The sequence below is a fragment of the Bufo gargarizans genome, chromosome 1 (genome assembly GCF_014858855.1).
Source record: "Bufo gargarizans isolate SCDJY-AF-19 chromosome 1, ASM1485885v1, whole genome shotgun sequence".
Classification (NCBI taxonomy): domain Eukaryota; kingdom Metazoa; phylum Chordata; class Amphibia; order Anura; family Bufonidae; genus Bufo; species Bufo gargarizans.
In genome coordinates this window covers 78,744,229-78,888,407 of record NC_058080.1, presented here as the reverse complement: position 1 = coordinate 78,888,407, position 144,179 = coordinate 78,744,229, and the positions used below count along the sequence as shown (strand labels likewise).

At 45.8% G+C, this 144,179-nt stretch overlaps 2 protein-coding genes and 1 non-coding gene across 5 annotated transcripts; 1 reads left to right on the top strand and 2 right to left on the bottom strand.

The window, feature by feature from the left end:
* Window positions 1-49,522: 49,522 nt before the first annotated feature.
* Window positions 49,523-98,649, bottom strand: ZCCHC4 (zinc finger CCHC-type containing 4). 3 transcript variants are annotated; one of them, XM_044296561.1, is made up of 13 exons: window positions 98,511-98,649; window positions 95,879-95,997; window positions 94,354-94,436; window positions 94,004-94,279; window positions 90,885-90,965; window positions 88,828-88,900; window positions 82,124-82,274; window positions 72,833-72,930; window positions 64,879-65,000; window positions 58,793-58,868; window positions 54,209-54,260; window positions 50,355-50,481; window positions 49,523-49,938 (listed from the first exon to the last, which is right to left on the bottom strand). In XM_044296561.1, exons 3-13 carry the CDS (start codon window positions 94,377-94,379, stop codon window positions 49,824-49,826), a joined length of 1,197 nt encoding a protein of 398 aa, XP_044152496.1. In that variant the 5' UTR covers window positions 94,380-94,436; window positions 95,879-95,997; window positions 98,511-98,649; the 3' UTR covers window positions 49,523-49,823. The 3 variants fall into 3 exon arrangements, with proteins under 3 accessions (XP_044152496.1, XP_044152480.1, XP_044152487.1); XM_044296545.1 differs by lacking the exon at window positions 98,511-98,649 and adding an exon at window positions 96,744-96,869; XM_044296552.1 differs by lacking the exon at window positions 98,511-98,649 and adding an exon at window positions 96,744-96,869 and having other exon boundaries at window positions 72,833-72,918.
* TRNAI-AAU lies at window positions 98,166-98,239 on the bottom strand. Its single transcript has one exon. It is a non-coding gene; the product is annotated as a tRNA-Ile (tRNA).
* SEPSECS (Sep (O-phosphoserine) tRNA:Sec (selenocysteine) tRNA synthase) lies at window positions 98,519-143,889 on the top strand. Its single transcript, XM_044296532.1, has 10 exons — window positions 98,519-98,649; window positions 99,139-99,293; window positions 105,268-105,386; window positions 105,475-105,633; window positions 108,560-108,713; window positions 108,849-108,951; window positions 116,263-116,484; window positions 128,031-128,124; window positions 131,972-132,062; window positions 143,302-143,889. The coding sequence occupies exons 1-10, from the start codon at window positions 98,536-98,538 to the stop codon at window positions 143,585-143,587; spliced, it is 1,497 nt and encodes a 498-aa protein (XP_044152467.1). The 5' UTR covers window positions 98,519-98,535; the 3' UTR covers window positions 143,588-143,889.
* Window positions 143,890-144,179: the final 290 nt, after the last annotated feature.

Below are 144,179 nucleotides of genomic sequence, written 5' to 3'. Positions count from 1 at the left end.
TCTAAACTCTTTAGAGATGGCTTTGAAACCTCTTCCAGACTGATGAGCAACAACAACAATTTTTTTAAGTTCCTCAGAAATCTCCTTTGTGTGCAGGGCCGGCGCCACCCATAAGCAAAGTAGGCCACCGCGTAGAGTGCACTCTTGCTGGGGGCACCGGCGCTCTGGAGTCTGGTCGCCAGTGGCATTGCGAGGTGGGTGCGGCGGGTGTGGGCCGCAACGGGTGACACCTGACACCAGTCTGATGGGGTGTCACCTGCCGGACCCAAGTTCCCAACACCACCAGCACCCACCCCCTTGTGTCGCTGATTTGATCCTGCACTTGCCGGCTGCGCGGGCATGAGTTCAGTCACTTCGGCGTGCAATCCCGCGAGACCCGTGACCTCCCAAGGTAGGTTTCACAGGATCACGCGCCGCAGGATGGGATTGCACGCCGAAGACACTGAACTTAACTGAACTCATGCTCGCGCAGCTGGCAAGTACAGACTGTACAGGATCAGAGACACAAGTACGGGGGGAGGGAGGGACAAACTACATAATGGAGGGCAGTCTGCGGGCAAAATTAACTTGTGTGGGGGCAAAATTACTTAGTGGGGGCAAATTACATAATGGCGGGCAGTGTGGGGGCAAAATTACTTAGTGTGGGGGCAAATTACTTAGTGGGGGGCAAATTACATAATGGAGGGCAGTGTAGGGGCAAACAACATAATGTGGGACAGTGTGGGGGCAAATTAATGTAAGGCAGTGTGGGGGCAAATTAATGTAAGGCAGTGTGGGGGGCAAATTACATAATGTCAGGCAGTGTGGGGGCAAATTACTCAATGTGGAGCAGTGTGGGGGCAAATCACATAATGTGGGGCAGTGTAGGGGCAAATTACATAATGTGGGGCAGTGTAGGGGCAAATTACATAATGTGGGGCAGTGTGGGGGGCAAATTACATAATGTGAGGCAGTGTGGGGGGGGGGGCAAATTACATAATGTGAGGCAGTGTGGGGGGGGGCAAATTACATAATGTGAGGCAGTGTGGGGGGGGGCAAATTACTTAATGTGGGGCAGTGTGGGGGCAAATTACTTAATGTGAGGCAGTGTGGGGGCAAATTACTTAATGTGAGGCAGTGTGGGGGGCATATTACATAATGTGGGGCAGTGTAGGGGCAGTATTACTAATGAGGGCATTCTAGAATGGAATTACTAGTGGTGGGACTATGAGGAGCACTATTACTATGGGGGCACTATTATTTCTTCAGGATAGTATTTGTGGTATTGGGGCCGGGGCACAGCGAGCAGCAGGATAACACTGTGGGGACTCTAGGTTGGGGGATGATAGAAAAGTGAGGACACTAAGATGTCTGTGTGTCTCACTCTGCAGAGACGAGGCAGCTGAGAGAAGTTTTCGGACCGAATGGAGAAGATGATGACAGAGAAGATCTACATTGGAGGAGACGTCACCTGGAGGCCCTGGATGTGAGAGGTACGTGCTGCTGTATATGTGCAATGCTGCTATTTTATGTTTTGCATATGAGAAAATGTTTACAATTAAAATGTTTTCATTGAATGTTCTATTTTACTATTTTTATTATTTGGTCGAAAGGCTGATTGGGGCAGGGGGGATTGTAACGGGACTGCTGTAGAATATCTAAAATTAGCTGGTCAAGTAAAATGTTGCATGCAACAATCATTAAATAGGTGTCCGACAAAAAAGGGGTGGGTCAGAGGGCGTGGTCAATGGGCGGAGTCAAGGGGGCAGCAAAATTAGCTTTTGCCTAGGGTGGCAAAAATCCTTGCACCAGCCCTGTTTGTGTGTGCCATGAAATACTTCCACCAAACTGTTGTGAAGATGAGACTTTGATAGATGATAGATCCCTGTTCTTGAAACAAAACAGGTCACTCACTAACACTTGATTATCATACCATTGATTGAAAACACTTGACTCTAATTTTACCTTCAAATTATCTGCCAATCCTAAGGCCTCTTTCACATGAGCGTTACGGATTCTCTCAGGGTCTGTTCAGGAAAAAAACTGATGATTTTGCACACAAGTTCAGTCAGTTTTGTCTACGATTGTGTTCAGTATTTCAGCTTTTCCGCGCAGGTGCAATTCGTTTTTGATGCTTTTTTCACCTGCGTGAAAAAAAAACTAAAGAATAATGATCTACATCTCTTAGCAACCATCAGTGAAAAACACATTACATCCGGATGTCTTATGTTTTTCACTGAAGCCCAATTCATTTCTATGGGACCAGAGCTGCGTGGAAAACGCAGAATATACAAACCGGATTCCAAAAAAGTTGGGACACTAAACAAATTGTGAATAAAAACTGAATGCAATGATGTGGAGATGGCAAATGTCAATATTTTATTTGTAATAGAACGTAGATGACAGATCAAACGTTTAATCCGAGTAAATGTATCATTTTAAAGGAAAAATACGTTGATTCAAATTTTCAAGGTGTCAACAAATCCCAAAAAAGTTGGGACAAGTAGCAATAAGAGGCTGTAAAAAGTAAATTTGAGCATAACGAAGAGCTGGAAGACCAATTAACACTAATTAGGTCAATTGGCAACATGATTGGGTATAAAAAAAAGCTTCTCAGAGTGGCAGTGTCTCTCAGAAGCCAAGATGGGTAGAGGATCTCCAATTCCCACAACGTTGCACAGAAAGATAGTGGAGCAATATCAGAAAGGTGTTACCCAGCGAAAAATTGCACAGACTTTGCATCTATCATCATCAACTGTGCATAACATCATCCGAAGATTCAGAGAATCTGGAACAATCTCTGTGCGTAAGGGTCAAGGCCGTAAAACCATACTGGATGCCCGTGATCTCCGGGCCCTTAAACGACACTGCACCACAAACAGGAATGCTACTGTAAAGGAAATCACAGAATGGGCTCAGGAATACTTCCAGAAACCATTGTCAGTGAACACAATCCACCGTGCCATCCGCCGTTGCCAGCTGAAACTCTACAGTGCAAAGAAGAAGCCATTTCTAAGCAAGATCCACAAGCTCAGGTGTTTTCACTGGGCCAGGGATCATTTAAAATGGAGTGTGGCAAAATGGAAGACTGTTCTGTGGTCAGACGAGTCACGATTCGAAGTTCTTTTTGGAAATCTGGGACGCCATGTCATCCGGACCAAAGAGGACAAGGACAACCCAAGTTGTTATCAACGCTCAGTTCAGAAGCCTGCATCTCTGATGGTATGGGGTTGCATGAGTGCGTGTGGCATGGGCAGCTTGCATGTCTGGAAAGGCACCATCAATGCAGAAAAATATATTCAGGTTCTAGAACAACATATGCTCCCATCCAGACGTCATTTCTTTCAGGGAAGACCCCACATTCTGCATCAATCACAACATCATGGCTGCGTAGGAGAAGGATCCGGGTACTGAAATGGCCAGTCTGCAGTCCAGATCTTTCACCTATAGAGAACATTTGGCGCATCATAAAGAGGAAGGTGCAACAAAGAAGGCCCAAGACGATTGAACAGTTAGAGGCCTGTATTAGACAAGAATGGGAGAGCATTGCTATTTCTAAACTTGAGAAACTGGTCTCCTCGGTCCCCAGACGTCTGTTGAGTGTTGTAAGAAGAAGGGGAGATGCCACACAGTGGTGAAAATGGCCTTGTCCCAACTTTTTGGGGATTTGTTGACACCATGAAATTCTGATTCAACATATTTTTCCCTTAAAATGGTACATTTTCTAAGTTTAAACTTTTGTTCCGTGATTTATGTTCTATTCTGAATAAAATATTAGAAGTTGGCACCTCCACATCATTGCATTCAGTTTTTATTCACGATTTGTATAGTGTCCCAACTTTTTGGGAATCCGGTTTGTAGAACATGCTGTGATTTTTCCTGAACGCAGAATTGATGCGTGAAAAACAAAGTTAATGTGCACAGACTCATTTAAATGAATGTGTCAGGATTCAGTCCAAAAGCTATACGTTTGCTTCACGCATCACACCCGGATGACAAACTCTCTCGTGTGAAAGAGGCCTAAGGCCCCTTTCACACTGGCGATTATTCCGCGCAGGTGCAATGCGTGAGTTGAACACATTGCACCCGCACTGAATCCCGACCCATCCATTTCTATGGGGCTATTCACATGAGCGGTGATTTTCACTCATCACTTATGCGTGAAAATCGCAGCATGCTCTATTTTGTGCGTTTTTCACGTAACGCAGGCTCCATAGAAATGAATGGGGTTGCGTGAAAATCGCAAGCATCCGCAAGCAGGTGCGGATGCGGTGCGATTTTTCACGCACGGTTGCTAGGAGACGATCGGGATGGAGACCCGATCATTATTATTTTCCCTTATAACATGGTTATAAGGGAAAATAATAGCATTCTGAATACAGAATGTATAGTAAAATAGCGCTGGAGGGGTTAAAAAAATAAAATCTAAATTTAACTCACCTTAATCCACTTGATCGTGTAGCCCGGCATCTCTTCTGTCTGTCTTCTGTGCTGTGTGCAGCAACAGGACCTGTGGTGACGTCACTCCGGTCATCACATGATCCATCACATGATCTTTTACCATGGTGATGGATCATGTGATGACCAGAGTGACGTCACCACAGGTCCTGTTGCTGCACACAGCACAGAAGACAGACAGAAGAGATGCCGGGCTATGCGATCAAGTGGATTAAGGTGAGTTAAAAAAAATAACCCCTCCAGCCCTATTGTACTATGCATTCTGTATTCAGAATGCTATTATTTTCCCTTATAACCATGTTATAAGGGAAAATAATACAATCTTCAGAACATCAATCCCAAGCCCGAACTTCTGTGAAGAAGTTCGGGTTTGGATACCAAACATGCGCGATTTTTCCACAACGGCCGTGTTAAAGAGGCCTAAAGGTTCACATACTTTTAGCACTCACACACACCATACTGTATGATTTTCCTCGAGAAATAAATGACCAAGTCTAATATTTTGGAATAATTTTTTTTTATTTGGTTATCTTTATCTACGTTTAGGAGTTTGAAAATTTTATGTAGTTTTAGGTCAGATTTATGCAGAAATACAGAAAATTCTGATGGGTTCACAAACTTTCAAGCCCCACTGTATATGGTAGTTTTGTGGGAAAATGTTCAGTGAAACTTGTAGTAGTATTATCTGTATAAATTCCTGCTCCAGTGGATGGTTGTATGTAGGTATTGACAGCTATCTGTCACGGCCTATGTTGTGTGCGCCATGACATGGTTGCCACACATGTAGTTGCCTGCGGCAACGAGTTGCTGTTGTAGCATGCGGGGGCAGTGTCAAGGCCTATGTTGTATGCGCCGTGACACGGTTGCCACGCATTCTGTTGCCTGCGGCAACGTGTTGTTGCATGTGTGTGCGATTTCCCTTTAAGGCTTTTCCTTCTCTCCTGGTGTGCTCAGGGTTCAGGTGTGTTCTTGGGTGAGCTGGGTGTGGTCTCTTATCTCTTTATATATAGTTGCGGTGAGACTGAGATTAGTTGGATGCCTGCCTTTATTGGAGTAGGAGCTTGCTCCTAGCTCTTTGTCATCTGAGGGCCATCCTAGTTGTCATCAATGTCATCCCAGTGTCTCCTTCCCTTCCTTTCTCTATTTGTTTGGAGTGGGTTATGTTTAGGGTGTTACATGTCTGGTGGTGATTGGTCTAACATTGTATCCTCCAGAAGGGGGTCTCTGGTTCCCTGGAGGAGAGACCAATTGTCCGTAGGCAGCTATGTGTGTCCTGGGTACCTGTGTGTTTGTTGTATGTGCTGTGTCCTAAATGTGTGTGAACATCAGCACTTGTGCACGGGTTCCAGTTGGTGTGCCTGTGGCAGGTAAGTGTGTTGTATTCGTAGCTTACCTACCAATTCCATATGCTGTATTCAGTTTCCTTTCTTTGCAGCTTGGTTGGTGGAGACTCCTGTTCGTACGTGTTTTGGAGGAACAGGTCGTCTTTACCCTGCTCCTAGTCCAGTGTTTCTTGAAGCTTTGTAGGGCCCGAGGTTCCGGAGTATGAGCCCTCCTACCATCTGGGTTGGCTCATACGGTTAGGAGTCAGGGCCAGAATTAGGGACGCTGTAGGAGGTGACCTGCTTCCTTATTTCTCCTCCTGGCCTTGTTGCATGCAGTTGCCTCCTCATTGTACGGTGGGGAGTTTCCCCCACTCCCCACAGTGACACTATCCCTGTATGCCCACTGATTCTGGGAAGACTGTCGTTCCCTCATTGGAACCACCCACTGGACTCCTAAGGTCACAAGGAACAGGAATTTCAACAATAGATTTCAGGGTATACTGAATACCTCCTGTATAGCGAAACGCGTGTCAAGGGTTTATGCCTCACGGGGCATAATTGGGACCATCGCCAATATGGATATCTATATGAGTTATTGAATTTATACTTTTGGTATATTCTGTATTGTGATTTTTGTCCACGCAATTCTGCTACTTCTGTGGGAGCCTCTTGTCAATGCAGCGCAATAATATTAATGGTGACTCACTCCTTTGCATTTAAGGATCTACTTATTCAATATATGTAGATATATTAATATAGCGCTGCATCTTTCAGTGACCCCCACAAAGTGTCCATATGATATATTTTGGATACTTCTTATTAATATAATATGGAGTGGTTATACAGATATACTTTTTGAAATCTGTTTATCTTTACTGGCTACCCTACTGACCTAGTCCCATTAGCCCTGTTTGGGCTTCATCTCTGTAGCATTTACTTGGTGGCCTTTGCCCTATTTGTTATACGGTGTCGTTATTTATGAGATTTAATAAACTTTATATTTTATTGATATATATATATATTTTTTGCAATTTTTCTTGGGGCTATTAGTGGTACTATATGGGTTCTTTCATACTGAATCTTTTCCCATAAAACTATCAATCTGCTCAGCTCCTCCTGCTCTATAGCATGCAGCCTGCAGATTGGACTGCATTTTCATGGTGGTGATGGGCTCCCCTTAAATATCTAGGGTAAAGTTTAAGGTGATACAGCGTTTTCTCTTTAGGAAAATTACGATGATTTTATAGTGTCCTTCACCATCATGTCATGATTGCCAGTATTTCTTTTGTGTGTTAAGATGTAATAACTCATAAAAGAGTTGGAGAGATGCGAAGACAGATTAGATATCACATTGTAATTATTTTATTACTAGTCCTGCAAATAACGTCTTCTAAATCCACACTTGTTTATACAGAGGCGAATACTCTGTACCCTGGCTCAATAATCTGAAATCACTGAGAAACTTCCTTGTGGTTCTGTGATATACAGTCTAGATATTGTTGGGATGTATTCACATAAGGGCTCTTTCACACTTGCGTTCTTGTCTTCCGGCATAGAGTTCCGTCGTCGGGGCTCTATGCCGGAAGAATACTGATCAGGATTATCCTAATGCATTCTGAATGGACAGTCCGTCCTTCAGGATGCATCAGGATGTCTTCCGTTCCGGTACGGAACGTTTTTTGGCCGCAGCAAATAGCGCAGCATGCTGAGCTTTTTGCTCCGGCCAAAAATCCGGAACACTTGCCGCAAGGCCGGATCCGGAATGAATGCCCATTGAAAGGCATTGATCCAGATCCGGCCTTAAGCTAAACGTCGTTTCGGCGCATTGCCGGATGCGACGTTTAGCTTTTTCTCAATGGTTACCATAGCTGCCAGGACGCTAAAGTCCTGGCAGCCATGGTAAAGTGTAGTGGGGAGCGGGGAGCAGCATACTTACCATCCGTGCGGCTCCCGGGGCGCTCCAGAGTGACGTCAGGGCGCCCCAAGCGCATGGATCACGTGATCGCATGGATCACATGATCCATGCGCATGGGGCGCTCTGACGTCATTCTGGAGCGCCCCGGGAGCCGCGCGGACTGTAAGTATACTGCTCCCCCGCTCCCCGCTCCTACTATGGCAACCAGGACTTTAATAGCGTCCTGGGTGCCATAGTAACACTGAAAGCATTTTGAAGACGGATCCGTCTTCAAATGCTTTCAGTACACTTGCGTTATTCCGGATCCGGCGTGTAAATCCGGCAAGTGGAGTACACGCCGGATCCGGACAACGCAAGTGTGAAAGAGGCCTTAGGCAGATTGGTTGCAGGACTTTCTGAGACTGAAAGTCAATTTCATACAGCTAAGGCCTAATGCACACGACCGTTCAGTTTTTTGCTGTCTGGGGATTACTTTGTCACGAAGCACAATTCTTTGTAAATGGCTGGTGCAATGACAGGGAATGGCAATTATGCCCCCCCCCCCATCGTTCATCCTGATCGAGGCATCAGAGTTCCATATTAAAGCATTTTAGTGTTTGCAATAAAAAATAATTAATATTAAATCATACTTACCTCAGCCATTTGATCGCGAAGAGGCCGTTGCTGCCATCTTGCTTGAAGATCAGTTCAAAATCTCGAGCAGTGCACGATGATGTCGGCCACCATAGTGATGTTATATGTCACCGCGCAGAAGATTTCGAACGGGGTCTTTAAGCAAGATGGCTGCAGCAGCCTCTTCACTATTAAATGGATGAGGTAAGTATGATTTTTATTTTTTATTTTATTACAGCTATTTCAGGGGAAATTGATTCATTACCATGAAGCACGAGGAAATTCGGCGTTGTGGAGAATCTAATTATTCCTGAAATTCCCACCGATCAGCTGGGGCATCAATAAGTAAGTCCTGGAAAATCCATTTATTTATTGTCACAACCAGACAGCTGAGAAGCTCTGACAGAGTGTCACAACCAGACAGCTGAGAAGCTCTGACAGAGGCCTTTCAGAACCTCCTCCTTGAGTTTCTGTGATGTGGTATTCAGCTCCTCCTCTCGTTAGCCTCTCTCAGCTGTCATGTGTTGGACTAATTGCTTCCCTTTAAATTCTTCCCCAGAAGGCTTTTCTGGGCGGCTTATACTACTTCCTGGAGTGTGTGTGCACGCTGACTCTGTCCTCCTGTTTGCTTCAAAGCTAAGTGTTGTACCTTTATCTGTTATTTTCTGTTTGCTGGATCCCAGGTGACCCTGACTCCCTCCGTATCTTGTGTAGGGAGCCGGTGGTCGTGTCCCCTCACTATTGTAGGGTGCTCAGGGCTTTATAGTCAAGGTTCGTGGATATGCAAACCTCCACCATTCGGATCTTTGCATAGGCTGAGCAGCCAGGGAAAGTGCCAGGTCTTCTGCAGGGGTCTCCCTTTGTTCCTTAGTTTTTGGATCCAGCGAGTCGTTTATACATGTTGCTTTGCCTTGTTTCCTGTACACCGTCCGTGACAAATATGTGCGCATATATATATTTATAAGCTATTGCTACAATATCATTAGCATTTAGCACACACTTATATCCCACTATGAAAATGTGCCTTATCTTATGTGTATTTGTGGAGACTCTGGGAAGTGATCACGCCATCAACAGTCAATCTAATGGGTTTGACATAACTTCTAGCAGGAATAATAAAGGAATGGCACAACATAGAGTCAATTGGCCAGATTTATCATTAGCTCACGTCAGAATAATGGAGTGAAAAAGTCGCAAAAAAATGCGCAAACGTTAAATCTGCGCACAAATTTGCGACTTTTTTCTGCTTTGCACTATGCTCGCCAGTTTTCTGAAAGTGGGTGTGTTTTCTTATGTAAATGAATCTCTAGACAGATTTACTATTGGAACTATTTAAAAAGTCGCAAAAAAGTAGCAAATTTCACTCCAGTGAGGACCATGTTTATCTTATGAGACTTTTTCATAAAAACGTGCGACTTTTTCATAAAGATGTGCGACTTTTGTAAAGCTGCTTACTGACGGATAAACTGCTACCGTCAAACCACATTTATTACAGTCTTAAAGGGCCGATCATAAATCTGACTTGGCTAAAACTGACTTTAGCCATATGTTAAAGTGGAGTGAGCTGTCAGAGTCGTGATAAATCTGGCCCAATGTGTTCCAGAATTGCTATTACATGGGGAATGCAGGTAGTTGATAAAGCAAACATGTCAGCAGAGGTGACGGCTCCTCTTTAAGAAAGTTGCGCCTCTGGCATACTCCTCTAAGATGACCTGAAACAGATGTGCTGTAAAACATTATTGATTTCAAAGTCAGTGCAGTAAACAGAAGATCAGATTAGATATGATTGACAATCAGCATCCAATGTAGATCACTGATTAAAGTTATTAAATATTACACTGGATAATTCATCCATTTTGTATGTGACGTAGAAGCAACTCACCCAGTTTATTGTTCTTCTTATTTTACAGGGTTTACAAATGTGAAATAGCCACAGTACTTGGCAGGATATGCAGAAACCACCAAAAGATACACCACCGCACATCAAATATGAATAAATCCTTTATCACATTATAAAAAACAGCATAAAATCATACAAATATGCAGTATGGACTCACAATATAGTCAGCCCTCCCTCCTAAACTCCAGGATCAGCCCCCTACCACATAGCTCAAACTAATATATGATACAATGGTACACCACAATACTATTGGTTTACTCCTCAATAACACTCAAGCAAACACCAACCATGAATAATTGAACGCCCATCCAACTAGATCAGTAAAAAACCAAAACAAAAAAAAAACACTAAATAATATCAGAGTAAGGTACTTTCACACTAGCATTTTTGTTGGATCCGGCAGGGTTCAGCAAAAACACTTCCGTTACTGATAATACAACCGTCTGTATCCGTTATGAACAGATCCGGTTGTATCCTCTGTAACATGGCTAAGACGGATCCGGCATGAACACCATTGAAAGTCAATGGGGGACGGATCCGTTTTCTATTGTGTCAGAGAAAACTGATCCGTCCCCATTGACTTGCGTTGGGGGTCATCCATCTTGCTCCACATCCCATGATGAAAGAAAACTGCGGCATGATGCGGTTTGCTCTCCGGTATGAGAACGGAACGGAATGCATTTTGGAGCATTCTGTTCTGTTCAGTTACGTTTTGTCCCCATTGACAATGAATGGGGAAAAACGGAATCCCTATGACGGACCTCAATACCGGAAAATAGAAACGCTAGTCTGAAAGTAGCCTTATTCCAAAATATTGAGGGACCATAATTTCGGTAGTACGGCATCATATAACGTGCTATAACATCATATAAAGTGCTGATTATCATATATTACGATAGGTATGTGGGTAAGAGTAAATGCCCTCTTTCAAGATGGCGCTGAGAGTGTATGCCCTTTTTTTCAGGATAGTGCAGGTCACGTGTGATGGGATTAGATGACATACTGCTGGGCGGAGCTATGGCCAACACATGTCCTTTGTACATGTGGCGGGGGGTTGTGCCCCCTCCCACCTTGTTTGTGGGTGGGATGGCATCTGGTGGCAGGGTCACATGATGGGGAAAAGCTGGTTTTTCGAGTGTTCTGTTGCGAGAACACGCGTTGAACGGCGTCCTGTGAGGTGGGAATCTTGCGTGTTGTCGCAAGATTCTGCGCCATCTTTAAAAAATGTACCGTATTTTCCGGCGTACAAGATGACTTTTTAACGCATGAAAATCTTCTCAAAAGTCGGGGTAGTCTTATAAGCCAGTATACGGCATGCTGAAACTTACGGTACTCACTTCCGAACCGGACTGGAGATTATGGACTGGACAACACTTTTTGCTGTTGCGAGATCGTGAAAACTCAGATCCGATGGTATATTCTAACCCCAAGGTGTCCCCATCACCATGGGAATGCCTCAGGGTTAGACTATACCATCGGATCTGAGTTTTCACGATCTGACAACAGCGAATAGTCTTGTCATTCTGCTCTTCCACTTGTCCTCCTGAAGCATGAGCTGTGCAAGCAGGTGGTTTGCGCTCGTGTGGTCTTCACACTGCCCTGGAGTGGAGGGTGCCGTGGCCGCTACAATGAGCGATGAGGATGGGTCTCGGGTGGCTGAGGCAGGCGGATCTGCGTCCGTGCCATTATCAAAGTAAAAGTCCAGCCTGCCCTGCTTGGCTCTTCTTCCCCCGTGGCATTGTGGGTATGTTTACTAAGGGAGTCGGGCACATTGGCAGGGGTTTTATGGATTGGGAGAGGGAAACTGGCTTACTTGAAGTCGGATTGTGCCGGAGCCATGTGTTAATGCGGCCATCACGAACGGCTGCCTAGCCACACACCCCTGGTTGCATAGTCTTGTACGTCGAGTATAGCCCGAACCCTATATTTTAACTGGAAAAGTTGAGGGTTGTCTTATACGCCCAGTCGTCTTATATGATTGCATCCCTAACTCTCTTAACATAGTTAAGACGGTTCAAAAAAGACATAAGTCCATCAAGTTCAACCAAGGGATCGGTGGGGACGTGAACCCCAGAAGGAAGTGAGACTTACATTTCTATACATTTTCATAAGCATGTAATTTTCTTTTAAGAATTCATCTAAACCCTTTTTTATAACTGTCCACTGTTCCTACTGTGACCACGTCCTGAGGAAGTCAATTCCACAGATTCACAGTTCTTACAGTAAAGAAGCTTTGACGCTTCTGGAGACTGAACTTTGTCTTCTCCAGTCAGAGGCAGTGCCCCCTTGTCTTTTGATGGGATTTTACATGGAACAGTTTTTCACCTTATTCTTTGTATGGCCCATTTATATATTTGTATAGGTCAATCGTGTCTCCCCTTAGACATATCTTCTCAAGACTAAATAAAGGTTATTCTTTTAATCTTTCTTCATAACTAAGACCCTCCATGCCCCTTATCAGTTTAGTCGCTCTCCTCTGTACTTTTTCCAGCTGCAGTGTGTTCTTTCTATGGACTGGTGCCCAGAACTGAACTGCATATTCCAGATGAGGCCGCACCAACGCTTTGTTAAGTGGTAGTATTACTGGGATCCGCTCTCTTCATCTACCAGATGTGACGTCATATGAAAACCAATGTCAAGAGTAGACCTACAGTAGATCCTTATTTGGATATGGGCACCACATTTGCCTTGTGCCAATGACTTGGCACTGTACCAGTTCCTAGAGAATCTTTAAAAATTATAAACAGGGGCACCGCAATGACTGAACTGAGCTCTTTAAGCACTCTTGGGTGTAATCCATCTGGACCCAGAGCCTTGTTCACATTTACCTTATTTAACTTGTCTTGGACCATATCTACAGTTAGTCAATTGAGTATATTACTGGATGTACTAACAGCCCCAGCACCACAGATATCAGCTCCTCTCTCTTATTTTGTATATGCAGAGCTAATAAACTCACTTAGTAACGCTGCCTTTTCCTTATCTTCAGTGACTACCCCCCCATTAACATTATTTAGGGGACGTACCTGGTCAGACCTTGTTGTTTTTTTTTAGCATTTATATATTTAAATAATTTTTTGGGATTTGTTTTGCTCTATTTTGTCACCTGCTGTTCGTTTTGTATTTTTTCAAATTTTATCTCCTTTTTACAGATTTTGTTAAGCCCTTTGTAAACTTCAAAGGCTACACCTGACCCCTCAGATTTGTATTTTTATTGCCCTTTTTACAGTAGCTGTAAGCCATGAGGGGAGTTAATTTGGAAAGCGCCTGACTGTATAGGGAGGGTGCTTAGGGACTGATGGTCCCCCCCCCCCTTTTCCCCTTAGGGGCATTTAAGAATCTGGCCCCGTCTCAGTAATGGTTCAGTAGGTGGCAGATTAGAGTCATTGAGGGTTAATTCACTGGGGATCCTCCTTAGACAGGATGGGGGCGGTGCAGGAAATCCTGAAGGTCACATATACCTCCTCTCTGTCCTGGTCACTTCCTCTTGCAAGTGGAAGCAGATTGGTATGTACATACCCCTTTGCTCTGTCCACACCAGGAGTCCACAGGTGGTTCTGCCCTTTGGGCTGCTCCCTGGTGAGTTACATGAGGAGGGGAGGGTTAGCTGTGCTCTGTTAGGGCAGCTTGAGCTCTACCCTGCCATCCTCCTCCCCTGTGCCTGCTTGTCTGCTCGCCGTTCCTCCTAATCCCCCTCCCCCCCAACTCTTATTATCCCCCAGCTTCCCACGTGTGTGCGCTGTGCGGCCCGTTTCTTTCGACCCATCCTGTGATGTCTGTGGCGCTGCGCTGTGTCTCCGCCCCCCCCTTCCCAGCTTCTGTTCCATGGCGTTAGGGCTAAGCATGACAGGCGGGATTGTTTGTCTCCCCGGTAATGTAGGGCAGTATGAGGTCCTCACCTCTCCGCCTGCTGCTTTGGACAGTCTCCTTTAGCTCCCATGGCGCAAGCTAGGTCGTTTCGCCTAGCCCAGCCCCCTTCCCCTGCAGCGTTTACCGGGTCCCGTACCGGGCACCGCTGGGCAGGCAAGTTTTTTATATGTGGTGCTTGTTTTAGCTTCCCCCAGTCTCCTGTCCAGTATTATAGATTAACCCCTTGTGCTTGCCATGTCCGATTGTGGTGCACCTGTGCCTATGGCTTCTAAGGGGTATTCCTATGGTCCCAGCTTTGCGAGCAGAGCCCCTTCCGTACTGTGAGACTCTCTGGGTCTTATTTGTAGTCCATTATGGCGACAACCCCCCCTCCTTCCTCCCCTTCACGCACGCACAGGTGCGGTTTTTTCTTCCCTTGGGTTGCCTGGAGGCATGGCCGTAATGGATTCCGCATGCGCCAGTCCCGTCGCCGTTCCTGGGTTTCCAGGAGAAACGGGCGCTCTAGATCCTCAGGTGGCGCTTACCATCGTCTTTAGGACGGATGTCAGGTGCATCGGAGGAGTCTGGTTATACAATCACCGTATGAGGCTGTTGCCTGACCGTCACTCCAGGGATCGGCCTGGTCGCTGCAGCCCGTACCCGCTCCTTTGGAGGTTCCGTCCCTCTCCATGACTGGTGAGTACTGCGGGGAGGATGGTTCTTGTGCAGATTTAGAATCACTGGTAGAGACGGTGTCCCTGCTTTTACAAAAAAAACAAACAAACAACAATCTCGATGGTCGCTCAGTGGCTTCAGGGTGGGGGTTTACAGAGCCTGTAGGTTACCCGCACATATTTTCCTGGAGATTGGGCAACTCAGGTGCAGCCCTGAGCAACGGGATGTCATTAGCATATATGGAGGTTTTCTCTGTTTATACGTAAAAAAATTAAATAAAAATTATAACCAAATTAATATATTATAGGCATTAAGATATACAAATGAATAGCAATGTATGTAAAAAATAAAATTAAAAAAAAGGAACAGAGTATATATGTATGTATATATATATATATATATATATGTGTAATTTTTTTTTTAAAATAAAACGTGATTAAAAAGAATGAAATGATACTAATAATAAATGATTTAACAATGTAATTCTAGGGTAATAAAAAAAATAATTAATTGGAATATATATATTACAATAAATGTAAAAAAAAAATAAAAAAAAAATATACATATATAAAATGAATAAACTGGTTTGATCTATACAGGGAGTGCAGAATTATTAGGCAAATGAGTATTATTATTTTTTGATTAATAATTTTTATTGATTTTAAAGACATACATAATTATAAGTAAAGCAATGAAAAACGGCTACACAATTAAAGCTTTTCATAGCCACTTGGAAGCATCAACTTAGCCGAAGCCAATACCGAAATAGATATACAGTAAGCAAAATAAAAAATAGGAAAAAGAAAAATACAATAAACTTAAATAAAAAATACATTAAAAAAAGCAAAAAAGGACAGTGCAATAATTTAAAAGAAAATAAATAAAAATCTTATTCTAATATCATCTTGTTTGCCGGTCAGCATTATATCTTATAATCATCTTAATTAGGATATGGTGCTGCAAGGGGAGAAGATCTCCAATTGCTCCATTCCCTCTCACACCTCACTGCTGAGTCTCCAAATCCCGCCACCACCATCTCATGTATATAGGTTGAATTTAGTTTCCGGATAACCTCTCTCCAACTGGGAACTATTTGAGATTTCCAATTTTTTACTATAACCAGTTTGGTTGAGAGGAAGAGATGACCAAGTACCACCCTTGAATCACAGGGCATCTTGTTCAAATCAATCCATAGAAGGGCCATTGAGGGAGAGGGCAGGAGACGGAGACCCGACAGGTCCGAGGCAATAGAAAATATAATATTCCATATATCCTGTAGCCTAGGACAGGACCACAGGACATGGTATAATGTGCCTCTCTGTCCACATCCCCTCCAGCACAAGGATGAGGAGCCAGGGAAGAAGTGGCTTAGACGATCAGGGGTATAGTACCACCTCAGTATGGTTTTCATCAAGGATTCATAGTGTAAAGCGCATTGGGTATTCTTGGAGATAAAGGAAAAGGCCATAGACCACTGCTCATCAGAGAAAACCATCCGCAGTTCTCTCTCCCAAGTAAGCAATGGGGTTGTTTTAACAAAGGATCCCTTGTCTCCAAGAATCATATATGCAGGCCGCAATAGTGTACCCTGTGGGGGGGGGAGTGACCAAATTTTAAAGACTTCCCAGTTAGCCACAAGATTTAAAGGAGCATTAGCAGGAAGAAAATGCCTAATACATAGGTATTTATAAAAATCTGTATATGGGATCAGATACTGTCCACAAAGGTATTCAAAGGAACATAGAGTATCTGAAACAAAAAGCTTAGGTAGAAGATCCAATCCTTTCAACACCCAGGAGGAAATCGAGAGGTTTGGGATAATATAATTAAGTACCGTTATAGGAGTACAGGGTGGAAATGGTCCAGATTCGCATAAGCATCGTTTGTGGTATTGAGACCAATTATCCAATGACATAGATACTAATGTCGGAAGCAATGGACGGTTAAATGACGGGTGGAGAGCAGCCAATAGGAACATTTTAAGACTGTTACCCGGAGATAAGATTGCCTCGATATGTACCCACTGTTTAGTATAGTTATCCATCCACCATTCTCTTAGCTGGGATATCTGTGTAGCTAAAAAATAGTCATAGATATTTGGAAGGCCCAGCCCACCTCGATTTTTAACTCTCTGCATTATTGTGGTAGCTATCCTAGGTTTGTGCTTTTTCCAAACCAAAGCGTTAATTATCTGACTACACTTCCTGAAAAAGCTAGTTGGAGGGGTAATGGGCAATGCCTTAAATATATACAGTAGTTTAGGGAGAGTAAACATCTGAAAGGATGCAATGCGACCTACCCAAGAGATCTCAAACCTACCCAAGTTGTCTAGATCCTTCTCTAAGGTCCCCAAGAGAGGAAGGTAGTTTGCAGCATATAGCTTCTTAAATGAGTCTGTTAGCTTTATTCCCAAGTAATTAATCTGGGTATCTTGCCAGTCCAAACCAAAGCTATCTTTTAGTATCTTCATCTGAGTAACAGGGATATTTATTGGAAGAGCTTGTGATTTTGCAGGGTTTAATTTATAAAAAGAGAGGTCTCCAAATCTAGATATAATATTTATGGCGGCTGTTAGAGACTTCTGGGGATTTGACAAAGTCAAAATAATATCATCAGCATATAAGCTGACTTTATGTTCGGTCTCTCCTATGTTTATTCCCTCTATATTCGGGGATTGGCGTAGGGCTTGGGCTAACGGCTCTATGCTCAAAATGAAAATCAAGGGGGATAGGGGGCAACCCTGACGGGTACCATTAGATATATCAAAGGGGTCTGAGAGCGCCCCATTAACCCACACTCTAGCGTTAGGTTGAGTGTAAAGTGCTCTGATAGCCGCCAGGATAGCCCCAGAAAATCCCATCCTTGACAATACCGAGAAGGCGAACCGCCAATTAATACGGTCAAACGCCTTCTCGGCATCCAGTGTGACCAAAAGAGCAGGAATTTTCAACCTCTGAACATAGTCCATGATATTTAATGTCCGCCTAATATTATCCTGTATTTGCCTACCTCTTACAAATCCCACTTGGTCTACGTGAGTAAGAGTTGTGATGTGAGGAGCTATCCGTCCCGCTAAAATTTTTGCATATATTTTTACATCTGTATTTAACAGTGAGATCGGGCGATAGCTCCCCACATCATCCGAAGGGGGGTCGGTTTTCGGTATAGTGACTATAATTGCCTCCAAAGTCTCCTTTGGAGGCCGGCTAGTTCTCGCTATTTCTAGACAGAATTGACATAGATAAGGAGAAACTTATTTTTGAAATACCTTATAGTACTCACTTGAGAGCCCGTCTGGTCCTGGGGCTTTGTTATTGGGTAATTTCACAATGACATCAAGAACTTCTTGTTCTGTCACTGGGGAATTCAATTTCGTTAATTGAGCCTGAGTAAGATGTGGGAGATCAAGGGTATTCAAGAACTGATCTATGTCTTCTGTTGTTGGAGGAGATCTATCTGATGGTGGTTCCAGATTATATAGAGTTCTATAAAATTTTTGGAAACAGTTTGCTATTCCTTGCGGATCTATGATCCTTTTATCTGCAGATTCTGCAAATGAGTATTTTGACCACATCATCCTCTTTATGCATGTTGTCTTACTCCAAGCTGTATAGGCTCGAAAGCCTACTACCAATTAAGCATATTAGGTGATGTGCATCTCTGTAATGAGAAGGGGTGTGGTCTAATGACATCAACACCCTATATCAGGTGTGCATAATTATTAGGCAACTTCCTTTCCTTTGGCAAAATGGGTCAAAAGAAGGACTTGACAGGCTCAGAAAAGTTAAAAATAGTGAGATATCTTGCAGAGGGATGCAGCACTCTTAAAATTGCAAAGCTTCTGAAGCGTGATCATCGAACAATCAAGTGTTTCATTCAAAATAGTCAACAGGGTCGCAAGAAGCATGTGGAAAAACCAAGGCGCAAAATAACTGCCCATGAACTGAGAAAAGTCAAGCGTGCAGCTGCCAAGATGCCACTTGCCACCAGTTTGGCCATATTTCAGAGCTGCAACATCACAAGGTGTGCAATACTCAGAGACATGGCCAAGGTAAGAAAGGCTGAAAGACGACCACCACTGAACAAGACACACAAGCTGAAACGTCAAGACTGGGCCAAGAAATATCTCAAGACTGATTTTTCTAAGGTTTTATGGACTGATGAAATGAGAGTGAGTCTTGATGGGCCAGATGGATGGGCCCGTGGCTGGATTGGTAAAGGGCAGAGAGCTCCAGTCCGACTCAGACGCCAGCAAGGTGGAGGTGGAGTACTGGTTTGGGCTGGTATCATCAAAGATGAGCTTGTGGGGCATTTTCGGGTTGAGGATGGAGTCAAGCTCAACTCCCAGTCCTACTGCCAGTTTCTGGAAGACACCTTCTTCAAGCAGTGGTACAGGAAGAAGTCTGCATCCTTAAAGAAAAACATGATTTTCATGCAGGACAATGCTCCATCACACGCGTCCAAGTACTCCACAGCGTGGCTGGCAAGAAAGGGTATAAAAGAAGAAAATCTAATGACATGGCCTCCTTGTTCACCTGATCTGAACCCCATTGAGAACCTGTGGTCCATCATCAAATGTGAGATTTACAAGGAGGGAAAACAGTACACCTCTCTGAACAGTGTCTGGGAGGCTGTGGTTGCTGCTGCACGCAATGTTGATGGTGAACAGATCAAAACACTGACAGAATACATGGATGGCAGGCTTTTGAGTGTCCTTGCAAAGAAAGGTGGCTATATTGGTCACTGATTTGTTTTTGTTTTGTTTTTGAATGTCAGAAATGTATATTTGTGAATGTTGAGATGTTATATTGGTTTCACTGGTAAAAATAAATAATTGAAATGGGTATATATTTGTTTTTTGTTAAGTTGCCTAATAATTATGCACAGTAATAGTCACCTGCACACACAGACATCCCCCTAAAATAGCTAAAACTAAAAACAAACTAAAAACTACTTCCAAAAATATTCAGCTTTGATATTAATGAGTTTTTTGGGTTCATTGAGAACCATGGTTGTTGTTCAATAATAAAATTAATCCTCAAAAATACAACTAATAATTCTGCACTCCCTGTAGATAAATGTATTATGTATGTTGGTATTCTCCTGCATGAGAAGCCTTGCTTCTATCTTGTGTCTTGTTTATTGGCTGGTCTTTTTTGCGGATGTTTTTCAGGATAGATCAGTCCTGCCGGGTGTTCTCTCAATTTCCCTTTCAGCGTGGAGTGTAGTAATAAAAATAAAAAAAATAAAAAAATAAAAAAGTAGTACTGCCTGTTATGCTCCTATCTGCGGGCACTAGGCCGTGTGTATAAATATATATATATTTTTTTAAGTGTTTTATTTGGGCTTTCAACAATGACATACAGGACATGGTTAGTACACATATACGGAGGCGAGGCACAGTAGTAGTAATCCCTCTAGCATTCAGCTCTATAGCCCGTGGCTATGGACCTTCCTTTAATGTAAATGGTTGTGAGTTCATATCATCACAGCCGCAATTACGGTTTTCTCTTTCTGCAGTCTACGGTACGGGTCCACCGGGCCAAGGTTCCGTTGGTATGGTTGATACCTGGGCACTTTTGCTGAGCTTATAACATGTCTGTGCAGGTGGGCAGCTTGGGGGTGATGCACTTCCCTTATGTCCAGTGTTACAGGAGTTACAGTGCGGTGGGATCCAGTAGGGTCGAATCCAAGGGAGATGTACACGATGTTAGCAGTACAAGAGACTTTATTCTAGTCCAGCTGGGTTGGTTGCCAGGAGGGCAGTATTAGTATACTGGTGCCACATGGTTTGTACGAAGCAGGGCTGCCCCTTGTTGAGTGGATATGGCGGAATCAGTAGTAGCACTTGCAGGTATACCTTAATGGTCAGCCAGAAGCGGATAACCAGGTCCGTTCGTAGACGTCGCTCAGGGTGGAGCCTTGATATAACACCATTCATGGAGTTACTCAGTTAAACTGCAGCCTTTCATTCCCCGTTCGGATCTATGTTTTGATGTGGGACACAGCTTTTATCATCTCCACTGGGACTCGCCCATATGATATGGGCTTATTACACTGGGACTTTAATTGTGAGAAACATCTAGGTCTCCAAAAAAATCGAGTATTCATCGATTAAGGATATTGTTTTGTTAGTTGCTTTTGAATTTTATGCATGTATCTCTCTTCGTCCAGAGCACCTAGTGTGATCAATCACAGTGAGCCATCAGTTTACTCTTTCCAAGTGCACTATGGTTTGACAATTTACCTTGGCTTTTAAGTATAAAAAAATAAAAATTTTATAAAAATGACAAAAAAGAAAATACTTTTGGATGAAATATAACTATTCTGTGTCTAGTTGTGCGATCCTCTTTTGCGTGTTGTGGCTCGGGCTCAGGGGCGTAGCGTGGGGGGGGCCGGAGGGGCCATTGCCCCGGGCGCCAAATTGCAGGGGGCGCCAGGCATCCGAAATTTCAATGAGGGCTACGGGAGCCTATGGCTCCCGTCCCCTCCGTTATGCCCCATAGGCTTCAGGCCTAGTGGCCTGAAGCCTATAAGGCAGTAGAGCGATGCAGGACTCGGTCACGATAACCTCACTGTGACCTCCTGCGTCGGGTCTCGCGAGATGACGCGATGACGCGGCGCAGGAAGGCACAGTGAGGCATTCATGACTGCCTGCGGCGGGAACAAGCGGGGATGGAGATAGGTAAGTATTTTTTTTTTTATGTTACCTTACCTAATTGCAGAGGCTCTGGGGGCAGTATGGGGGGTGGGAGAGGACAGGACTGGAGCAGAAAGGCTATCCTATTCAATGGCATTGGCACAGTAATAAGAGGGGGCGATTATATTAGCAAAGAGGGGGCCAGTACATTAATAACAAAGAGGGGGACATTACATTAGCAAAGAGGGGGCCAGTACATTATTAATAAAAAGGGGGCCATTATATTAATAATAAAGAGGGGGCCAGTACATTATTATTATTAATGTAATGACCCCCTCTTCATTATTAATGTAATGACCCCCTCTTTATTATTAATGTAATGGCCCCCTCTTTATTATTAATGTAATGGCCCCCTCTTTATTATTAATGTAACGACCCCCTCTTTATTATTAATGTAATGACCCCCTCTTTATTGTTAATATAATTACCCCCTCTTTATTGTTAATGTAATGGCCCCCTCTTTATTATTAATGTAATGGCCCCCTCTTTGTTATTAATGTAATGGCCCCCTCTTTGTTATTAATATAATGGCCCCTCTTTATTATTAATGTAATGGCCCCCTCTTTATTATTAATGTAATGGCCCCTCTTTATTATTAGTGTAATGGCCCCTCTTTATTATTAATATAATGGCCCCCTCTTTATTATTAATGTAATGGCCCCCTCTTTATTATTAATATAATGGCCCCCTCTTTATTATTAATATAATGGCCCCCTCTTTATTATTCATGTACTGGCCCCCTCTTTGTTATTAAATAATTAATAATAAAGAGGGGGCCATTATAATATACAGGGGGAATAATATTATGGGGAATGAAAGCTATCTGTCTGGCTCTAGCTCAGTATTGGGGGGCAGCAGGATGACAGTGTTGAGACACCAGGAAGGAGAGCATGATAGTAAAGTGAGGAACCTAATTTTTTTTCGGTGAAACTCTGCAGAGACGAGAAGCGGCTGAAAGAAGTTATCATGGTGGTCTTATCTCTGAATGAAGACGTTGAGGAGAGTCTACATCACAGGAGACGTCACTGGATGTAACAGGTATGGTGCGGTATTGTACTGTAATAATAATGTCCATCCACATATCTGTTTCATGGTAGGGTTCGGGGAGAAGATTGAGAATTTGGCCCACCCTGCCGCATTCTGGCCCCAGACTTCAGGTCACACTGTGTTCTGAATTCTGGGGCCTCACACCCATCTACTACATTATCTGTACTCAGAGAGTTATCTCTGTGTTATCTGAGGTGTTACATAGGACTGCTAGTGATCTACTACAGTATCTGTTAAAAGTGGCGTGCCTGGGGTAGGCACGGGGGGGGGCGCAATTTTTGGCTTGCCCCGGGTGCTGGCAACCCACGCTACGCCACTGCTCGGGCTAATTGATTTTTCTTTCAGAAGCGGTTCGATGGCTGGCTTTCGTATATCTTCTGTGCGGTGCGGAGAGTGGAACAGAGGCTGGTGGACGCTCTTTGGTTTTTTCGAGAGGTGGAAGTCTTTTGGACAGGGATCCTGGATTTCAGGTGGTCATATCTCTTTCCGGAGGTGGTTGGTATAGAGTTCGGCCGGAGGCGCGGTGATGCTGGTGACCCGCGCTGTGGTAATGCCCCGTTGTCTATTCCAGAGCTCTGGACCTCATGAGTCCTGACATATGATTATCCCTTTCTTTTTCAGGAAGTTGGTAGTAGGGTAGTTGGTGGTTATCTCCCGGGTGGGTTGTTCTGGGCCATATATGGAAGGCGTTATGAATATAATACACAGGTAGAGATCAAGGGGCGGTTCGGCACTGTTAACGGGAAGATGCAACTATATAGTGTAGTGGTTACAGTCCTCAGGATAAACGACCCCTCTCTAGTAGCTATAGCATGTGGTATTATTACAATCCAGAAATACATCCAGGCCCCTTTTGAATTTTTGGTGAACTCACCATCACCACCTCCTCAGGCAGAGGGTCCCATAGTCTCACTGCTCTCACCGTAAATAATCCTCTTCTATGTTGTGAAAATACATTCTTACCTCCAGACACAGAGAGTGTTCCCCTTGTCGCAGTCCAGGGGATGGACAGATGGGGGGAGTGATCTCTGTACTGACCCTGTTATATTTATACACAGTTATTAGATCTCCCCTTTGTCGTCTTTTTCTACAGTGAATAGCCCTTTTTTGCCAATCTTCCAGGGTACTGTAGTTGCCCCATTCCAGTCATTATTTTAGTTGCCCTCCTCTGGACCCTCTCCAGCTCTGCTATGTCTGCCTTGTTTACAGGAGTCCAGAACTATACACAGTACTCCATGTGTGGTCTGACTAGTGACTTGGATAGTGGCTGGACTATGCTCTCATCACGGGCCTTATTGGCCTTGGTTTTTAATGGGACCCGATGGTGTCTTCTTTTTGGGGTTTATTTGGACAATTCCTTTTCTGGCCTGTACGAGAGCTAAAACAGACACTGTTCTGCTGGGTGGTGGTCAGAGCCCCGTTGGGAGAACGGGCCTCCTCCGTGGCGGCATTTAAATACAGCGGAGATATGGTGGTAGCAGATGGAGTAACTGCCCGCTGGGAGTCCAGCAGTTGGCAGACAGCTCGGATGATTACGGTTTAACTTGCCCGCTGGGAGTCCAGCCTTTGGCATATCGCTCCGATATTATGGTTTATTAAGGTTTGCCGCTTTAATAAAGAAGCTGTGGCCGATCACCACCCAGCAATAAAGTGATACAGTTGTCGGTGTCTTTTGTTATGGGTCAAGGTTGGGAAAGGGGCCAAGGGTGAGTTAAAGGTGGTACCCCCTCCCCCTGTTTCCCTGGATACCAGCAGTCTTCGCTAGCTGCTCTCAGTCTATGCCCTGAAATGCTGCCCTCAACCCAGGGAAATTAGTCTTTTTAAAATTCAGTGTTTTTGCTCTGCCTGACAAAGATTGCTTCTTATAGTTTAGGGGGAATATAATTATATTGTGGTCACTATTAACTAGTGTTTCTCGAACAGTAACATTACCAACAAGCTCTGCATCATTAGAAATGACCAGATCCAACAGAGCATCGCCCCTAGTGGGAGCTTCTACAAACTGGCCCATCAAGTGGTCCTGCTGCAAATTGATAAATTTTCTCCTTTTTGCAGCTGTGGCAGAACCATGACCCCAGTCAATATGTGGGAAGTTAAAATCTCCCATTATGACCACTGTATCAGCCCATGCAGCCCACTCTATTTGGTTATACAGTTAAGCTTCTATCTGTGATGTTAGGAGGTCTATAGATTACACCAAGTATTATTTTTGTCTGTGTTTATATCCCTTCCACCCATAAGGTTTCCACGTCCTCCCCACCCTCACCCACAATTGCCTCTTTCACACTTGTCTTCAGGTCACTCCTCACATACAGGCACACACCACCACCTTTTCTATTGACCCTATCTTTCCTAAATAGTGTAAAACCCTCAATATTTACAGCCCAGTCATGCGAAGAGTATGATCTATTAATTATTTAAAATCCAGAGGAAAAAAGCAGTCTGTTTTGAAGCTGTTTGGGAGCTGCACTTATACAAACAGGCGTTGGTGTGTTTGATTTCAAGTGTGTGTTTGTATTACTTTAGATTACCATATTTTTTGCCCCATAAGATGCATTTTTCCCCAAAAAAAGTGTGGGGGCATTTTACATCACAGCATCGCAGACTGCGATGTATCAGTGGGAATGCAGGAGGGGCTGGAGTTCAGGAACTTGCGGCGGGGGGGGGGGGGGGCCCGGGGCAGTCACTGTACTCTTACACCGGGCCCCGCCGCTCGCAGTATTTCTAGTAATCACTTCTCTGGTAACAGTAATCCTTAACCTCTTAATAAATTCAAAGTTGCGCTCTCCCCTGTATCAACACTTACTAACAAGCATCCGGAGCAAGCAGAGCGGCTGGCAGCGTTCCGCCTGCTTCATTCATACAGTGGGAGGAGTGGTCAGTAAGTTACGTGACGCTGCCAGCCGCTCTGTCTGCCTCGGATGCTTGTTAGTAAGTGCTGATACAGGGGAGAGCGCAACTTTAGTTAAATTTATTAAGAGGTTTACTGTTACTAGAGTAGTAATTACTAGAAATACTACTGTGAGCGGCGGGGGGACACTGTTATGGGGGGTATCTGTGGATGACACATATATGGCAGTGTCATCCACAGATCTCCCCCATAACAGTGTCATCCACAGATCTCCCCCATAACAGTGTCATCCACAGATCCTCCACCCCATAACAATGCCATCCACAGATGCCCCTCCCCATAAAAGTGCCAGCCACAGATCCCCCCCCATAACAGTGCCATCCACAGATCCCCCCCATAACAGTGCCATCCACAGATCCCCCCCATAACAGCGCCATCCACAGATCCCCCCATAACAGTGCGTCATCCACAGATCCCCCCCATAACAGCGCCATCCACAGATCCCCCCCATAACAGTGCGTCATCCACAGATCCCCCCATAACAATGCCATCCACAGATCCTCCACCCCATAACAATGACATCCACAGATGCCCCTCCCCATAAAAGTGCCAGACAGATCCCCCCCCATAACAGTGCCATCCACAGATCCCCCCCATAACAGCGCCATCCACAGATCCCCCCCATAACAGCACCATCCACAGATCCCCCCATAACAGCGCCATCCACAGATCCCCCCCATAACAGTGCGTCATCCACAGATCCCCCATAATAGTGTCATGCACAGACCACCATTAGTTCAAAACCCACCAAAAAGCACACCTTTTGGTTAATTTTTTCCCCCCCTAATTTCCTATTCAAAAACATAGGTGCGTCTTATGGACCGGTGCATCTTATAGGGTGAAAAATACGGTAAGTGAGGGAGTATCTGTGAGAGCTAAATTATTTGTGTACATTACTGAGTGGCTGTGCCTGACTTTATTGTACTCTATACCAAGTGAGAGCAGTGTAGTCTAGTTATACACTGTGACTTGTTATTGCTGAGCGTTTACTGTGATTCCTAGAGCAGGAATGTGACAGCCATGAACAAAACCCAAACAAAAAAAAGGGGATCCACATTTACTAAAGACAAACGGAAGATAATATTACAAACACTCGGTCTGGGTGAAGGTTCAATAGTTCCAGACTTAGTAGTGGTCTGTTAACCCAGATGAAAGGCGAAGTTACTAACACGTGGGATGCCAAACCTGGAAAGGACACCATTGCTGCTACATCGCTCGGTGTGTGGGGAGCTGTTCCTGTTGAAGACATCAAGGCGGTAATATAGCTGCTCAGCAGCGATAATGCTGTAAACATACTCTATTGGATATTATTTTCGGAATGAATACTCTGCTCCAAATGAAATAGGGGGCATTATAGAACTAAGCAAATGATCTAAGGGATATTATCACTTTTACATTGAGAGACTACCGTATATATACAAATAGAATATATTAAAGGACACTTAATGAAATAGAATATATTAAATATTATATTTTCAACAAATCAAGAAATAACAATTGAAGAAATCACAGATCACTTTGATTAAATTGAAACTCATTTTTATTCTTATTTTTCCAATTTTACGTTCTTTCACAAGTTTGATAAATATTATTCCCCTGATCATGTTAAAAAGAACTCTTTGCCTCAATCATGAAGATATTTGATTTAGATACAATTATGGAGCAACAAAAAGAACACAATAATTGATTTGGGTACTGAGCTTTTTTGGACTATATTTTTCATATTTTTTTCATTTTTTATATACATTTTTCATTTTTTTACTGCTGTGTTTTTTATATATGGAATACAGAAAATATTATATGTATTGGGTTCGATGAAATATTTTGCTAATTGTATCTATATTGCCTATTACTTCTAGTAACCAGTCTCTACGCGTTCTATCTATATATTTTTTTCTTTATATCCAATTAAAGCATAAGATTTCAATACAGTTCCGAATGACAGAATGCGTGTTAATATAATTAAAGTCCTACTTTTATTTTCATGGCTTGCTTCAGACTGGCTGACTGTATGAATTAGGTAAACAGGGCAAATATCAATAGAACATACATAGGGCATGACTTTCTATAAAATGGCAGATCCATAGTACCTAGAGTAATATTTCATATATAAACTGAAAACTAAAGCTTCCCTCCATGCACAATGCAATATACGCTACTCACAAAAACATAAGGATATTTGGCTTTCGGGTGAAATTTATGCAAAACTTAAAAAGTTCATGCGACAGTTATAGCATGAAAGTAGGGCATTTAAGTAGAAGCATGCAATGGTGATTTCTTCATCTCAAACTATTTATTGAAACAAAAGCCAACAACAGTGGTGGGTATACCACCACAAAACTTTCAATAGCTTGTCACGTGGCCTTGAGCATCAATTACAGCTTGACAACGACCTCTCATGCTGTTCACAAGTTGGCTTATTGTCTGCTGAGGCATGGCATCCCACTCATCTTGAAGGCCTGCACTCAGGCCTTTGAGGTTCTGGGGTATAGAGTTACCAGCCTCTACATGGCGACTCAGCTGATCCCAAAGGTTTTCATTGGGATTCAGGTCTGTAGAAAGTGCAGGCCACTCCATTTGAGGTACCCCAGTCTCCAGCAGCCGTTCCCTAATGATGCAACCATGATGAGCTGGCGCATTGTCATTCATGAAGATGAGATTAGGCCAGAGTTGTTCATGCAGAGGCACACTGGATTAGTGAGGTTATTCAAGTAGTATGGGTTTGTCACTGTACCACTCACAAAGTGTAGGGCTGTACTGTATTGACTAGACACACCTGCCCACACTGTAACACTACCACCAAAGGCTTGTCTGGTGACAACAGTGACTGATGCATAGCACTCTTCTTGACATCTCCAACATCTTTGGCGGCCATCATTTTTGCTCAGCGGGAATCAACTTTCTTCAGTCAACAGCACAGACCCACCGGTCCCACAACCAGCGTAGATGCTCCTTGGCCCATCAGTTCCGTAGGGCATTGTTCACAATGAAGCGGTCATCAGTGTGGGATGAGGACGAAGGACATCCATTTCTATGCCTTTCTGGGACTCTTCCAGTCTCTCTGAATCTCTTTTGCAACCTGCTGATAACACTCTGACACTCTAAGCTCGGGGGCCACTTCCGTCTGAGAACATCCTTCTTGAAGCCTTGCAATGGCGAGGAACTGTTAATTAATTTTTAGGTGTCATCTTGGTCTCATGATGTCAAAATGTGAACAGCATGATGAGGAGGACTTTTTAACCCCTTAATGACCTGCACCGTACATGTATGGCACAACCGGACGTGACTTAACACCCAGCGTGACTTAATGCTGCGCACACCCGATCCGCAGTAGGGGTCCGGCAGTCACTGATAGCCGGAACCCTGCTGTATGAGTCAGTTCTGACCGAGGCACGTGCGGGCTTCAGACATGTGCGGGGTGTTCATTGGGTCCCCGTGCTGCTGTGACGGGGACCTGATGGCAGGGAAGCTGGCTGAAGTGTATTACAGTGTGTAATTCACCCACAGTGAATGCATGACAATACAGAAGTATTGTCATGCATTGTAAAGGGGATCAGACCCCCAAAAGTCCCAGAGTGGGACAAAAAAGTAAAGTGAAAAAAAAAAGGTTAAAAAAATAAAAGGTTTTACAAAAAAATTAAGTAAAAAGAAAAAAAAAAAGTGTCCTTTTCCCAAAATAAGGTAAAGAAATAATAATTGTAAAAAAAAAAAAAAAAAAAAAAAAAAAAAAAGAAGTATAGACATATTGGGTATCGCCGCGTCTGTATCGACCGGCTCTATAAAAATATCACATGACCTAACCCCTCAGATGAACACAGTTAACACCAAGTGATCAAAAAGGCATATGCCCCCCAAAATAGTACCAATCTAACAGTCACCTCATCCAAGACAATCGCCCAAAATATTAGATTTTTTGTTTCAAAAATGATATTATTGTGTAAATCTTAAATAAATAAAAAGTAGTAGACATATTAGGTATTGCCACGTTCGCAATTACCTGGTCTATAAAAATAACACATGACCTAACCCCTCAGGTGAACACCGTAAAAAATAAAAATAAAAAAAAGGTGTCATAAAAGCCATTTTTTGTCACCTTACATCACAAAAAATGTAATAACAAGCGATCAAAAAGTCATAAACACCCCAAAACAGTACCAATCAAACCATCTCATCCAACAAAAAATGAGAACCTACCTAAGACAATCGACCAAACAATGAAAAACTATCACTCTCAGAATATGGAGACACTAAAATGTTTTTTTGTGTAAAACTTAAAGAAATAAAAAAAAGTATACATATTAGGTATTGCCGCATCCGTTAAAACCTGTTGTATAAAAATATCACAAGACCTAATCCCTTAGGTGAACACCGTAAAAAAAAAATTAGTAAAAAAAGCCATTTTTTTCACCTTACATCACAAAAAGTGTAATACGAAGCGATCAAAAAGTCATACGCACCCTAAAATAGTACCAATCAAACGGTCATCTCATACTGAAATAAATGAGCCCCTACATAAGACAGTTGTCCAAAAAAAAAAAAAAAAACAATGGCTTTCAGAATATGGAGACACAAAGTTTTTTTTCAAAAATTCTTTAAAATTATGTAAAACTGAAACAAACAACCCAAAAAAGTAGGTCATATTTGGTAGTGTCACGTCCATAATAACCTGCTTTATAAAAATACCACATGATCTAACCTGTGAGATGAACATTGTAAATAACAAAAAATAAAAAAAATTGCCATAACAGCTATTTTTTGTTACCTTGCCTCTCAAAAAGTGTACTATAGAGCAACCAAAAATCATATGTACCCCAAAATAGTACCAATAAAACTGCCACCTTATCCCGTAGTTTCCAAAATGGGGTAATTTTTGGGAGTTTCTACACTAGGGGTGCATCAGGTGCTCTTCAAAGGTGACATGGCAGCTTAAAATTATCCCAGTGAAATCTGCCTTCCAAAAACCATATGGCATTCCTTTCCTACTGTGCCCTGCCGTGTAGCCATACAGCCGTTTACGACCACATATGGGGTGTTTCTGTAAACTACAGAATCCGGGCAATAAATATTGAGTTGAGTTTTGTTTGGCTGTTAACCCTTGCTTTATTAGTGGAAAAAAATTGATTAAAATGGAAAATCTGCTATTATGTAAGCCTCACAAAGTGACTTCAGACCTGAACTGGTCCTTTAAAAGTCGGTTTTGGAAATTTTTAAAATAATTTCAAGATTTGCTTCTAAACTTCCAAGCCTTTTAACGTCCCCAAAAAATAAAATGGCATTTACAAAATGATCCAAACATGAAGTAGACATATTGTCACTCCCTGCCGGGTGGGTGTTCTGAGACGATCTGTCATAGTTGCTGCACGTGACTCGATCTGACAGTTTGTTTTGGGTTGAACACTCCTAATCAGGTGTGGTTTGTTTGGTCATTGGGGAGGCTATTTATTCCTCCCTCTCCCTATAGCCTTTGCGGGTTATAGTTCTTCCTTGTTTGAGACCTCGAAGTTTTGGTGGATCGTCTCTCCAACTCATCTATAGATAAGTCCTTTTCCCTTTTTCCTTCTGTGTCTGTTTTTACTAGGCCCCTAGAGTGACACTAGCTCATTTGGTGGTTGAAGGAGCTGGTAGTCTCTTTCCCTTTTCCCTACTGCTGAGGGTTTGGTCCAGTGTGTTACAGCTTTAGGTACGTGGGCATGTGCATATCTACCATTGAGATATGCACATGGGCATAGCAGCATAGGGAAAGTCTTTTAGGGATTGCTAGGAGGTGACCCCATTGTTCCCTAGCTTTTGGAGCCTAGTCAGTAGTTTTGTTTGCTTTGCCGTTTCCTGTTTCCTTCCCTTATCTTACCTACCGTGACATTATAACCCGCCCTACCGTCATTTTTTGCAAAATGGAGACTATTTATGCTTTGGTTGATCGCATGCAGGGATTGTCTTTGGAGGTAGCTGACCTCCGCAATTCGGTTGCACAGTGTCAGAGTACTTTGGCGTCTGGTGACCCCGGGAAAACCAGGTCTGCCTGGAACCTAAGGTCGCTCTCCCCGATAGGTTTTCCGGAGGAAGTGATAACTTTGTCCGGTTCAGGGAGTCCTGTAAATTGTATTTTCGTCTGCGTCCGATTTCATCTGGAGACGAAAACCAGAGAGTTGGGATTATTATTTCTCTGTTAGAAGGTGATGCTCAGTCCTGGGCTTTTTCTCTGCCGACCAGTTCTCAGTCCCCTCGGTCAGTGGATGAATTTTTCAGAGCCCTGTGCCTGATTTATGATGACCCTGACCGGGTCTCCATGGCTGAATGCAAGTTGCTCAGCTTGTGCCAGGGAGAACGTACTGCTGAGTCATATTGTGCTGAATTTAGAAGATGGGCGATTGACTCTGAGTGGAATGATCCTGCACTCCGTAGTCAGTTCTGTCAGGGGCTATCTGAGAGATTAACCTCCCTGGCGGTATGATTATGTCTGGAATTTTGTACCAAAAGTGGTACAATTTTTAGCATGAAATTTGGTGTTCTGTTATAAAAAAAATTTTTGGGCACAAATTACAGTAAAATTGCAGGCAAGGGGCACTGTACAGTAATAAAATGTCAGATCTGAGGTTATACAGTGTAATCCTCTCAGATTACAATGTATAACCTATTTTTATGTGTGTGTGTCACTTTTACTGTTTATATTTTTTTGAATTTCCCGCCCAGTTCCGCCCCCATGCGCAGCTGCTGCTCGCAGGGAACGGAACCCGGAAGTAATATGCCGGCCGGCGCGCACAGCAGAGGACATCGCCGGATCGCCGGCAGAAGGTGAGGGAGGACTGCAATGTTACCCCGAGCGTGACTCGGGGTTACCGCTCCTGGCAGCGAAAATTAACCCCGAGTCACGCTCGGGAACACCGCCAGGGAGGTTAAAAGATGGCCTTGCATTTCATGAAAAACCTGATTCTTTGGAGGCGGCCATGTCTTTGGCTGCACAGATTGATAGATGTCTTACCCTGGGTTCACACCTGAGCGTTTTACAGCGCGTTCAAACGCGCTGTAAAACGCTCAAGACATGAAATCCAATGCTTCCCTATGGGAATGGTTCACACCTGGGCGTTTTACAGCGCGTACGAACGCGCTGTAAAACGCCCGACGCTCAAACAAGTACTTGAGCTTCTTTGGGGCGTTTTGACGCGCATTTGTGGCCATAGGACACTGCAGTCAATGACACAAACACGCGTCAAACGCGCGTTTACTATTACAAAAAACGCGCATAAGAACGCGCGACAAAAATGCGCGTAAAACGCGCGTTTGAGAAACGCTCAGGTGTGAACCCAGGGTTAGGGAGAGATGCAAGGTTCCCTTCGGGCAGAAGGTGCTGTCTGGTGGGGAATCAGTCCCTCAGGGTACTCTTACACCTGAATTAGGGGCTGGAGAGGAGCCTATGCAATTGGGTCAGGTTACATCTTGCTCTGGTAATAGTCTATTTGGCTTCCTAAAATTCCTGTTTCTTCTGTGGTAAAGAAGGTCATTTTGTTAATGTGTGCCCTTTTATTAAACCTTGAAGTGGTAATGAAAAACAAATAGGGGATTCCTTCAAAGGAGAAAAAACTCCCTTACTCTTGGTAGTGTGAATGGGGAAAAAATGCACCACACGGATATGCCACTGACTATACTGGCTAGTCATAAATGCAGATATTAAAAGCTGAGACTTTTGCCAATATATTCCTGTCAGGAAGATATCGGAGCCCCAAGCACCACGTCACGGTTCTCAGCATGGCAAGGGGTCCTACCACTACGCTACCTATGGTGTGAACAAGGTCTGAGGGTGATATAATCCAGCTCACAGCCAGGCTTCCACACAACCGCCTAGCAGGACAACTAGTGCAATGTGAACAAAGCCAGACTGTAAGCCACACCCATATCAGACTATGTAATGGAGGCTACCAGGTGCAAAGAGTGTTTGAATGCCAGGTGAAGGCACATACACTACATATAAAACAAGACAAAAACACAGAAATAGTGGCAAATCTGGGGGAGCTGCTCAACCCCTAACACTGTAGCGTGTTTTTCATTGGGGGAGCAGCCCCACCGCATGTGGACCGCAGCAAACGACTATCCCCAGCAAAAAATATTTTGCATACGGTGGAGGATGTCGGCGCGGTCCACATGCACCACAAAGGCATCCTACACAAAACGGAGCATTGTGCGGATGAAAATATAATCATAAATCACAGAAAAAATGCACCACACGGATATGCCACTGACTATACTGGCTAGTCATAAATGCAGATATTAAAAGCTGAGACTTTTGCCAATATATTCCTGTCAGGAAGATATCGGAGCCCCAAGCACCACGTCACGGTTCTCAGCATGGCAAGGGGTCCTACCACTACGCTACCTATGGTGTGAACAAGGTCTGAGGGTGATGTAATCCAGCTCACAGCCAGGCTTCCACACAACCGCCTAGCAGGACAACTAGTGCAATGTGAACAAAGCCAGACTGTAAGCCACACCCATATCAGACTATGTAATGGAGGCTACCAGGTGCAAAGAGTGTTTGAATGCCAGGTGAAGGCACATACACTACATATAAAACAAGACAAAAACACAGAAATAGTGGCAAATCTGGGGGAGCTGCTCAACCCCTAACACTGTAGCGTGTTTTTCATTGGGGGAGCAGCCCCACCGCATGTGGACCGCAGCAAACGACTATCCCCAGCAAAAAATATTTTGCATACGGTGGAGGATGTCGGCGCGGTCCACATGCACCACAAAGGCATCCTACACAAAACGGAGCATTGTGCGGATGAAAATATAATCATAAATCACAGAAAAAATGCACCACACGGATATGCCACTGACTATACTGGCTAGTCATAAATGCAGATATTAAAAGCTGAGACTTTTGCCAATATATTCCTGTCAGGAAGATATCGGAGCCCCAAGCACCACGTCACGGTTCTCAGCATGGCAAGGGGTCCTACCACTACGCTACCTATGGTGTGAACAAGGTCTGAGGGTGATGTAATCCAGCTCACAGCCAGGCTTCCACACAACCGCCTAGCAGGACAACTAGTGCAATGTGAACAAAGCCAGACTGTAAGCCACACCCATATCAGACTATGTAATGGAGGCTACCAGGTGCAAAGAGTGTTTGAATGCCAGGTGAAGGCACATACACTACATATAAAACAAGACAAAAACACAGAAATAGTGGCAAATCTGGGGGAGCTGCTCAACCCCTAACACTGTAGCGTGTTTTTCATTGGGGGAGCAGCCCCACCGCATGTGGACCGCAGCAAACGACTATCCCCAGCAAAAAATATTTTGCATACGGTGGAGGATGTCGGCGCGGTCCACATGCACCACAAAGGCATCCTACACAAAACGGAGCATTGTGCGGATGAAAATATAATCATAAATCACAGAAAAAATGCACCACACGGATATGCCACTGACTATACTGGCTAGTCATAAATGCAGATATTAAAAGCTGAGACTTTTGCCAATATATTCCTGTCAGGAAGATATCGGAGCCCCAAGCACCACGTCACGGTTCTCAGCATGGCAAGGGGTCCTACCACTACGCTACCTATGGTGTGAACAAGGTCTGAGGGTGATATAATCCAGCTCACAGCCAGGCTTCCACACAACCGCCTAGCAGGACAACTAGTGCAATGTGAACAAAGCCAGACTGTAAGCCACACCCATATCAGACCTATGTAATGGAGGCTACCAGGTGCAAAGAGTGTTTGAATGCCAGGTGAAGGCACATACACTACATATAAAACAAGACAAAAACACAGAAATAGTGGCAAATCTGGGGGAGCTGCTCAACCCCTAACACTGTAGCGTGTTTTTCATTGGGGGAGCAGCCCCACCGCATGTGGACCGCAGCAAACGACTATCCCCAGCAAAAAATATTTTGCATACGGTGGAGGATGTCGGCGCGGTCCACATGCACCACAAAGGCATCCTACACAAAACGGAGCATTGTGCGGATGAAAATATAATCATAAATCACAGAAAAAATGCACCACACGGATATGCCACTGACTATACTGGCTAGTCATAAATGCAGATATTAAAAGCTGAGACTTTTGCCAATATATTCCTGTCAGGAAGATATCGGAGCCCCAAGCACCACGTCACGGTTCTCAGCATGGCAAGGGGTCCTACCACTACGCTACCTATGGTGTGAACAAGGTCTGAGGGTGATGTAATCCAGCTCACAGCCAGGCTTCCACACAACCGCCTAGCAGGACAACTAGTGCAATGTGAACAAAGCCAGACTGTAAGCCACACCCATATCAGACTATGTAATGGAGGCTACCAGGTGCAAAGAGTGTTTGAATGCCAGGTGAAGGCACATACACTACATATAAAACAAGACAAAAACACAGAAATAGTGGCAAATCTGGGGGAGCTGCTCAACCCCTAACACTGTAGCGTGTTTTTCATTGGGGGAGCAGCCCCACCGCATGTGGACCGCAGCAAACGACTATCCCCAGCAAAAAATATTTTGCATACGGTGGAGGATGTCGGCGCGGTCCACATGCACCACAAAGGCATCCTACACAAAACGGAGCATTGTGCGGATGAAAATATAATCATAAATCACAGAAAAAATGCACCACACGGATATGCCACTGACTATACTGGCTAGTCATAAATGCAGATATTAAAAGCTGAGACTTTTGCCAATATATTCCTGTCAGGAAGATATCGGAGCCCCAAGCACCACGTCACGGTTCTCAGCATGGCAAGGGGTCCTACCACTACGCTACCTATGGTGTGAACAAGGTCTGAGGGTGATGTAATCCAGCTCACAGCCAGGCTTCCACACAACCGCCTAGCAGGACAACTAGTGCAATGTGAACAAAGCCAGACTGTAAGCCACACCCATATCAGACTATGTAATGGAGGCTACCAGGTGCAAAGAGTGTTTGAATGCCAGGTGAAGGCACATACACTACATATAAAACAAGACAAAAACACAGAAATATAGTGGCAAATCTGGGGGAGCTGCTCAAACCCTAACACTGTAGCGTGTTTTTCCATTGGGGGAGCAGCCCCACCGCATGTGGACCGCAGCAAACGACTATCCCCAGCAAAAAATATTTTGCATACGGTGGCATATCCGTTGGTGCTTTTTCTGTGATTTTATGATTATATTTTCATCCGCACAATGCTCCGTTTTGTGTAGGATGCCTTTGTGGTGCATGTGGACCGCGCCGACATCCTCCACCGTATGCAAAATATTTTTTGCTGGGGATAGTCGTTTGCTGCGGTCCACATGCGGTGGGGCTGCTCCCCCAATGAAAACACGCTACAGTGTTAGGGGTTGAGCAGCTCCCCCAGATTTGCCACTATTTCTGTGTTTTTGTCTTGTTTTATATGTAGTGTATGTGCCTTTACCTGGCATTCAAACACTCTTTGCACCTGGTAGCCTCCATTACATAGTCTGATATGGGTGTGGCTTACAGTCTGGCTTTGTTCACATTGCACTAGTTGTCCTGCTAGGCGGTTGTGTGGAAGCCTGGCTGTGAGCTGGATTACATCACCCTCAGACCTTGTTCACACCATAGGTAGCGTAGTGGTAGGACCCCTTGCCATGCTGAGAACCGTGACGTGGTGCTTGGGGCTCCGATATCTTCCTGACAGGAATATATTGGCAAAAGTCTCAGCTTTTAATATCTGCATTTATGACTAGCCAGTATAGTCAGTGGCATATCCGTGTGGTGCATTTTTTCTGTGATTTATGATTATATTTTCATCCGCACAATGCTCCGTTTTGTGTAGGATGCCTTTGTGGTGCATGTGGACCGCGCCGACATCCTCCACCGTATGCAAAATATTTTTTGCTGGGGATAGTCGTTTGCTGCGGTCCACATGCGGTGGGGCTGCTCCCCCAATGAAAAACACGCCACAGTGTTAGGGGTTGAGCAGCTCCCCCAGATTTGCCACTATTTCTGTGTTTTTGTCTTGTTTTATATGTAGTGTATGTGCCTTCACCTGGCATTCAAACACTCTTTGCACCTGGTAGCCTCCATTACATAGTCTGATATGGGTGTGGCTTACAGTCTGGCTTTGTTCACATTGCACTAGTTGTCCTGCTAGGCGGTTGTGTGGAAGCCTGGCTGTGAGCTGGATTACATCACCCTCAGACCTTGTTCACACCATAGGTAGCGTAGTGGTAGGACCCCTTGCCATGCTGAGAACCGTGACGTGGTGCTTGGGGCTCCGATATCTTCCTGACAGGAATATATTGGCAAAAGTCTCAGCTTTTAATATCTGCATTTATGACTAGCCAGTATAGTCAGTGGCATATCCGTGTGGTGCATTTTTTCTGTGATTTATGATTATATTTTCATCCGCACAATGCTCCGTTTTGTGTAGGATGCCTTTGTGGTGCATGTGGACCGCGCCGACATCCTCCACCGTATGCAAAATATTTTTTGCTGGGGATAGTCGTTTGCTGCGGTCCACATGCGGTGGGGCTGCTCCCCCAATGAAAAACACGCTACAGTGTTAGGGGTTGAGCAGCTCCCCCAGATTTGCCACTATTTCTGTGTTTTTGTCTTGTTTTATATGTAGTGTATGTGCCTTCACCTGGCATTCAAACACTCTTTGCACCTGGTAGCCTCCATTACATAGGTCTGATATGGGTGTGGCTTACAGTCTGGCTTTGTTCACATTGCACTAGTTGTCCTGCTAGGCGGTTGTGTGGAAGCCTGGCTGTGAGCTGGATTACTATCACCCTCAGACCTTGTTCACACCATAGGTAGCGTAGTGGTAGGACCCCTTGCCATGCTGAGAACCGTGACGTGGTGCTTGGGGCTCCGATATCTTCCTGACAGGAATATATTGGCAAAAGTCTCAGCTTTTAATATCTGCATTTATGACTAGCCAGTATAGTCAGTGGCATATCCGTGTGGTGCATTTTTTCTGTGATTTACGATTATATTTTCATCCGCACAATGCTCCGTTTTGTGTAGGATGCCTTTGTGGTGCATGTGGACCGCGCCGACATCCTCCACCGTATGCAAAATATTTTTTGCTGGGGATAGTCGTTTGCTGCGGTCCACATGCGGTGGGGCTGCTCCCCCAATGAAAAACACGCTACAGTGTTAGGGGTTGAGCAGCTCCCCCAGATTTGCCACTATTTCTGTGTTTTTGTCTTGTTTTACATGTAGTGTATGTGCCTTCACCTGGCATTCAAACACTCTTTGCACCTGGTAGCCTCCATTACATGGTCTGATATGGGTGTGGCTTACAGTCTGGCTTTGTTCACATTGCACTAGTTGTCCTGCTAGGCGGTTGTGTGGAAGCCTGGCTGTGAGCTGGATTATATCACCCTCAGACCTTGTTCACACCATAGGTAGCGTAGTGGTAGGACCCCTTGCCATGCTGAGAACCGTGACGTGGTGCTTGGGGCTCCGATATCTTCCTGACAGGAATATATTGGCAAAAGTCTCAGCTTTTAATATCTGCATTTATGACTAGCCAGTATAGTCAGTGGCATATCCGTGTGGTGCATTTTTTCTGTGATTTACGATTATATTTTCATCCGCACAATGCTCCGTTTTGTGTAGGATGCCTTTGTGGTGCATGTGGACCGCGCCGACATCCTCCACCGTATGCAAAATATTTTTTGCTGGGGATAGTCGTTTGCTGCGGTCCACATGCGGTGGGGCTGCTCCCCCAATGAAAAACACGCTACAGTGTTAGGGGTTGAGCAGCTCCCCCAGATTTGCCACTATTTCTGTGTTTTTGTAGTGTGAATGGGGAGTCAAAGCAGGCATATTTGTATCCTACCTGCAGTACCCGATTCCTCCCGCCAGCCATGGTGGGGCTAGACTCTGGAATTTTTTTGTTAAAGGCATTTGTTGACAGTGGCGCAGGGGTTAATCTTATTGATTTTTAGTTTGTTCAGAGTCATGGCTTTAAAACTATCGCATTAAGCAAAGCAATACCTGTGTTTGCTATAGATTCCGCCCCCCTCTCGCAAAGATGTCTAGCTCATATTGTTGGGATATTCATTTGAGGGTTGGTGATTCTCATGTTGAGTTCATTTCTTGTTAGGTTATGAAAGGTTTGCCTGCTCCGATGGTTCTGGGTTTACCATGGTTGGTAAAACATAACCCTACCATTGACTGGCAAACAAGACAAATCAGGAAGTGGAGTGAATTTTGTATGGACAACTGTCTTAGTGCCTCTATTTCGGGGGTTGTCATTAAGGTGTTGCCTCAGTTTCTTTCCGATTTTTCTGAGGTATTCTCGGAGGGCGGAGCTCAGGAATTGCCCCCTCACCAAGAGTATGATTGCCCGGTCAATCTTATGCCCGGTGCAAAATTGCTAAAATCTCGGTTATATATTCTTTGTCCGTGATCCTTATCCCCATCCCTTGATTCCGGATATTTTTGATCAGATTGTTGGTGCTAAGGTGTTTTCTAAGTTGGATTTAAGAGGAGCTTATAATCTGATCAGAATCAGGGAAGGAGATAAGTGGAAAACGGCCTTCAATACCCCCGAGGGTCACTTCGAGAACCTAGTCATGCCCTTTGGTTTAACTAATCCTCCAGCAGTCTTTCACCGTTTTATCAATGACATTTTTCATCATTTGGTGGGGAGGTTTGTAGTTATTTACCTCGATGACATACTAATTTACTCTCCCGATATGAAGACTCTTCAGGAACATTTGAGACAAGTGTTATTGATCCTTCAGGAGAATAAATTGTATGCTAAATTGGAAAAATGTGTGTTTGCTATTCAGTTGCTGCCGTTTTTGGGGTACTTGCTTTCTGCCTCCGGTTTTCATATGGATCCCAAAAAGGTCAGTGCGGTACTGGAATGGAATCGGCCGGAGAATCAGAAGGCCCTGATGCGGTTTTTAGGATTTACTAATTACTACAGAAAGTTCATCCTGAATTATTCCACCATTGTCAAACCTTTGACAGATATGACTAGGAAGGGCGCCGACTTCTCTGTCTGGTCGGATGAGGCATTACAGGCTTTTTCTGCTATTAAGAAATGTTTTGCTTCTGCGCCCATTCTGAAGCAACCGGATATGTCTCAACCCTTCCTTGTGGAGGTTGACGCGTCAGAAGTGGGAGTCGGAGCAGTCTTGTGGCAGGGTCCCTCTCCTAGCAAATAGCGCCCGTGTGCCTTTTTCTCCAAGAAACTCTCGGCCGCCGAAATTCTGATGTTGGGAATAGAGAGTTGTTGGTTATCAAATTGGCCTAAAAGAGTGGTGCCATTGGCTAGAAGGGGCTACCCATCCGATTACGGTATTTACTGACCATAAGAATCTGGCCTACCTGCAATCTGCAAAGTGTTTAAATCCTAGGCAGGCTAAACCTGGAGACTTATTTGAGGTGTTTTGTCGCTGGTAATCAGGATGAATGGTACTTGTTCTTGTCTTTAGCTGAGTTTGCCTTGAACAACCGTAGGCAGGAGTCAACTGATAAGTGACCATTTTTTGGCGCATATGGTTTTCACCCTCAGTTTGGTACTTTTTCTGAAACCTTCTGGGATACCGGAAGAGGAGAGATTCTCTTCCTCTTTGTCATCTATCTGGCGGAAGATTCAAGTTAATTTGAAAAAAATGGGTGAAAGATAAACGGATGGCCGACAAGATACGTATCACTGGTCTGGACCTGTGTGTGGGTGATTTGGTGTGGTTGTTCACTAAAAACATTAAGCTGAAGGTACCCTCTTGGAAATTGGGTCCAAGATTTATTGGCTCTTACAAAATCTCAGCCATTGTTAATCCGGTGGCGTTTCGTCTGGAACTTCCGCAGGCCTGGAAGATCTATAATGTGTTTCACAGGTCCTTTTTGAAGAAATATGTGGAACCTGCTGAACCATCTCCTTTGAGATTTCACATTTGCCTACTGAGGAAGGAACTACGGTTCTGAAACGCGTCTAGGATAAATCAGTGTGAACCGGACCCAGCTAGTGGTGCGTTATTTCTTGTCTTGGCGCAAAAAAAGGATCCTTGCTATTTATCATCTAGAACCACCCGAGAAGAATCTACGCGGTAACGGCAGTGATTTAATTCACAAAAGAGGATTGACTTAACTACCATCTAAACAGTTCCAGTGAAGGGGAATTGAACCCCGTACCGGCATAGCTCTGCTACACGAACTCCCGCTACTCCGATCGGCGCATGTGGACGTCATCACCGACCAGCAAACCATCTCTAGGTCAGGTCACGTGAGACGCCGAGAAGGAGAAGCGGTGATACTACCTCGTGGCAGGAGGTAGTCAGCGAATACCGCTACGATAACAAGTATAAGGTACCTTCTGGATGCTATAAAAATACACCGTGGACCGCAGGGTGGATATCTTCTCATCGACTGGTATGTTGAGCACTTGGCAAGTTATTACATGATTATTTGAACATTGTCAAAGTACGGATCCAATGCGCTATTGACCGACACCACACAGCATAATTAAGTGGTCCTGTTGTCCCTTTGGAGTACTCCTGTTGTTTGGGTATATGCGTGAGCTCCGCATTTAAAATACCCACTTATTTATGCTATTTTGATATACTATTAGGATATGTCTAATATCTAGTGGGCAATTCATTTTTTATCATTTTATAACTGCAATAGTAATAAATTGTGATTTTTACTAAGTGTAATAAATGCAAAAATACTGTGAGCCAGTCTGATTGTTTTTTCTATAGTTATTCCTTGTTGAGCGCTGGAAGTTTTGGTGGATCGTCTGCTCCAACTCATCTATAGATAAGTCATTTTCCCTTTTTCCTTCTGTGTCTGTGTTTACTAGGCCCCTAGAGTGACGCTAGCTCCTTCGGTGGTTGAAGGAAGCTGGTAGTCTCTTTCCCTTTTCGCTACTGCTGAGGGTTTGGTCCAGTGTGTTACAGCTTTAGGTACATGGCCATGTGCATATCTACTATTGAGATATGCACATGGGCATAGCAGCATAGGGAAAGTCTTTTAGGGATTGCTAGGAGTTGACCCCTTTGTTCCCTAGCTTTTGGGGCCTAGTCAGTAGTTTTGTTTGCTTTGCCGTTTCCTGTTTCCTTCCCTTATCTTACCTACCGTGACACATATGGGGAATGTAAAGTAATAATTATTTTTGGAGTTATTACTATTATAAAAGAGAAATTCTAATTTGGAAATTTGCCAAAATTTTGGGTAAATATATATTTTTTTATAAATAAAAATGAAATATTTTGACTCAGTTTTACCACTGTAATGAAGTACAATATGTGACGAGAAAACAATCTCAGAATGGCCTGGATAAGTAAAAGCGTTTTAAAGTTATTACCACAAAGTCAGATTTGCTAAAAATGGCCTGGGCAAAAAAGGTGAAAAATGGCTTGGTCCTAAAAGGGTTAAATACCAATTCTAATTGAACCAGGAAATTTATTGGGCGATTCATGGATCAAACACCTGTTGTGAATTTTGCCATTAAGCTCCTTGTTAGAGAACAGCAAGTTGTGTAAAAAGTACTGAAACATTGAACAGTTGGACAAGTACATTTAAAAGTTTAGAGAAGGTCACATTAAAGGGAACCTGTCATCAACTTTATGCTGACCTCACTGAGGTCAGTATAAAATAGTAACAGAAAACTAGATTTTTGTACTTGCCGTAAAAATGTGTGTTTCTCTTCCACACACAAAGTGTAAGCTCCTCCCTCTTCAGCTATATTCCTTCCTGCAGGGACCAAGCTAATCAGTTTAGTACAAAAGCAGTAGGAGAAGCCAGACACAAGAAAATCACATTATGTACAAACCCAGAACCACACAGGCTTGAAAAGGCCCATAAACAAAAAACTGGGTGGGAGCTGTGCCCTCCAATGAACACAAGTGAAACAGATTTTAAAATAAGTACAAAAATCAAGTTTTCTCATCCGTCTTATTGGGGGACACAGGTATTGACCATGGAACGGTCCACAGCAGTCCCTGAGGGTGGGCTTAACTACAACCCCCCTGACAATCAGACAACTGCTGTTTGCAAAACTCCACACCTCAAAGAAGCATCAGAAGATGCAAAGGTGTGCACTCTGTAAAACTTAGGAAAAGTATGCAAAGAGGACCAGGTTCCACCTTGCACACCTGAAGGGCCGAAGCCCCGTGATGCACTGCCCAAGAGGCCCCCACTGCCCGAGCCGAATGAGCAGTCATCCGGAAGGGCGGGACCCGGTCCTTAATGCGTTACGCTTTCACAATAGCCAAACGAATCCACCGGGAAATGGAAGTCTTTGACGCTGCCAGCTCTCGTCTTGGCCCCTCTGGAATCAGGAACAGGGAATCCGTCCGCATGAAAGATTCCGTCTTGGACAAATAGATACGCACTGCACGTACCAGGTCCAGAGTATGGAGCGACTGTTCTCGAGGATGATACGGGTCCGGACAAAATGACGGAAGAATAATCTCATTTAGATGGAATGTCGACACCACCTTCGGCAAGAAGGACTGCACAGGGCGAAGGACCACCTTATCCAGATGGAGAATCAGGAAGGGAGACCGACATGACAGAGCCGGGTGTTCTGACACCCTACGGATAGAAGTACTTGCAACTAAAAAAAACACCTTATAAAGACAGGAAGCGCAGCAACACCTGCTGCAAAAGGCTCAAACGGAGAAGATTGGAGAGCGTTGAGCACTAGATTAAGATTCCAAGGATACAATAAAAGGACGGAAGGGGGGCGCAGCATGAGCCAATCCCTGCAGAAAAGTCTGAACCTCCGAAAGCAAAAGCTAAATTTCGCAAAAAAATAATAAAATGGAGAGAGCCGACACTTGCCCTTTGAGAGAGCCGAGCGCCAGCCCAAGTCCATGCCCGACTGCAGGAAAGCCAAAAGTCGCGGCAAAGAAAAACGAATGGGAGACAGCTGTCTCCACTAGCACAAACTAAAGTAGGACTTCCAAGTCCGGTGGTAGATTCTGGAAGACAACGGCTTCCTGGCACGAATCATAGTCTGGACCGCTGCATTAGAAAAACCCAGAGCCTTCAGTACGGCGGCTTCAACAGCCACGCTGTTAAACGTAGCGACCCGGAATTCGGGTGGAGGATCGGCCCCTGCGACAGCAAGTCCTTCCAAAAAGGAACACGCCAAGGTTCGTCGGCGAGAAGTGCGACTAGGAATGCGTGCCACACCCTATGGGACCACGAGAATGACGGGCAGTCCTTCGGACCGGATCTTCCTAAGAAGCCGCGGAAGAGGCGGGAACACGTAAGGAAACGTGAACCGACGCCACGGGATCACCAGTGCATTGCATGCCAGGGGCCCTGGACCGTGCAACAAAGTCCTCGACCTTGTTGTTGAACCATGAGATTCACATTTGGCTGACCCCACCTCTTGCAGATGTCCCAAAAGACCTGCGGGTGAAGAGCCCACTCGCCGGGATCGAGACGCTCCCGGCTGAAAAAGTCGACGATCCAGTTGTCTACGCCTGGAATGTGAACTGCCGATAGTGCCGGAACCTGTTTCTCCGCCCAGCTGAAAATCAGCGCAGTCTTCTCCATGACTGTCGGGCTCCGGTTGCCGCCCTGGTGATTGATGTATGCCACCGCCATGGAGTTGTCAGACTGCACCACCCGCACCGGATAACCCCCGAGATGGTCGGCCCAGTGTTGCAGAGAGCTGAATCGCCCTCAACTCCAAAACATCGATTGGAAGGGGAGCCCTCCTCGCGTGACCAAAACCACTGGACCGAGAGATTTTCCAACACTTCCCCCCAACCCCTGAGGCTTGCATCCATTGTTAACACCCTCCAACGGAGAGGGAGAAATGAACGCCCTGATGTCAAGATCGGAGAGGCCATCCACCATCTGAGGGCCTGGCGCACTGGGGCAAGGAGACGCATTGGCCGATCCAAGGATTCTGGGGAGCGATCCCAGCTGGACAGAATGGCTTGCTGAAGAGCTCTGTTATGGAACTGAGCATAGGAAACTGCTTCGAAGGAAGAAACCATGTGCCCCAGAGCCCGCATGCAGCGACGAATGGGAACTGTAGCTGGCTGCAACAATGAGCGAATCTAAAGATGGAGAGCGGATAATTTTTCCGGAGGCAAGAACACCTTGGCCTGACAAGTGTCTAGGACCATGCCCAGATAAGTAAATCGCTGCGATGGATAAAGACAAGACTTCTGTCTGTTCACAATCCATCCGAAGTGCTCCAGGACTATGCTCAGGCTGTCTGCCTTCCCTTGGAACGACAAACCCTTCATCAGGATTTCGTCTAAGTAAGGGATAGCCACGATCCCCCTGGCATGACTGCCGCCAGAACCTTCATAGACCCTGGGAGCCGTGGCCAGGCCGAATGGGAGGGCCACAAACTGGTAGTAAAATGGACCCACTGCGAACCGGAGAAACCTCTGATGACTGACACATATGGGAACGGAAGGATAAGCGTCCTGGATGTCTATCGAGGACAGGTACTCCCTCTGTTCCATGGACACAATGACCGACCTCAGTGACTCCATCCAGAATCTGCGGACGCAAAGGAAACAGTTGAGCGCCTTGAAGTCTAGAACGGGACGGACCGTCCCCTCTTTTTTGGGAACCACAAAGAGATTGGAGTAAAACCCCTGAAAATAGTCTTGCGGAGGAATCGGAACAATCACACCTTGCTGCAGCAGTGTGTGAATTTCCAGAAAAAAAGAATCTGCGGCTGCGGGAGAGGCCGCAGGAAACGACTGAAAAAAAAACAGGATGGAGGGGAGGATTTGAAATCCAGCTTGTAGCCCTCTGCAATTACTGCAATTACCTCCCTCACCCACGCATCTGAGACGTGAGCCAGCCAAACATGCCGAAACACATGAAGCCGGCTGCCCACCCGCCCGTCATGCAGCGGAGCTCTTAGGGTTAAAGGACTTGGAGCCCTGTTGACGGGAATGCCAGGAAGGCCGTGTCTTGAAGGAAGGCTTGCGCTTCTGGCCTGTGGCCAACTTTATGGACGCTCCCTTGGGGCCGGAAAAACTCTGAAAGGGACGGAAAAAAAAAAGCTTCCGCTTTTTTGCCTTATTAGACCGCCCACCTGTAGCGTCCGAAATGATCTCATCCAGGCGCTTACCAAAAAGTCTGCTGCTGGTAAAGGGGAGGGCCGCCAGGGTCCGCTTTGAAGCATTATCTGCCACCCAGCAGGAGAGCCATAGGGTACGGCGAATAGCCACCAACAGGGCTGACGAGCGAGCCATAAACCTGGCCGCATCCAAAGATGCTTCGCAAATATATGCACTGGCATGTGAGAGCTGCAGGGCCACATCTGCAAGTTCCCCCAAGGGGACTCCCGAGTCGAGACCCTGACGTAAATTACTTGCCCACTCTCCCATAGCCTTGCTCACCCATGTAGAGGCAAACACCAGCTGCAGCACTGTGCCAACTGCTTCAAAGGCAGATTTTGCAAGCGCTTTCAGCTTCTTATCTTTGATATCAGAAAAAGAAGCCCCATCCGCCATTGGCAAGGTAGTATGTTTAACCAAGCGGGAAACCATTTCTTAGTCAAATCCTCTGGAAAAGGATGTTCAAGCGTTTTGGCAACATGAAATGTTTATCAGGCAAATTCCACTCCTTAGAGAGCGGAATCAAACTCCTGGTGGCTGGGGAAACACTTGTGCGAATGACGGGACTTCCTAAAGGAAACACCTGCGCTGGCAGATGACGGAGCTGGATCCTCAACCTGCAACGTCTCAGTAACTGCCGTAATTAAATTGTCCACCATTGAGGATAGTTTGGGCGACTGACCCTCCGATGAGACAACATTCTCATCTGACCCTCTCTCCTGAGAACATACCTCTTCAGCTGAGGACACGTCGGAGTGAGACTCTATAAAAGGAGGAGGAGAGGCCGAGGAAACGGGAGACACAGACACCCTTTGGAGGAAGATGTTCTGGCCCGTTTTGTGGGGCGGCTGCAATGGGCACAAGACCCATGATCCCTAGAGTCGGACTGCCTCGAAGTCTTCTTCTGCCCCCCTGGCTCCAGCCGGATCGACCCCTCCCCTTGGTGAGGGACGCTACACCAGAACAGAGGGGACTTTCGCCGGGGCGGCCGTGGTGATGCAATTGCTGACGGGAGACAGAAGTTTGTATGGGAACCTCCTTTTCTTCCGGAGAGCGGGAATGAGCAGGGGGTTTGGGTAACCCCCTGGTCTTCCGTCTTCTGCTGACAAACGCCACAATATATCCACATTAGCTTTGTTGGTATTGGAGACATCCTATACCACCCTAGACAGGGAACATGTCCATTCCGGTTCTTCCGTAGGTTGGGCAGCGGGAAGCAATGGGTCAGGAGCCGAGCCACTTGATGGCGCGGCACACGCAAAGCAAAGGGAGTCTGACTGAGGCAATGGAAATTTTGCACGACATGATGCGTAGGCAAAATAACGCACCAACGGGACTGCCTACTTCGGGACCTGGGTTCAGACATAATGACACCCCTGTCACCCCAATTAGGCAAATGGGAAGGTTAGGCCCTGCAAGAAGGGACAAATAAAACTTACCAAGCCTGAGTCCCTCCAAGCAGCCAACACCATCAGCGTCCCGCCAGGTGCTTTAAATCTCGGAAGTGGGCTCTGCCACGCTCGCCGGTACACATTTCGGCATCCCCGGCTGAACTCAGACGCTGGCCATGGAAAAATAATCCCGGGGGGAAAGGGGGCCTCAATTAATAATGGCCCCGGCTGCCCAGCAGACGGGCTGACCAGGAAGTGGCGCTCAGGAGGAAACTCCACCCCTCTCCACTCCCCGGCACGCTCAGGAGGCCACCGCCGTGGAAATGGACACCCCCAGTAGTAGGCCCCAAATGCAACCAGGGACTCTATTACCAATGGCCCCGGCGGCCCTGTGGAAGCCGCTGGATCAAGGAAGCGCCGTGCGTGCGGCCACACAGCAGGAGCAGCCCCTTGAGCCCTGCACCAGGTACAATTTAAACATTACCGGGCTCCCATTACCGTCCATAGTACCTAGGGCGACCACATGGGGACCATCACATGGGGGGAGGAGAGGGTACTGGAGGGGGGCACTGTGGGCAGTCTCCTACTCACCTGTCCGAAGTCTTCTGCCCCTCCTGGCTCCAGCCGGATCACCTACCTTTGATGTGCGGCCCCTTGGTGAGGGACTGCTACATCGTAAACAGAGGGGACTTTCGCTGGGGCTGCCGTGGTGATGCGATTGCTGGCGGGAGACAGAGTTTTTACAGGGACCTCTGGTCCTCCTTTTCTTCTAGAGAGCGGGAATGAGCAGGGGGTTTGGGTGACCCCCTGGTCTCCCGTCTCCTGGGTGGGAGTGCAGGCAGTTTTTACCCGGACTGCCTGAAGCTTCCCGCTAGAAAAAAAGAGACAGATTAGTAAATCAGCAGACCTGCAACGCAGGAAGGTCTGCCTCCTACAGACACTAAGCTAAAACTGATTAGCTTGGTCCCTGCAGGAAGGGAATATAGCTGAAGAGGGAGAGCTTACACTTTGTGTGCTTAGTGTCCGCCTCCTAGCGGCAACAGCTATACCCCATGGGCAATGCCTGTCCTCCCCAATGAGACAGATGAGAAATGCTGATTTCAGCGGTGTGTCACTCAGGAGCTAAAAGTTAGTGGTTGCTGAGAACCAGCATCATAATCATTGCAGCCCGGGCCTGGAAGAGAGTCAAATCTACCTGAGAAGAGTCCTAGTTATTCATAAGCTTCTGCACTCCCCACCCATCTGCTGATGATTGGCAGGTCTCGTCTAGAGAGAAAGGGAGAAAACTAGGTAGAAGACTGTCAGTCATCAGCAGGTGGGCGGGAATTCCATGACTCTTCTCAGGTGGCCGTGACTCTATGCCAGGCCTAGTCTGCAATGACTGTGATGCTGGTTCTCGGCAACCACTTACTTTTAATGTATAAATGACAGAAATCAACTCACCTGTCTCTACTTTATGCTACCATTAGTATAGGCAGCATAAAGTTGATGACAGGTTCCCTTTAAGTTCACCTGTAAAGGTTAGAGTGCATTTTAGATTGTGTGTATTTAGAAGCAAACGCTTACACAATACATACATGTGTATGGGTATTTTAACTGCGCAATCATGATGCAATGTAGGGTGTATTGATCTCATGGACAGATTAAATGTGATAGTATACATATGTAGAAGACCTAATTGAACTGTCGGGTAGAACTTGTGTAGACAGACAAATATTTCATGTATGAAATTACGGAATAAGTGGTTTAGTAAGACCCGGGAGTTGGGTCAGTTTAATAATTACAAAGATCTTTCGAAATATAAGAAAGACAATGAAACAAAAAGGAACAAGAATGTACTAAACAAGTGCAGACAGTAACTTTGACGCCATGCACTACAAGTTGGGCTGATTTCACATGGTGTCTTGCAGTGTCCATAAGCGGTATATGTCAGGAGGATTTCCAGATGTATAACCCAAACAGTTGCCACAAAAGGACACTCATTTGGCACTATGGATAGGGCAAATGGACCCTGCAAGGCAGTGTGAAAGCATCCTTATGGTGACGTGCACTCAGGATGACGGCTTCTTCTTCTTCTTCTGTTTATTTTTATTCTTCCAAAGAGCTGGAATCCGTGAAGACTTCTTTACACTTATTTTTAGACTTCGTTTGCTCTGATTTTGCTTTCTAAAAAAAGATGAAAACAGATTTTATCAGAACAGGCTATACAATATACAAGACCGTGAACACACACATTACACCTAGACAGAAATCTATGGCAGCTCTGAGCTGCCGTAGATCTTTGGCTTCATTTGCGACAGAAAACTGGCATAAATGAAGATAAATTTGTCGCTGTGTCTGGCCACAACCTGTTCCAGCCCTTGCCAGGTCCCTTTCTGAAAAGTGGCGAGGGCTGGGTAAAACTTTGCGACTTTTTAACTCCACTTTTCTGTCGCAGGGAGATAAATCTGTTGATATGTTCTTTGATACTGTAAAGACATGCAATGTACTGTCTACACACAATGCTCTATACAATCTATAACACTTTAAAGATGCGCGAGGCAATACAGTGAAGACACACACCATGAAATGTCATAACTCACGTTTTATGGCGCGGACAGCTGCTGCGTTTATGATCTTTGTCTCCACACACAAAACAGCCTTCTACCTTACTGCCGCAGGAATGACCTTCAAGAGCACAACGCCCACAAGAGGAACAGTGTGTCCATGCTGTGAAATAAAGCCCTGGACCAATCAGTCAAAGCTCAGTTGTGTTATTGGCTACAGTACATACAATTAATCTGTCTGGCACAAACAGTAAAAGTCATGCAAAAAGTTTTCCAAGCCTTAAACAAAATTCAAAAACTTTCCTGGGTCATACTCTAAAAGAAAGGCTATTGTGTTCCAGTTTGGGTGAAATGAGCCTTACATTAGCATTACAACACAGGGGGCTATTCCCAGACTACGACTACACAGAGGTTCCACCACACCGATCAGAGTCCACCACCCCTGCTTAGAATGAACAAGCTCCTTTTGGGTGTGAAGGCACGCACTGTGCTACTCCGTAAAAAGGAAAGCAAACGTGAGTGGCCCGTCAATGGGGAAAAGAAAAACAGGTCATGACAGACCCAGAATTGGATCCTGTAAATATAAAAGCCATTGGGCCAGTGTGAACAAAGTCACACATCGATACATGGCTTATCTATGAAAATGCTTACAATTATGGGAGCCCAGATGATTGTTACACTGTGTAATCCTAATATAACTATACAGGTTTCAGTGAGATGGTCCAAGTACATGAAACAACTACAACACAGTCCTAGTGAAGCCTTCTCAGATACGTGCCAACTTCAGTAAATCGCCCCATTGCAGTGTTCTCCAACACATACACAATGTCCGCAGAAGAAAGCGTTTGTGAAGGTATGAGAAGGTAAGGCAGGGCTGAGCAGACTAAATACAAATTCCATATCTTGTACTACTGTATGCTATATAGTGAGGCTGGGGACACACAGACTTTTTGTAGCTACAGCCATTCTTCAAAGGAAGACAGTAAGTTACAGAATGTATTCTACTGCATCTGTAAATTAACTGAAAATTGATCTCTTAGCACTCCAAAAAGTCGAGGTGTAACCCTAGGTTAAAGCAGATCCGGCAGGCTGTTCTGGCCGGGAATAGTCTGCCAGATCAGTTACTGTCAGGCGCTGCTGGAATGCAGTGCACGGCAGTAACGGATCCGGCAGGTTGTTCGCGACCGGGAACAGCCTGCCGGATGTGCTTAACGCAGATATGAAACAGGCCTTAGCCTAAAAGGCAATGTGTCAGACTGTGCAGGGCCCAACTGGTAACAACCATCTGGATCTTTATTGCAAACTGCTAGTAATTCATTCATAACTTCTAGAAGGAAGATAAAAGGAATGACAAATTATAGAGTCATAAGAATAATGCTATGATGCTCCAAAATTGTTATTATATGGGGAAAGCAAGAAGTTACTAAAACAAACATGTCTGGAGAGGTGACAGGTCCTCCTTATACAGAGGCTCCCAGGATAAAAAAAAAAAAAAAAAAGTATGCCAACTTGCACCAGCCTAGCAGAGGACAAAAGGACCTCTCCTCAGTCTAACTAATGGGCACTTATGGATATGTTTGACGTATACACCGGGGGATTCTCCAGCACATTTTTTTAATGCGCCCTTATGGTGCAGACAGACGATGTTGCAGAGCCTGTGCGTGGCCACATAACGGTGCAAGCAAAACAGAGGTACAACCTTCAAGACTGTGCCGCTATTGTCACCGCATAGTTGGCAGCACCTGAACCTCGCAAGATCTATAACAATAACATGACATGGTGGCCATGACATGCCATCACACAGCGAGGACAACTAAAAAATGTATTAAAAAAATGTATTCCTGCAGTTTTTTGCACTGGCCACTAAGCCTAATAATAGATGCTACATCTTGGTGTGTACAGATCACTTTTCAGCAGTCATCTCATTATCATCACAAACAGGATTAGAAGATTAAAATTACAGATATCACCTATATGCACCGTATATAGCACAGGATTCACCATTTACAATAGGTGATATACCAGCTTATCTACTCCTTCCTGACCTCTGCACAGGTGACAGTGCATACCTAGAAAACTCTCCTACAGAAGTTAATGAGGTCCCCTCCGCTCCATTGTGTCTTTAACCCATGATGGCTGCTGTTATAGTGCTCCAGATGGCGACCAAAATGGTAGCTGATGCGATTTAGAATTTGAAAATGGCGACAAGACTTTTTAGTCTTGTCGCCATTTGCAAATAGACCCACCCAGGAAGGTGATGTAGTTGAATACGGCAGCGAGGCACAGGAGTTGAGAATTCCCTGCCCCACCAATCACCCTCATAGGGCTCAGGCTTCAGGTCTAGTAGGCATGAGGCCTATGTAAAAGTAAATCTCGTTGCAAAATGCCTTTTCCCTGCGCAATTCCGTTATAGTAAATAAAAAGCCCCTTGCCTTGCGCGATCCTACGCAGGGCAAATGAGAGCATCAGAGCATGAATTGCTCTGATGGTCAAGTCAGGGGGGCTGCCGGGGTGAAATTCTGGGTATGTCTGGGTTCAGCTTTAAACTTAGACAACCCCTTTAATGCTCGTGGTATTGCAGGGACATTTCTATTACAGGGGCATATTAGGGGACATTATTTTTGGAGACACTATACATACATTATTAATGGGAGTTCAATGTAGGGTTTTATTATTACTAGGGGCATTTTAGCAGATATTATTATTACTGGGGGGAACTCTAGGGAGCATTATAATTGCTGGAAGCACTATAGGTACATTGAGGGTTATTTACTATACTGAAATACTCCTAAACTAGGCGTAGAAAAAGGTCTAAATGTAAGACTGCTCGGAAGCTGTCTTACATTTAGAACTGGTGCTGGATGCGCCAAAGTTATGCAGAGGCCTGCGCCTTTTCATAACTTCGGCGGATCCCCCGCCAGCACAAGGCCTTTATTAAGATCGGCATCTAAAACATTGGTCTTAATAAATGTGCCCCATTATTTCTAATCAGCTGTACAGTATTTGGGGACATTGGGGAACACGGTGGGCACAGTACTGGGAGTGGCAGCAGGATGACATTGTTGGGTGGGGAGTTAGTTTGTGTAACAAACTCTGCAGAGAGGCGGCTGAAAGAATTTGTCATGGTGGTCAGGGTCAAACGGAGGAGATGAGGAAAGAGGAGATCTACATCACACGGGATGCAAGAGGTATGTGGTGCTGTATTCTCCTATAGGTTTCCTAGTGCTGGCAGGTAGTATGCTGTAAGTAGGGCGGACTCATTGCCGTGACTTGCATCTTACCTCCTCCTCCAAGTCTTTTTTTTAAATATAATTACATGTATTTTAAATTTGGCGACTCAAAATATTAGGAGCCAATGGCTCCTAGGCACTAATTAAGGAAGGTCTCTAAATGCTGTTAAGAACAGCACAGACAAGACGGGTGTCCCCAAAATAATGTTCAGGAACTAGAATAAAAAATCTACAATCAGATTAGAAAATAGAATATTTGTGTCACCATTTGGTTTTAACTGGCATAAAAGGTTTTCGGTGACAAATTCCTTTTAGAAGGTAGGTAGACAATGTTTATTTCACAATTTGCTACCAATATGAAAATATTTTCTACGGGCAGTAATAACTCCTTTAATACTTATGTAATATCCTAATATGTTACTTGAAGAACTCTGCTTCCTGAAAAAGGGGTGCGCCAATTTATTTCTGTACTGCAGCCGTGCAATTTGTTTTCTTTTCCATCCTTCTGGATATATTTGCATATGGCTCATTAGGCCTAACCTAATCCCTTTAGGTATGGATGACAGCGTGTTATAAGGTATTATAAGGAAACAGCTGTTGATAATTAGTATACAGCACATAGTATTCAGTTACAAAGGGAATACACGGTTGGGTACTTACACGGCTTCACGCATCTATTACACAGGTGACAGTGTTTCCACGCTCGGCCATCCTATAGGAAATAATAAAATCTTACATTCAGTTGTTTACACTGCAGAAATCTAGATTTAGGCCCCTTTCATGCCTGCGGCAGGGTGTTCCGGCCGGCAGACAACGTCGGGAATCGGCCGGACATAAACCACTGCACGCAGCCGTCTTTGGCCGGCCGATTTTTAGCATATTTGTTGGGTCGTGGCCGGATCTCTGCCGAACCCCATTATAGTCAATAGGGTCTGGCCGGAGGGCGGAAGTATCCGGCAATGCCAGATGCGATGGTCTCCTGCAGACTGATCTCTACCGGAACAGCCTGCCGGATTTCCCTGCCACAAGTGTGAAACTAGCCTTAGTGTTTCCATGAAGGATCTAGAATCTAGATCTATGAAATCCTATTAGTAAGAAGACATTTTCCAACAGAATATACTTAAAGGGTTGTCTCACTTCAGCAAGTGGCATTTATCATGTAGAGAAAGTTACTAATGTATTGTGATTGTCTATATTGCTTCCTTTGTGGGCTGGATTAATTTTTTGCCATCACATTATATACACTGCTCGTTTCCATGGTTAGGACCACCCTACAATCCAGCAAGCTATCGGAAACAGCACCAGCCTCTCTGGTGGTCGGGGGCACATAGGCTAGTGCTTTTTCCTACAGTGAGCAAGCACGACCACCGCTGGGTGGTCGTAACCAAGGAAACCAGCAGTGTATAATGTGATGGAAAAATAAATCCAGACACAAAGTAAACCGATTAAAATTCTGCAATTGAAAATGTAGTATAGCTGCCGCCAGCTCTATCCACTGCTCGTATCTGTGACAGTTACAAGGAGAATGCTGCAGCAGAAAGACACACCTCTGAGCAGTGACAGAAAGAGAGCGGGGGCAGAAAGACACACCACTGAGCAGTGACAGAAAGAGAGCGGGGGCAGAAAGACACACCCCTGAGCAGTGACAGAAAGGACACGCCAATGAGCTGTGATAGGGATAGGTGTAGCAGAAAGGACATGCCACCTGGGCTGTGATAGGGAGAAAGCTGCAGCAGAAAGTACATGCGGGGACCCACAGGAGGAGTGCTGGGAGGAGGATGGGAGTAATAGTGGTGGCATAGATAGGAGTAGCAGGCCCGTTTGGTTGCAATAAAAAAAGTCTCTATTTATGGAATAGATAATGGTTACTCTCTGGCAGCTTTTCAGTCTCAGGAGAGGCTTCTCTTTGGCAGGAGCTCACTTGAGTAGGTCTCGTCTCTGCTCAGCTAAGACTCACAAACTAACCAGAGGAGGCCAAAGCAGCCAATTTCCACAGCAACCTAACCAAGACTGCCAGAGTTAACTGTCTATATACATTTATTTGGAATGCATTGTGCAGAGAGACACAAATTCTTTTAGCATTAAAACACAACATTTAAATTTTTGAAAACAATAAACTTTTAGAAGTGATCCGCTGGGTCACTGCAGACTAGGGCTGAAACGATTACTCGATTCAATTGAGTAATTAGACCAAAAAAAAATCCTCAATGCTAATTTTTTGCATCGAGGATTCGTTTGTGTCATGTGACCATGGAGCTGGAGTGAAGGGCTTGCTATTACTAACTGCTCCGTGGTAACCCGCCGGGCCGAACCGCACTTTCCTCCTGACACATCGTCAGGACCAGACGCTGTGTGATGTCAGGATGACAGTGCAGCGTGAGTAGAAGAAGATGGACACTATGTGGAGCGGGGCACCTACAGGAGCAGTAAGTATTTTATTTAATGGGCGCTTGGGACATGGCTAGGAGAGGAAGCTGGTGGCACTGGGGGGACGACAGCTGATGGCACTGGGGGGGGGGACAGCTGATGGCACTGGGGGGGGGGACAGCTGATGGCACTGGGGGGGGGGACAGCTGATGGCACTGGGGGGGGGACAGCTGATGGCACTGGGGGGGGACAGCTGATGGCACTGGGGGGGGGGACAGCTGATGGCACTGGGGGGGGGACAGCTGATGGCACTGGGGGGGGGACAGCTGATGGCACCTGGGGGGGACAGCAGATGGCACTGAGGGGGGGACAGCTGATGGCACTGGGGGGGGGGAACAGCTGGTGGCACTGGGGGGGGGAACAGCTGATGGCACTGGGGGGGGGGAACAGCTGATGGCACTGGGGGGGGGGAACAGCTGATGGCACTGGGGGGGGGAACAGCTGATGGCACTGGGGGGGGGGGGGAACAGCTGATGGCACTGGGGGGGGAACAGCTGATGGCACTGGGGGGGGGACAGCTGATGGCACTGGGGGGGGACAGCTGATGGCACTGGGGGGGGGACAGCTGATGGCACTGGGGGGGGGGGAACAGCTGGTGGCACTGGCACTGGGGCGGGGGGGACAGCTGTGGCACGGGGGGGGGGAACAGCTGATGGCACTGGGGGGGGGGAACAGCTGGTGGCACTGGGGGGGGGAACAGCTGGTGGCACTGGGGGGGGGAACAGCTGTGGCACTGGGGGGGGGGGGGAACAGCTGGTGGCACTGGGGGGGGGGGAACAGCTGGTGCACTGGGGGGGGGGGGGACAGCTGGTGGCACTGGGGGGGGGAACAGCTGGTGGCACTGGGGGGGGGGGGGAACAGCTGGTGGCACTGGGGGGGGGGGGAACAGCTGGTGGCACTGGGGGGGGGGAACAGCTGGTGGCACTGGGGGGGGGGAACAGCTGGTGGCACTGGGGGGGGGAACAGCTGGTGGCACTGGGGGGGGGGGACAGCTGGTGGCACTGGGGGGGGGGGGAACAGCTGGTGGCACTGGGGGGGGGGGAACAGCTGGTGGCACTGGGGGGGGGGGACAGCTGGTGGCACTGGGGGGGGGGAACAGCTGGTGCACTGGGGGGGGGGAACAGCTGGTGGCACTGGGGGGGGGGAACAGCTGGTGGCACTGGGGGGGGGAACAGCTGATGGCACTGGGGGGGGACAGCTGGTGGCACTGGGGGGGGGACAGCTGATGGCACTGGGGGGGGAACAGCTGATGGCACTGGGGGGGGGGGAACAGCTGATGGCACTGGGGGGGGGAACAGCTGATGGCACTGGGGGGGGGGGAACAGCTGATGGCACTGGGGGGGGGACAGCTGGTGGCACCGAGGGGGACAGCTGGTGGCACCGAGGGGGCAGCTGATGGCACTGGGGGGAGCCTTATGGCGCTGGCTGGTGGCACTGAGGGGGCAGCTGATGGCACTGGTGGGGGGAGCCTTATGGCGCTGGCTGGAAGCTGATGGCACTTAGGGGGCAGCTGGTGACACTAGGGGGGAGTATGAGATTTTATAAAGAAAAACATTCTTTTAATTGGTTTTCTGTTATTAAAGTACTCGATTAATAGTTGGATTAATCAACAGAATATTCGATTACAAAAATAGTCGATAGCTGCAGCCCTATTGCAGATGTGCCCCGAGCTACCAGCTGGGAAAAAATCTAGCACATCAATTGGAGCAATGAATGGAGAGATCTCCGGATCCATGTGAGGTCCAGGGCTGGTTCTAGCTTTGTTAGAAAGAATTTGTCATGTACTATATGATGTATGCTTTTTTAAGCATCAATCATGACATAACCCCTTTAGTGTGAAAAAATATACTGGGCCAAACAAATTGAGTAAGATCGCTCCAAGCAGTATGAATGTAGAACATGATGTTATGCCGTTCATTAGATTTGTCCATCTTGTTTTAGTAGGACGGCTTCTGTGAGTGTAGTCCCCAGGCAGTGCGAGACGCCACGTCAAGCCATTTTTGCTGTATGCTAATATATCTAAATTATGGAAATATGTCTGGGTACTATTACATTACTTATTTTTATGCTGCTAAGACAGGTGATTACACAACGTTGTTTATCTAAAATGTATGCCCGTCTATTGTGTAATGTGGAATTTCCTGCTGGCATCAAATAATACATATAACAACAGGGTCCTGCCCAGGGATAAGAGTGTATAGTCACCAGCCTCTATAGTAAATAGCTAGGGGCCCTGATGCAATATTTACATTTGCCCGTGATCATGACAAGCGCCATTTGAGAGCTGTGGGAGATGTATGTACAAATCCATTCATGCACATATTTGTAGGAGCATTGCGAGGCATTTAGCTATGGGCTTGTACCCAAGGGGACACGCATAGTGCACCGAATAGCCAGCAAGTGCCTAAGGGGAATACGAGGACTCGTCCACTCCTATCTTTGGCACCAAGCAGAGCTAGAACAGAGTCCAACTCTCACTCACTTCTTACTAGGCCGAGTCCAATTCAGCAGCAGCTGCACATAAGACATTGCTCTCCTGCTTGTGTCCCATGTATGCAAGGCTTTAGCGGAGCTGAGCTGGTACAGGCAGGCGGAGTGATGCTCCGGCCTGTACTGCGCTCAGTGCAGCCTCAGGGGAAATCTGTACTCCCATACACAGCAGTGTAAAAATAAATTACAAAAATTATTTTCGCACATTCAGAATAGGATTTTTTAAAGTTTTTTTTAAAAGTTTACGTACACTTTAAATACAAAAATTATGAAAAAGAATACAGCACTTTGGGAAAGAAAAAAAAGGAAAAACAAACATACTGTTACCTTGGAGGTACAAGATGTGCAGATTTCACAATGTCTGTTTTCTGAGGACACGCATCTCTTACAGATTGAGCAGAACCTACATTACAAAATAATAAGTGCCAAGAACAATACTAATTTACATAAAAAAAATACCATTCTACATCACACACAATAATGTTACATTATTTATCAAAGAGGAACTTTATAGGCGTTGTATAGAAGCGTTGCTACATATATATATTGTTTTTTATTATGTTTATTATGTTCACACCTACGTCACAGCTAGGGATGAGCCAATCGACTTTGGATGAAACATACAACTTAAATGTAATCTGTGATAGAGGCTGAGACTAGGGATGAGCCAATCGACTTCGGATGAAACATCCGAAGTTGATTCGCATAAAACTTTGTTTCAATACTGTACGGAGTGAGCACTCTGTAAAGTATTAAAATGTATTGGCTCAGAAATTGAATAATACTGTAAAAAAACATTTCCCGAACTCTGGTTTGGTTCCACTTCGGGAAATGTTTTTTTACAGTATAAATCTATTTCTGAAGTGATTATGCGAAGTCTCGCGAGACTTCGTGAAGTAACAATTTCGGCTCATCTGATCCAATACATTCTAATACTGTATCAAGCGCTCATATATATATATATATATATATATATATATATATATATATATAATATATATATATATATATATATATATATATACATACATATATACAGTACAGACCAAAAGTTTGGACACACCTTCTCATTCAAAGAGTTTTCTTTATTTTCATGACTATGAAAATTGTAGATTCACACTGAAGGCATCAAAACTATGAATTAACACATGTGGAATTATATACATAACAAAAAAGTGTGAAACAACTGAAAATATGTCATATTCTAGGTTCTTCAAAGTAGCCACCTTTTGCTTTGATTACTGCTTTGCACACTCTTGGCATTCTCTTGATGAGCTTCAAGAGGTAGTCACCTGAAATGGTCTTCCAACAGTCTTGAAGGAGTTCCCAGAGATGCTTAGCACTTGTTGGCCCTTTTGCCTTCACTCTGCGGTCCAGCTCACCCCAAACCATCTCGATTGGGTTCAGGTCCGGTGACTGTGGAGGCCAGGTCATCTGGCGCAGCACCCCATCACTCTCCTTCATGGTCAAATAGCCCTTACACAGCCTGGAGGTGTGTTTGGGGTCATTGTCCTGTTGAAAAATAAATGATGGTCCAACTAAACGCAAACCGGATGGAATAGCATGCCGCTGCAAGATGCTGTGGTAGCCATGCTGGTTCAGTATGCCTTCAATTTTGAATAAATCCCCAACAGTGTCACCAGCAAAGCACCCCCACACCATCACACCTCCTCCTCCATGCTTCACGGTGGGAACCAGGCATGTAGAGTCCATCCGTTCACCTTTTCTGCGTCGCACAAAGACACGGTGGTTGGAACCAAAGATCTCAAATTTGGACTCATCAGACCAAAGCACAGATTTCCACTGGTCTAATGTCCATTCCTTGTGTTCTTTAGCCCAAACAAGTCTCTTCTGCTTGTTGCCTGTCCTTAGCAGTGGTTTCCTAGCAGATATTCTACCATGAAGGCCTGATTCACACAGTCTCCTCTTAACAGTTGTTCTAGAGATGTGTCTGCTGCTAGAACTCTGTGTGGCATTGACCTGGTCTCTAATCTGAGCTGCTGTTAACCTGCGATTTCTGAGGCTGGTGACTCGGATGAACTTATCCTCCGCAGCAGAGGTGACTCTTGGTCTTCCTTTCCTGGGGCGGTCCGCATGTGAGCCAGTTTCTTTGTAGCGCTTGATGGTTTTTGTGACTGCACTTGGGGACACTTTCAAAGTTTTCCCAATTTTTCGGACTGACTGACCTTCATTTCTTAAAGTAATGATGGCCACTCGTTTTTCTTTACTTAGCTGCTTTTTTCTTGCCATAATACAAATTCTAACAGTCTATTCAGTAGGACTATCAGCTGTGTATCCACCTGACTTCTCCACAACGCAACTGATGGTCCCAACCCCATTTATAAGGCAAGAAATCCCACTTATTAAACCTGACAGGGCACACCTGTGAAGTGAAAACCATTTCAGGTGACTACCTCTTGAAGCTCATCAAGAGAATGCCAAGAGTGTGCAAAGCAGTAATCAAAGCAAAAGGTGGCTACTTTGAAGAACCTAGAATATGACATATTTTCAGTTGTTTCACACTTTTTTGTTATGTATATAATTCCACATGTGTTAATTCATAGTTTTGATGCCTTCAGTGTGAATCTACAATTTTCATAGTCATGAAAATAAAGAAAACTCTTTGAATGAGAAGGTGTGTCCAAACTTTTGGTCTGTACTGTATATATATATATATATATATATATATATATATATATTATTATTATTATTTTTTTAGAATGTCAGAGGTGGGAAGACAGAGTGCTCTCTGATTCTGCCATGACCAGTATGTCATCCAGATAGGGTATCGTTAGGATATCCTTTTCCCTCACATGAGCCATCACTTCTGCCATTAGCTTGATGAACAGCCTGGGAGCTTGGGATACTCCGAATGGGGGCGCTCTATATTGAAAGTGGTGGATCTGTCCCTCCATGGATTAGGATGTGATAATATGAGTCTTTTATGTCTAGGGTTGACATTACGCATTCTGGAAACAGCTGCTTTATTGCCGATTGTACCGATTTCATTCAGATTTTTTTGTAATTTAGGAATTAGTTTAGGTATCTTAGGTTTATTATCATCTTATTAATACAGTGCTGGCAAAGCAACTTTGGCCAGGAAGGGATTAACTTTTTCCCACAAGTTGCGCACTCCTTCGCACGTGTTTTAGAAGTCGCCTTCCTAGGGCTCTTTTTGATATTCTAGGAAAAAATAAACAGAATGGCCCTCTTAGAATAAGAATTTTGTAAGGAGAATGCTGGGGATTAACACCCTTACCCCACTAGGAGTACCAATCGTGTATCGTGGTTGTCCTGGTCACCAGTGCGCTGACCACCATCTTCTTCCATGGTACAGTCCAGGGATGGAGGGTCTTCCATAGACTAGGTCTGCAGACGTCTTTCTCTGGCTGGCTGACACCCTTCCACCTGCGCACTGAACGGGGTTAAATACCCCAGGTATGGCCCCGTTGCAGCCTTCCACTCTTTACTTCCAGAACGCTGTGCGTTCCAAATACCGGAAGTGGCCGTACGTCACTTCCGGTTTGCGCTTAACGCGAGAACAAGAGCCCCGCTCCGCCCCCTGCCTCTGTAATGCCAATAGGGAATGCGGCCTGCAGGAGGAAGAGACCCCAGACCTCCTGAACACCGCCAGGAGGTTCCGGCGTGATAGCAGTACAACTGGTACTGCGTGCGGATCACAACCCGGCCCCAGCCAGGACCAGGAAGGATGGAATTCCAGACTTCAGGCAACTCCTAGTAGAGACTTACGCCATACCAGGTAACCCCTATGGATATAAGACAAACACCGACGGGGCCCTGCAGCCTTTGTAGCTCTCCACAGAAATGCGTCCTATCCATAGGACAGGAAACAGGAACTGGTGGATAGAGGCCGGGTCCCTTCTTAAAAAGCTCTCCACGGAAGTTCCTGTTTCCTGTCCTGGATGGAGGCGGGCTCTCTCAAGGGCGCTGTCATGGGCATAAGGGAAATCAAGTTTTATGCGAATCGACTTCGGATGTTTTATCCGAAGTCGATTGGCTCATCCCTAGTCACATCCTCTTATCACAGAGAACACTGTTTATTACAGGATGTATACTCCTGCATGCAGCACTTATTTTCCTCTCATAACAGACACTGTGGTCACATCATTGGGGTCCCATAGCCACGGCTGGAGTCTGTTGTGTGACCGACTGTCCCCTCTATCACTGTCTATAGCATAGAAGATAAAAGGAGTGTAACACATGACTGCAGTATCTGACCACGCTATTTGTAGTCTGTAACCATGGAGACAAACATTAAATACATTAGGAATTTACAAGAGCTGCATACTCTACACCAAACAAAATACATTCAACTAAGAAATAGGGGCGTAGCTATAGGGGAAGCGGCTGCTTTGGGGCCCAAACTCAGAAAGGGGCCCACCCAGGAAGAGGACTAAAAGATTTTATTATCAGGACCCCTCAACAGTATTATAAAATTATATTATATACAGAGAAACTGTAGGAAATGGACAAAGTGGCGCTGGGCCTCGTCTGAGAGAGCAAATTTAACTAGTCACAGGATTGGTGGTTGCACGGGAGGAGGGGATTGCAAAGAAGCTGCTGGGGGGCCCTGTTCAAAAATTTGCTGTGGGGCCCAGTCATTTCTAGCTACTCCACAGCTAAGAACATTTGCAAGGTTGCTTCATTTTGTTTTATTTTTAGAATACTCTGAACAATAAAAAGTAGTAGCAAAAGCACACATAGCTTCCAAAACTCAAAATGTGCTGACCTTCATGATAATGCTACTTGTAGCCAACGTTCCTGCAGAACTCTCCGGTTTATTATGCACACGACCGTATCCATTTTGCAGTCCGCAGATTTGCTAAATACAGATACTGGCCACTGTCCATGCTTTTCTACCAGAAATTAATATTCTCGTCTGCAAAACAGAACGGCCACACGGACGCAGAAAGCACACGGATGACATGCCATGTCATTTCTATGGGTCCACGTGCGATCTGCAAACAATGCGGATCGGATGTGGACCAGAACTACGGTCATGTTTGCACAAGGCCTTATACGAACAGCCTTACCTAGAAGATATCATATGAAAGGGAATCTGCCATCAGTTTTAGGACGACCTACCTGAGGGCAATTACTTGAAATGACCCAGTCTTTTGCTGAAGTCAATACTGAGCAGCTCCAGGGCGAGCAGAGAGCTGGAGTCCACCCAATACACTACATGAGCTCCGGAGTGAGAGGAGGAGGAGGATAGTGGTGCCCATGGCACCTGAATGTTTAAAGGCTATTTCAGTTTTTAGTAAATCTATATGGGAATGGACAATTGCAGTAACTCATTCACATACAAAAGGAAGGACTGCTGCACGTAATCAGTTTATTCCCAATAATTGCTTGTCAATTGGCCCATGTAAAAGGGCTTTAAGAGGTATTCTAGCTTTTTGTTATTGATGACCTATCCTCCTCCAGATAAGTCATCAATATCAGATTCCTAGGGTCCGACTCCCGCCACGCTCATGATCAGCTGCCAGTGCCAGAAACTAAACAGTAGACAGCACTTGAAGCAGAAGGCTCCATCCCCTTGTAGTCTGGATTACACTGGCGAGGCCACTATACAGACTGCTGCCAACCCTGCCCACTGTTTAGTTTCCACCGCTGGCATCTGCCTCAAACAGCGGATCGTTGAGGGTGCCGGGTGTCCTACCCCTTCAATCTGATATTACGGTAATAACCTAGCCGGTAAACCGGTCATCAATATAAAAAATCTTGTAAAAGACCTTTAAAATGCAGCAATTCTTCCCTCTGTATGTGAAGGAGTTACTGCCATTGTTCATTCTCATAAGGATTTACTAGTCTGTGGCAGCAGATCCCTGCTTATACAGTGACCTGCAGCCAGCATACTATAATTTTAGGTGCCGCATAGAAGATGTAACCACCTGATGGAAGGGCGTTTGCTCGTTCATTGGGTAATTGGCAGCACATTTACATGGAGTAATTATCAGGAATGCTCATGCCTGATAATTCCCCCCGATCCTTAGGCCAAGTAAAACAGCCTTTAGGGTGTGATGGCATGGAGCAGCACCAGCTGAGGGCCTCATTTTTGGCTTGGCTATGCTGCCCTCTCTGCTTTATGTATAACATTACGTATGGGCCTAGAGGACAACCCCAGCATGGGGAACTCTTTTTCCTTTATGACTTTGGATAAAATCTGAGTGTTTAATTGTATGATGGTGAGATGCAGAATCCTGCCGACATTTAGATGATTCTGGCCTAGGTGCTGTCCAAGTGACTGAAACCCTTAGCTAGTCCTATCCATGTGAAACAATACTTTTGCGTAATCTTGATGCAATTTACTCATATGGAGTTCCATTTCTCGATAAGCATGAACCAGTCTGCCTGAAAGAAAATGTACACATCATACACCGGTTCTGTACCTGTAGCCCTCGCTTGCTGGAAGGACAATACTTTCTGGGGAAATGTTGGTAAAAAGGCGAACGGGTGATTGCTTCCTTCCAGTCTTGCCGTGCTTGAACAAGGTGTGGTTATCATAATCTACCTGGGAAGATACATAGAACGTTCTATTATATTCTGCAGTATTACGAGAAGGATTATGGTTTTATAAACTCAATTTCTTTCTGATTGTCGGATGGACAGAAAGACAGAAACATAGATCTTCTACCGATCCTGAGCCACAGAAAACAGCGCTGAGCTGTGCTGAAGACACCAAATAGTGTGAGTTATTGGCACTTTTTCAAAGTTACGCTACTTTCACATTTGGCTATCCGTTTGTGAAATCCATTCAGGGCTCACACAAGCGGTCCAAAACGGATCAGTTTTGCCCTAACGCATTCTGAATGGAAAAGGATCCGCTCAGAATTCATCAGTTTTCCTCCATTCCGCTTTGGAGGTGGACACCAAAACGCTGCTTGCAGCGTTTTTTGTGTCTGTCTGACGAAACTGAGCCAAACGGATCCGTTCTGACACACAATGCAAGTCAATGGGGACGGATCCATTTTCTATGTTAAAGATAATACAAACGGATCAGTTCTGAATGGATGCAGATGGTTGTATTATCTAAATGGATCCGTCTGTGCAGATCCATGACGGATCCGCACCAAACGCGAGTAGGTAAAGGGATCATCTCACTAGGACATCCTTTTCATGTGGCAATTCCAGCAATGCCCCCTATGACATATCAAAGAGGACGCAATCTAAGTGATAGATTAGTCCATTGTCACCACACTGAACCAGGGATGTTCACATTTAGAGGGTGCAAACCTTGGAAAGCTTATCAAGCAAGGCAAGACCTCCACTAGAGCAAAAATACAAGACGAATTCTCCATCAGAGAATGTATAAACTGTAGAACCAAAGGCATGACCTATTTAGCCCTATCGGAGAGTTCTGGACAACTGGGGTTATATCAACAGAAGAGACTCCGATAGGCAGGCACATGTGGTCCCGTCACGGTGGAGATGTAGATGTTAATTGCTTTACAGGTCTTCAACATGCGAGGCCGTGTATATACGGGGCGGGTGAATGTCTGGACATAGCATTTAACTGGTGTAATTTGTAGAAAACTTCTAATGTGTGAAACTATTAACTGTGAAGGAGGCTGTGTTATTTTGTGGAGGAAATGCTTTCGGCGGCCATTTTGAAATGCCCTATATTGAATTCAGTTCAGATTTTTTCAATGGGAAGGGGGGACTTGTGATATATCAATCTTGGCTACAATTTACTCAGTTTTCTCCTATCTTTACCTGTGTAGGAGTTAAACAAGGTCAAAGTTTCTTAAAATGCTTTACATGAAGTGTCCAATGTGTCCACCATGTATGAGTGGACTGTGCTGTGATGCTGAATGGAGGGATCAATCACCTCAGAGAATGGGCCTAGCAGATGGCAGAACAGATCCTGTAGGTTATGGCCGACTTACAATCCAGCAATACCTTGCGGCGACCCTCAGGAATGATGATGAAGGGCCTGAAGGAAAAGACTTCGGATAAGTACTGCTCTGACCACATTGTGCTTGTGGAGGGACCGCTCTCTGGGATACGAGGCTGGAGGGACAGGAGGATGGCAAAACTATTTCTTTGTTAAGGTGGAAAGCAGAGAAGGCTCTAAGAAGGACGGAAAGGGGAATGTATTCAGAGATCCCCCGACTCGCTGGATGCTCTTAAGGTTTCTTTATTTGTACACAGCTAGTTACAGAGGACATGTTGTGGTCAGTGGTCATTCACTCTGCAGTTGTATAGCACCATGTATAGCCACATATGGATGACGGCAGGGGCAATCACCCTGGCAAAAGGAGGGCATACAAAAAGTAAATTGTCAGAACATTACCAAGCACTGAATAAATGGTCTGACGTTACAATCAGACTGCATTATAGAGGGCTAAGTACAAAGTTCATCTGTGCTGTGACGTCTGCAATGAAGAGAGGTTAAAGCTTCATACAATTAAACCTTTGGTTCTAGGGTGTGCAGTACATGGATCCAGTAATAATAAAGATAGTCTATCTCCTCTCCTCCGGGAATGTTCATCTGTTCTATCATCAGATGTTTTAATTGAGCAATGGTGTCATTATTGTGATGAAAGTGATATGGCAAAGGTTCCCACACCCAATAGTGGACTTACGTTTACTTACTCAGTCAATGTCTCGCCCACGTATAAAAGACACATGGACACTATCCAATACATTACAATCCTAGGGGCACAAGTGTAATAGCCCCTGATTTTGTAGGAATGACCCATTTGTGGATCGTAAAAACAATGAGGAATAATGTTCGGAGCAGGGGAATATATATTTACATTTCTAATGTTCTATCCTTTGTTCACTACTGAAGTCTGTCCTTACCTTACCAGACTTTTTGGTACAAATAGGAGGAGGGTATCTGATCCTTCTGACTGTTAGGGTACATTTACATGACCGTATGTATTTTGCAGTTTGCAAAAGGCGGATTCGCAAAAAATACGGATGGCGTCCGTGTTGCGTCTGATTTTTGCAGACCCATTGTAACAATGCCTATCCTTGTCCGCAAAACGGATAAAAAATATTAAACATTCTTTTTTGAGTGACTGCGGAATGGATATACGGAGACAGACAGCACACTTTGAAATGAATAGGTCGGCATTCGATCCGCCAAAAATGTAGATCGGATGTGGACCAAAAATTCGGTTGTGTGAATGTAGCCTTAAAGGGAACCTGTCACCGGGATTTGGGGTATAGAGCTGAGGACATGGGTTGCTAGATGGCCGCTAGCACATCCGCAATACCCAGTCCCCATAGCTCTGTGTGCTTTTATTGTGTATAAAATCCGATTTGATACATATGCAAATGAACCCGAGATGAGTCAGAGCTTGAAAATATGACTCTTCTCTGGTCACACAAGTAAGATATGACTCTTATGTTAATTTGCATATGTATCAAATCGTTTTTTTTACACAATAAAAGCACACAGAGCTATGGGGACTGGGTATTGCAGATGTGCTAGCGGCCATCTAGCAGCCTATGTCCTCAGCTCTATACACAAAATCCTGGTGACAGGTTCGCTTTAAAGGGATAAGAAGGGAATACAATTTTACTCTGGTTATTCCCCCTCCACTCACTGCTATCAGTATGGGCTTCATGTAAAGGTTTTTAGGGAATCCTCTTCTCTGGAATATACCTTCCATCTCATCCAGCCATAAGGTACTTTCACACTGGCGTTTTTCTTTTCCAGCACTGAGTTCCGTCATAGGCTCAATACCGGTAAAGAACTGATCAGTTTTATCCCCATGCATTCTGAATGGAGAGCAATCCGTTCAGGATGCATCAGGATGCCTTCAGTTCAGTCTTTTTGACTGATCAGGAAGGAGATAATACCGCAGCATGCTGCGGTTTTATCTCCGGCCCAAAAAACTGAAGACTTGCCTGAATGCTCAGACCTTTAAAAATGTGAAAAAAATTAATACCGGATCAGTTTTGCCGGATGACACCGGAAAAATGGATCCGGTATTGCAATGCATTTTTCTGACTGATCAGGATCCTTATCAGTCTGAAAAATGCCTGATCAGTCAGAAAAAATTACATGCGTTTGCATACAGTTTGCCTGTCGGAATCAAACAACGCAAGTGTGAAAGTACCCAATAAGTTGGCATGTGTCTGGATCAGAGACTGCACATTTGTCATGCTGAATGACGTTGCAAACTCTAACCTCTCCTTTCTTTGCGCCCAGCACAGAGGAAATTTATATTTATACCCTTTTTTTTTCTGATTGTAATACCAGACCATTTATCTACTGCTTTAGGCCCCATTCAGACAAATGTATGGCCTTAGTGTCCATGTTGCGGACCACAAATAGTGATCGGTAATACACGGGCACCGGCTGTGTGAACTCCGTGCTGCGGTGCAGACTCACTGACTTGAATGCATCCATGATCCAAAAGCTATGGCTATTTATTGCCATATCTTGCAGATTGTGGCCCCATTCAAGTCAATGGGTCTGCATCACAGTACAGAGTTCACGCGGGCGGTGCCCGTGTATTATTGACCCGCTGACTTGGATGGAGGGTAGTGAAAAGACCACGTGGGAGACGGGATTCAAAATTAAGACCAGATACAGTATTAAATGCTGGAAAAGAAAGGCTTCCGAGTCCCGATCATGGTCATTATACCCAAAAGGGCAGCCAGTGCCTTCAGCAGCTATGCCATTAAATGGGTTATCCAATACTATAAAATGCCCCCCCCGCCCCCCCCCCCCCCCAATATGCCAGGCCCCTCACAGGGAATATACTTACCTGGCTCACTGATTCGCTCCTGGTCCTCGCACCACCACCGCCGCTGCTTCTCCCCATGCGCCGATGAAAACATCCGGTGTCGCGGGGAGGGGGGGTATAATTATGGTATTCTGTTATAATGCAGATGCTCTCCTTATTGAAGATGCCAATGACAATGACTAACATTTTAATGCGGTTTTCACCCGGATTTAAAGCACAAGAAAGGTTATGTTGTGGGGTCTGGGAAGACAGAGGCCGCCATGAAGGCGCTCAACACCGACACACAAAAAGTCGTTATGATGAAGGGGATAATGCTGCAGTAACCGCATCATCTGGTGGTAGCGCCCATATTCACCCCTGCTGAGGAGGATAAGGCGATAGAAGGTATCGTCTCTTGCAAATACTCTACCTGTGGAAGGGGAGGAATATGATAGAGGGTACAGTATCCAGTGCTAGGACCAATATTCCACTGCGGCATAGTAGTCACAGTATCCAATGTTGGTGCAATCACTCCACTTGTTAGTGTGATTACTCTACCTGTGGAAGAAGGTAATGGGATAGGGTATTCCGTGGTGGTGCAATTACTCCGCCTGCGGAAAGGGATGGGACAGGATGTACAGTATCCCGTGGAAGTGCAATTACTCCGCCTGTGGAAGGGGGTAATGGAATAGGATATCGGGTATTCAGTAGAAGTGCAATTACTCCGCCTGTGGAAGGGGTTAATGCGACAGGATGTACAGTACCCAGTGGTGGACTTGTTGAGAGGGAAGTGTGGTAGAAGCTACCTCATGCACTGGTAACGCAAATACACCACTTGTAGAAGGGGTTAAAGTTGTATTATTCACCACGTTCAGCGCCAGATAGCACCAGGGGCTAACTGGGCTATGTGTTTGTTTTTTTTTGTTTTTTTAAATAAACATTTATTTATTAAAATCTTCCTAGCCTCAATTAAGTCAAGAGGCAAGGAACTTTTTTTAATTTTATTTTTGAGGACTGTGGGCGGAACTCAGCGGGCTCCTGGAAGAGGAGAACGTATGGGTGCAAAGATTTCGCGCCCGGAGGACAGTTCCAGCGCACTCCCCCAAAACAGCCTGGAAGGTACAGCCTATCAGGCCGCAAAGCCAGGGACTTGCATAGGAGTGGGCTGATCGAAAGGACTTCCGGACAGAAATTCCCAAACCATGGGACTGAGGGAAGCCTGGGACGGGCATACCCAACGCCCAGGATGTGAGATGCAGCGGCCACTCCAGGAGGAGATGCGACCACTGGGAAACTGCACCAGCAGGTCCTGGAGGGGCCGAGGTGGAAAGGTGGGCCTGCAAACACTAGGTGAAATAAAGAGGAGGAAACCCAGGCCAGAAGGCTTGAGGAGGGTGGGAGGAGTGGAATGGGGTGGTGGAGTGAGAAAGGAGGAGTGAGTGGGGATGGTGGAGTGGATAGAGGGGGTTATAATCACCCAATGTTCACCATACTCCCCTCATCTTCATCCACTTCGCTTCAATCCCTCTCAGGGTACCAGCAGGGTCACCTCTTCAGCCGCTAGCACTTAGGTGGTGGTAGGGAGGCAGGAGTGGAGGGGATGACTGCAAAAATGGCTCGTGGGATGCAGGGGAGCTGGGCTGCCCTGGTCCACTTTGTCTTCTTGGGGGAGATCAGGTGGTGAGGGGAACCAACACTGGCCTTTCCTCCCTGGGTAAGCAGAAGTCGATTCGCATAATACTTTGTTTCAATACTGTACAGAGCAAGCGCTCCATACAGTCTTAGAGTGTTTGGCTACGATGAGCCGAAGTTATTACTTCACGAAATCTCGCAAGACTACGCATAATAACATCAGAAATTGATTTAGGCCGAATGCACACGGCCGCGAGCGGTCCGTGGTAACACGGGCTGGATTCCTGCTGAGAGCAGGAGCGTACGGAGTCATTGGTTGCTATGACGCCGTGCGCTTCCTGCTGCCGCCGCAATACAGTAATACACTGGAATAGATCATACCACTGTATTACTGTATTGCGGCGGCAGCAGGAAGCGCACGGCGTCATAGCAACCAATGACGCCGTGCGCTCCTGCCCTCAGCAGGAATCCAGGCCGTGGTTCCATGGACCGCTCACGGCCAAACACGGCTGTGTGCATTCGGCCTTTTACTGTAAAAAAAACATTTCCAGAACTCGGGTTCGGTTCCAAGGTACCACTTGGAATTGGCATTGGGGGAGGGGGGTTCAGTTTTTGCCTCAGGCAGCAGAAAGGCTAGGTGCACCCCTAAAAATCAAAAAAGAAAGTGATCCAGCACTGGAACAACACTGCACGGCAATTCAGTTAACATGTTTCGAACGCTGCGGTTCTTAATTATAGCCTCGAGGCTATGTATATGTGAAAAATAAAGACGTTGCAATGACAGAATTGTTTTGGTGCTGGATCACTTTCTTTTTTGATTTTTATGTATGTCGGAGTTTGCCTTGGCTCGCACCGCGCACGGAGGACACGAGGTGAGCTGGACTTACTATTTGTTCATTAGGTGCACCCCTGTCTATCACATAAAATCTCAATAACATACAGTTAAGTTTGTGGGTGTAAGGTGAAAAAAAGTAAAAAAGCTCAAGGGGTATGAATACTTTTCAAGGCACTGTATATTCTGTATATTGGCAGTGTGTGTGTGTGTGTGTGTGTGTGTGTGTGGAAGGGAGGGGGGGGGGGTGCAGGGGCAGACTGGGAACCTAAAGTGGCCCTGAAAAAGGTAGGTGGGTCCAAACACAAGTAGATGGGGCCAATACAAGGAATACCATAGTGCAACACAGAATACCATGCCACAGAATCAAATACAGTACAGTACAAATCACCCCAGAACCTTTCAATCTGTAGTGGCCATCAATTGCTGCCACGTTCTCTCCTCCTCCTCCAGTTGTCTCTAATGTAGATATGAAGCAGGGGGCTTAGGAGGTAAGATGTGGGCCACAGCACCAAGCCAGCCCTACCTTCAGCATGGTGTCTGGACTTCCAGTAATAATGACCCCTATAGTTTCCCCAGTAGTATGTACCCATTAAGCGGCAGTGAGGAGGGCTGGGTGGCCCTATGGGCATCGGTCCACCGGGAAATTTCCCTGTAGAGTCTATGGCCAGTCCGCCACTGTGTGTGGGGGGGGGGGGGTCTCTTGATTTCTGTAGTTTATGGGAGTAGTAACACACATCAAGTGCAATAGGAAGAGTCTGTGGCTCTCTCTATCTGGAGCACAAACAGGAGAGAAGGGGACCCTCTATCTCCTGACAGACTGGAGACCTGAATATGCAGCTGCCAACTATCAGATATGTATGGCATATCCTTTCAATATGCAATAAATCTCTAACGGTAACGTTTCATAGCCACCCTCGGAACTGGTTCTGTCTGACAATGTGGCTCTTGGTCCAGATAAGGTCGTGCATCCCTGCCTTTAAGTCTTTAAACATTTGTAGACTATAAAAATTTAGAATCGCTTACGGTGTCATACAATGCTGATTTTGTAATAAATACCACGACCAAATAGATATACGAGAAAAGAAGCACAAACGTGAACCAAGCCTAATGATCATAAAAGTTGCTTATTCACATTAAAGCAATAAAAGTAAAACATAGATTGACCTTCCCGGTCCTGTGAGAAACACTCACCTGATAATCCAACATGCTGAAGTCAGGAAAACACTGGAGGATACGGGTCTCAAAGAAGTAGGGGAAGATCCAAAATATCGGCAGCTCTGTGGAAGTAACTACAAAAAATACACTTTACTGTTTAGTAATTCTATAAGGACGGGTTCGCACTTGTGTTCGGGTATTCTGTTATAGTTTCCGTTTATAACGGAATTCTCAGACAGAATGCTTGCCCATAGACTTCTATTATGACGGATCAAAACGAAATGCCTCTTAAAAGGCTTCCATTTTGCATTCTGTCCGAGAATTGCATTATATTCCGTTATAAACGGAACCTGTAACAGAATACACTAACGCAAGTAAGAACCTGCCTAAGTTGTATGATCATCTGCACTGATTCCACAAAGCCCCAAGCATGGAGACCCTGCAGTCTACCCTCCACCCAATAAGGCCCACCCAATCATGCACACAATCGTATTTTCTATTCCTGGCTGATCTGCAGTTTTTGCAAATTGCACATGGATTTAATTTATTTCTATGGGTCGTTTCACAAAATGATAGAATATTTCCTATTCCTGGCTCAAAATGCGGACCATGGACACATTGAAGTCAACGGGTCTGTTAAGAAAAACGGATGCAACATGGACGTCACACAGATGTCATCTGTGTTTTGCAGAAATGGATGGTTGTGTGCATGAGGCCTAATAAAAAAAGGAAGAACCGGTGGAATCGGACACTAAATCCAACCCAAACTTGTCCAGAAGCTGCTTAGCAAGTAAAATCCTCACAGAAAATAATTCTTGAGACTCTGTAATGTAATGTGGTGAAGGGAAAACTTTTTTCAAGTCAATGACCCCAGAACGGCAAAGCACAGAGGGGTGATAACTAGAGATGAGCGAACCTCTGTTTTAAGTTCGGCGTCTAAAGTTCGGGTTTGGATTAGCGGAGAATCCCGATCTGGATCCGGATATGGATTCCGACTTCCGTTGTGGTCCGTGGTAGCGGAATCAATAATGGCCGATTATTGATTCCGCTACCACGGACCACAACGGAAGTCGGAATCCATATCCGGATCCAGATCGGGATTCTCCGCTAATCCAATCCCGAACTTTAGACGCCGAACTTAAAACAGAAGTTCGCTCATCTCTAGTGATAACCACTAGCTCTAAACGATGTCTGTGAAGAAGCAGTAGAAGGCTAGTTACTAAAGACAGGCATGGCATGCCCTCTAGTGGACACGTCAGGTATACAACGATAAAGCAGGTCATATATACTATAGTGGAGAATGTTTTCTGGCATCTTTCACATCACATTCCGAGACTATGTCAGATGTATACAGCGGAAGGATCTCCCATATACGTCCAACAGAGGGCTGATAATAGTCTCATTATAAAAAATAAATAAAGCATACCGTGTGGTACTGGTTATGTAACATCCCAGAGTTATGTTACTAAACTCTTTTACCCCGCTACAACCTGTTAAGTGTATCTGCATTGTCATCCTGTGTAATTTAACATAATATTCCTCACAAATGTGCATTTTCTAAGCCTGTTACATGTACTTTGCTGTAATTTCCATGTACACCTGCAGGTGGCAGCAATGTTACCAGGAACTTAGAGTTTAGCCTATCTAGACTGGAGCAGAGTGGGCTCGCCCATGTCCTGCCTCATGGGGAGGACAGGAAGTTAGAGTGAGTGTGCCAGCCACCCCGGCTAGGGGAAGGCTGTGCAAGTAGGAGCTCCCAGAAATAGGGATCCAACCCAGGATCTTGTCTCGGTTGAGACCAAAGATCTTCATTCCCAGCCTGAGCCTTCAGCCTTGGCTGGTGAAAAGCAAGCAGCCACCTCCAGAACTCCAGGAAGAACCATTCCCTGTGAGCTAACTGTGAGTAACTATCCAGAGACCAGGAGAAGCCAAATTCCTCCTCAGCTAGTCAGTCCCATACCAAGCAGAAGATAGACAGAGCAGAAGATATAGATTCCTGCCACATATTGCAGAGCCATAAGCAGACGACTTATCCTGCAAGAGAGCTCCAGGCACATGATAGAAGCAGAAGAGATATTGATCCCTGCCATACATTGCCAATACCTGCTGGAACCCAAGGACTATTGCTGTACCTCATATGGATTAATGCTGCCTCCAGTAAAGACAAGTTGAATTATATTCCAAGTCTGGATCTCATTCATTGCTACCAAGTTCCTCAATTACTCCTACTAGCAACACACTCATTAATTGCAAGTGAGCCAGGATCCAGGAGTCCAGCCGTACCAAGTTAGGAGACACCGTTGACACTATACCTACTATCACACAGAGACATTACACCACTCTGGCATTCCTAACCTGGTACGTGAGTTGCAACACCTTAAAGGGCCCTGAGACTGTACCCTGCGCACGCTGCAATTGGCGTCACAAACAAAAACCAAACAAAAACCCACGGTCCGGCTCATTGCAGTTATACTGTACACTGGTTTAGCCTCCATCAGGTGAATGGAGGCCTACAGATACATTTGACATAAAGAAGCTTTTACCCAGTCTATACACCAAAGCTAAAAACTTAAAATATGACGTGAACAGAGATTGAGGGAAAAATACATATTCCAAAGTGCACTGCTTAGCAAATATCTAACAATAAACCTGCGAGGATAAAACTTAGATTTTTGTACTTAGCGTACAATCTGTTTCTCTCCCGTTTATTTGGGGGGGACAGCCTTGACCGTGGGTACAGCTGCTGCCACTAGGAGGCGATACTAAGCATAAAAGTGTGAGCTCCTCCCTCCAGCTATACCCTTCATACAGGGACTAAGCTAAAGCAGTTTGTGCAAAAGCAGTAGGAGAAGCAAAAGAAAACAGGAAAAACCAAACAATGTACAAACCCAAAACCATGCAGGCCACAAAAAGGCCCGTAACAAGAGAAAATGGGTGGGAGCGGTGTCCCCAATGAACGGAAGAGAAACAGATTTTATCTAGTTTTCTCAACTGTATCATTGGGGGACACAGGCTTGACCGTGGGACGTTACAGAGCAGTCCTAGGGGTGGGACATAAACGAAGAAGCCCTACGCCCCAGAGAAGCGTCAGAAAATGCTAAGGTGTGTACCCTGTAAAATTTGGAAAAGGTGTGCAAAGACGACCAGGTCGCCGCCTTGCACACCTGAAGGGCCGAAGCCCCATGATATACTGCCCAAGAGGCTCCTACTACTCGAGCAGAATGAGCAGTAACCTGGAATGGTGGAGCCCGGTCACTGATGCGGTACGCTTCCACAATAGCCAAACGAATCCATCGGGAAATGGAAACTTTGGATGCAGCCAGTCCTCATCTCGGTCCCTCTGGAATGACGAATAGAAAATCCGTCTGTCGGAAAGAGGACGCCTGAGACCGATAGATGCGAACAGCCGGAACCAAATCCAGAGTGTGGAGCGACTGCTCACGAGGATGAGACGGGGCAGGACAAAAGGAAGGGAGAATGATCTCTTCACTGAGATGGAATGCCGACACGACCTTCGGAAGGAAGGACTGGACAGGGCGAAAGTCTACTTTGTCCTGATGAGGATAAGGAAGGAGGACCGACAGGAAAGAGCCGCTAGTTTCGACACCCTACGGATGGAAGTGATTGCCACCAAAAAGGCCACCTTGTAGTACAGGAAGCGAAGGGACACCTGCTGCAAAGGCTCAAACGGAGAGAACTGGAGAGCGCTGTTGCACCAGATTAAGGTCCCAAGGATTCAACTGGGGACGGTAAGGGGATGCAGAGTGCGCCACCCCCTGCAGAAAGGTCCGAACCACAGAAAGCGAAGCCAAGTTTCGTTAAAAAAAGAATGGAAAGGTCCGAAACTTGCCCTTTGAGGGAACTGAGAGCCAGCCCCAAGTCCATGCCCGACTGCAGGAAAGACAATAGTTCCAGGAATGAGAACCGAACAGGAGACAACTGGTGGCGTTCGCACCAACTAAAGTAGGACTTCCAGGTCCGGTGATAGATCTGGGAGGACGACGGCTTCCTAACACGAATCATGGTCTGGACAACAGCATCCAAGAAACCCTGAGCCCTTAGTACAGTGGCTTCAACAGCCATACCGTTATATGTAGAGACCCTAAATTCGGGTGGAAGATCGGTCTCTGCGACAAGAGGTCCTCCCGAAGGGGAAGACGCCAGGGTTCGTCGGCGAGGAGGGAGACTAGGGATGCATGCCATACTCTGTGTGGCCAGTCCGGCGCCACGAGAATGACGGGCAGACCTTCGGACCTGATCTTCCGGAGAAGAAGCGGAATGAGCGGAAGAGGAAGGAACACGTAAGGAAACGTGAAATGCGTCCACAGGATCACAAGGGCGTCCGACGCCCGAGCCAGAGGATCCTTGGACCTCACGACAAAGTTCTCTACCTTGCAGTTGAAGCTGGAGGCCATGAGATCCACATTCGGCCGACCCCATCACCTGTGGATGCAGAGCCCATTCACCGGGATCGAGTTGTCGACGCAGGGTATATGAACTGCCGACAGAGCTGGGACAAGGCTCTCCGCCCAGGGGAGGATGAGCGCTGCTTCCGACATGGCTGCGGGGCTCCAGGTGCTGCCCTGGTGGTTCAGATATGCGACTGCCGTGGAGTTGTCGGATTGAACCTGAACTGGATACCCCCAGAGACGGTCCGTCCAATGAACCAGAGAGAGACGAATCACCCGCAATTCCAGAATATTGATCGGAAGGAAGAGTTCCTCGCAGGACGAAGTGCCCTGGACCGAGAGATTGTCCAGAACTCTCCCCCCCGCCCCAGCCCCGGGGACTGACTGGTGTCCGTCGTCAACACTATCCAGCGGAGGGAAAGGAAGGAGCGGTCCGATGTCAGCATCGGAGACAGAGACATAAACCACCACCGAAGTTCTGGGAACAGGGAGATGGACGAGTCGATCCAGGGAGGCTGGGGAACGGTTCCAAATGGTCAGAATGCGCCGATGAAGAGCCCTGGTATGGAACTGAGCATAGGGCACTGCTTCGAAGAAAGAGACCATGTGGCCCAGACAAACAAAGCCCTCATGCACTGGCGAATAGGAAGAGGTTGAGGCCGCAACAAGGAGAGGATCTGACGACGGAGAGTGGAGAGTTTGTCTGGGGGCAAGAATATCTTGGCCCGGTGTCGTGCAGCATGCCCAGAAACGTCAGATGCCAAGATGGTTGAAGGCGTGACTTTGATAGGTTCAGAACCCATCCGAAGCGTTCCAGGGTGTCCCGGACGATGCGTAGGCTGTCCGCCGTTGCCCGGAATGACGGACCCTTGATCAGGATATCGTCCAAGTACGGAATCGCCACGATCCCCCTGGCATGAAGCAGAGCCCTGACTGAGGCCAGAATGTTGGTAAAGACTCTGGGAGCTGTGGCAAGACTGAACGGGAAAGGCCACAAACTGGTAATGAAAAGGTCCCACTGTGAACCGAAGATATTTCTGGTGACCGACGCAGATGGGAACATAGAGGTAGGCGTCCTTGATGTCTATCGAGGACAGGTACTCCCCCGGGTCCATAGATGCAATGACCGAACGCAGGGACTCCATCCAGAAGTGGCGGAGCCGAAGGAATCGGTTTAGGGCTTTGTGGTCTAGGATGGGACGGACCATACCCTCCTTCTTGGGGACTACAAAGAGATTGGAGTAGAATCCGCGAAAACGGTCTTGAGGCGGAACCGGAACAATCACTCCCTGCCGCAGAAGGATGAGAATAGCCTGAAAAAAGGAATGGGCGGAGGAGGGAAAGGTTGGGGGGGGGGGGGCAAGCAAAGAAAACTGGGTGGAGATGGGGACCGGAACTCCAGTTTGTAACCCTCCGAGATGACGTCGCGTACCTAGGCATCCGAGACGCAAGCTAGCCAGACATGCCGGAACAGATGAAGATGACCTCCCATTCGACTGGGGGGAGCCAGAGACCACGCGTCATGCAGGAAGAGGACTTGGGGGTATAGGGTTTGGAGCCCTTCTGGCGAGAACGCCAGTGAGGGCGAGGCTTGAAAGATGGCTTGTACTTGTGCTCTGGGGCAGATTTGTGGGATGACCGCTTTGGGCTGGAGGAACTCGGAAAGGGCCGAAAAAAAGGTCTGCACTTTTTAGACCTGTTGAAGTGCATCCAGAGATAATCTAGACGCTTGCCAAAAAGTCTGCTACCTGCATAGGGGAAGCATTATCCGCCGTCCAGCAAGATAGCCACAGGGTACGGCGAATAGCCACCAAAAGGGCTGAAGATCAGGTCAAAAGCCTGGCAGCATCAAGAGAGGCCTCACAGATGTAAGGGCTGGCGTGGGAAAGTTGCACTGCAATATCCGAAAGTTCCTCCGAGGAGTCCCCAGAGGCGAGGCCCTAACTTAGCTTGTTTGCCCACTCGGTCATAGCCTTGCTAACCCATGTAGAGGCAAAAACCAGGCGCAGGGCAGTGCCAACTGCTTCAAAAGAAGATTTGGCAAAAGATTCCAATTTCTTATCCCTGGGGTCCAAGAAGGAAGCCCTATCCGCCAGGCAAGGTGGTATTCTTAGCCAGGCGGGATACCGGAGGGTCAACAATAGATGAGGACAACCAATTCTTAGTCAAATCCTCTGGAAAGGGATATAAGACTTCTAAACGTTTCGGCAAAGCAAAACACCTGTCATGGAAGTTCCATTCCTTGGAAAGGGAGGAATCAAACTCCAGGTGGTTGGGGAAAACGTTTGTCGAGCGACGGGATCCCCTGAAGGAAAAACTAGAACCGGCAGATGAGGGCGTAGGGTCCTTAACCTGTAAGGTTTCTATAGCCGCTGCAATGAGATTATCTACCATAGTGGACAGTTTGGAAGGCTGGTCCTCCAGTGAGACAAAGTCATCGTCTGACAACTTTTCTTCAGAACACGCCTCTTCTAATGAGGACGTGTCGGAGCGAGACTCCCTGGGAGGTGGCGGAGAGATGGATGAAATGGGGGACCCAGACGCCCTTCCAGGAGAGGGTGGTCTGGCCCGTTTTGCAGGACGGCCGCGATGGGGAGTAGCAGAGGGGTCCCCAGACTGGTCAGAGGGTGGCCGTGCGGCCAAATGCCCCAGCATTTCCACAATGGCTCTGTTGGAATGGGAAACGTCCTGCATCATCTTAGACAGAGAGCACACCCACTGCGGCTCTACCATGGACTGGGCAGGGGGGGGGCGACTGACAGGGTCAGAGCCACTTGGTGGTGGAGCAGAGCAAGAGGAGCAGAGGAGATCCAACCGACTGGATGGCAATTCTGAGCGACAAGAAGCACATCAAAATGTCGCACAGAAGTGACCGCCGGCTTTGGGGCCTGGGATCTTTGTTCGGACATAGTAAGTACCTGTAGTCAAAGTACCTGTAGTGGACTGGGAGGGACAGAAAAAAGTTTGGCAAGCACAGAGGGATACCCTTCACCCCATCACCCCCCACAGCTGTTAAACCTTTTTCCTGCCTGGGGGACAAGGCTTCGTGGGTGCCATCCACAGCAAGTAACCTGAGAAGGGGGAGAGGGGAGTTGGAGCCAGGAATACTTATCCATCTGGTGTGTTCTGCCCCCCTGGTTCCAGCCGGGTCACCACCTTCGGTGTGCGGCCCCTTGGGGAGGGCTGCTACACCGGAAACAGAGGGGACTTTTCGCGGGTGGCCGTGGTGACCCAAAGGCTGGCGGGATGCAGAGGCTTTAGGAACCTCTGGTCCTCCTTGTCTTCTGGAGACTGGGAAGGACCAGCGGGCTTGGAGACCCCTTGGCCTCCCATCTCCTGGGTGGGAGTGCAGGCAGCTAGGACTGCCTGTAATCTCGCTAGAAGAAAAGAAGAAAAAAAAACAAACAGCAGACCTGCAAAGCAGGGAGGTCTGCCTCCTATGGACACTAAGCTACAACTGTTGTAATTTAGTCCCTGTAGGAAAGGTATAGCTGAAGATAGGAGCTCACACTTTTGTGCTTAGTGTTGCCTCCTTGTGGCATCAGCTATACCCACGGTCAAGCCTGTGACCACCAGTGATACAGATGAGAAACATCATTAATAATAGAGGATTCCAACTCCTCAATCTATTTGTCTGTGTATATTTGACATTAGGCATTTCTGCCATTAGTAAGGATAAGGGATTTAAAAATGATTAAATCTTCTCTATGTCTTGGTAGGTCTATCTATACACCAAGAATGAGGCAGTGCTCCAACGTCAGGCTAAAATATACTGTGGGCACTTCATTCACCCACAGCATTTCAAAATGTGCGCAGATAAATAAAGTAATTGCCATCTTTTTTTCACCAAATTTGGAGTGCTGCTTTATTCTTGGTATATATTTTCTTAAAGAAATCTAGTTCAGTAGTCTTGGGAGGATCTAGACGTCGTTAAGCAATTATATAAAATAAAATACATAAAAGATGCAATACGTTCATTAATATCAAATGTGCACAGACTGTGTCAAAGGGAATGGGTCATCAGAAATTACCTACTGTTTTAACTTTTTATGATCAAGAATTTTTGGTGGTTATTTTTAATTTTCCATGTAACTATCTTAAAAGAAATCCTGCAGTTTTCACACAGGCCACTAATAATAGGTGCCACTTCTGTTCAGATCACTTTCCATCAGTCATCTCATTATCATCAAAGGTAGGATTGCAATGACAGATATCACATCTGTAAAGATAAGACAGGATCCACCATTCACAGTAGGTGATTGTCAGAGCTTATCTATTTCTTCCTTGAGCTCTGCACAGGTCACAGAGCAGGCCTAGAAAACTCTCCCATAGAAGTCAATGAGGTCCCCTCCTGACCATTGTGTCTATGGACCATAGGGCTGCCGTAAAATATCTTTAAATGCCGTTAACAACAGCTCGGGCAAGATGGCCTTGAGGCTAGGGCTACAGAGGGACACTGGTTACAGCCAGGATGTCAGAGTAGCAGTGATCCCATAGAAGTGAATCGGATCACAGCAGTGTTGGATTTTTTTGCTACTCATGTTCCGATCCCATTCGTTTCTATGGGATCACTGCTACTCTGTGATCCTGGCTGCAACAGCGTCGCCATGTAGCCCCATGCCCCGACCGAGCAGGCAGTAACTGGGAAGAGACTGTTCTTCCCCGGTAATTGCCTGCTCTTCAGAGGAGGAAAGAGCTGCGTTTACATGGAGCAATCTCCTCCACTCTATGGGGACGAGCAATGAGGACACCCGGCTGATGGATGGAGGCTCAGACAGCGGAATACCCATTATAGGAGACCATTTAAAAAGTTTTATCTTACTTAGCCAAATGATTTAATAGCCTATGGTGTAAATGTGAACACAGAGGAAAAGCATAGCATCCCCCCACCATATTTCATCCATTGACTGGCGCTCACCTTTAGCTGATGTCGTCTTCCACATATCCCTAATTTTCTTAAAGCTAAAAGCCAAAGGTTCAACTAAACCTCCAAACGGTGGATCGGTTACCATGATAACCCCTCGTCCATCATCTTCCTGTAGAAACTTCTGACAGATTTTCTGTGAGGCCTGAAATGACATTACCATGATCGGACACAGGATATAACGCAGATCATTTACAACCAGGGCTGGATTTACCTAGAATAGGTCCATGTCTATGGGAGCCTCTGAGGAGAAGGATCAAGACTACAGCAAGTGAGTTTACAATGAAAACTACAGCTGCCTTCCTATTGTTTGAATGCATTTCCTAGATATTAGCAGCATAGCTAACTTGTTAAGACTAGTGTATCACTTCTTAGTACAGAGCACCAGTCACACATACAATGCTTTCAGATTGCTTTGTTAAGTTGCAACCTTGGGTTAAAATTGAAAAAAAACTAATAATCATGTTTTCTGGATCATTCTGCACTCAATACTCTATAGTGAGAAAGTGAAAACAGAATGTTCAAAATCACAGAGTTGTCCCCACGCCGCTCCTGTGTTGTCTTGGTCATGTGCTTAGGGTCATAGTGTTCTTCGAAGATAAACCTTTAGCCCAGTGCGAGGTCCAGAGCACTCAGGGTTTGCTTCATTCAGCTTTCCCTCAAAACCTGATCAGTCTCCATGTCCGAGCCACTGAAAGACATCCCCACAGCACGATGCCGCCACCACCATGCTTCACTGTAGGGATGGTATTGGGCAGATGATGAGCAGTGCCTGGTTTATTCCAAACATGAAGCCAAAGGGTTCAATCTTGGTTTCATCAGAGCAGAGAATCTTGTTTCTCACAGTCTGAGAGTCTTGTCCTTTTTACACTCACATTTTGGTTTCCGTTTCTGAGATCCGTTCAGGGCTCTCACAAGGGGTCCAAAACGGATCGGTTTTGCCCTAATGCATACTGAATGGAAAAGGATCCGCTCAGAATGCATCAGTTCAGTCTCCATTCCGCTTTGGAGGCGGACACTATAATGCTGCTTACAGCGTTTTGGTGTCCGTCTGATGAAACTGAGCCAAACGGATCCGTCCTGACACACAATGTAAGTCAATGGGGACGGATCCGTTTTCACTGGCACAATAGAAAACGGATCTGTCCTCCTTTGACTTTAAATGGTGTTCGAGACGGATCTGTCTTGGCTATGTTTTTTTTTTTTTTATCAAATATTTTTATTGATTTTATAGCATTTTATAGTAAACAATACAATAAAAAGTCCCCCCCCAACCCCCCCCGCAAACCCACCCTTCCCCACCCTCCCCAACCCAATCTTGCAGCCATTGCAATAAACATTATAATATAGAGTTCAAGGGTCCTTTCTTCACGTCTTCCTGTCGATCACAAAACGTCCATGAAAGCAGTAATAAGTCCTTCACTGGGCTCCCCCCAGCTCACCATCACAACATACAATGCCCACACACACGCTCAATACATCCTTCCATAGTAGTACTATGCAGGATGCCATCACTCTAAAGTTCCCTATTTTCAAAAATCTACTCTCCTACTATACTTAGGATATTAGACTAAGACATCATAATGATCTATCCACAAAGACCATATTTTATTAAACTTTTTATTATTCCCTCTTTTCTGATACACATAGCTTTCTAGCTTAACTAATATATGCAGTTTGCTTATCAGTTGCGACAGGAGTGGAGGGTCTGGAGCAATCCAATGAAAAGCTAGTAACTTCCTGGCTTGGTATAATATTCTTAGGATAGCCAGCCTCAATTCACTAGTGACGGGGATATCTCCCATATGACCTAATAAATATACCAAAGGGGATAAATCAATCTGTATGTGATATACAGTATTGATTAAGTCCTGAACCTCCATCCAGTAGCGTCGAAGTCTCGGGCAATTCCACATCATGTGAACCAGGTCCGCATTATGGGCTCCACATCTTGGACAAGTATCATCAGATCGATACCCCATTCTGAACAGCAAGGCCGGTGTCCTGTACACCCTATGTAATAAAAAGAGTTGAGAGACTCTATGAGCCTCGCTTACTGCCACATTTGGAAAATTCTCTAGTACATCTTCCCACTGCTTTACTGACAAACCGGGAACGTCTTGCTTCCATTTGTCGTACAATTTTAACGGTTGAGATTTGTGGATCGCTTCCATGATGCTCAAATAGTGAAGAGTAATCACCCCTTTTGTCGCCCCTCTAGAAGAGGTAAGATCTAATATAATATGCTTTCCAGCTAGGATTATTTCCTCCTGTTTCACCTGCGCCTGAACAGCATGTCTAACTTGTAGATAAACGTAGAAGAGAGAGTTAGGTAACTCATATTCCTGCTGTAGTACTGCAAAACTCTTAAGGGATTTTTCTGTGTATAGCTTATGCATTCGGTCAAGACCATATTGTTCCCAGGCCCTAGCTGTCGAGACCTTATCCAATTCCTTATAGGCATAATTCGGCCATATCGGGGTAAAGTTCGTGTATCCACGAATTCCTGCAATATTCCTAGCTTTCCACCATACCTTATGAATAACACGCAGAAGGCTATATTGTCCTCCCATTTTATCAAAAGTACCATCCTCCAGAGCTGCCATTATACTTTTACCACCAATAAGGTGTTGCACAATCCTTCCTACTGTTTTAACATTATCACTCTAACCCCAACCTCTAATATGTTGTAATTGGGCCGCTAAATAATATGCCCAGGGATCAGGGACACCCAGCCCTCCCTGAGTCTTGGATCTACATAGAGTAGCAAGCGTTATGCGCGGGATCCCTTTCTTCCAAATAAGGTCGCGGAATATCGCATTAACAGTGTAGAAGATTTTAAGTGGTATCCAAGTCGGTGCATTATGAAGGATATATAAAAGTTGTGGCATGAGGATCATTTTTCAAAGATTAGTGCGACCTATTAAAGTCAAGGGTAATTTAGACCATACCTGAACCTTTTTCCTAAACTTATCTAGGAGTGGCAGTATATTAAGGTCAGCAAATCCGTTAATTCGTGCTGATATTTGAATGCCTAAGTATTTAAATGTGGATACCACCTGTAAACCTGCTGCATGGCAGGAGTCAATCACTAGATTCGGAGACAATGCCATAATCACCGACTTAGACCAATTAATGGATAGGCCTGAAAATTTCCCAAAGTCGTTAATGATTGACATAGCCGCAGGAAGGGATGAACGCCAGTCCTCCAGAAATAGTAATAGATCGTCGGCATATAGGGCGACCTTTTCAGTCAGTGCGCCATACACCATACCTTTCACCTCACTTGCCTTTCTCAGGGCAGCAGCTAACGGTTCCACCGCCACTGCAAACAGCAGTGGCGACAGAGGGCATCCCTGCCTAGTCCCCCTATATAATCTAAAGGAGGCCGACAATTTCCCATTAACCTGAATCCTGGCAGTAGGACAAGCATACAGTAGCTTAATCCATTGTATGAATCCTGCCCTGACCCCCATAACCTTAAGTACCAATATTAAGTACAGCCATTCCACACTGTCGAATGCTTTGGCCGCATCTAGAGATGCGACCACCGCATCCGAGGCGTGCACCTGGCCTGCCTGGATATTAAGGTATAATCTTCTAATATTCACCGCTGTCGACATATTGGGCATAAATCCAGGCTGATCAGTATGTATCAAAGAAGTGATTACTGAATTCAGGCGGTTGGCCAGAACTTTAGCCAAAATTTTAACATCCACCTGCAATAAAGAAATAGGACGGTAAGACTCTGCTTCTAGGACATCTTTTCCCGGTTTTGGGATCACCGCTATGATCGCCTCGTTCATAGTTGCAGGGAGTTTACCTAAATGCTGGGCTTCTTTCAGCACCTCTTATAACTGCGGTAGTAACACAGACGAGAAAGCTCTATAAACCTCAACAGGTAGACCGTCACCCCCTGGCGATTTGTTATTAGACATATCTCCTACAGCTAATTCTAATTCCCTCAGGGAAATAGGAGCATCCAATACGGCTTGTTGTCAACGGTGAGAGTGGGAAGGCCCAGCGGGTGCAGGAAATTTTCTATCTCCGATCCAAGGGCAGTAGACTTAGATGTATACAGGAAGGATTAAAACTCGTACATGATCTGTGTTACCTGGTCAGGTGAGGTATGTACCGCCCCACTAGAAACTCGCAGCGCTGCTATAAAGTTAGTTTGATGCTGAGCTTTGGTCAGTAGGGCAAGTAATCTCCCTGCTCTTTCCCCTTCCTCATAATATTTCTGTCGCTGAAAGAACCGTCTGTTTTGTGCATTCAGTAATAGCCTTCCGTTTAACTTTTGCTGAGCCTCTTTCCAGTGGCATTCGTGTTCTGCAGAGGGGGACATCACGTAGTTAGTCTCAGCATTTTTGACCCTTAGAAGCAATTCCTGTACTTTAGCCCTACTTTCATTTTTCCTCCCATTAACTTTGGCTATCAATAGGCCCCTTAGAAAGGCCTTCATGGCGTCCCATACTACCAATTGGAAGGAAGTATGTGTGTTAAATTGGAAGAACTCAGCCAACTCCTCCTTAACATGAGATGTATCAGCCAGGACAGTTAACCAGTATGGGTTAAATTTCCAGCATCTTTCTCCCCGAATCAAAGGGGACAATAAACAAACTGTTAGAAGGATAGGAGAATGATCGGATAGTCGCCTAGGGAGATACATGATATCTCGGAGTAGTTGGCCCATTTCTTCATTACCAAGGATCATATCTATCCTAGATAATGATCTATAGGTACTCGAGTAACACGAATAAACTCTAGCTTCTGGGTTTCTAAGTCTCCAAAAGTCAAGCAAGGAAGCTTCCTGTAATAGCCGCCCAAAGGGGGTCACTTCCCTATTAACCGTTAGTGTGGAATCAGTGAATTTATCTAGTGCAGGGTTAATCATATTATTAAAATCTCCCAATAAGACCACAGGAATGCTTGGGAGATCTATAATAAGTGATATCAACTTTTTAAGGACTATCGGTGAATAGGGTGGGGGTATATACACACCAATAATAATACATTCGGTGTTGTATAATTTACCATGCAAAAATATAAAGCGCCCTTCCGCATCCACACGCTTTGTCTTGCATTCAAATGGGATGGCCCTGTGCATAAGAATGCTCACACCCCTGGCATACGTAGAATATGTGGCATGAAAGCATTGCCCGGCCCACTGAGGGGTAAGCAGACGAGTTTGGTCTGATGTTAAATGAGTTTCCTGGAGGCAACATATTAATGGCTGGTATTGCTTCAGGCTATCCATGACCGCCCTTCTTTTAATCGCGTCCTTAATACCCCTAACATTCCAACTTAGGAATTTACCGTCTTGGCTATGTTAAAGATAATACAAACGGATCCGTTCTGAACGGATGTAGACGGTTGTACTATCTGAACAGATCAGTCCATGACGGATCCGCACAAAACGCGAGTGTGAAAGTAGCCTAGATGTCTTTTTGTAAACTCAAGGTGGCCTTTCCTGGGTCTTTATGAGAAGAGGCTTCTTTCTGGCCATAAAGCCCAGATTGGTGGAAAGTTGCAGTGATGGTTGACCTTATGGAAGTTTCTCGCATCTACACTATTGGGTTCTTGGTCACCCCTCTTACCAAGGCTCTCCTCCCCCGACTTCTTATTTTGGTGGGCTGGCCAGTTCTAAGAAGAGTCCTGGTTGTTCCAAACGTTTTCCATGTAAGAATTATGGAGGCCCCTGTGCTCTTGGGAACTTTCAGTGCAGCACAAAGTTTTGGCACCCTTCTACACATCTGTCCCCCTACAAAATCCTGTCTCTGAGCTCTACAGGCAGTTCTTTCCTCCGCATGGTTTGGTTTTTGCTCCGATATGCATTGTTAGCTGTGAGACTTTATATGGACAGATCTGCGTTTTTCCAAATCATGTCCAGTCAACTGAATTTACCACAGATGGACTCCAATCAAGGTGTAGAAACATCTCAAACATGATCAAAAGAAATGGGAGGGCCCAGAGCTAAATTTAAAGTGTCACTGAATACTTACCGTATGTCCATGCAGAATTTAAGTTTTTCCTTTTCAATAAATTAGCAAAAATGTATAAAATCCTGTTTTCACTTTCTCTTTTTGGGATATTGAGTGCAGATTTATGGGGAAAACTTGCATTTTTTTTTCCAGCACAAGAACACAACATAACCAAATGTGAAAGGATCTGAAGACGTTCTGAATGCCCTGTATACTTAAAAAAAATCTCTGGCGCAATATCTGTTTCTACCACTAGGGGGCAATTTCTAGAAGGCTACTTGCTATTCAGGTCACTGGGAGATATATACCGCTGTATACAGATTCCCAACTGGGAACCAGTGCTCTGCGCAAAAGAAAAGGGTCTGTATAGCCTTTCAAGTCACAAGGAGACTGGGAACATGGCCAAACTAGCACGCTGCTGGCTTTTTTATACCCACTGGTATATGCCATCTCCAGTATACTATATGTAGCCGCGGGTACCACGGGTAGTTAAACTAAATGCCTTTCCTGACCTGCAAAATAAATTTTCATCTGCACCGCTTTACTGCCTTGGCCAATACATACTATATGTGACCTCTTCTGTCTAGGTTTGTGGTAAGCCTCCATGCCAACGGGAGCAATGTGTAAGGTGCTGGTCGGGGATGCAAACTGACAAATTGATGAAAAGAAAATGGTCATTAATATTGGAGATCGATGAGCAACGTGCAGAATATTTACCTCTCCACCAAAAAAATGATGATTGAACATGTTATAATGACAAAATTCATCCGTGCCATAGAACTGGGAATACCTGGAATAAGAGAAAAGAAATCTAAACTGCCAGAAATGTGTCAAACAGATTAAACAGCAATGTAATCACCACGTATCTACAGTAGATGGGCAGCTATGAAAATGTATTAAATAATGTATCTAAATCCAAAGATTAATGACTTCCATGGGGTGGTGCACCACCAAGTGTGGCTTTCAAATAACATCTGTCCTCCATGTGAGAAAAAAGAGCAACGATGGCCATCATGCCCAAAATGAACCAATATGTAGGTAATGGGGGGAGGGTACGTCTGCCTTCCGTCTGCTAGAAAATGCAGGGTGGCCGGTCCTGCTCCTGCATCACAGACACCATCCATAGACATTAATGCAGTCAACCTAATGTGTATGGGGCCTCCTGACTGTTTCCGACACTTTGGGAGATATAAAGATTGGGCATGTTAAATTTTTACCATGCCCGATCCAGATAACTCACTCAGTTGGGCCGAGTGTGCATGTCTATCAGGAAGGTCAGAAGAGATGTCATCTGAACAGCTATGGGTACTTTCACACTTTCGGGCAGAGAATTCCATCAAACCGTATGCAAACTGATGGCATTTGTCAGACGGATCAGGATTCGTATGACAAATGCATTGAGATACCGGATCCGTCTCTCTGGTGTCATCCAAAAAAACGGATCCGGCATTTATTTTTTTTCACATTTTTTGCGCAGACCGCAATGCCAGATCCGTTTTGCCGGAACACTCGGGGCTGGATTGCAGCAAGTGTTCCGGAATTTTGGACGGAGATAAAACCGCAGCATTCGGCGGTATTGTCTCCGTCCTGAAAAAGTAAAAAGACTGAACTGAAGACATCCTGAATAGAGATGAGCGAACTTCTGTTTTAAGTTCGGCGTCTAAAGTTCGGGTTTGGATTAGCGGAGAATCCCGATCTGGAACCGGATATGGATTCCGACTTCCGTTGTGGTCCGTGGTAGCGGAATCAATAATCGGCCATTATTGATTCCGCTACCACGGACCACAACGGAAGTCGGAATCCATATCCGGTTCCAGATCGGGATTCTCCGCTAATCCAAACCCGAACTTTAGACGCCGAACTTAAAACAGAAGTTCGCTCATCTCTAATCCTGAAGCATCCTGAACGGATAGCTCTCCATTCAGAATGCATTAGGATAAGGTCGTTTACAGGTCGTTTTTTGCGTTCCATATACAGTCCGTATATGGAACCATTCATTTCAATGGTTCCGCAAAAAAAACAAAAGACGGAATGTACTCTGTATGCATTCCGTTTCCATATTTCCGTTCCGTTGAAAGATAGAACATGTCCTATTATTGCCCGCAAATCATGTTCCGTGGCACTATTCAAGTCAACGGGTCCGCAAAAAAACGGAACACATACGGAAATGCATCTGTATGTCTTCCATATCCGTTCCATTTTTGCAGAATCATCTATTGAAAATGTTATGCCCAGCCCAATTTGTTCTATGTTATTACTGTATACTGTATATGCCATACGGATAAACGGAACATAAACAGAAACAAAAAACGGATCCGTGAAAAACAGACCGCAAAACACTGAAAAACACTGTGAAAGAGGCCTAAAACTGATCAGTTCTTTTCCGGTATTGAGCCCCTAGGACGGAACTCAATGCCTTCATCTTCCATGCTAGGCTATTAAAGGGGTTCTCTAGGATTTTAATATTGGTGACCTATCCTCAGGTAGGTCATCAATATCAGAGCGGCGGGGGTCCGACACCACAGCCAATGAGCGCACCTTCCCTTCATACAGCTGATCGGCAGAGGTGCCAGGATCTGATATTGATTACCTATCCTGAGGATAGGTCATCAATCTTAAAAGCCTGGAGAACCCCTTTAAGACATCCCATTGAAGGGGCTGCTGGAAGGTCTCAGCTCAGCCCCATGTGTGCATTTGCATAATAAATGTAGGTGGCATTACCTGTAATGACAGCCTCGCGTATTCGTGAACGGTACATGGGCGTTCTCCCTTACCTGAAGTCAATGTCTAACAGGAGACTCTTCACTTTTGGTTTTGAGTTTTCAGGTGACTTTGATTTTATCCACTCGTGTAATCTGAAAAATAAAATGCAGCAGACAGGTCAGCAGGACATGACTGAAACCTGACACATTACTTCCTTACCAGGGCAGTGCCCGTGATACTGCTGCTCAGATAGTTGTCACACCCTCACATGGGTGACCTGTATGGCATAGACTTAGAATCTTCTCCAAAGTTGAATTTACGCCTTCAGATTAGGAGTCCAGAAAATCACGGTACCCTAAAAATTTTTGGGTTTCAATGCCGAGAAAAAGTATTGCGATACTCTATACTATTCGGGGGGGGAACACCACAAAAAAAATACCCACATATTAACCCTATATTCATTTTGGTTTATTACTTATAAACCTGACTTTTAGTTTTGGCCCACAGAGCTGTAGGAGGGCTTGTTTTTTGCAAAACAAACCGCAATTTTTATTGGTAGCATTTTTGGGGTACATACAACTATTTGATCACTGTTTTTCAACTGTTTTGGGGGGGACAAGGTGACTAAAAATGGTGAACTGTGTGTTTTTATTTATTACGGCATACCCCGTGCAGGAACATTTTTTAATCGTTTAGTAGTTCAGACATTTTCGGACACGTTGATACCTGATATGTTTATTTTTTTTATTGTTTATATATTTTAAATATGAAAATTGGGAAAGGATGGCGATTTTAACTTTTAATATTTTTGTGCTTTTTTTTAAAAAATCTTTTCAATCCTTGTCCCATTCACCCTAATAGAGATGTACAGTGGGATGCGAAAGTTTGGGCAACTTTGTTAATCGTCATGATTTTCCTGTATAAATCGTTGGTTGTTACGATAAAAAATGGATATTTGAGAAGTGAAATGAAGTTTATTGGATTTACAGAAAGTGTGCTATAATTGTTTAAACAAAATTAGGCAGGTGCATACATTTGGGCACTGTTATCATTTTATTGATTCCAAAACCTTTAGAACTAATTATTGGAACTCAAATTGGCCTGGTAAGCTCAGTGACCCCTGACCTACATACACAGGTGAGTCCAATTATGAGAAAGTGTATTTAAGGGGGTCAATTGTAAGTTTCCCTCCTCTTTTAATTTTCTCTGAAGAGTAGCAACATGGGGGTCTCAAAACACACTCTCAAATGACCTGAAGACAAAGATTGTTCACCATCATGGTGTAGGGGAAGGATACAGAAAGCTGTCTCAGAGATTTCAGCTGTCTGTTTCCACGGTTAGGAACATATTGAGGAAATGGAAGACCACAGGCTCAGTTCAAGTTAACGTTCGAAGTGGCAGACCAAGAAAAATCTCGGATAGACAGAAGCGACGAATGGTGAGAACAGTCAGAGTCAACCCACAGACCAGCACCAAAGACCTACAACATCATCTTGCTGCAGATGGAGTCACTGTGCATCGTTCAACCATTCGGCGCACTTTACACAAGGAGATGCTATATGCGAGAGTGATGCAGAGGAAGCCTTTTCTCCACCCACAGCACAAAAAGTGCCGCTTGAGGTGGGCTAAAGCACATTTGGACAAGCCAGCTTCATTTTGGAATAAGGTGCTGTGGACTGATGAAACTAAAATTGAGTTATTTGGCCATAACAAGGGGCATTATGCATGGAGGAAAAAGAACACAGCATTCCAAGAAAAACTCCTGCTACCTACAGTAAAATATGGTGGTGGTTCCATCATGCTGTGGGGCTGTGTGGCCAGTGCAGGGACTGGGAATCTTGTCAAAGTTGAGGGACGCATGGATTCCACTCAGTATCAGCAGATTCTGGAGACCAATGTCCAGGAATCAGTGACAAAGCTGAAGCTGAGCCGAGGCTGGATCTTTCAACAAGACAACGACCCTAAACACTGCTCAATCCACTAAGGCATTTATGCAGAGGAACAAGTACAACGTTCTGGAATGGCCATCTCAGTCCCCAGACCTGAATATAATTGAAAATCTGTGGTGTGACTTAAAGAGAGCTGTCCATGCTCGGAAGCCATCAAACCTGAATGAACTAAAGATGTTTTGTAAAGAGGAATGGTCCAATATACCTTCAACCAGAATCCAGACTCTCATTGGAACCGACAGGAAGCGTTTAGAGGCCGTAATTTCTGCAAAAGGAGAATCTACTAAATATTGATTTAATTTATTTTTTTGTGGTGCCCAAATGTATGCACCTGCCTAATTTTGTTTCAACAATTATAGCACACTTTCTGTAAATCCAATAAACTTCATTTCACTTCTCAGATATCACTGTGTGTGTCTCCTATATGATATACTTAACTGACATTTTTTATCCTAACAACCAACGATATATACAGGAAAATCATGACGATTATTATACAAGGTTGCCCAAACTTTCGCATCCCACTGTATTAGGGTGAATAGGATTTTTGACACACTCCCTGCCGAGCTCTGCCTTGTGCACAGCTTAGCAGGAAGCCTACCATGGCAGGCCTGGGAACCTTTAGCAGTGCCCAGGCTGTCATAGCAACCAACTGGAGGCCCACAATTTCACTGCGTAGGCTCTAACCTCATAGGTGCTACAATCTCTGAGGGGTTAATTTACCGGTTTCGTCGTGATTGCCATTCCCCGTCATCGTGGCCAGATGCCTTCTGTATTATACAGCCAGCACCCGCCGCGTATGTTGCTGGCTCCATATGCGGCGTTGTATAATATCGTGCATGTACGGCAACGATATCAGTTGTTCTTCGGGTGATTTAGAACTGAACCTCGTGTTGATCAGCTGATTGCTCGTCCCGCATCCCTTGAAAAAATGGTCGTCTGGATGCTGCATCTCCTTTAAATCTTAATCAGTCATGCCAAGGTTACAAGCCTATATCAGCTCCTGCTCTATACATGGCCATACTCAACAGTTAGAATTCTGGAAAAGCTGGGTGAAAACCCGAGTGGGAAATAAGGGCCATGTTGGTTGTCAGCATGCTTTCACAGAAGCATATACACCGAAGAGCAGCTAAATAACTTTTTTACACTTTACCATACATTGGTAGATTATCTGGTAGGTTTTTTTTTTGAGGTGGTAAAGCCGATTGTAAGTTGGAACGTCCTTCAATCATCTGACATACCTGGGAGTGCCCACACACAGTACCCGGGTATTGCCCAGGCTGGTAATGGTGTCCAGGAGAAATGTGCAGCTTCTATCTGAGAACAGGTACTGGGCATTACTTCTCTTGTTCTCCAGCGGACGCAGCAGCTGACTGGGGGTCTTCAGATGAGATATGGCGACATCACCAAGAACACGGTGCCCCGAGTGCTCCTGCCAATCACCCTCCAGCAAAAGCTGCTGACAGTCTCGGCAAAACTTCCTTTTGGCTAATGGCAGTACAATGAATTCTTGGAACCTGTTGTAGAGACATATAATCACTTCAAGCACGTTCATGAAGATGTTTCCAATCGGCCATTACTTATTAGGTACCTGGTCATGTACTGCTGATGGGTCATAGGGGGCTGGCAGCTGCGATTATACTCCTCTCTTGCTAGAAGTCTGGCTTGTGAGATCTGCCCAAACATACAAAGATTATATATATGAAGTTGTTAAAGCTACGCCATCGATGCCTTAGTTATCCCCTTATAGGAGATAATTAGAGAGGAGCGAATTTCATATTTTGAAATTCGTTCACGCTTCGTTTACTGGTAAAAGGTGAATTGCATTATGGATTCAGTTACCACGGATCATAACGCTATTCTATGTCGAGATGCCTTTAGAGGGGTTCCGTTATTAATTTAGTCATAATAGAAATCTATGGGCTGCATAACGGATCCGTCCCGTTTCCGTTATGCTGGAGTCCTCTGCTTTCACCATTCAGGAGATAGCAGCATCTAAAGCAGTCACCCCCCCCCCCCCCCCCCTCCAGTTAGCTACTTTTCCCACTGCTGGAGCTGGACTCGGGCAAAACAGTTAGGTGGTTAAAGGGGTTGTCTCACTTCAGCAAGTGGCATTTATCATGTAGAGAACGTTAATATAAGCCACTTACTAATGTATTGCGATTGTCCATGTTGCTTCCTTTACTGGCTGGATTCATTTTTCCATCACTCATTATACACTACTCGTTTCCATGGTTACGACCACCCTGCAATCCATCAGCATATGCAAAAAAAATATAAAAAAAGCACCAGCCTATGTGCTCCCATGGTCCCGGTCACCAGAGAGGCGGGCATTTTTTTTCCTATAGTTTGCAAGCACGACCACCACTGATGAATTGCAGGGTGGTCATTACTCATGGAAACGAGCAGTGTATAATGTGATGGAAAAATTGATCCAGCCAGCAAAGGAGGCAATATGGACAATCACAATACATTAGTAAGTGCCGTGTATTAACTTTCTCTACATGACAAATGCTATTTACTGAAATTAGACAACCCCTTTAATTACATATATAAACTGTGACACATATCATATGATAAGTGGCCTCACAGCAGAAATATATATATTTTTATCTTCACCTACTGTGTCCTTCTCCCATACCATGTAGATTGTAAGCCTCACGGGCAGGACCCTCTCTCCTTCTGTACCAGTTTGTAACTCCTCTTGTTTATGATCAGTGAAATTGTCTGTATTATGTATGTGCACCCCGTATCATATGTACAGCGCCATGAAATGAATGACGCTTTAATAATAAATAAATTTTAAAAAAAACACACACACACACATTATATATATATATATATATATATATATATATATATATATATATATACACACACATACATACATACATACATACACACACATACATAGAGGGAGATTTATTAAACTGGACTAAAGTAGAACTAACTCAGTTGCCCATAGCGACTAATCAGATTCCACCTTTCATTTTCCAAAGGAGCTGTCCAAAATGAAAGGTGGAATCTGATTGGTTGCTATGGGCAACTGAGCCAGTTCTACTTTACACCGGTTTGATTAATCTCCCGCATTATTTCTCTGAACAAGTGACACTTACCTTTTCATCCGCCCACTGGAAGAAACGACAATCCTTCCTGTCACGACAGGCGGAGCAGGCATAGAATCTTCTCCCCTGCTCCTTTCCTCGAGACACCTTTACAAACAATAGTGCGGGGCCTGAGGGAAGAAACAGTTATATTATAGTGACCCCCTCCCAGTCAGAGATTGTACTGGTACCATAACACAAGAAGCCAGGCGATAAATAACACCACAGAGGATACGGAGAGAAAACGTAGAGCCATGGTAAGTGATGGCGTCAGCCCCTGCGGACAGCACAGCGCCACCGATGACCCAGGAAGTCTACTGCTCTCTGTTGTCAGCCCTTTCCAAACAGCGGAGCATTACAGGCGCGAGGTCCGGACCTGCTGCCGCTACGTCTCCAGCCATGGACGCCTCCTAATATGATTACTAGGGATGAGCGAGTCGACTTCGGATGAAACATCCGAAGTTGATTCGCATAAAACTTCCTTCTAATACTGTACAGAGCGGGAGCTGCTCCCGCGAGACTTCGCGCAATAACTTCATTAATTATTGTACTGTAACTCGGGTTCGGTTCCAAGTGGTACTGAGTTCGGGAAATGGCTTTTTACAGTACAAATTAATTGATGAAGTTATTGCGGCTCATCGGAGCCAATACATTCTAATACTGTACAGAGCTCCTGCTCCGAACAGTATTAGAAAGAAGTTTTATGCGAATCGACTTCGGATGTTTCATCTGAAGTCGATTCGCTCGTCCTTAATTATTACCTCTACGTTTTTTTATTAGACAATGCCCTTTTGGATTATCTTGCATTACATCAGAGCACCCTTCCCCCGTACACAGGTGACTATATGGCGACACTGCAGATGATCTCGCCTCTTACCATGTGGGCAGCAGGGGGGGTGTCCTCTGCTCTGGTCACCCAGCAGCACTTGGATGCCCTCAGACTGCAGCTCTTCCCCTGCCTCCTCCATGCTGCCAGCAGCGTGTGATGACGTCACTGGGCCTGGTCATGTGACTGATCCTGGGCGGTGCCAGCCCTGCATCATGTGACTAGTCAGTACTGGGAGGCTGAAGGCATGGAAGGGCTGCGCTGACAGATGTTCACACTCAGCAGAGCAGTTTGGAAGTTAATGGGTTAAAAATGTAGTCCTTCTGAGGGCTGTGAATGTCCCACTAGTCTGAAATCCATGCGCTTGCTGCCATAGCAGCCCCCCCATTCAGATGATCAGAGCTGAGTTTCAGCAGCAGAATAAATCTGCCACATGTGAATCTAACCTTAAAGGGGTTGTGCAGCTCAGACATTGATAGCATACCATCTCCGGAAGGGGTCCCTGAAGTGAAGGAGAGCGCATGGGAGTGCCAACAATAGCGGAGCAGGCGCACTTGGCTATTTTCGGAAATCCCATAGAAATAAATGGAAAACACGGAGCGCAGGTTCGGCCACGGCTCTATTCACTTCTATGGGCCTGCTGGAGAAAGCCGAGCCAGTGCTTAGCTATCGTCAACAGTCCCACAATGGAAGGCGGCCATGCCTGTGCGGATGCTCTCTTTGGCGGTCCTGTTCACCGCCAATGTCTATGAGACAACCCCTTTAACGAGGGCCCAGTACCTGACCGCAGAGCAGGCATGTCCTTAAAGGGGTTGTCTGGATTCAGAGCTGAACCCGGACATCCCTCCATTTTCACCCAGGCAGCCCCCCTGACTTGAGCGTCCGAGCAGTTCATGCTCCGATGCTCTCCTTTGCCCTGCTCTAAATCACACAGGGCGAAGGCATTTTTAAGAGTTCCAGTGACGTACCGGGCTCTCCATGGGGCTGCCAGGAAGCTAGGTGACGTTACCGGCACTGATGGGCGGGCTTTAGCGCTGCCCTAGCCCGTAAAACGGCTAGGGCAGCGCTAAATCACGTCCATTAGAGCCGGTGACGTCACCGAACACACTGCCGGGCGGAAGCTTCTGCCCGGCAGTGTGTTATTGTAAACAAAAGAGCCCGTACTCAGGGCAAGGTAGCGCATTGGAGCGTGAGATGCCCCGATGCTAGCCTCAGGGGGGCTGCCTGGGTGAAAATATGGGTATGTCCAGAACCCCTTTAAACATGGTTTATGTACATCTGGAAAAAAAAAACTTTAAAAAAATTACATTGGTATCTTGCTGGTTAGCTCAGTTTTTCAAGCAAGCAATGAAAATAATTGAAAATCAGGAGTAACCAAACTTGATATTTCCTGAAGACCTCAATGACATTATAGGATTTATACCAAAGCAGAAAACAGAGCCATAAATTTACCAAAGAGAAAAAAAAAACTAATGGCCCGTACGGGGATCGAACCCGCGACCTTGGCGTTATTAGCACCACGCTCTAACCAACTGAGCTAACCGGCCGTGATGACGAGTAGCTTTCTGCACAGTCTCAAAACAGATATCAGACACGTGGCTCCATCGCACATTTCTCCTCCCTATTGTAGGTGTGGTCTAAACATAGTGCTGAGTAATCTACGGCTTGACTTTTGCCAGAGAATGACACTAGTAGTTGCCACCTGATTGGTTGAGGACGTTTGCTCTCCTGTGTTCTCTTTTCATTGGCCAGTTTTACCAGTGTGGGCGGGACTTGGTCGCGGCCGAGTCACGCTGGGACACAGAGTGATGACACTACCTGTTCATGTAGACTGCTGGGCGCCATGAACGCAGAAAGTCTCCAGGCAGGAGAGCAGCTCGTGTCTGCGGCCTACATTCGGCAAGGCAGGGAGGCGCGACGCGGCCATGAGCAGCTGATAAGACTGCTGCTGGAGAAGGTAAGAGCGGGCCTGAACCGCGGCGTCACGTGACTGCCGGCCGCAAGGGATCTTGGGATTTGTAGTTCTAGAGGTGACAAATGCCCCTGCAAAAATACATGGGCGCTCAGTAGCTATCCATAAACGCACATGAATAGAAGACTGTTCACACAGTGCAGTCAGTAGAGGATGCGTCTTTCAGCGCAGTGGTTACATGGTGGCCCTGTGTGTGTACTGTCCATACACAGGGCATGTGGTGGAGCATGGCACTATTCCATAGTATGGTAGTGTGTAAAATTAGTACAGTGGAGCCCCATGTCCTATAATGGGACCCCACTGATCATGAGAACAGGCATCCATGTGATCAGTGGGGTGCGGTAGTTACACCTCTCCTGTGATCAGTTATGTCCGGTGCCCCCCATATACATTGGAGGTCCGGTATGTTACAGACCATAGGCCTTGGGTACCATATGATGGATCTGTCTGCATGACCTCTTTTATGTTTTTCAGGGAAAATGTCCGCAGGATGCTTGGGACGAGAGCACGATCGAGCTCTTCCTGCAGGAGCTGGCCGTGATGGACAGTAATAATTTTCTTGGGAATTGTGGCGTGGGAGAGCGAGAAGGAAGAGTGGCATGTGGCCTGGTAGCTCGGCGCCATTATCGGTATTCTTCTTTTCTAATAATATGTAAAGGGGACGGGACGCAGATACACCGCTGTTGCAGGGGCTCAGCCATGACTGATGTAAAAAATGAAAATCAGACATCATATAGTACATGACAGTCTCTTTCTAAGGCTACTTTCACACTTGCGGCAGTGTGATCCGGCAAACAGTACCTTCGTTGAAACTGCCTGCGCCGATCTGCCGCTGTTTTTCTCTCTCTCTTTCTCTTTCTCTTTCTCTTTCTCTTTCTCTTTCTCTTTCTCTTTCTCTTTCTCTTTCTCTTTTTCTCTCTCTCTCTCTCTCCGCGCCTCAGCTCAGGGGATGCGTCCTTTCTGCTGCAGCTCTCTCCATATCACAGCTCAGGGGTGTGTCCTTCCTGCTGCAGCTCTCTCCCTGTAGCTGCCACAGCTTCTAACACAGGGTTTCTCAACTCCGGTCCTCAGGACCCACCTACCGGTCAGGATTTGTGAATATCCGACAGAATGAACACCTGTGGTAAGTCCTGATGCATTGACACCTGCTCAATACTAAGGAAACCCAGAAAACGTGACCGGTAGGCAGTTGAAGATTTAGAGGGGTTGTCCGCTTTTTTTCTATTGATAACCTTTCCTCAGTGTAGGTCATTAGTATCAGATCGGGGGGGTCGGACTCCCAGCACCCCTACCAGTCAGCTGTTTTTAGAGACAGCAGTGTTCGCACAAGCGCTGCCTTCTCTTCATTGTTTACCTGCTCGTCTTCACAACCGCAGCAGTAAAAGGGTACTTTCACACTTGCAGCAGAGGATTCCGGCAATCCGGACGCAAACTAATGGCAAATGCATTGAAATACCGGATCCGTCTCTCCGGTGTCATCCGGAAAAACGGATCCGGTATTAATTTTTTTCTCGCATTTTTAAAGGTCTGCGCATGCACAGACCGGAAAGCCGGATCCGTTTTGCCGGAACACTTAATGCCGGCACTAATACACTTCAATGTAAATTAATGCCGCATCCGGCATCCCAGCAAGTATTCAGTATTTTTGGCTGGAGAGAAAACTGCAGCATGCTGTGGTATTTTCTCAGTCCGAAAAAACGGAAGAGGGACTGAACGGACGCATCCTGAACGGATTGCTCTCCATTCAGAATGCATTAGGATAAAACTGATCAGTTCTTTTCCGGTATTGAGCCCCTGTGACTAAACGCAATACCGGAAAAGAATAACGCTAGTGTGAAAGTACTCTAACAGTGTAATTACAAGGAAGCCGTTCTATTCACTTGCCTGGGACGGCTCTGTAGTGTTCACTTGACTAGGAAGGAGCTGTAATTACACTGCTGCAGTGGCGATGAGGGGCAGGTAAGCAATGAAGAGAAGGCAGCGCTTGTGCAAGCACTGCTTTCTCTTCAAACAGCTGACGTGAGCATAGGTCATCAATAGAAAAAAAGCAAACACACGACCCCTTTCATGGTATGGCACCGTATCTGGATGAAATCCACAGTGGCGCCAAATCATGCACATTGTACTGTGGATTTCAGTGTATAAATGCTGCAGGTTTCCAGCGGCGTCACAGTCTCCGTGGCGCAGGATGAAATCTGCATTGGATATCGGCGATATAGGTCGACATGCTGCAGACTGAGCCATGTGTGGATGAGGCTACTTTAACACCTGCGCTTTCCCTCTCCGATATTAATATCCTTCATAAGATGTCAATACCGGAGGAAAAAGCTTCAGTTTTGTCCCCATTCCTTGTCAATGGGGATTAAACTGAACGAAACGGAGTGCGCCAGAATGCGTTCCACTTGTTTGTGTCCCTATCGTGGTCCTCATCGCGGACAGAAAAACACTGCAAGCAGCGTTTTTCTTTCCGACATGGGATGCAGAGTAAGACGGATCCATCATGACCCACAATGCAAGTCAATGGGGACAGATCCGTTTTCTCAGAGACGGATCCGTCATGGCAATTTTAGAGATACTACAACCGAATCCGGGGGTCCGGCACCCACGCCGATTAGCTGGTTGAAGAGAAGGCCATGCTCTGTGTGAGCGCAGCCTTCCCTTCATTGTTAACCTGCTCGCCATCGACAGCGCAGCGGTGAGCAGTGTGATTACAAGCCGTCACATTCACTTCTTATACACTTGAATAGGAAGGAGCTGCTCCATAGAAGTGAATGCGAAGGCTTCTTATAATTCATATATCAGAGCACAGTCCTGGTGCAGAATCCACAGCGTTTACGCCAGTATCTAAGGCTAAATGCACACGATCAGGATTGCGTGCGGATTTCCAGCGCAGATTTGCCTGCGGAAAATCCGCACCGTACGTCATGTACATTTGTATTCTATGAGAATTTGAAATTCTCAGTGCATACGATGCAGATTTCTTTCCGCACTGTAGGTCAAAATCTGCGCGGATTTTAAATTCCGCAGCATGTCAATTTATTTTATTTTTCCTGTCCGGATTTTCTCCGTTCATTTTGTAAAATGCACATGCGGAAAATCCACATCAATTGATCAATGTTCTTCGCACATGAATCCTGAACGTGTGCATGTACCCTAAGGGTCCATTCACACGTCCGCATTCATTCCGCAATTTTGCGGAACAGGTGCGGACCCATTTATTTTTAATGGGGCCGGAATGTGCTTTGCGGATCTGCACTTCCGTTCCGCAAAAAAATAGAACATGTCCTATTCTTGTCCGCAATTGCGGACAAGAAAAGGCATTTTTTTTTATGAGCGTGCCGGCCATGTGCGGAACGCACATTGCTGGTGTCTGTGTTTTGAGGATCCGCAATTTGCAGATTCTCAAAACACATAAGGACGTGTGCATGTACCCTTAAGATGCAGATGATAACTTTACTGAACTAATGGCTCATGTGCGCGACCGTATGTATCTCGTGGTCTGCGTTTTTTGCGCCCAGGTATAGGAAATGTTATGTCTTTTTGCGGAAAAGACATACAGATCCGGAAAGCGCACAGATTATCCATGTGCTTTCCACGTCCTTATGTCCATTCCACAAAAAGCTAGAATATGTCTGCAAAATGCGGGCCATGGACCCCTTGAAGTCAGTAGGTCCGCAAAAAGAAATTTCAGACAGCACACGGACGGCATCCGTATTTTGCAGATCCACGTTTTGAGGACCACAAAATACATACAGTCGTCTGCATGAGGCCGTAGAAGGTTTATCCCAGTGCAGCTGCTGCTAGACGCCTCTGGTGCCACTTACCTCCGGTGGAAGCAAAAGGATCAAGAAAAAATCCATTCTGCCGGTGTCTTCTGAGATCAAGAGCATCTGCCAGACATTAGTCGTTAGACTTCATGCTCGCTCATGAAGAATGTTATGCCCGTTGTTTGGCAGTCAGTGCCCACATCTGTTTAGTGCCCGCAAGGATCAGGAGAGACTCTGGAGCGCTCTTTTCTGGTGACCGCCACGGTCTCTCACCAGTCTATAGCAGAGCCGCTGGTGCACATTGATGACCAGAGCTGTTATCATGGCATTTTCTCCAGGAAATGCTGCCCCCAACCCCAGAGACCAATTACAATGAATTGCCATCTTAACCATTGTTTAGGTTTCACATTCTGTGCCCATTGCCATGTGTTTACAGGGGTCGGGAAGCTCCAAATAATCCGATAGTTAGCAGTCGTTACCTGTAGCTACCACTAGGGGGTTCTTATTGAGTTACTGTTGATACTAAAAAGAAGCTCCCCCTAGTGGTGGCTGAGGGCCGGCAGAAATTAGTCTTTTGACTATTTCTATGCAAAAGCATTAAAGTTCTGTATCAGACAAACGGAGCTACGGCCGCTGTAAATATATATGGATAGAATACCATAGAATGTTAGACTTAAAGGGGTTCCTCTGGATAGATCATCAGCATCTGATCGGCGGGGGTCCGACACCCGGGACCCCTGCCTATCAGCTGTTTGAGAAGGCAGTAGCGCCGCGGCCTTCGCGCTGTTTACCGCAGGCCCAGTGACGTCACAACTAGGGATCGACCGATATTGATTTTTTAGGGCCGATACCGATAATTTGTGAACTTTCAGGCCGATAGCCGATAATTTATACCGATATTCTGGGAATTTTCATTTTTGAAAAAAAAATAAAAATTCCCACAAATCTGCTGAAAATTAATGTTTATTGTTAATGTGTATTTTTATTTTTTTTGTAAATCTTTCTTTTTCATTTATATTTAATATTTTGGTGTTTTTATTTTTATTACTTTTTTTTTTAACTAACTTTTAGCCCCCTTAGGGACTAGAACCCTTGTCCTATTCACCCTGATAGAGCTCTATCAGGGTGAATAGGAGCTCACACTGTCCCTGCTGCTGTGTGCTTTGTGCACACAGCAGCATGGAGCTTACCATGACAGCCAGGGCTTCAATAGCGTCCTGGCTGCCATGGTAACCGATCGGAGCCCCAGCATTACACTGCTGGGGCTCCGATCGGAGGAGCAGGGGAGAGGGAATCCTGTGGGGGGCGCACTGCGACTGGGGTGGGGGGGGGAGGGGGGGCGCACCACTGTTTAATACTGGGGGGGAGGGGGGGCGCACTGCGCCACCAATGCTTAATACTGGGGGGGCTTGGGGGGGAGGCGCACTGCGCCACCAATGCCTAATATTGGGGGGGGGGGGGAGGGGGGGCGCACTGCGCCACCAATGTCTGATACTGGGGGGCTTGGGGGGGCGCACTGCGCCACCAATGAAGCTTAATCTCACATTTATTCATATACAGGAGGCGGGAGCTGGCTGCAGGATCACATAGCCGGCTCCCGACCTCTATGAGCTGTAGCTGCGATCCGCGGCACCTGAGGAGTTAACTACCGCAGATCGCAGCTACAGCTCATAGAGGCCGGGAGCCGGCTATGTGATTCTGCAGCTCCCGCCTCCTGTATATGAATTAATGTAAGATTAAGCTTCATTGGTGGCGCAGTGGCCATAGCTCCTCCCCTCCTCTTGTCCCCTGTCCTCCCATTGGCTGGAGCGGCAGCAGCAGCACAGGGGGAGGAGACACTGCTCCTTCTCCCCTGTGCTGCTGCTGAGGGAACACGGAGAGCGCTGTCAGCAGCGCGATCTGTGTTCCCAGGACGTTATCGGAATATCGGCAAAATAAATGCCGATACCGATAACGTTCAAAATCCTGAATATCGGCCGATAATATCGGTAAATCCGATAATCGGTCGATCCCTAGTCACAACTAATATCAGTGGCCTGGGCGGGGCTAAGCTCTGTTCACTTGAATGGCGCTTAGCCGCACCCAGACCATTGATACAGGTCATGACGTCACTGGACCTGCGGTAAACAGCGAGAAGGCCGCGGCGCTACTGCCTTCTCAAACAGCTGATCGGCGGGGGTCAACAAATAGGTGGTGTAAAATTAGACCAATATGTCTCAAGCATGTCAATTTATTTTTCCTGACCAGATTTTCTTCATTCACTTAGTAAAATCTGCATTCAGAAAATCCGCACCAATTGATGCAGGTTGATAGCACAGATTTGCCTGCGGATTTTAGTGCGGATTGTCCGCACATGTATCCTGAACGTGTGCATTTACCCTGAAAGGGATATTCCGGTAGCTTCAAGTTATCCCTTATCCACTGATCGGCAGGGGTCCAACAGCTGTATCCCCCACCAATCCTGAGAACACAGGTTCCGCACCGCCATTCTGATGGAGTGGCAGGTCAAGCATTCGCCCTACTCCTCCATGTATTCTCTATGGGACTGACGGAGATAGCCGAGTACAGCGCTGGGCTATCGCCTGCATTCCCATACAAATGAAGGGAGTGGCGAAAACGCATGCTCCACCTGCGACTTCATTAGGACCAGGGTACGGGTCCCCTGTGTTTGGGATGGGTGGGGATCCCAGTGGAGAGACCCCCACTGACCAGTTATCAACTGTACAGTGATTAAGGAATAACTTGAAGTTACCGGAATACCCCTTTAAATGTCCGAGTTTGGATGTGGGCACAAGTGATTTTAATTTCATTTTAATTTTTTTTATTTTTTTTGCAGGCTTATACATGGAATCGGAAGGTCGGGGGACATATCTGCGGTACAACCTAAAGCGGCCGGCTCCAGTCTCCTGAATAAACTGACCAATTCGCTGATGCTGGATGTCATCCGGACCACAGGCAGGTGCACTCCGCACTTACAGTCACATCCGCGCCTGACACCGTGCACTGAGGAATGAGTCATTGTACTGCTGCCTTCTCATTACAGGGGTACGGACCGCCACCAGCTGCTTTGTAGTTCCTATGGCAACTGGAATGAGTTTAACCCTTTGCTTCCTTACGCTTCGCCACAAAAGGCCAAAAGCCAAATACATTATTTGGCCTCGGATAGACCAGAAGTCGTGCTTCAAGTCAATGATTACTGCAGGTAATGCAACCCAGTTTTGAATGTTGAACACTTCGGGGGGAAATTCATCAGGTTTTGCTAAATCTCCCCAAGTAACTTAGGACATAGGACGCATGTGGGCATCATGGAGTTGTCAAGCGGCGCCTCTATTTTGCTAGCAGAGGTCGCACTACATTTTTTCCGGAAGAGTAAAAATACTCCTCTTACCATTTTTGAGGTTTTGAGGAGTGTTTTAAGGCGAGGAGGAGTACTAAATTTGCAGTAATAGAAATAACTAATACGTAGGCCTACATAATGCTAAGGGCTTGTCCACATCTTGCAGTGTCGCAGATTCTGTCAAAGACTGGACATAAAAGCCTTACATGCAGGACTTTTTTGTATGGTAATCGGTAGGGATCGACCGATTATCGGATTTACCGATTATTATCGGCCGATATTCAGGATTTTGAACGCTATCGGTGTCGGCCTTTATTTTGCCGATATTCCGATAGCGTATGGGGAACACAGATCGCGCTGCTGTCAGCGTTCTCCGTGTTCCCCTTAGCAGCACAGGGGAGAAGGAAGCAGTGTCTCCCTCCCCCCTGTGATGCTGCTGCCGCCAATGAGAGGACAGGGGACAAGAGGAGGGGAGGAGCTATGGCCACTGCGCCACCAATGAAGCTTAATCTCTTATTTATTCATATACAGGAGGCGGGAGCTGCACAATCACATAGCCGGCTCCTGGCCTCTATGAGCGGTAGCTGCGATCTGCGGTAGTTAACTCCTCAGGTGCCGCGGATCGCAGCTACTTGTCATAGAGGTCGGGAGCCGGCTATGTGATCCTGCAGCTCCCGCCTCCTGCATATGAATAAATGATAGATTAAGCTTCATTGGTGGCGCAGTGCGCCCCCCCTCCCCCCCAGTATTAAGCATTGGTGGCGCAGTGCGCCTCCCCCCCCAAGCCCCCTCCAGTATTAAGCATTGGTGGCGCAGTGCGCTTCCCCCCCCAAGCCCCCCCCCCCCCCCCAGTATTAAGCATTTGTGGCGCAGTGCGCCCCCCCCCCCCCCCCCCCAGTATTAAGCAGTGGTGGCGCATAGGGCCCCCCACCCCAGTCGCAGTGCGCCCCCCCACCCCAGTCGCAGTGCGCCCCCCCACAGGATCCCCTCTTCCCCTGCTCCTCCGATCGGAGCCCCAGCAGTGTAATGCTGGGGCTCCGATCGGTTACCATGGCAGCCAGGACGCTATTGAAGCCCTGGCTGCCATAGTAAGCTCCATGCTGCTGTGTGCACAAAGCACGCAGCAGCAGGGACAGCGTGAGCTCCTATTCACCCTGATAGATCTCTATCAGGGTGAATAGGACAAGGGTTCTAGTCCCTAAGGGGGCTAAACGTTAGTTTAAAAAAAAATAAAAAAATTACAAAAATAAAAACACCAAAATATTAAATATAAATGAAAAAGAAAGATTTACAAAAAAAATAAAATACACATTAACAATAAACATTAATTTTCAGCAGATTTGTGGGAATTTTTATTTTTTTTTCAAAAATGAAAATTCCCAGAATATCGGTATAAATTATCGGCTATCGGCCTGAAAGCTCACAAATTATCGGTATCGGCCCTAAAAAATCAATATCGGTCGATCCCTAGTAATCGGATAGAATCCTGAACAGAAACGGAATGGACTCCGTAATAGTCAGTGGAGTCTGGTCAGTTCTGTTGGGACAGTTACGTGTCCGATCCAGCACTTGCGTTATTTTCATTGTTCTGCTCATCTAACGGAGCAGAACAACAGAAATAAATAGTGGTGGTGTGAACGTGCCCTAAGAGGTGGGTATTTATGCCAGGGTACTATTACTTGTTACGGCAGGCAATAAAGTGAGAAAGTACAGTTCCATATAGTGGATCTTCCCCGTACTTTATCACAAGTCAGACAGGTCAGTCATAGAAGTGATGGCTTCCCTGACAGAAAGAGTAGGCCGCAACAGCCCTCTGGTTATAGGTGGCATACAGCTGCATGTAGGTCTATGGGAGCTACAGGCAGGGTCCCATTAGCACTGGGACCCTGTCCTTGTCCGAACCAGTGGATCCTATGACGTGTCACACGGGAGTGAAGCAGAGCTTCACTTCCAGCCTAAGAACTTCAGAAAGGCCTGAGAGCCACAGCAGGGCCCAGACCTTCCTGCCATTGCCTGCCGCTCACACACCCCACATGTACAGAACAGGGCAACGTGCCACAGCTCCTTCTGTGCCCATTCACCATGGATAAATACACACTGTAAAGATGACAGCTGGTGCCCCCCTACCCACAGCGCCTCTGACCACAGGAGAAGAGTAGTTAGCTTACTGGGCTCATCCTGAGCAGGAAATCGGCCCAGTTTTGACTGAGAGAGAGCAATACCTTTTATGTCACCCAGTCGCAGGATGAAAAGCTCGGCACAGTCCGGTATTATACAAGTCCACAGCATCCGGTAATCCTCAGAACATTCCTTTGGCGCATTGTCAGTGGCACACATTGTGGAGAAGATACCTGGTGCCCCCCTACACCGCAGGAGAAGAGGCGCTAACTTACCGGGCATATCCTGAGCAGCAGCTGGGACCGGAGGACGAACACTGCTCTAGTTTCTGCGCATGGTGCTCCAGGTGTTGAGGAGTGTGGGCACTGGCTGCCCTGTGCAGATGGTGTGCACATATAGATGGATCGCGCCCTGCAGCTTTAGAGTGGCGTGCTGAATGGTCGGCAGCCTGCTCAAAGCAACCAATAACAAAGCTCCTTGCTGTGAGGAGCTTTGCTATTGGGTATTTTAGGCACAGGCAGCATCGCTGCGCTGCCTGTGCCGTTCACTGCGCGCCCTGAGCTGCTGAATGTAGGGGAAAGTCTAAGGCGTATTGGTAAGAAGTGGGAGTCACATAACGCTGGCGCTCGTACCGTTATTAACCCGCTATATTGTCCCACTGTGGCTGATTAAGGTTTTGAGCCGGTTGTGATTGAGAACGTCCTGGAAGGGGATGAATTACGCACCGATCTGAATGCTGTCGAATCTAAAATCCGTGAGCTGGGAGCCGAGACTGTCCTGTGCGTTCACTCCACCACATCGTGTTTTGCCCCTCGAGTGCCTGACAGGTAAAAATAAAAAAAAGTTGTTGTTGTTTTTTGTTTTTTTTTATATATATATTGTTCTCTCAGCTTTCAATCAATAATAAAATCTATATGAGCATGTTTTATATTTTATTGCCTCTTTTTATTGCTCTTCTTTAGACTGGAGGAACTGGCGAAGATCTGTGCCGAGTATGATATTCCGCACATAGTCAATAACGCCTACGGTCTCCAGTCTTCAAAATGTATGCATCTTATCCAGCAGGTACTGTCTGCAATGTATTGTAATACCCCATAGATATGATGCATGTGCTGTGTATAGGAGGATTTCTTTTCGTTGTGTTTGTTGTTGTTGTTCTTTTTAATTAATTTATTTATTTTTTATAACGTCTTTCATGGTATTTGTGACTCCTGACCGTGCTTTGACTTCATTTATTACATAACTTAGGCCTCTTTCACACCTGCGTTGTCCGGATCCGTCGTGTACTCCATTTGCCGGAATTACACACCGGATCCGGAAAAACGCAAGTGTACTGAAAGCATTTGAAGACAGATCCGTCTTCAAAATGCGTTCAGTATTACTATGGCAGCCAGGACGCTATTAAAGTCCTGGTTGCCATAGTAGTAGTGGGGAGCGGGGGAGCGGTATACTTACAGTCCGTGCGGCTCCCGGGGCGCTCCAGAGTGACGTCAGAGCGCCCCATGCGCAGGGATGACGTGCCATGCGATCACGTCATCCATGCGCGTGGGGCGCCCTGACGTCACTCTGGAGAGCCGCATGGACGGTAAGTATACTGCTCCCCACTACACTTTACCATGGCAAACAGGACTTTAGCGTCCTGGCAGCCATGGTAACCATTCAGAAAAAGCTAAACGACGTTTAGCTTAAGGCCGGATTAATGCCTTTCAATGGGCATTCATTCCGATCCGGCCTTGCGACAAGTGTTCAGGATTTTTGGCCGGAGCAAAAAGCGCAGCATGCTGCGGTATTTTCTCCGGCCAAAAAACGTTCCGGTCCTGAACTGAAGACATCCTGATGCATCCTGAACGGATTTCACTCTATTCAGAATGCATGGGGATAATCCTGATCAGGATTCTTCCGGCATAGAGCCCCGACGACGGAACTCTATGCCGGAACAAAAGAACGCAAGTGTGAAAGAGCCCTAAGGGTACTTTCACACTTGCGTTTTTCTTTTCCGGCATAGAGTTCCGTCACAGGGGCTCTATACCGGAAAAGAACTGATCAGTTTTATCCTAATGCATTCTGAATGGAGAGTAATCCGTTCAGGATGTCTTCAGTTCAGTCATTTTGACTGATCAGGCAAAAGATAAAACCATAGCATGCTACGGTTTTATCTCCAGCGAAAAAAAAACTGAAGACTTGCCTGAATGCCGGATCCGGCATTTTTTCCCATAGGAATGTATTGGTGTCGGATCCGGCATTCAAAATACCGGAATGCTGGATCCGTCCTTCCGGTCTGCGCATGCGCAGACTGAAAAAAAGGTGAAAAAAAAATAAATGCCAGATCCGTTTTGCCGGATGACACCGGAAAGACGGATCCGGCATTTCAATGCATTTTTTTCGACTGATCAGGCATTTTTAAGACTAAATAAGGATCCTGATCAGTCTTACTAATGCCATCAGTTGGCATACGTTTTGCCTGATCCGGCAGGCAGTTCCGGCGACGGAACTGCTTGACGGATCTCTCTGCCGCAAGTGTGAAAGTAGCCTAATCCTTAGAAAAAAGACCTTGGCTGATTACATTTAAAACATAACTTTTACTAATGATAATTAAAAAGATAAACCCACATAGTGCTTAAATAAACAGTGAAAAAATAGAACAAAAGGTATTAAAAATACAGGTAGACAGTAGCCGGTAATAAATGGAATAGTCTTACTAGTTCTATCAGGATATGCTCAGGTAAGTTTCTACCTTTCAATCGTCCTGGATGGTCAGATGACAGGGTCCGTATAAATGCTGTAATTCTGATGAGTCCCAGGCAATGGAACTGGTAAGACTATTCCATTTATTACCGGCTACCTGTATTTTTAATACCTTTTTGTTCTATTTTTTTCACCGTTTATTTAAGCACTAGGTGGGTTTATCTTTTTAATTATCATTAGTAAAGTATTCAATTACTACATACAGTATGTAGGCCATGAAGAGTTACTGCACAAAAAAAAAGTCATTATTGCAGCTGAGCTCAGTCCGGACATGGCCTCTGTATACATTATCTTAAAGGGGTTGTCTCCCTTCAGTAAGTGGCATTTATCATGTAGAGAAAGTTAATACCAGGCACTTTCTAATGTATTGTGATTGTCCATATTGTCTCCTTTGCTGGCTGGATTAATTTTTCCATCACATTATACACTGCTCGTTTCCATGGTTATGACCACCCTGTAATCCATCAGTGGTGGTCGTGCTTGCACACTATAGGAAATAGCATCAGCCTCTCTGGTAGCCGAGACCATGAGAGCGCACATAGGCTGGTGCTTTTTTCAGTAGTGTGCAAGCACGGCCATCCCTGATGGATTGTAGGGTGGTCGTAACCATGGAAACGAATGATGTATAATGTGATGGAAAAATGAATCCAGCCAGCAAATCAGGCACTATGGAAAATACCAATACATTAGTAAGTGCCTTGTATTAACTTTCTCTACATGATAAATGTACTGAAGTGAGACAACCCCCTTAACAGCTTAAAGTGGTTCCATCTGTACCCATTTAGCCGCTAATAGTAACAGATGTGGCATTGACTAGAGCTGTGGTTCACACAGTGCATGATTAGGTATAGGTTTTAGCATATAAACACAATGCGACATGGCTGCAACGGAAGCGTGAGTAAAACTCAATTTTTTTTTTTTTTTTTGTAGTAGCATAACCACTTTTGTCCAGTACTAAAAGGAACGTTTCTCACTGATAAGATATCTTACAAAGTTTCTTGTGGTTGTCTGTACTATTGATTTATGCAAAGCTGTGTGAAAAGTTAGTGCACATTTAAGGGGTTAAAATATTCCAACTATATTTAGTTCAGACGTAAATTCACATTTTCGGGAGGGTCTTTCCGATTTTGATGTGACTGTTGGGGGTTAAAGTCTATGGACATCATTTCATCATTTTTTATAGTTAATGAATTGTGTGTACGTTGTTGAAAAAAAATTAAAAAAAATCTTTCTAATTAGGTTTAATTAGCAGTTTAGCCTTGTTTGGCCTCTACAGCCGGCGTAAATATGCACCACACAGCCAGCCGCAGGGAGCAGATCGGTCACGGCTGTCAGTGATTGCCCCATTGTCCTCTCTCTGTCCTCTCCAGAAACATCTTCTAAGATTTGAAGATGAAGTTTGATCTGGTCATAAATCAACTTGGGAGGTCAGAGAGGGGCTGGAGACCCTCGCTCGCAGGCAGTATGACATGATGGCTTTGCTCAATTTACCCCTTCACTACCGAGCCACTTTTTTTCACCTTTTTGCAAATCTGACATGCGTCACTTTATATGGTAATAACTTTGGGACACTTTAACTTATCCAAGCCATTCTGAAATAGTTTTCTCGTGACACACTGTACTTCATGACAGTGGTAAATTTGAGTTAATATATTTCACCTCTATCTATAAAAGAATCCAGAATTTACCAAAACTTTTTCCACAATTTTATACATTTGAATCTCTACTTTTAAGACAGATAGTGATACCTCATAAAATAGTAGCTATTCAGTGAACATTCCCCACATGTCTGCTTTACGTTGGCATCATTTTGTAAATGTAATTTTATTTTTTTAGGATATTAGAAGGCTTAGAATTTTAGAAGCAATTTTTCACATTTCCAAAACCATTTTTTTAACCACCAATTCAGTTATGAAGTGATTTTAAGGGGCTTACATAATGGAAACCACCCATAAATGACCCCATTTTGGAAACTACACCCCTCAAATTATTGAAAACTGATTGTTACAAACGTTGTTAACCCTTGAGGTGTTCCGCAAGAATTAAAAGAAAATGGAGATAAAAAAAAATCTACCAAAAAAAAATTAAATTTTATGTTAATCAATTTTTTCTTGCAACACAGCAAGGGTTAACAGCAAAATAAACCTCAATATATTACTCTGATTCTGCACTTTACAGAAATACCCCATATGTGGTGGCAAACTGCTGTCGGGGAACGTGGCAGTGGTCAGAAGGAAAGGAGCGCCATATGGATTTTGGAGGCAGATTTTGCTAGAATGGTTTTTAGGCACCATTTTTTTATTTGAAGAGACCCTAACGTACCCCTACAGTGGAAACCCTCAAAAAGTGACCCCATTTTGGAAACTACACCCTTCAAAGAATATATTAAGGGGTTACTGAGCACTTTGATCCTTAAAGGGGTTATCCCACTAAGCGTTTTCATACTTACCTGCTGCCACCGCGCGTTCACTTCCTGGATTCTGGCTGGGGGCGGGCTTCATCTTGATTGAAGTCTTCTCCCGGTCGTGCCGCGCGCTGGACTGAATGCGCACGCCGCCGCGCATGCGCAATGGTGACTTATTCCTACAGAGCCGGCGTGCGCGTTCGCAGCTCTGTACTATTCTGGTTGGGAAGAAGTCACTGTCGCGCATGCGCGGCAGCGTGCGCGTTCAGAACAGCGAGCGGACCGGCCGGGAGAAAAGGAGTCGTCTTCTGGGCAAGCGCGACCTTCCGGCTTTTGGAGAAGAACAGTGGTCGTAACCAGGGGAGACCGAGTCACAACAATCAGGTAAGGCTACTTTCACACTTGCGCTTGATCGGATCCGTTCTGAACGGATCCGATCATATTAATGCAGACGAAGGCTCCGTTCAGTACGGATCCGTCTGCATTAATAACTTAGAAAAATTTCTAAGTGCGCAAGATGCCTGAGCGGATCCGTTCAGACTTTCAATGTAAAGTCAATGGGGGACGGATCCGCTTGAAGATTGAGCCATATGGTGTCATCTTCAAGCGGATCCGTCCCCATTGACTTACATTGTAAGTCTGAACGGATCCGCTCGCCTCCGCACGGCCAGGCGGACAGCTGAACGCTGCAAGCAGCATTCAGCTGTCCGCCTGGCCGTGCGGAGGCGAGCGGAGCGGAGGATGAACGCCGCCAGACTGATGCAGTCTGAGCGGATCCGCATCCATTCAGACTGCATCAGGGCTGGACGGAGGCGTTCGGGTCCGCTCGTGAGCCCCTTCAAACGGAGCTCACGAGCGGACCGACGAACGCTAGTGTGAAAGTAGCCTTAGTGGGTATGAATTTTATCCTAATCGGTGGGGATTTGTTAATAAAGTATATTTACAAAAATGATCACTGTCAAATCATTAACAGATTTAACAGTGATCATTATGATGGGATAACCCCTTTAAGCGTTTTATGGAATTTGAAAACACTTTGCTGTGAAAATGAAAAGTTTAATTTCTTCCAATAAAATGTTGCTTTATATGAACTTTTTCATATTCGCAAGGGGTAACAAGTGAAAAAGCACCCCATAATCTCTTACCTTGTCTCCTGAATACTGCACCACCCCATATGTGGTGGTAAACTACTGTGGGAGCAGAAGGCAGGCCATATGGCTTTTGCAGCGCTGATTTTGATGGATTGGTTTACGGGTGCCATTGGTTTATATTTTTTGAGTGATTGTCTTCATGTTTTGCAGGATGAGGTAACTTTTTCATTGGTACCATTTTGGGGTACATAAGACTTTTTCATTGCTCTATATTACACTTTTTGAGGCAAGGTGATAAAAATTTTTTTTTTTTTTTTTTTTTTTACAGCATTCACCGACACGGCAATACCAGATATGTCTATTAAGTTTTACACAGTGAAATAATTTTTGAACAGAATAAATTCTTGTTTTTGTGTTGCCATTTTCTGAGAGCCATTTGTTTGGGTGATTGTCTTAGTTAGGGGCTCATTTTTTGCGGGATGACATGACTGTTTGAGTGGTACTATTTGGGACTACATACACCTTGATTGCTTAGTATTGCACTTATTCTGAGTCAAGGTGACCAGAAAATGGCCCTTTTTTTTTTTTTTTTTTTTAAGTGTTCACCTGACGGGGTGGATCATGGGGTATTTTTATAGAGCCACATACGGACAGGATGCGGTGATACCTAATATGCCTACTTTTTCATTTATTTTTTTATTTTTATAAATTTTGGGAAAAGGGTGCTTTTTTTTTCCACTTTGAAACATAAAAAAAAAATTATATTGTGTAAAAAAAAAATGTTTTTACTTTTATTTTTTTTTGTCCCACTCTGGGACTTCAACTTTTGGGGGTCTGATTCCCCCCCCCCCCAAAGTACATCTGTATTGTAATGCATTGGCTGTGAGTGTATTACACTGAGTAATACACTTTAGGCTACTTTCACACCTGCGTTAGGTGCGGACCCGTCTGGTATCTGCACAGACGGATCCGCACCTATAATGCAAACGCTTAGATCCGTTCAGAACGGATCCGTTTGCATTACCATGAACAAAAAAAAAAAAAGCAAGCTGCATTCGGGTGTCCGCCTGCTGAGCGGAGCGGAGGACAAACGGTGCCAGACTGATGCATTCTGAGCGGATCCGCATCCACTCAGAATGCATTGGGGCTGGACGGATCCGTTCGGGGCCGCTTGTGAGAGCCTTCAAACGGAACTCACAAGCAGAGCCCCGAACGCAATTGTGAAAGTAGCCCTAACCTGCTTGCCTGTGAGACCCAGGTGGCGCGGTGACCTGATGGGAGCTCCCTCCCTGCACAGACATCGCACGTTTTGGGTTTTCCAAGACTTTAGAACTGATGACCTGTCCTAAGGATAGGTCATTAATATCTGATCGGTGGGGGTATGACACCCGAGGGCACCAGCGTTCCTGTGAGCACTGCGGCCTTCTCCCTGCTCACCAAGAACAGCGCCGTACATTGTATAGGGGTGAGCTGACCGATGAACGTATCGCCACTGGACTAGGAAAAGCTAAGAGAAGGCTGCGGTGCTAATGCGGGTGCCTTCTTAAACAGCTGATCGGTGGGTATCCCAGGTATCGGACCCCCACCAATCAGATACTGCTGACCTATCATAGTTCATCAGTTGTAAAGTTGTAAAAGTTAAGAATGTACGGTATTTAATCTAAAATATATCATTATGCTCGTATGCAGCTTATTTGACTGAGCCAGCTGAGTACGGGGGGAGTTCGGAGGGAGAGCTATTGAATGTGTATGGCCGCCTTAAGAATGTGTTCAGACATTGCGGTAAAAAACTTCACTGGAAAAAACCCATACGGTTTTCCCACAACTTGCGTGAGTTTTTTTTATCCAATGCGGTTTTTGACTGTACCTCAACCGTCTGAATACACCCCAATATAAGTGCTGAAAACCGGCCTGCAGACACATTGTACCTCTGTACATAAGGCCATCTGCATACCTGGTGTTAGACTAGGTTTACACTTGCATTTCGTTATGGGGTCTCTATTTCAGCACCACATCCAAGTTGAAAACCCAATAGTAGTAATAAATTGACCTTCCCCCCCCCCCCCCTTAACCTATCATTCAAAAAGCCTTCAGTTTTTGGAAATTTAGTAAAAATGTTTTCTTTTTATTCTCCAGGGAGCCCGTAGGGGCAGGATTGATGCTTTTGTGCAGAGTTTAGACAAGAACTTCATGGTTCCTGTAGGTGGCGCTGTTGTAGCAGGCTTTGACAGTTCTTTCCTTGAAGAAATAAGCAAGATGTATCCTGGGAGAGCATCAGCTTCTCCGTCTCTGGATGTCCTGATAACACTGCTGTCGCTTGGTTCGAGCGGATATAAGACTCTGTTGACAGAAAGGAAGGTATGGGGCTCTGCTGCAGATTTTTTTATTTGTTTTTGTTACATTTTTTAATTTAAAGTATATAATTATGCTCATATACGGCTTATATGTGAAATCTAAGGAGTGAAGCCACCACGGGCATTTATTTTACACTGGTTTTTATGAATCCTGTAAAATTCTGAAAAAAAATGTTCATGACACACATCCTGAGTATAAGTCCTCCTTCACATGAACGTTTTTTTATTTATTTTTTCCTTTTACGGGACGTTTTTTGCTTTTTTTTTTTTCATTTCAATGGTTCCGCAAAAAGAAAACTGAATATAATCTGTATGCATTCCGTTTCCGTACTTAAGTTTTTCCGTTCCGTTGAAAGATAGAACATGTCCTATTATTGGCCGCTAATCACGTTTCCTGGCTCTATTCAAGTCAATGGATCCGCAAAAAAAATGGAACACATACGGAAATGCATCCGTATGTCTTCCGTATCCATTCCGTTTTTGTGGAACCATCTATTTTATGCCCAGCCCATTTTTTTCTATGTAATTACTGTATATGCCATACGGAAAAAAGGAACAGAAACGGAAACGCAACAGAAACAAAAAACGGAACAACGGATCCGTGAAAAACGGACTGTAAAACACTGAAAAAGCCATACGGCCGTGTAAAAGAGGCCTAACTCTGCCGGCCCCGTGGAATATGAGGGGGTCCTATGGAATTCTGCATTTTAACAGTGGCATGGCTGAATGGGGTCAATTGTAAGAAGTTAGGTTGATGCTTGAACAATCGCAGATGCCGCCATGCACATTTTAGTCCATGTTGGACGTATGTTCAGGGATTCCAGGAGAGCGACAAATGATCATTCTGGGAATGTTCTTTAAAGGGGTTCTGAACTTTCATTTGACTGATGATCTATCCTCTGGATAGATCATCAGCTTCTGATCGGCAGGGCTCCGACACCCGGGACCCCCGCCGATCAGCAGTTTGAGAAGGCAGCGGCGCTCCAGCAGCGCTGCGGCCTTCTCACTGTTTACCGCCGGGCTGCCGGCCCACTGACGTCACGACTAGTATCAACTAGCGTGAGCTTAGCCCTGCCCACGCTAGTTGATACTAGTCGTGACATCATTGGGCCGGCGGTAAACAGTGAGAAGGTCGCGGCGCTGCTGGAGCGCCGCTGTCTTCTCAAACAGCTGATCGTCGGGGGTCCCGGGTGTCGGACCCCTGCCGATCAGAAGCTGATGATCTATCCGGAGGAAAGATCATCAGTTAAATGAAAGTGCAGAACCCCTTTAAAGGAAGGAAAAAGAAAATCAAACCTAGTCCGTTTCTCTCCAGATTACGGTTCTCAGCTAAACAACCTTTTGCTCCAGTTCTCCCAGCCAGGCTCAGTTTACCGGTGACATCAACTTGACAACATGTGACCGCTGCAGCCAGTCGTTGGCTTCGTCAGGAGCCTGGCCATTAGCAGTGTTGTGAGATAAATACTTGCCTGTTCTTTATTTCAGGCAGATCCTGGGGGTTTTCCGTCTGAAACCAAACAACCCCTTTAATTAATATGGGAACCTTAAAGAGAACTTTTCATGGGTCCAGACATTATAAAATAAGTAGCACGTTATGTAAGGCATAAAGCAGGGATCTAACAGCGCTTACTATTTCCCGCTGTGCCCCTGTTTAAATTCTCCCGCCTGGTATGCTAATTAATAGCATCGGAACAGGGAGGAGGAGACGCCAGGGTTTCTCAATGGGCGTTTCCTCCCTGGAAAAAGCTGTGACGCTCTCTGCTGTGATTGGACAGCGCTACAGCCAGGGAGAAGAAGACTCCCATTGAGAAACCCTGGCGTCTCCTCCTCCCTGTTCCAATGCTATTAATTAGCATACCAGGCGGGAGAATTCAACAGGGGCACAGCGGGCGAACAGAGCAGTGCCCAGGAAAAATAGTAAGCGCTATTAGATCCCTGCTTTATGCCTTACATAACTTGCTACTTATTTTATTATGTCTGGACCCGTGAAAGGTCCTCTTTAAGCCCTTCCATTTTTCCTAGACACTTGTTTGACATACACTAGGAATGGAGGTAAGGGAGGGCAACAAATGCTTAAGGGTCCTGCAACATAAAGTGGTGTGGTTTGTAGTTTTTTTGCTTGGTCAAAAAAAAAAAACATTTGTTGAAATGTTTTTGTAGCGGTTTTATAGGCCCTCTTGATTAGTGTTGAGCGAACTTGTGTTTTAAGTTTGGCGTAGAAAGTTCGGGTTATCAAAGAATCGCGTTATGGATTCTAAATTCCGTTATGGTCCATGGTAGTGGAATCCATAACGCGATTCTTCGATAACCCGAACTTTCGACGCCAAACTTAAAACACAAGTTCGCTCAACACTACTCTTGATGTGTTTTTGCGGAGTGTGTTTCTTCCTTTTTTTTTTTTTTTTAAATAGAAACGTATGTACCTCCTTTTTCCCATCTAGTGTCACTTCCCCCTGTAGAGTAGTAAAAAATGCACCACACGCTGACAATTGCACTGCAAATTTTTGGTTTTTTTTTTTTAAAACAATGTATGTCTATAGGATAAAAATGCCAGACTGAGAGGAAAACTGCCAAACCCAGAGTATGCTGTAACTTAAAAAAAAAAAAAATTGACCCAAAACACACCTCGGGGGTGAAAGAGCCCCCCTGCAGAAAAAAAAAAAACCGCTGTTTATTATGCGCTTGATATTTTCCATGGACATCTGGAGCGAAAAACTCTACAAACGGTGCATCAAAAACTGCAGAACCCTTCAAACACCAAAAAATCCCTATGTGGCCAAATCCAAAAGTAGATTCAAGTGGAACAAGAAATAAAAAGGCAGGACCTCCTTGGTGCTGGATCTCCTTCTGGCTTTAGTTAAAAAAAAAAAAAACACATTAAAAACGGCATGTGTGACTGCTGCCTTTAAGAATCAGCTTCTCATAGAAATGACCTTCCCTGGTGTTTATCCTTGAACCTATATAATATCCTTTCGGGGATCGATGGCTGTAAATGTACAGGGTAATTGGCTGTTCTATTTCTTCAGTCTAATTTCGCCTTCCCCATCCTGGTACCTTCTACTGTTTGACATTGATTTCTTCTGTGGATTCTTCCCACCAAAATTACAGGATAAAATGGCCATTTCCTGCTACGCCGCGCGCGCTTCAGCTTTCAGAATTTTCTAATTGTTCGTCAGAAAAGGAAGGATGAAATGCGATTAAATATAGAACATAAAAATCAATGTCGCCATCTCGTTCCTCTGAAACCTTGCACCGCCTTTGCTTGGGGCGCTATTAAGTTCCCCTTCGAAGTGATTTGGGAAAAAAAAAAGCCTGATATTGATTTAACCCCCTGAAAGAAACAATTGTCCAACCCTGAAAGCCTTATTAATCATCGTTCAGTAGAATTCACCAAAGCGGACGTGGGCCCGTATGTATATTGGGGGGAGCGAGAAACTTATATTCGCTGCTAGAAGTTATAGAAGTCCGTGTGATTGATGGCCATGACGTGCATGCTATCCCTTCCTTTGATAAAACCGCTGATACTTAATGCATTTTATCGATGGGTAAGACCAAGGGCAACCGTCGTCATACAGATCTGCGGTCAGCTGAAGGAGAAGCCACAATGATGGCGTTATCTGATTAAACCTAGCATATTCATTTATCCTCCTGAGATCTACATCCCTGATAACCAGCAGGCCGACCGTCCGTGTGCCAGTCACCTCCTGCCATAATAACTGCGCCATACATTGGATAGCGTATACTGCGACAAATCTATACAAAGAACAATATCCTTCAAGGGGTATTTCACATTAAACTAAGGCCTCATGCACACCACCCCATTTTTTTTTTTATTCCGCATTAGCAATTTTTTCGGATTGGATGCGGCCCGTTCATTTCAGTAGAGGTCGTGTGCGGTCCGCATGTCTGTCCTGCAAAAAAACATAGAACATGTCCTATTCCATTCTGTGGACAAGAATAGACATTTTTTAAATGGTGCCCCATGAAAATTGTGGGGTGCACACAGCCAATATCTGTATTTTGCGGATCCGCGGTTTGCGGACTACAAAATGCAAATGGTCATGTGCATGAGGCCTAATGGGATACACTGATCTAGTATTGGACTAAAAGGGAACCTGTCACCGTGAAAATGCAGGGTAATCTGCAGGCAGCAGGTTATAGAGCAGGAGGAGCGGAGCAGAGTGAGATATATAGTTTTAGGGCCCATTCACACATCGTTTTTTGGCCCCCCTTATAAAAAGCCTCCCATTTATTTCAATGAATGCAAAAATTTAATTTAAAAAGAAAAACTGCATCTTGACGTAGAATCCGCTCTGATTTTCCCATTGAAATGAATGGGAAGCTGAAAAACTGCCCCGAAAACCACTCAGAAAATCAGCACTGATTCCTCCCTGATTCCCCCCCCCCCCCCCCAACGTGTTTTCTAAATCAGAACTTAACACTGGTATGGAAATACCAGTGTTAAGTTGTGAGGTTGGCTTGTGACCACGTTGATTGAAGATCTACCAAAGGAACTTTTTATTATATATTTTTTTATTTTTATACAAAAGAATTTTCTCCTGCAGCGCAATCCTTTTCCAAAACTTTACTTATTTGACTTTTCCCACATTGTCTCCGGATTTGCAGCGCTAGAGAAGACAAGTATATCTAACAGAGACTTTACTTTATTTATTTTTCTGTGTTTTCTAAATCCATCATGTGAACAACCCTTATGGGAAAATGCAGTATAATTTGTAATTTATACATTTATCTGTCCTTTTTCTTAAAAGGTGTTTCTTAGAATTGTCTTTTCTTAATTGAATAGAATTTTCTTACGTGTGTGTGTGTGTGTGTGTGTATATATTTTTTTTCTTTTACTGATGACCTACACTGTGGCTGCCGTGCTAACATAATAGAGAGGAGTCATGTACGCATGCACAGCAGTCCTGACAATGTATTTCAGTGCAGCTATGAGCACCGGGGAATGGAGTAGGAAAATAAAAAAATATTAATCTGGACTCTGCAGTGCTGCTCGTGTAATACTGCTGATAATGGCCTAAGATCCTGTTCACCCTGTGTACAGCTATCAGTGACTGACAGCTATCCCTTAATACACAATTACACAGAGAATGCAATCAATCACTGATAACACCGCCCCGTGTACAGCTAGTTATCAGTGACTGACAGCTATCTCTGTATACACACTTACACGGGGAGTATGTCAATCACTGATAACACCTCCCCTGTGTGCAGTTATCAGTGATTTGACAGATATCTCTATATACACACTTACATAGAGAATACTATCAATAACTGATAACACCACCCCTGTGTATAGCTATCTATGTGTACACACTTACACAGTGAATATATCAATCACTGATAACTAGCTGTACACTGGGAGGTGTTGTCAGTGACTGACAGCGATCTCTGTATACACACTTAAACGGAGAATATATCAGTCACTGATAACACCTCCCCATGTACAACTATCGGTGACTGACAGCTATCTATGTATACACACTTACACAGAGAATGCTATCAATCACTGGCCCACTGTATGATCATAAGAAGCAGCCTCCCGGGAATCTGCCCAGTAGTGTACAAAGCCAATCCACCAGGGCCCCACCATCTAAGTTTTGGGGACACGCACAAATGGGCTAAGTCCTCCAGAGTGAGGTCTTGAAGGAAGGGAGGGCATCTCTATTCCTTACCCTTTCCTTAAAGGGTATTTGAAATCTAATCCAGGCATCCTAAATTTCAGATTTTTTCATAGAGGGTTAAATATTGAAGGTGTTTGAAATCCTGCCCAAGATTTTTACCCACATCAAAATTTGTTATATCCAGTCCTCCTCTTGTGTCCTAGGAACATAGAGAAGTGAAAAGCCTTTGTGCCGGCGGCATGTAGAGGGTCCAGAAACATGGGTAGGGGTCCATTCACACGTCCGCAGAATGGGTCCGCATCCGTTCCGCAATTTTGAGGAACAGGTGCGGACTAATTCATTTTTAATGGGGCCGGAATGTGCTGTCCGCATTTGCGGATCCGCAAAAAAATAGAACATGTCCTATTCTTGTCCGCAATTGCGAACAAGAAAAGGCATTTTCTATGAGAGTGCCGGCGATGTGCGGTCTGCAAAATGTGGAACGCACATTGCCGTTGTCCGTGTTTTGCGGATCTGCAAAACACATAAGGACGTGTGAATGAACCCTAATTCTGTGTAACTGCGCGGCGGGCAGGGTGTTCACTGAAGTCCCTGCCGTGCAACATCGCCGGTTACCTGCATCTAGCCAGCAGACCTCGGCCTCTTGGTGTCACTGCAGACCACGAGACTGTGTCCTGAAGAGCGTTACGCCAAACATCTATCCATCTAACCATCAAATCTGTGTTAATGACGTGTGTAACTAACACATTTTTTTTTTTATTATCTTGGAGACGATGCGACGGGGGGGATTTATCATGAGGGGAATATTAGAAGTCAGTTCTGCAGGAGTCTGCATTGACGTACTTTGCACCAGATTTATCAAATGTCACATGTTTGTTAAATTTGGAGATCTTTTTAAACCATTCTTGTCTAGAAATGTTACTCCAGGTTTTTTTACACCCCCTCCCCCCAATGGAGTGAGTTTTTTAGAAGCTTTTTAAAAAGTCACAGTGATAGATCTGGAGGGAACCTGAGATAACAGCCCATTTTCCCACCCACTTTTCAAAACTGAAGTGAGAAATGTAAAAAGTCGCAAATTTTGGCGTAACTAATCACAAAAAGCTGCAAAGGCCCTCTGACTTTTTAAAGCTAGTGTACTGCTCTCTCCTATGTAGCAAGAGTACACGGTGGTCCACTCTGCCCCAACGGTGCTCCGGTGGTCCACTCTGCCCCAACGGTGGTCCACTCTGCCCCAACGGTGCTCCGGTGGTCCACTCTGCCCCAACGGTGCTCCGGTGGTCCACTCTGCCCCAACGGTGCTCCGGTGGTCCACTCTGCCCCAACGGTGCTCCGGTGGTCCACTCTGCCCCAACGGTGCTCCGGTGGTCCACTCTGCCCCAACGGTGCTCCGGTGGTCCACTCTGCCCCAACGGTGCTCCGGTGGTCCACTCTGCCCCAACGGTGCTCCGGTGGTCCACTCTGCCCCAACGGTGCTCCGGTGGTCCACTCTGCCCCAACGGTGCTCCGGTGGTCCACTCTGCCCCAACGGTGCTCCGGTGGTCCACTCTGCCCCAACGGTGCTCCGGTGGTCCACTCTGCCCCAACGGTGCTCCACTCTTTTGACCCCCACGCTGCTTGCATACGGTGGTGCCTGGGCATTTTCACATAAACTGCTCCAGCCAATGACTGCAATGTATGTGATCGTGCCCATGCACCGCTAGATGTAGACAGTGCTAGGACCGGAAGATGGAGAGGTAAGTATGTATCTTCTGGGTGCGGGAGCTTGATACTTGAGCTTTACCAGAAAACCCATTCAAAGATGGGCATGGAGCAGCCAGAAGCAGCTCTCAGGCTGGGGGCACGGGAAGGAGATCTGTGTGGGGCAGTTTATAGCAGAGGTTGCTGCTGAAGTATGGTTTGTATAAGCTGGCAGCTGTCGTACAGGGACCTGATGTATAGTAAGTGCCAAACGGGCAAGGATTTAGTTTTGCTGTGTTTTTTGTCTTCTTTTTAAAATCTGTTTATCGGTATCTCAAATAGAAGTAGTGAAAACAATATAACTGAATATAACAAACTGACGGCGTCGGTGCAAAGAATTTTGGCTAAAACATTTAAGGGCAGTAATTAGTACTTATAATACTCGCTAAACTGCACAATTGAAAGAATCAAAATTGCAGAACTTTGTCATTTTCGAGTAATCTTGACACCATTAGAACTAGTAGAGAACTAAAGCCGCTTTACATGATTAGAAAAGGAGGAGTGGGGGGGGGCGATGTACAAAGCACATTAGAAATAGAAGTGTGAGCTTGACCAGATGTGAGAGCTAAGAGAGAACGGGTATGGGGCAGGAGTCATAGAGAAGTCCCCTGTGTCTGGACTAAGGTACCCAAATACGTGAGAAGACTTGATGTGACCTTGATTCTCAATAAGAAATTACTTGAAATCTGACGATCTGCTCCACCTTCTATAGCCAGTGTAGAGTTGAGGGAACATCTCTAGACTCCCAATGCAATGGGATTAGAAGTGTAGCAGCTGCGAGCATGTGGTTAGAAAGCCGTCTAGTTTTCGCATTTAAATCTGAGGGGTACAGCAAGAGCCGAGCTGTCTCAGGTTTAAGTGAGAGGGAAGTGGTACAGACTTTATTGAGGATCTTGAAGATCTGTTTGACTCGCAGTCCCACCAAATATGTAGGAAAGAGCCCCTCATACCATCGCATCTCCAGCAATTTGCATCTACTCTGCCGTACATTTGACTTAAGCAGTGTTAGATACCTCCTTGAAAGGGTTTTGTAAGAGTTCTCTTGCATCTAGAGATATATTTGTGAATGGATGGGTTCTCTAGAGGGAGGGGATGTTTGTTTGTTTGTTAGAGATTAACCCCTTAAGGACCCGCGCCGTACATGTATGGCGGGCTGATCGGGCGGGTGCAGGTGCTGCTCCCACCCAATCAGCGGCAGGGGTCCAGCAGTCACTGACAGCCGTACCCCTACTGCATACTCCGGCATCTGTGAAAACACTGATGCCGGCGTACTAACCCCTTGTATGCCGCAGTCAATGCTTTGACCATAGCACGCACAGGGTTTGCGGAGGGTACGTGTGCCCTCCGCTTCCCCAGCGGGTCCCCGCGCTGCAGTGACGAGGACCCGATGGCAGAGAAGGCAAGCACGATGCCTTCCATAGGCATCGGGGCTTGCCTTCTACGGAAGCCTGTGAGATCCAGCCCTTAGGGTGGGTCTCACAGGCAGGCTGTCAGCATTCAAGCTGACATGCAATGCATTACAATACGCAAGATATTGTAATGCATTGCAGAGGGGATCAGACCCCCAGAAGTTGAAGTCCCAGAGTGGGACAAAAATTTAAAAGTGAAAAAAACAGTTTTCTATAATAAAAAAAAACTAAAAAAAACGCCCCTTTCCCCAAATAAAACACATAAAATTAGTATTGCTGTGTCCGTAACGACCGGCTCTATAAGAATATCACATGACCTAACCCCTCAGGTGAACATCGTCAAAAAAATAATCTTTCATCACTAAAAATGCAACACCAAGCTATCAAAAAGGCATATGCCCCTAAAATAGTACCAATCTAACCGTCACCTCATCCCACAAAAAATTAGCTTCTACTTAAGACAATCGCCCCCAAAAAAAGAAAAAAAATATATGGCTCTCGGACTATGCAGACACTAAAACATGATTAGACATATTAGGTATCGTTGCGTCCGTAACAACCTGCTCTATAAAAATACCACATGACTTAACCCCTCAGGTGGACACCGTAAAAATAAAAAACTTACATCACAAAAAGTGTAATACCAAGCGATCAAAAAGTCATATGCACTCTAAAATAGTACAAATCAAACCGTCATCTCATTCTGAAAAAAATGAGCCCCTACATAAGACAGTAGCCCAGGGAGTCTTCAAATGTGACATGGCAACTTAAAATTATCCCAGTGAAATCTGCCCTCCAAAAACCATATGGCGTTCCTTTCTTTCTGCGCCCTGCCGTGTGCTCGTACAGCAGTTTCTGACCACATTATGGGGTGTTTCTGTAAACTACAGAATCGGGGGAATTGATATTGAGTTTTGTTTGGCTGTTAACCCTTGCTTTGTTACTGGAAAAAAATTAATTAAAATGGAAAATCTGCCAAAAAAGTGAAATTTCATCTCCAGTTTCCTTTAATTCTCGTGGAACACCTAAAGGGTTAAAGAAGTTTGTAAAATCAGTTTTGAATACCTTGAGGTGTAGTTTCTAAAATAGGGTCATTTTTGGGTGGTTTATATTATGTAAGCCTCACAAAGTGACTTTAAACCTGCACTGGTCCTTAAAAAGTGGGTTTTTGAAATTTTCAGAAAAATTTCAAGATTTGCTTCTAAGCCTTCTAACGTCCCCAAAAAATAAAATGGCATTCGCAAAATGATCCAAACCTAAATTAGACATATGGGAAATGTAAAGTAATAACTGATTTAGGAGGTATCACTATCTGTTTTTTTTTTTTTTCCAATTTTTTTTGTACTGAAATTTACATCTATCATGAGAAAACTGTCTCCGAATGGCTTGGATAAGTAAGTGTTCCAAAGTTTTTACCACATAAAGTGACACATGTCAGATTTCCAAAAAACGGCCTGGTCCTTATAGGGCTTCTGTCACCCCCTAAAAGTCATATATTTTTTTTTTTTTAGGCTAATTAAAATACTTATACTGCGATTTTTCAATATATAGGGCTCTTACCCTTTTCTGTTGGCTAGTTTCTTTAAAAAACGGCACTTTTATAATATGTAAATTACCTCTCTACCAGCAAGTAGGGCGTCTACTTGCTGGTAGCCGCCGCATCCTCCTGTGAAAAAAACGCCCCCTCCTCCTGCTGATTGACAGGGCCAGCGAGTGCTCTCCTCCGCCGGCTGGCCCTGTCTGCAATTCAAATCCCGCACCTGCACCTCATTCGGCGCAGGCGCTCTGAGAGAAGGACGCTCGCTTCCTTAGCACTTCCTCAGTGCGCCTGCGCCGATGACGTTAACCGAAAGCCGGAGGAGGAGAGCACTCTCTGGCCCTGTCAATCAGCAGGAGGAGGGGGCGTTTTTTTGAAAGGAGGATGCAGCGGCTACCAGCAAGTAACCGCCCTACTTGCTGGTAGAGAGGTAATTTACATATGATAAAAGTGCCGTTTTTTAAAGAAACTAGCCAACAGAAAAGGGTAAGAGCACTATGTATTGGAAAATCGCAGTATAAGTATTTTAGTTAGTCTAAAAAAAAAAGACTTTTGGGGGGTGACAGAAGCCCTTTAAGGTGAAAAATGGCAGGGTCCTGAAGGGGTTAACTTGGATGTTGGTTTTGCTTGCACACAAATGCCTCTCGAACCAGGAAAAGGGGGTATTGCTCTTCGCTTAAAATTAGATAAGGGCGAAAATATTTGCACAAGTATTTGTACTGTTTATTCTCTAAAGGAGGAATGTTTACTAGATCTGATATTTTAGAAGCAGAAAGTTGTGTTTTTGTTTTATTCTTATGATAAAACCTTTTTCAGTAAAACCGGACCACGTGTATATCGATGTAGATATATAAATGTAGTAGAAATCTGCAGCACTCCAAAGCCAGGTGCAAAAAAGGTGACATTTATTCCCCCATGTACAGCAACATTTCTATCCGGTCACAGGACCCTTTTCAAACTTGTAAAAGGTCCTGTGACGGGACAGAGATGCTGCTCTACATGGGGGAATAAATGTCACTTTTTTTTAACCTGACTTTGCAGTACTGCTGATTTCTACTATATATTGAGATCTCCATAAGCTGGCACCCATTTGATTTTATCCATCCGTCCATCCGTGCCCCATACTGTTTGTTCTTGTTACGGTCCTGTCGTGACCATTGTCTTTATTACGTTTATGTATTGTTGTGGTTTTCAGTAATTAATGAGCGCTGATTGTCTTTTCTAGGAATTATTTACATATCTTGCCAATGAACTGAAGGCTTTGGCTGCAAAACATAACGAGAGGTTACTAGATACCCCACATAACCCTATATCAATGGGTAAGTGAATATAACAAGCGGTTACCAATACCCTACATAATGCCATTTTCATTGGGTAAGTGAATATAACGAGAGGATACTAGATACCCCACATAATCCCATATCGCTGGGAAAGTGAAATAAAATAATTAGTATGCTTTACAGCACAGCAATTTTCAGAGAAGTGTTTCATGAGACACATGGCCACATCACTGCCATAGTTGTGTGGAAAACGGTGGTGAGTCTACACTGTCATAAAATTGCAAATACAGTAAAATTCCAGCCAATTGTACAAAAATCCAGACAATCCAACAAAAATAAAAAATAAATTAAATAACCCCATCCGAATAAAACGAACCCTGTTCTAAACTGTTTTTGCGGTTCGCAAATTGCAGATCCGCAAAACACAGATACCAGCCGCGTGTGTTCCGCTATTTGCAGATTGGAATGTCCTGCCCTCCTATAGAACTGTCCTATTCTTGTCCCTAAAACCGACAAGAATAAGACATGTTGTGTTTTTTATGTGGCGCCGTGGAACAGACATACGGATTCGGAAAGCACATCCCAATGAAGTTGATGGGTCTGCACCTGACCCCCAAAAAATGCAGATCTGATGCAGACTGAAAATACGTTCGTATGCACAAGCCCTGATCCAGTCCACATTAACTAACACAGACCCCCTATGGACCATGGAATTGTAGAGATGACGTTATGATGTAGATGTTCCTATTCCGTCGTAGTTTCCTGGGGATTACATTAGTTTTAGATTATAAATTACATTACGGAATAGGAGAATAATCTATGTAAGTGCCTATGTCAACCACTGTAGAGCTCACTGCCACGGACGTGCTGGTGTAATAGTTCTATATGGGGTCTGAATATCTGACTGCATTACATTTGAGAGGATGTGCCATGTAGTTATCCTTAGCACTCATCCAATCACCTACTGAATTGTTTAAAGGGAATCTGTCTGCAGTTTTGACCAAGCAAAACTGCTGACAGCACTAGTTAGGGGCAGGGAACAGCAAGTATCCAGAGTAGTGTGAATATTTTTGTATTCTGACACGGTCAGGTCCACCAAGGTGCTGTCAATCCAGTACACTAGACTATTGGAATTTTCTAAAGGAATACGTCAGTAATTTCGTGTTTTCAAGACTGCTGACAGACTCCCCGCATCTGAATTCCTCTTTCCTTACTTCTACTTGTCACATAACTGGCCGGGGTCCGGGGCTGTGAAGGATTGTGTGCAGCAGTTCAGGACAAGTCATCTATGCTGTAAAAGGTGCTATGCCCTCTGTATAACTGTAAAAAGTGAGTGGCACTTGCCAAGTGTCTGTTTTGTACTTGCCGTCCTTCCCATTTTTTCTCTCTCTCCCTCTTTCTAGCTTTTTAAGTTTGACTAGGTAGGAGCTGGTATAGTAAGACAAAGATGCCTTCTGTTGAGCTTTTCTCATCAGGAATAGTGTGACTATGAAGTTTTATTCTGCCAGGTTCTGCTCCTGCAAGTGCACTGGAGGCAGAGCTTCACTGTCTTCTGCCCCTCTGCTCTGATGGTCATAGTGGCCTCCTGGTTGCATGTTACCGCTGTCGCTCAGCAGATGAGACACTGAGAAGCAGCTCAATGCAGAAAGCCCTTCACAGTGAAGCCTAGCCTCCTGGACACTTGCAGGAGCAGGACCTGGCAGGATAATATTTTTATTCGCAGAAGACATGTTTGTCTTGCTCTTCCCATCCCCTACCTAGTTGAATTGTAAATGGAGTCCGTCAGCAGCCTGACAATTCAAAACTGCTGACAGACTTCATTTAAAATTCCAGTATTCTAATGTATTGGATTGACAGCACGTCGGTGGGCCAGACAGTTAGCAGAATAGTTTTACTGTATGGTCCTTACCTAACATACAAGTTTAAACGCAGTCTATGATGTGGGTATGGAAATAGGAGGGAAATAAGTGTACAAATATACAATATTACAGAGTTCAGCATTTTCATTGAATTATTAAATAAATAAAAAAGTTTAGGTGTGCTTTAATTTATTAAGACAATTTAATGAGCTTTTCAGCCCTGTTTAATGTATGTAACGTGATGGGGAGGATCTAGCGAGTGCATGGCTTTCTGATCACGAAGGAGGTAGTACACCAAAAGCCTTCTGTCCGCTGCTGTATACATCCGATTCTTCCATCTAAAAAGCTTCATATTCAGATAAATGGATGTAAAATAAGTATAATCTGACTGCAGTGAATCTGTATTATCAGCACAAAGGGATACTTGCCGTAAGCACTTAGACCGGACGTAATGGTTCAGTACAATCAATGGCTCCGTTTCTCCGCTGCGCTGTGTGAATGCCGGGCACAAATGCTTTCTGATAATTTGCGCTATGTGACGTTAAAGTATTCAGCTGCAAGGAAATGGTTATAAGAGCCTCCTGGGATTCTGCAAACTACAGCACACACTTTTTAAGATGTCAAGATTGTACCTTACAAGTGTTTTCCAGAAGTAAAATATTAATGGCCAATCCCCGGGATAGGTCATCAAGGGTCCGACTCATGGCACCTCTGCCAGTCAGCTGTTTGAAGAGGCCTTAGTGCTCCGGTTAGCGCTGTGACCACTTCCTAGCGCTGTGACATCACGTTAAATGGTCACTTGAGAAAAGGGGTTGGGGCTTAGCTAGAGTGGTGGACCCTGCCGCGTTCCACCGGATTTACTATAACTTGCACCAGAAACTGGCTATAAGTTATAGCTGAAGTCTGCACCAGACCCTTCTAGACACTTATGGCACAAAGATAAATGCCCGATCCACTCCCATCTCAAGAACAGGGCCTTGACGTAAATGGAGAGAACGCTTCACCCTCTATTCACTGCTATAGGACTTCCGAAAATAGCCAAGCACTTGGTCAGCTATTTTTGGAATTTCCATAGTAGTGAAAGAAGGGGTGATGACTCCTCAGGATAGGTCATCAGTATCTGATTGTGGGGGTCCGACACCCAGGATCCCCACCGATCATCTGTATGAAGAGACTGCGGCGCTCCCTGGGTTCAACGTTCACATGGCCTAAGTGCAGCTCTGCCCCATTCAAGTGCTTGTTGTGCCTAAAGTCCCCCCTCACCTAATACCCTTATGTAAGCATGCTGGGCTCGCATGTTCTCATTGGTGGGAATAACCCAGACCTCTTTGGTGGCCCTAACATTTGCTGTCAGGGTTGGGACACCCCCTTAGACAGATGGTTGACTGGTCCCACCTCTAGGATAGATAGGCCATCAATGTTTACTTCCCAGAAAGCCCCTTCGTACAGCCTCGACTGGATTTAGTTGTGCCAGACTGAGAATTCATAGGTCTGTGCTGTATATCGACCTCTGGATGTAAACTAGAATATTTTCTTATGGCTGTATTAGACAGGCAGATCATCCAGGCAATTTGTCGGGAGGGAAGCGTTCCTTCCCGGCAATCGCCTGCTCGTCAGTGGAGGAGACCACTGCTATTACATGCAGCAATCTCCTCCACAGTATGGTCAGGAGTGATCACTAATGCCACCGCTCGTCCCCATACTGAATCACGGTTTGCCAGCAGCAGACTGTGATTAGACGGCACGATCTGCCACTGGCAAGCAATGATTTGTAAACCTGTTGAATGATTTGGATTGCCCGATGAACGGGCGTTTACTTGGGTAATCAGCGGCAGTGTTAGAGCTCATGCACACGAACATGTCACGGTGAATGTATCTGCAGGAAGCTTTCCCAGCGTGTACTACACTGCCAACACAATCAATTTATAGCTTCTACCTGTATATACGATCGTTAGGTTTCCCTAATTGTCAGATGTGGCCTTGTATGAAATCCACTTACTTCTTCTCACTTTCTTCTAACCATCAAGCAATGTCTTTGAAGAATCTGAGTGCCAAGGGCGGCTCGGCCATCACCCAGCTTGGGTCCATGCTCTTCACAAGACAAGTGTCCGGTGCCCGGTGAGTGTTTCGTACACTGGGGAACAAAGGCTTCCTAGGAAATGTGCGCTGATAGATGGGGCTCGGGGGTTGGCTATAAGGAGCGTAGCGGTCACACCGGAGTCCCCAATGGTCTCTTCTGCCACAAAAGGCACATGGTAAGGTGGAGGCTTGCACCTATGATCTATCAGAAATACAATAAAACTACAGTACAGTAGCTCTCCTATTTAGGCTCCTTAGGAGTAGATGGGGCACAGTTACCTGATTCACCTCCAGTCTGAGAGCTAAGCTGCAGTGTAAAGGATGAGTGACAGCAGCTGATAAGACAGTAGATGGACTTCAGACTACTGTAGACTTCAGTCACTCCTCATTGCTGTGTCCTGATGGAGAAAAGCTAAAAAGCAGCAAAGTAACTAACACTTAAGGCCTGAAATAGCCGAAACTTATTACCCTCAGGAAGTGACTCGTATGCCCTTGTTTTAGCCCAAATTTGATCATCCACTTCCTTTTATATCCTGAAAACCTTCCACGTATGTCTATAGATGCTTTCTAACACAAACTGGGTAAATATCCCCTTTTCGCTTCTTGGAGACTGAATGCTTTTCTGGTGTCTGTCGTCCTTCTCAAGAATTACCGCTAAAAGGGGCTGGCCCAGTGTGAGCTACAGATGTAGTAGAGTTAACACTCGTGCTTTATGAGACGTGTTATCTAAAAATGCGTTAAGCAAACACCTTCAATTGCTTTTCAGTGGCTTTTGTTTCAAGATAACGCGATGAGTTAAGAAATTTGAGTTAAGCGTTTGAGTGTTAACCCTGCTACATCTGTAGTCCTAAGCGCGACCCGTGAGCTGTCCTGACCGCTCAGTTTTAGTAAATACCCACAATCAATGATCCTGAAGCATCTTTTCTAGTAACTCTGTGTGGTGCGGTTCCTCTGTTATTCCTCCTGAACATTTATAAATGAATATGTAGTACCGTTCCCCTTGTTAAAAGGGTGTGTACCAAAGTACATAGGGGCATCCCCCCCCCCCCCCTTCCCAACTGGTAATGCCTAGATGTCAGCTAACTTATAAATTTGTAGGAGGATTAAAAGAGGAATGACATGATGCAGAGTTCATTGATCAGGAAAGCCAATAAATTCCCTTTAAGGGCAAAATGCTTTATTACTCAGAATTATTGAGTTTTGACCAGCTCTGAGCAAAACTGCAGCGTCCACACGTCTGGCGATCAGCAGCCTCGTAGATCATATTCAGCTGAGGCGGTAATGTCTCCGTACTGCTGGGAAGTACAGAAGCTGATCCACAACCTAGGAAACCGATACAGCACATGGGAGGGGCGGTATGTTATTTTAACTCCTCTCCCATAGGACCTCATCCATATTTAAAAAGTAAGATTTCTCTCATAATCTCAGGATATCAGTGAGACATCAGTGTGCCTCATACCTCGTTTGATCTGTATATAGTGATTATCAGCATGAGCTAATATCTTATAATAATCAATTTTCATATTTGTATGGCTAATTGAATGGGAGAACTGAATATGTAAAGCGCCACCCAGTGGACAAAGTTTATAACCCAAGTGAGAGGATAGTATTGAATTGGACATACATCTTGTGTCCAGGTAGTGTAAGCAGGGGCCACAGAAATGGTGTGTTTAACATATGTTTCGGCAGATAAGAACCATTTGGCCCATCTAGTCTGCCCAATATACTGAATACTATGAATAGCCCCTGGCCCTATCTTATATGAAGGCAGGCCTTATGCCTATCCCATGCATGCTTAACCTCCTCCACTGTATTTGCAGCTACCACTTCTGCAGGAAGGCTATTCCATGCATCCACTACTCTCTCAGTAAAGTAATACTTCCTGATAGTACTTTTAAACCTTTGCCCCTTTAATTTAAAACTATGTCCTCTTGTAGCAGTTTTTCTTCTTTTAAATATTCTTTCCTCTTTTACCTTGTTGATTCCCTTTATGTATTTAAAAGTTTCTATCATATCCCCTCTGTCTCGTCTTTCTTCCAAGCTATACATGTTAAGTTCCTTTAATCTTTCCTGGTAAGTTTTATCCTGCAATCCATGTACCAGTTTAGTAGCTCTTCTCTGAACTCTCTCCAAAGTATCAATATCCTTCTGGAGATATGGTCTCCAGTACTGAGCACAATACTCCAAATGAGGTCTCACTAGTGCTCTGTAGAGCGGCATGAGCACCTCCCTCTTTTTACTGGTAATGCCTCTCCCTATACACCCAAGCCTTCTGCTAGCATTTCCTGCTGCTCTGTGCCATTGTCTGTCTACCTTTAAGTCTTCTGAAATAATGACCCCTAAATCCCTTTCCTCGGATACTGAGGTTAGGACTGTATCACTGATTTTATATTCTGCTCTTGGGTTTTTACGCCCCAGGTGCATTATCTTGCACTTATCAACATTAAATTTTAGTTGCCAGATTTTTGACCATTCCTCTAGTTTTCCTAAATCCTTTTCCATTTGGTGTATCCCTCCAGGAACATCAACCCTGTTACAAATCTTTGTGTCATCAGCAAAAAGATACACCTTACCATCGAGGCCTTCTGCAATTTCGCTGATATTAAATAATATGGGTCCCAGAACAGATCCCTGAGGTACCCCACTGGTAACAAGACCATGGTCTGAATATACTCCATTGACTACAACCCTCTGTTGCCTGTCCCTCAGCCAATGCCTAATCCATTCAACAATATGGGAGTCCAAGCCCAAAGACTGCAATTTATTGATAAGCCTTCTATGTGGGACAGTATCAAAAGCCTTACTAAAGTCTAGATAAGCGATGTCTACTGCACCTCCTCCATCTATTATTTTAGTCACCCAATCAAAAAAATCAATAAGATTAGTTTGACATGATCTCCCTGAAGGAAACCCATGCAGTTTTTCATCTTTCAATCCATGGGATTTTAGATGTTCCACAATCCTCTCCTTAAGTATGGTTTCCATTAATTTCCCCACTATTGTTGTCAGGCTTACTGGCCTATAGTTGCCCGATTCCTCCCTACTACCTTTCTTGTGAATGAGCACAACATTTGCCAATTTCAGATCTTCTGGGATGACTCCTGTTGCCAGTGATTGGTTAAATAAATCTGTTAATGGTTTTGCTAGTTCACCGCTAAGCTCTTTTAATAGCTTTGGGTGTATCCCATCAGGCCCCTTTGACTTATTTGTGTTAATTTTAGACAGCTGACTTAGAACCTCTTCCTCTGTAAAGACACATGCATCAAACGATGCATTAGTCTTCCTCCATAACTGAGGTCCTTTTCCTTCATTTCCCTTTGTAAAAACTGGACAGAAGTATTCATTGAGGCAGTCAACTAGTTATTTATCTTCTTCCATATACCTTCCTTCTTTTGTTTTTAATTTGGTAATTCCTTGTTTTAGTTTCCTTTTTTCATTTGTGTATCTGAAGAATGTCTTTTCTCGTACTTTTTTCCATTGGGGGACACAGACCATGGGTATAGCTTAGAGGTATTAGTAGGAGGGACACTATGCAAATGAAAGAGCTCCTCCTCCTCGGGCTATACCCCCCGACTCCACCAGGAGGAACTCAGTCTTTGCTTAGTGTCTGGTGAAGGAGGTTGACACTCTCTGATTCTACTCCTTTTTGTTATTTTTATTCTAGATGGGGACACAGGTCGGCATGGCGCCTTCCTGGTCCCCCGTGGAGTGCCCGCCGCCGTCTTTGGGACGTTGCCTGGCTGCCTCCATTTCCCCCCAAGAAGATAAGTGGATCCGGGCTCGACCTGTTAGCTCCGGCATCCCACCAGCTGCTGGGACGCCATGCTGCCTACCCTCCTCCAGAGCACTGTTCTCCTGGATTGGAGTCAGAAGTCTGAAGAGGCGCATCCCTGCTGGTCTGGACATCGAGGGAGCATGCTGAGCAGATAAGTATTGCCCAGTCCCTCCCCCTCCCTCTGTGTCTGTTTGTCTGTGGCTACCTGGGTGAGCTTGAAGAAGGATCCTGATGGGGCACTTTCTTCATTTTGGCACTGGAGTACTGGCATCTCTTCCCCCTTAAACTGTGGGCTTCAGCGCTTCTCTCGTCAGGCCTTGGCTGCTGCGCTCTCTCAGCGCCCGCCGGCAGGCCGCTCCTCCACGTGGTGTTTGTTCGCGCGTGCGCTTATTTTCGCGCGCGTGCGCTTATTCGCACGTGCGCTTATTTTCGCGCATATTTTCGCGCGTGCGCTTATTTTCGCGCATATTTTCGCGCGCGCTTATTTTCGCGCATATTTTTCGCGCGCTTATTTCGCGCGCTTTTTTCGCGCCATAATGACGCGTTCGGGGGGGCGGAGCCTCGGCATGCCGCTCTGACTCTCCTTACACCGGAGACTCTGTTTGCTCACGGCCGTGCAGCTCCTCATCACTCTACTCCGTTTTGTGCCAGGCAAGCCGGTAGCTCAGTGGTAATGCTGCTGCTGCTGCTGCCCCATGTCCAGGCTTTCTGAGTTCAAAGCCCCTTTCAGCCTTCAATAATTGTTTACATTATTCTAGATGGGGACACAGGTCGGCATGGCGCCTTCCTGGTCCCCCGTGGAATGCCCGCCGCCGTCCTTGGACGCTGCCTGGCTGCCTCCATTGCCCCCCAAAGAAGACAAGTGGATCCGGGCTCGACCTGCAGCTCCGGTATCCCACCAGCTACTGGGTCTCCTGCTGCCACCCTCCACCAGAACACTGCACTCCTGGACAAGGAGTCAGAAGCCTGAAGAGGTGCATCCCTGCTGGTCCTGGAGTAGAGGGAGAAGATCTGCAGGAGCAGATAAGTATTACCTGCATCCCTGCCTTACCCCCCTCCTCCACGTCCATGGGAGCCTGCGGTCCCCGCTTGGGCATCTGCCATGTCCAGCGCGGCCGCTAAATTGGTCTTAGTCGCCAAGGCAACCATGTCCTTTAATCCTGTGGCGCTAACAACTCCATCTCTCTGTGGTCCCCACAGTGGGTGACTGACTACGAAGAGGCAGCGTGAGCGGCAGCATCCCACCTCGGATATCTCCGTCTCTCCACCCCCCTCACCTCGCCGGTGGCGCTTGCGGACTGCTCTTCCCCCTCCCTAGGGAGAGTAATCCGAAGGGGAATTATCCGGCTCGGACGAGCCAGGTCCTTTTTGGACTATAGGGCATTTTCAAATCCTGTGACGCCAACCACCTCTCTAAGTGGTTTTCCACAGAAGACGCCCGACTACTAACAGGGAGTGTGAGCAGCAGCATCCCTCCTCGGATGGCTCCGGCTCTCCCCCCCCCCCCCCCCCCTCGTCTAGAGGCGCGTTGGGGCGACTCTCCCCTCCCTTAGGGAGCGCAAGTCTGAAGGAGAATTTCCGGCTCTGATTAGGTCATGGAGCGGGACCCCTCGCCTAAGCTCTCCACCAGGGTGGCTGACTTAGTGGCGGCTGTCCGAGACGCCTTTATTCTCCAAGGGGATTCTCCTCCTTCCACTGGTCAGGAGTTCCCCCTTTTTCCGTCCAGGCAGTCGGAGACTACCATGTTCCCGGTCCATGAGGGATTTTTCCGCGGTCATGTCCAGGGCCTGGGGTAGTCTTAATAAGGTTCTCGACCACCCAGCGCATGAATATACTTTCCTTTCCCTGCTGACGGCGAGGAGAGGTGTCTCCTCCCCCTAAGGTGGATCCTCCGGTGGCCGGATTAGCCAATTATATGGCCCTTCCTGTCTTAGTCAGTTCCTCTTTCCAGGATGCTGTAGACAGACGCATAGACTCTCTTCCAGGTCCTTTTTTCGCTGGCAGCGCGTCCCTGTGACCTACCTTTCACTCAGCAGGAGTAGCCAGTGCTCTCTCGGTGTGGTTACAGCACCACCACCAGGAACTGGCGGTACGAGATGCGGCTACTAACACACTGGAGTTGGTTCTCCAGATGTCTCAGGCTTCTAAGATTCTTTGCGAAGCTTCTAGGGACATTGTTTCCCTCTTTGCCCGCAGGTTGGCCATCTCTGTCACTCAGCGCGAAGAGATCTGATTGAAGGTGTGGGACGCTGACGCCTCCACCAAGCGTTCCCTTGCTAATCTCCCCTTTGGGGTTTCCAGACCTTATGGGGATCAGCTGGACGAGTTCATCTCTGCATGCCTTTTGCCGTTTCTCATCTGGTAGGCCGTCGCCTGCTTCCTCCGCCGGGGGTCTCAGGTCGCCCGCAAAGAGGCCTTCCTTTGCACCAGCCTTCCCGGCGCTAGAGGGCCCAGTCAGCCCGCCCTGCTGCTCCTAGGTCTATCACATGTCCCGATTGCGGAATCCCACCATCGATTCCTGCGCTTCGCCATTATGAGTCGACACTGTCAGTTTGTCGCCCTTCCTTCGGGTTGGCGACCACCCCGCGGGTCCTTACCACGGTCCTGGACCGCTCATGGCGCTTCTTCGTACCAAGGGCATTCCTTTGCTGCCCTATCGGGACGATATCCGGATAGAGGCCCCCCTCTCTACCGCAGACCAAGGACAGCGTCCGGATCACTGTTCAGACTCTGGAACGGTTCGGCTGGCTGGTAACTTTCCCAAACTCCTGCCTCTTCCCGTCCCAGAGGCTCTCCTTCCGGAGGATGATTTTGGACACCTTGGCTGCCAAAGTATTCTACCAGCCTTCAAGTCCTCTCGGATCCAGGGGGCAGTGTCGCATCTGCTGCGCTCCCCGTGCCTCTCCATTCGGGAATACTTGCAGGTCCTGGGTCTTATGGTAGCCTCTTTCGAGGCCTTCCATATGCCCAGTTTCACACTCGCCTGGCGCAACAGGAGATCCTTTACCTTTCAGCGGGTTCGGGCAGCTCTCCCTAGGTGGCTGTTCCCGATGAACCTGAGGTCGGGGAGTTCCTTTCTCGCATTCTCCTGGACGATCGCCACCACCGATGCCAGCATCCTGGGTTGGGGGGGGCGTTTTCCAGTCTCGCACGGTTCAGGGGATTTGGTCGGCGGCAGAGTCTCGCCTTCCAATCAACTTTCTGGAACTGGGGGCGATTTTTTCCGCTCTCTCTCTCCTATTGGACCTCTCTCCTTGCGGGCCTCCCAGTGCGGGTTCAAACGGGCAATGCTGCGGCCGTGGCCTATATCGACCATCAGGGCGGGACCCGCAGCCGGATGGTGATGCAGGAGGTGAAGAGAATTCTGACGTGGGTGGAGACGCACGTTCCGGTGTTGTCAGCAGTTGGCATTCCAGGAGTGGACAACTGGACAGCGGACTTTCTAAGCCACTACACGGTGGATCCAAGCGAGTGGTCTCTGCATCCAGAAGGGTTCGAAGAAGTCTGCCACAGATGGGACCGTCCGGATGTGGACTTAATGGCGTCCGGGTTCAACAACAAGATCCCAGTGGTCCTGGCTCGCGCCCGAGATCCGGAGGCGTACGGATGGATGCGCAGGTGTCTCCGTGGCAGGACTTCAGCCTCCTCTGTTTTCCTCTCCTACCAAAGGGTCTACGCCAGTTCGAGGCGGAAGGGAATCCGACCGTTCTCATCACCCCAGAGTGGCCTCGCCGCGCGTGGTTTTTCGGACGTGGCTCGGTTGCTGACGGACGCCCCATGGCCTCTTCCCGACAGACAGGACCTACTGTCTCAGGGCCCGTTCTTCCACCGGAATTTGCGGTCTCTTCGTTTACCGGCGTGACTGTTGAAACCGCCATCCTGATGAAGATGGGGTTCTCGGATTCAGTGGTTAGGACCATGATCAGTCCGGGGAAGTCTTCTTCCTCCCGGATTTACTATCGTACCTGGATGGCCTTCCTGTCCTTTTGTGAGGGTTCGGGGTTCCCTCCCCTTCGGTTTTCCATCTTGATGGTACTGTCTTTTCTTCAGTCTGGGCTTGTGCAGGGACTGTCGCTTAGTTCCCTGTAAGGTCAGGTTTCGGCGCGGGCCGTCAGAGGTCCCTTGCTCTTAAGGGTCCGGTGGTGACCTTTCTTCGGGGGTGGCGCATTCGGTTCCCCGTATGTTCCCCCTTTGTCTCCTTGGGATCTCAATTTGGTTCTGCGCGCTCTGCAGTCGGCCCCCTTCGAGCCTTTGAGGAGGGTCTCTCTGACTGTTCTCATCTGGACTTCCTTGTGACCATAGCTTCTGATACAGCTACATAGCGTAGTGATTAAAGTTCTGGGCTATTATGCAGTGGCTGTGAGTTCACATCCCATCACGAGCTTTTAAGTCAGACTGGTGTCGAAGCTGGCCGCTCTTTCCTGTCAGGAGCCTTTCTGGTTTTCCACCAGGATTAAGTTGTGCTCCGTCCAGTCCCCTTCTTTTTGCCCAGGGTGGTCTCTCCCTTCCACCTTGATGAGGATCTTGTCCTGCCTTCCTTTTGTCCTTCTCCGGCTAACCCCAAGGAACGCACTCTGCAGTCCCTGGATGTTGTACGGGTCCTGAAGGTGTTTCTCGCGGCTACTGCTTCCGTCCGCCGTTCTTGGCGCTCTGGATCTGCTTGGCTATTTCCGCGGCTTGTCGCGCTTGTGGTGGAGTTCCCCCGGCTAGGATTGCCGCTCGCTCCACTAGGGCGGTGGGGGCTTCCTGGGCAAGACGCAATCGTGCCTCTGCGTCTCAGCTGTGTACGGCGGCCACCTGGTCGTCCTTGCATACCTTTGCAAATTTTTGTCAGTTGCATTCACTGGCTTCGGCTGATGCGGCTTTGGCCGCAGGGTTTTGCAGGCTGTGGTTCCTGTTTGACCGTTGGGCGTTCCTTCTGGCGGTGCTGATATTTTTTCCCACCCCATGGACTGCTTTTGGACGTCCCATGGTCTGTGTCCCCCAATGGAAAAAAGTACGAGAAAAGGAGATTTTTGTGAAACTCACCTGTAAAATCTTTTTCTCGTCTTTTCCATTGGGGGACACAGCTCCCACCCATTATTCCTGTTGCAGGAGGGGTCTTTAGTTCAGTTTTTCTGTTTCTGATTGGACCTTATGGCTTGGTCCGATGGTTTCCATGATTTTTTCTTGCTCCTTCTCCTACTGCTTGTGCAACGCCTGAGTTCCTCCTGGTGGAGTCGGGGGGTATAGCCCGAGGAGGAGGAGCTCTTTCATTTGCATAGTGTCCCTCCTACTAATACCTCTAAGCTATACCCATGGTCTGTGTCCCCCAATGGAAAAGACGAGAAAAAGATTTTACAGGTGAGTTTCACAAAAATCTCCTTATCGCTTTTTTCACTGATTGAGCTAATTTCTCTTCTGCCTGTGCTTTAGAAGTTCTTATAACTTTGTTTGGCCTCTCTCTGCCTAATCTTATATATTTGCCTGTCATCCTCGTTTATTTTATATATATAATTTTTATTTTATTTTTTATTACCGTACTAAATGCTATCTTTTTGTTTTTAATGATTTTGGCCACTTCTGCTGAGTACCACAGTGGTCTCTTCCTTTCTTTTGCTTTTACTGACAAGCCTAATGCAATTAGGCCTCTACATTACAGCGATATCGGGCGTGCACCCATTCTTTTCACATTGGTTGGCTGCGCGGGCTGCCATAGTTTATTAGTCAGGTATTCTGATTAGCGTGCTTTCTGCAGACATGGGATTGCTAAGGGCTCATGCACAGGAACGTGTGCCACCTATACCGTGCAATGGGGAACGCAAATTGCACCATCCGTGTGGCCTGTGATGACGGATGCAGACACATTCAACTTGAATAAGTCTGCGATCCGTCCTCACTGCAAAAAAAAAAATAGAACTTCTTGTTTTATGATGCAGAGACACGGACCGAAATGTATTTTTGCTCCGTGCCTCCGCTCTGTATCTTCCGGACTGCGGACCCATTCAAGTGAATAGGTCCGCACCCGTGATTTGGTGCACATATGGCTGGTGCCCGTATATTGCAGACCTGCTGTTTGTGTGCCGCAATACGGGAAAGCCTCCACACGTTCATGTGTATAAGCCCTAACACTTAGTCTTGGAGCTCGTGCCATGTTTTGCAGTCCGCAATTTGCGAAGCAGAACGGACAGCCGTTTATAGAAATGCCTATTCTTGTCTGCAAAACGGACAAGAATAGGACATGACTTATAATTTTTGCGGGACCAAAGAACGGAGCAGCGGATGCGGACAGCACACTGAGTGCTCTCCGCATCGTTTGCGGCCCCAGTGAAGTGAGTGGGTCCGCGCACGAGCTGCAAAAAATGTGGCTTGGATGCGGAACCAAACCACGGTCGTGTGAACGAACCCTTATAGAGAGGGTTAGAGCAGCTCAACTTGAGAAGCTTCAGACATAATAGGAAGTGGTTACCACAGATAGTGTGCCCTTAACGGAGCTAGGCTCATGAGGGGCAATTCGGGAAATTAGACCGGTGCTTTTTTAAGGAGGGCCTTGACTGTCCCTTAGGCCTCCTTCACGCACATTTTAGGTCTTAATTCTGGGGAAAACCGCATGTACAAGATGATCTCAAGTGGTTTTTATGGAATTTTTTTTTTTTTTTAAATTGGCACCATCTATTACATGCAACTTTTATGGTATTTTTGAAGTTTATATATAGAAAAAGGCCAGAAACCAAAATCCTGACAAAAAAAAAACACGATAGAAAACATAGGTAAACGATGTGTAAAGCTGGCCTATACTAAATTCTGGAAGAACTCGCCCACAACTGCATTGTATTTCTGTCCTTTCATCCAGGTAGACAGAGCTCCTTATGGCCTCACCCCCAACTTCTCTGTATCCTCTGAACATGGTTCTTAAGGTGGATTTACACCGCGCGATGTTACAGCCGATTGTCAGGAAGGAAGCGTTCCTTCCCGACAGTCGGCTGCTCGTTTAGTGAAGGAGGCTGCGCATTTACATGCAGTGATCTCCTTCACATTATGAGGATGAGTGATCGCTATTATGATCGCTCATCCCCATACAGAATCATTGTTTCTGGGCAGCAGATCACTGTTTAGACCACACGATCTGCTGCCCAGAAATGATGATTGGTGTTCCTGCACGAACGTCAGCATCACCCAATGAACGAGCCGTTTGCTCATTCATCAGGTGATCGGCGGCACATTTAGATTGCCAGGTTTTCAGGAGCGAGCTTTTGCAGGAATGTTCGTTCTCGATAATCTGCCCGAATATCGGGTCGTGAAAATCCACCTCTACACTAAAGAGCTTTGTCGTTTTAAATTTTTTAAATTTTTATTTTAATAGATTTTTTTAATTTTATTTATTTTTTACAAAAAGACATAGACCAGAACCTACACCCTAACATAGTCCGACAGATAAGCCTTCTCCTCCTGTGGTACACTGAATATCCGCCACTTGTTTTCTACTGCACAGTTCTGACTTTCTTCCCGCTGAATCTCCTCCAGGGTTGTGCCACTTGGAACATCACAAACAGTCAGTGGATACGTTTTCAAGGGTTTTATGTCTCACAGCAATGACTATCCATGCGCTTACCTGAACGCTGCATCCGCCATTGGCATTAAAAAGCAAGATATTGACCTGTTCATCAAGAGACTGGACAAGTGCCTCAAGCAGTGCAGGAAAGAGAAAGTTGTGGAGGATGCAGCCTCGGGTACTCAATCGGCAATAGAGGAGGATGTTACAGAATTAACCAAGGATTTGACCGTCTCCCTGCAAGTGGACGCTGTGTAAAAGTGGAAGATCTAGACGGTGCACGTGTCATAAGTTATGTGTAGTAGACTGTTCACAATGGGAAATCCTGATTTCAAAACCTCAAAAATTTGGAAGAAAAAAAGGGCCGCTTTCTCTTGACGAGTCATGTCTTCATTATTCCAACAGACCAGAAATAAGGTTTATTTTGGGTAAGAAATGGGACATTATGAAGCCAGTTTTACATAAAACATTACACTGAAGTGCCTTTGATCTGTATCCTCATTGCCCGATGCTGCGTTACATGTTTTGATTTATTTCATTAATAAATCATTTTAATGTTTCTTTTTTTTTTTTTTCCAAATTCTTCCTTAGTATTAGTGTTTTACAGCGAGGATTAATGTGTCCATCAAGATAAGACTATATCTCAAAAAAGTCTAATGAATAAGATGGAGGTCAAGGCTTTTTAGTAGCGCTGAATACGACTAAGGGCTCATGCACAGGACCGTATGTATTTTGCAGTCCGCAAAAAATACAGATGACATCAGTGTGCATTCCGTATTTTGCGGAACGGAACAGCTGGCTCCTAATAGAACAGACGTATCCTTGTCCGTAATGCGGACAATAATAGGAT

What these genes read in the sequence shown, in the direction of transcription:
- SEPSECS (XM_044296532.1), top strand. Translation starts at nt 98,536, where the DNA reads ATGAACGCAGAAAGTCTCCAGGCAGGAGAGCAGCTCGTGTCTGCGGCC. An exon ending in CAAGTCAATGATTACTGCAG is followed by an intron (nt 105,634 to 108,559) that starts GTAATGCAACCC and finishes TGGCTGATTAAG; the next exon opens with GTTTTGAGCCGGTTGTGATT. An exon ending in GTATGCATCTTATCCAGCAG is followed by an intron (nt 108,952 to 116,262) that starts GTACTGTCTGCA and finishes TTTATTCTCCAG; the next exon opens with GGAGCCCGTAGGGGCAGGAT.
- ZCCHC4 (XM_044296545.1), bottom strand. Translation starts at nt 96,834, where the DNA reads ATGGAGGAGGCAGGGGAAGAGCTGCAGTCTGAGGGCATCCAAGTGCTG. An exon ending in CATCAGCAGTACATGACCAG is followed by an intron (nt 94,280 to 94,353) that starts GTACCTAATAAG and finishes TCTCTACAACAG; the next exon opens with GTTCCAAGAATTCATTGTAC. An exon ending in TAATAGATGCGTGAAGCCGT is followed by an intron (nt 50,482 to 54,208) that starts GTAAGTACCCAA and finishes TTTATTTCACAG; the next exon opens with CATGGACACACTGTTCCTCT.